This window comes from Panthera pardus, unplaced genomic scaffold, assembly GCF_024362965.1.
Source record: "Panthera pardus isolate Hobbes unplaced genomic scaffold, ASM2436296v1 HiC_scaffold_2, whole genome shotgun sequence".
NCBI classification, from domain to species: Eukaryota; Metazoa; Chordata; class Mammalia; order Carnivora; family Felidae; genus Panthera; species Panthera pardus.
Genome location: NW_026526765.1, coordinates 13,942,128 through 14,086,306, shown reverse-complemented (window position 1 = coordinate 14,086,306; position 144,179 = coordinate 13,942,128). Strand labels below are relative to the sequence as shown.

The 144,179-nt window shown below is 43.7% G+C and overlaps 1 protein-coding gene across 3 annotated transcripts; it reads right to left on the bottom strand.

Moving 5' to 3' along the window:
• Positions 1 to 71,493: 71,493 nt before the first annotated feature.
• On the bottom strand, positions 71,494 to 127,674 carry BASP1 (brain abundant membrane attached signal protein 1). Of its 3 annotated transcripts, none has more exons than XM_019450754.2 (2): positions 127,559 to 127,674; positions 71,494 to 73,084 (listed from the first exon to the last, which is right to left on the bottom strand). In XM_019450754.2, the coding sequence occupies exon 2, from the start codon at positions 73,073 to 73,075 to the stop codon at positions 72,404 to 72,406; it is 672 nt and encodes a 223-aa protein (XP_019306299.1). In that variant the 5' UTR covers positions 73,076 to 73,084; positions 127,559 to 127,674; the 3' UTR covers positions 71,494 to 72,403. The 3 variants fall into 3 exon arrangements, with proteins under 3 accessions (XP_019306299.1, XP_019306300.1, XP_019306301.1); XM_019450755.2 differs by lacking the exon at positions 127,559 to 127,674 and adding an exon at positions 126,772 to 127,032; XM_019450756.2 differs by lacking the exon at positions 127,559 to 127,674 and adding an exon at positions 98,579 to 98,693.
• Between the last annotated feature and the right edge of the window lie 16,505 nt (positions 127,675 to 144,179).

Here is a 144,179-nt window from a genome sequence, read left to right as displayed (position 1 = left end):
AACAAGCTTGCATAATAAGAACTGGCAGATGAGAGGGCCACACTATTCTTTATAAGCAGCAGAAATGAGATTGGGAGAGGAGAGGTAGGAAGGAGAACCACCCAGCACCTTCAAGGGCATGGTCTGAGGCTGATCACTTTCCAAGAAAGAGAATATATGGAAGTTGAAGATCCAGAATCTCGATCCGTTTAAAAACTGCATACCCAGCTTGAATATCACTAGGTAAGATTATTACTTACCAATGGCACAACTAAACATCCTTCACCTCTGTTTCTTGTGTTTCCAATGCTAGGCTCCGTGGAAAGAGGAAACAATTCACAGCCCAAACAAACGCTTTCCCCTATTGGTGGAAATAGAGTAAATTGTTCTGGTGAGGCTGTTTACCAGTTGATATGACATTTTCCCAGGATTCGACCCACAATGTGAGACCTTCAGAGACATGATATTTAAAAGGTCACATCTTTAGTTCACTCATGGGCACGCTCCTGGCCAGTGTTGCTGAAAGCAAACCTGAATGTAAATATTAAGATGCTCATGTCAAAGGTGTCTTCCGTACAGGAAGGACAACTCTTTGGGGCAGGAAAAGCAGGACAATCGAGGCATCATTTGAGGACACTGTCACATGGTTTAGAATTACAGGGGACAAATGAAGACTCATGACTGCTCACTCACAGTACAGGGAGCAGTGGAAGTTACATGCAGAGGCAAGAATTGAAAAGATGGCCCTGAAATATCTTAAACAGTCTCTGTCCTCCCCTGGAATCCAGAACAGGGGTCAAGAACACACAGACAGCCATTGCTTCAATTCAAGAGAACTATATGAAGGGTCACAATCTGGGGCAAGTGGCCTCAGTCAAAATCTGCAGACAACTCATGCTGTCTCATGTTTCACAAAGAGATGCTATGAGCAATTGGAAATTAAAACCCTGTTTTCTTTCCCAAATATCCATTCAAGAACCATTTGGAAACTTTCTTAAAATTCAGATTATTGGCTCAACCTAAGACCAACTGAAACATAACTTGGGGGGGGGGGTTGGCAAATAAAAATGTGGACCTACAAGATGTCTAGCTCAAGAGTTCTAGACATTTTTTTCAATGTCTATTTATTTTTGAGAGAGAGAGAGAGAGAGGAGTGCAAGCAGGGGAGGGGCAGAGAGAGAGGGAGACAGAGAATCTGAAACAGGCCAAGGTTCTGAGCTGTCAGCACAGAGTCTGACGTGGGGTTCAAACTTGGCAATGGCAAGATCATGACCTGAGCCAAAGTCAGACGCTTAACTGACTGAGCCACCCAGGCGCCCCAGGAGTTCTAGACATTTTTATTGTGCTACTGTTATTACTTTTATAGTATATACATACATATATATCACATGTGTGTGTGTGTGTGTGTGTGTGTGTGTGTGTATCATCGTGGTACTAATGTTGTAGCATGAAAAAAAATAGAAAAATGTAAAGGATAAATTTTTTTTTTAAGTATAAATCCTAGTATTTTCTTCCTACACCCAAACAGATCATCTGACTCCTCCACACCCAATCTTGTGTATACATTCCACTTTGGAGACCATCCACTTTTAGGCAAGGACAGAGATCAACATAAAAATGGGACGAAATCTCTAAGAGAAGTCTCTAATGAGGAGCGGGTGGCCAACGGTAGAAGAAATACTTTAAATGGAGGTTATTGTTTATACTTCTTTTTAACAGCTTCCCTGTGTCTATCAATTATTTCAGTCGTATTTACAGCCTTCTCACACGTCTGGATAGCCTTTTAACTCACTGTGAAAAAGTAGTACTTACTAAAAATTGACAAAAAGCATAAAAGAGCTCTATCTTCTTAGAAATTGATGGGAAAGCGGACTCTGGTGGATTACCTAAGAGAAAAGCATTGGGTGGAGATCCTGATCCTTACAGGTCAGGCTAATACTTTTGAGATAGTAAATGATGTTTCTTTGCCTCCAGCGTTGTCTCCTTTCCTTTCCAAAACTCTGGGCACCTTCCCGCATCCGCCTCCATTTACAAACAGCTCTGTTTGCGTGAGTTCATACAGCTCAGAACTTTCGGTTTCCCAAAGCCTGATTCCAAAAATCGAAACAAAGTTTCTTCCGAATGTATGCTAAGGGCAGCGCAACCTGAAAGAAGTAAATCCCTGCAGGAACACGCCTGAAAAAGAAAGGATTTCTGGCCTGAAAAAGAAAGGATTTCTTTCCAAGGACCAGAAAACAATTCTAGGCTCGGGAAATGCAGACCGTAAGGGAAATAATGAGTCAGGGATCCCCAACGAAAGGATACGAGAGACCACACGAGCAGGAAGAAAGGAGGCAAGGGGCTTTGCTTGAGTCCTAGAAGTCTTAGTGGGGCTGAGCGACCCACCTTCTGTAGGTTCTACAGCCCTCACTTGGGGAGCACGGTCTGTGCCCTGGGACAAGGCTGCTGTCCTTCCTGCAAAACCTCACTTCGACAGCAGCCAGTTCACCTGTGATGACACCCAGCAGGAGGGATACTCCAGCCTGCGGCAAAACTTTGCTCACCTTGTGTCTGTGAACCTGAAATCGCCTACTGGTAAGGAAGCTGCCCTGTGGAAGGCGCTCCGTGACCCCTGCAACTGAGACGGGTTCACTGGGCTGCAGGGTTCTGCTCACAGGCGCCCTGCCTGCCTGCCTTCCTTCTCTTACACAGTGGGCAAGAGATTCCCAATCGATTTGAAATTTTAAAATACATCAACCAGTAATTCCAACCCTCCCCTTCTTCCCACTGAATCCTCATCGCCACCCAAAACAATGCTAGGGAGAAAACGAAATCTTGTAGAGCGATGTAAACAATTTTGGAAATCATACAATTCAAATTATGTCATATGTCTGTGCCCGTATTGAATAAGCCCAGACACCAGTATAACTTGGTAATGCAGAGGCAAGAAAACTGGGAGTTGCCCACTGCGATAGTTGATTTTATGGGTCAACTTGCAGACTGTCTTTGGATGAGATTAACATCTACACAGACTTTGGGGAAAGTAGATTGACGCCCATAGCATGGGTGGGCCTCATCCAATCAGTTGAAGGCCTGAATGACTAAAACAGAGTAGTCTCCCCAAACAAAAGTAAATGCTCTAGTAGGATATCTTTGGGCTGCCACTGCACTGTTGGCTCCCCTGGGTCCTGAGCCTACCAATCCACATTGCAGATTTCGGACTTCCCAGCCTCCACAATTACATGAGCCATTTCTTAAATCTTTTTAGATAGATGATAATAGATAGATGATAGATAGATGATGATAGATAGATAGATAGATAAATTATTGGTTCTGTTTCACTAGAGAACCCTAACACCCAGACTCCCTTTTCTGCCATCCAAGTCTCTAAAATCTATCTCCAGTTTGGGTATAATAAAAAAATGTATATTTAATCTTTGTCTCCTTTCCTGGTAGAGCTCCTAAAAACCCATGGATCTCCTGAGGGATAGGGACGTCTTTTTTTATCCATAACAAGCCCCTTTTCAACCATACCTGGGTTTATGCCAACGAGACAACTCTTGGCAGGGGCCCTAGATAGCTCCAAATGGAGACTGATCCCTGAAGGAACCAAGCACGGATTCGAGTGTGAGAACTTTCACTACCTCCAGGGAAAGGAGTGGGGCTTGGGGATTGACTTCAATTACCAACAGTCAATGATTTAATCAATCGTTCCCATGCAGTGAAACTTGGATACATAAAAGCACTCCCCCAATGAGGGTAAAGAAGCTTCTGGGTTGGGGAACGCGTGCCAGGAAGGTGGTGTATCCTGACTCCATGGGAGCAGGGGCTCCTGTACTTCAGATTCTTCTAGACCTCGCACTGTGTACCTCTCCACCTACTGTATCCTTTATAATAACTCTGGTAGTGAGTATAGCACTTCCCTGAGTTCTGTGAGTGCTTCCAGCAAATTATCAAAGCAGAAGACGCATCGTGGACTCCCCCAAAGTTGTCATCAGCCAGGCAAGAGTGCAGGTAGCCTGGAGACCCCACACAGTGCTGCTGTCTGGAGTAGAGCGGTCTTGTGGAACGGAGTCCTTAATCTGTAGGGTCTGTGCGACCTCTGGGCAGACTTGAACCGAACTGTTGGGACACCCAGGGGGTGTCGGAGAACCGGCTGGCGCTAGGAAAAAATGTACCCACGCGCGGTCCGACTCCGCCACCCCTCTCCATGTCCGCTGATGCCTTTCTAGCTCAGTCCGTTCCCATCTCCCTCCGGGATCCCCTCCGCATGGCCTCCTCAGTGGCCTTGTGGCTTCCTCTGTTCCTGCCAGGCAGTTAATAATCCACCAGCAGAATGGGTTTCTAAAAACATAGATCACAATATGTCACTCATCGCCTAAAATTCTTCATGGCTTTCGGCGCCCCCCCCCCCCCCCCCACCGGGTGGCTCAGTCAGTTAAGCATCCGACTCTTGGCTTTGTCTCAGGTCATGATCTCACAGTTCGTGGGTTCAAGCCCCACAGCAGGCTCTGTGCTGACAGTGTGGAGCCTGCTTGGGATTCTCTGTCTCCCTCTCCCTCTCTCTCTCTCTCTCCCTCTCTGCCCCTCCCCCACTCATGCTGTTCTCTGTCTCTCTCAAAATAAATAAATCAACTGAAAAACAAAATCTTCATGGCTCCCTATCACACTTCGAATAAAACCCTGTCACCTCATTCTGGCTTTCAAGGCCCCTTGTGATTGGCCTCCGACTATTTATCAAACCTTATCACATACCACACCCCCTCACTCAAGTCCTTTCCATGTGGCCTTCCTTCGGGTTTTCTGTTTATCAAATCCACCAATCTTTTGCTTGCCTTGGGGATTTATACTTACTTCTTCCTTGTCCTGACATGTTCCAACCCTCTTCTAAACAGGGCAATCTGAGCTCTTATTCAGAATCTAGCTCAGATATGCCTTCCGAGATCACGCGAACAGGGATAGAAATTCACCGTCACAGCAGGCTATTCTAATTTTCTGCATTCCTTATCAGCATCTGACACCTTTCGTATTTGTTTATCTGTTTATTGTCCGACTACACCCATGAGACGGTAAGCTCCACAAGATAGTAAGTTCCAGGAGAAACGGGGCCTTGTCTGTCTCATCCATCACTCCCTCCCCAGTGCCCCAAACAGGATCTGACCCGCTTGGCCAACTGATGAACACTTGAAGACTGAGTAGCTGAAGAAAACCTTCACACAAGGGGTAAAAGACCAGGGGCTTACCGATTTCTGAGCCCGTGTACCAGAGAACAACAACCACTCAGCTAATTACGTGCGGGAGCATCTGACCGCGACAGGGACTCATGTTGGGAATAGAACTATTTCAAGGATTTGCCCCCGTGAAAAGGGCTGTTTATTAGAGCATCAGCAATATAAACAAGTTCTAGAAAACCAAACAGCAGGGCCGGCACCAAACAAGGTCACTGGCAAGTTTCCTTGCTGAGTCCAGTGCGTTGACACTGTTCCCATGAAAACCATTCAGTCGGCAAAGGCAGTCGGGCCTCCTGTCTCCTTGGGCACTAATTGCTCTGCTTGGTTAGACAATTTAGGGAAAAGGCACCACTCTCAACACAGCATCAGGGAGGAGAGAAAAGAGGGTCTGGCTTTTCAAAAGTACAACGTGTTCTAGTGAAAAAAAAAAAAAAAGAACACAGAGAAAGTAATCCCAAGGCAGGACGATGGTCCCAAATGGGAATGCATGAATGCCCCACCTGGGCCAGGAAGGAGCCCCAGGACCGTGGCCTCTGCGTTCTCCAGGAAGCGCGGGCTGGCTGCAGCTCCAGTGGGAAGCCGAGAAGCACCACCTTTCCGGAACCTTGCGTTTGAAATGGTTACGGTTTCTCCCTAAACAGACAGACCCCAGCCACCGTCCAGTAGGTCTGCTTGTGATTGTTTAAAAGCAAAGGTGGGGGTGCCCGGGTGGCACAGTCGGTTGAGCGTCCAACTTCGGCTCAGGTCATGATCTCAGGTCCGTGAGTCCGAGCCCCGCGTCGGGCTCTGTGCTGACAGCTCGGAGCCTGGAGCCTGCTTGGGATTCTGTCTCCCTCTTTCTCTGCCCCTCCCGTGCTTCTGCTCTGTCTCCCCCTCTCAAAAAGAAATAATTTTAAAAACTAAATACATAAAAGCAAAGATAGAACTCGGTGTTCACTGTTATTCAAAAGGTCGATTTCCGTACAAACGTGGTCAGCAGATCGTGCTGACAACTAACTCGGCATATTTTTTTCTCTGCCATAAATTAAACCACCTCACAAGGGACATCTCAAATCTCCAAAGGGAGACCCGTGTACAACGTCTAGTTACAGACTTTCACTGCTTTTTTTTTTTTTAATGTTTTGTTTGTTTGTTTGTTTCGTTTTGTGTTTTAAGTAGGCTCCACTGACCCCCCCGGGGTGGTGCCCAATACAGGACTGGAACTCACAACCCTGAGAGCAAGACTTGAGCTCTCAGCTGACTGAACAGGAGTCAGACACTCAACCGACTGAGCCAGCCAGGCACCCCGCCCCCAACCCTAGTTAAAGACGTTTAAATAACCATAGCTCTGTATGCAGGAATTCCACTACCAGAAATTTACCCTGAAAGGAAACAGTAAGGAATGCAGACAAAGATTTGTTCTTAGGAATGTTCAAAATCTTAAAACATTATAAACAACCGAAACGCCTATCAATAAGGAAGCCGTAAGGAAAATTACTGAATGGGATTCGGATGGAATGTTATATAGTCGTTAAAAATTACATTTATAGGGAACTTTTCAAAGCGCACTTGTGCTCTAAAAAATTCCACCATGCTTCCAAAAGGGTTACAGAAACACTGGTTAATCCCAAAGAATTTCTGGATATCCTCATATCCTTTCTTACTTTTTTTTTTTTTTTTTTTTTTTTTGAAATCAGAGACGTTGACACGCCATGGTGTTAAAACAGGAGAAGCTGGTTGGAGAGGACTATAATCCTTGTGTAAATCTATATCCACACAAAAAACAAACTCTCCTGTCCTGAGAAGAGAGGAAGTATGGTCAAGTCAGGGTTCTGAATGTTTTCTTGCTGATTCTACTCTTTCAAACAATTTCTTGAGCAGCTGCTAGGCAGCTGTTTCAGCCTCCTGAGATAGGTAGAGAGGAAAGAAATGAAAAGCAACGCATCAAGACTCCACAGAGGCTTCTACGCCATCCAGACTGCAGGTAGAGTTACGCTATTTAACATTATGGAGACCGTCGTATTAATTTCTGCAGAGAGAGAGCCACCTTGTTGGGTAGATGTTAGGTAAGCCTACCTGACGGTTGGCCCTCCAAGGCCTCTGGGTTTGTCAGTCAGGCTGACCTAAATTTCCTTGCCTGTGGAAGAGGAATTGGGGGCAGAGGCTCAGTTAGGAGCCACACGATGAGAGATTAAAAGCCTAGAAGATGGCAGACTCTGAGGGAGACAGAAAGATCTGTTCATCAGTTTCCCAAAAAGCCACCAGGCACATCTGCTGCTCAAGCAAAGTGTAGCTTATTAACTTTCCATAGTAACAGTACTTGACAAAACAAGACCTGACAGAGCGTAGCGGTGTCTCAAAATGGAGAAACTGTGAAAACACACGTATGGAGTTTTGAGACCTGGGTCATCTGCAGGCGGGTCTTCCAAGGCAGGGAACCGGGTGGGGTTGGCCAGAACTCAGAACCTAACAGCTGTGGCTTGATGGGGACAGTGAGGTGGAGATTTTGAAGAGGGCCCCGAAGAGCAAGCTCCTCGGTGATCCACAGTCCTGTCTTCTAGGAGCAAGTGTCTTCTGGACCGAGCAGCGTAGATTTCTGTTACTGTGTTTTGCTTTGTTTTGTTTTGTTTTGCTTGTTTTGTTGAATGGTCATCCGTGTCGTTTCACACACAGCCAGGAAGCTATCCCTGACTCCAGGTAACACGAGGACAGGAAAGTAGGCTCGGTCCCAGTATTGTTTAACACAGAGACAGGAAATGATATCGCTCTCCGTCCTTAGCAAGGGGGATCGTGATTACCGGTCGCGTAATGGACGCCCTCTCCTGCCGTCTCCCCGGAGATCTTTGGTGAAACCTACGTTGTTCACGAAGGCTTTGTGGAGGGCTTTCTTTGGTGGCTACAAGGAAATGCGGTGCCCCATTTCCAGGTTGGTGTGGTCATCCAAGATGGCCTGTTGAGCCCTTGCTTTCATGGGGAGGAAGACCACGTTCTTCCCTCACCCTGTGTACAGTGCCCACCAAGATGCCCAGCATCTGTAGTCAATAGTGAGCACCGGAGAGGAAACACGAAGGGGGTGCTAAGCATCTGAGAAATGAGAGGAGCCCAGCCATGCAAAGGAAGTGATGCCGGGCTTCAAAGTACCAAGGGAGGGCCACAAGAACTTAAATCGTCCTTGCTAACAGGCATAGATGAAGAGGAAGAGAAAGACAGCCAGGTAAGAATAAGCAGCCTCTGCCCCTCTGGCCACAGGACCTTTCCAATGCAGTGAAGACACTCTGCTGGAGAAATAAGAATGCTTGAGGAATGACGAGAGGGCTCTGGAAACCAAGCAAAGGGGTATAAACTGAGAGTTTCTGAATAACAGTGGAGAGATAAGAGGATCTTTTTTTAAGACAGCAAGTCTAGCTAAAGGATTTAGCTTGGAAGGGACAGGAAAGAGGAACAAGCCAATGAGAAGGCTGTCCCACGAGGTAAATCGGTCCCAGACAGAGCATTCACAAAGCCCCTGGAAGAAGGAGAATAGCTACACAACACGAACCACGGGCCAACAAGCTGCAGAACTTGAAGCCGACCACACGTGAATGATCAGACGTGAAGAAGAGTCAAGGAGAAGTCCAAAGCGCCGAGCTTCTTGATCGGGAGAAGGGTGTTGCCTTTGAGAATCAGGAGCACGAGATGCGAGAGGGAAACAGGGAAGGACACGGAGAGCGTGGGCAGGCCGGATTCTGCACGCATGCGGAGATCTGAGTCATACCTCTGGAAGGCAGCTAGAAGTAGGAAGGGTGATGCTTTGGTCACATGACAGAAGAGAGACTGGAACAACCGCTACCTCTCAAGCGCACCTCCCAGAACAGGTGGGGTGCTACCTGGTCACGATGGCAGGAAGGGCAGGTAGGCGTCGTCCTCTCCCAGGACAAGACTGGCTGTCCGCAAACATGCACACTTGAAGGGCGTGTGAAAGCATTTCTGTTCTTTTCCCAAGGACACCCTTCAGTCTCCGCATGAGCGAGGGGGGTGCCCAACTCACTCCCACTCTTTTTATCCTGATCTACCCACAAGGCCCAGCGTGTCCCCATACGTGTTACCAGGCTGGGCCTCGGAGGCCCATGTCCTTGGTTCTATTCTGGAGGAAGCTCTTCTCTGAGTTGCTGTTCCCCTCTGTCTCCCACAGGAGTAGACAGAGGTCTTCCAGATTCTTCTGAGCGCGGCAGCCGTAACACAACCCAAAACCATTCTCTGGCCAATTTTGGAGGATTCTCAACATAATTCCATGTTTTCTTGTGATTTCAACATACCCTCTTCTTCACCAGTGGCAAGCAGGAGAGAGGGGAAAGTATGAGAAGACGGGACTGGGATTTTTTTTTCCATTGATGAAAAAATTATCGCCTGCAATGACTTAATTTTGGTGCTAAGGCACTTAGGGGTGTCTTCAACGCCATTCTGTAAGGAAGAAAGCATTTCGGCAAGCCAGAGGGGGAGAAAAAGGAGAATCAGCAGAGTGGAGGAAGAAAACTGGTCAGGGGAAGATAATGTCAGGAAGCAGATTATTGGAGGAGTAACTTGAGCCGGAGCCCTGGAGACCGAAGGCAGGTGAAAAGTCACCAGACTTGACAAAAGAGCAGAGAGGGGCCCGTATGTTACGTTTGACTCAAATCGCCCAAAACCATCCCCTCTGAGCCTGTACTTTCTGGACCAGGCTGGTCCAACCTGTAATAAATAATCATATGTCAGACTTCCCAGATTTCATTGGTTAACTCAAGAAAGCAGAAGAACATTTTATGTGAGTAACAAAATCGTGGGTTTGGTGGCACTCGTGATAATTTGTAAAACCACATGTTTTCACACCCACACAGAAAATTCTCTTTTAAGAAACCCTAGGGGCGCCTGGGCGGCTCAGTCGGTTGAGCGTCCGACTTCGGCTCAGGTCACAATCTCGCGGTCCGTGAGTTCGAGCCCCGCGTCGGGCTCTGTGCTGACTGCTCAGAGCCTGGAGCCTGTTTCGGATTCTGTGTCTCCCTCTCTCTCTCTGACCCTCCCCCGTTCATGCTCTGTCTCTCTCTGTCTCAAAAATAAATAAAACGTTAAGAAAAAAAAAATTAAAAAAAAAAAAAAGAAAAAAGAAACCCTTGCCAGTTCTCTGCCCTCTGTCACAAAGTGACTCCAGGCCAGGTTTCTTAAGACTGTATATTTGTGTCTGCATTTCTGGAATAGTACTGAGACTGCATCTACACAAAGCGTCTTCTCAAACAGATGTACTGATGGTAATTAGTCCACACCCTGAGCATCCCTGCTGTTCTCTAACTTAGTGTCCTTTTTCAGAAAACTAAGCCACATCCCTTGGCTGGTATTTGTTTTTTAAACCAAGCTCAGGTTCCGGCATCCTTTTTTAAGGCACTGAAATTTCATGCAAGGATCCTTACCACATGCTTTGAACTTCATCCATCTGACATGATAAATGTTCTCAACCCTCCTGCTCATGGATGCTTTCATTTGCAGAAGGATCCATACAGTTTACAACGGGTCATGATTTTAGGCATTGCCATGATATTAATCTATTTTTTTTTACTAGACATCCAACGCTAAGGAATATTTAATTAATATTTAATTAATTAATACTTTCCATGTTGAATCCCACAGCCAAACAAATCAGATTTATAAGATGATACTGTCTAGTTTAATAAACCCTACATTCAATCTAACCTGTAAAAGGTTTTACAAGTCGTTAGCCATCCCCAGTAAAATAGCTATTTGCTCCACAGCATCATGGCCTAAATGACTTACTTCCATTGGGCTAAGCAGTCTCATATAGACACTAATTTTTAACAGATCCATTCCAAGTTCAATAATGCAAATGAATGAATCAAACCAAAGCAATATTTGTGTGGTATTATTCAGGGTTCTCCGGAGAAACCGAACCAGTAGGATATGTATATACAAATATATACATACGCATATACACATATATGCATATGTACATACGTATTCAGTATATAGGAAGGTTTTAAGAGATTTATTTCAAGCAATTGGCTTACATGATTGTAAAGGCTGGCGAGTCTGAAAACCATAGGGCAGGTGACAGACTAGAAACTCAGGCAGGATTTCTATGTTACAGTCTCGAGGTGTAACTTCTTCTTCATCTAAGAAACCTCAGTTTTTGCTCTTAAGGTCTTCAACTAATTGGATAAAACCCATCCATATTATCAAGAGTAATTCCCTTAAAGTCAGTTGATTGTAGATATCAACCACATGCACAAAATACTTTCACAGCAGAATTCCATTAAATAACTGGTTACTATAGCCTAGGCAAGTTGACACATAAAACTAACTGTCACAGTGTGGCCATACTTACGGGTTCACAATATCATTGTAGGTCCAGGATCAACAGAGACTGTATCAGATGAGAAAGAATGTTACCAAAACATGGAAGCTGTGACTCTTGCTTTGCAGGAGAAGATCATCTAATGATAGAAACTGACAATCATAAACTATTGCATAAATACACATAAACTATAACCACACAGCCACAGAGAGAGACATCCCTGTGGAGACAAAACCCAAGACCGGTGAATTCATTGATATTAGTCCTCTATACACTTTTATTGCCAAAGCCAATTATTACTTGTTTTAATCAAACCATACCACATTAATGAAAGGCATTATTTACCTTACCAAAAAAGCCTCAAATTATACAGATTTTAATTTTATCCAGGATATGTAGCAGTTTTCTGTTGTCAAAGTACAAGATTATTTTTTAACTTCACGGTACTACATAAAATAATTATAAAGCAAATTCTGATTCATCAGCTTGCTGAATGTTTCCCCAATGGTTTTGCCATATCAAAGTTCTATAATTAAGGAAATTAAAAAAAAAAAAAAAGAATAAGGAAGTTGCTAGAATTACTACAATCACTTTTATTCTAGCTGCCATATTTCTTCTGCATCCTAGCTTCACTTCCTTTTTATTCCCTCACATTTTAAAAAGAGAAACTACCCTTAGAAAAGAGAGCTATCAAAATCAAATCTCTTATTTTGACCTTTGTGATGGTTAATCTTATGTGTCAATGTGGGTAAGCTCCATTGCCCAGTTGTGTGGTCAAACACCAGTCTCAGTGTTGGTGAAGGTATTTACAGATGTGATTAACATTTAAATTAATATACTTTTTTTTTTCATTTATGTTGAGAGAGGGGAGGAGGGGCCGAGAGAGAGGGAGATGGAACCCCAAGCAGGTTCCGCCCTGTCCGTGCAGAACCTGATATGGGGCTCAAACTCACAAACCATGAGATCGTGACCTGACCCGAAGTCAAGAGTCAGACGCTTAACCAACTGAACCATTCAGGCACCCCAATATTTAAATCAATGTACTTTGAGAAATGCAGGTTACTCGCCATAAATTGATGGGCCACATCCAATCAGTTGACCTTAAGAGCAAAGACCGAGGTTTCCTCAGGGGAAAAAAAAAAAAAAAAATTCTCCTAAAACTTTAACATAGAAATCCTGCCTGCCTTCTGGCATGATGCCCTGTGGACTCAAGACTGACACATCAACTTTTACCTGAATTTCCAGCCTATAAGTCTACCCTACTAATTTAGGTATTGCCTGCCCCAGAATCATGTGAGCCAATTCTAATCAATCAACCAACCAATCAATTAACAGATATAAGTGATAGATAGATAGATAGATAGATGATAGATAGCTAGATATGTATTTAGGCATATATGTATGTGTTTATGTATATGTGTGTATATATATTGTTTCTCTGAATACAAAGCTTCTTCTTTAGATTTCTAATAAATATTTAAGACCAGAAATACAACTTATTGTAATGCAGAAGTCTTAGTTTATATACTTTGTTTTTTACCATAAATTGTATAATGTATCTCGGAGGCATTAAGTATCTTCAGTTTTAACCTGAAAGGTTTGTGATGTATGTTTGGTTGTGTGTTTTTTTTTTTTAAACTTCCTTTTGTCCCTTCAGGGACCCACATACCTGCTCATTCATAGGCTGCAGTTGGCAAGACTGGATACACTCTTCCTCCTTCTAGACACCTGCCTTCTCATTGCCCAAGGTGTCGAGGCAATGGATACGGGTGAGTCCAACCAGATGCCAGGGTTCCACATGGAAGCCGCATGCCTCTGCCTGAGCAGCATCAGAACGCGGGTGGTACAACTAGGAAGCCAAAACATTATGGTAACTCGGGGTCGTCTACTGCGACTGCTAAGGATCGTTCTCTTATTAGGCTATCTTAGCGTCCGCTCCTGGGACGCCATTCAGTCAACAGGCATTCGCCTCATTAGCGATCTGAGAATCGCCGTGGAGAGGACGGGGGAAGAGCAGGGCAGACCTTTAATGATGTGCACATTGGTCTCTTATGAGACTTCTTTATTGATAAGGTTTTGCTGAAATGGGTAAGATTTTCCCTGTTGCTAAGGCAACCTGCCTGCAGGAATAGCTGATCTATACACCTCGTTCTGGAAAGTGGTCTTGCAATTTACTAAAGGGAAAAAGAAATGTTGCTAAAGACTCACCTCAGAGAGGAAAAGAAACAGAATATACAAAAAGGAAAAAAAGATAATGGGTGAGGAGGGGGGTGTTGGGTTTGAAGACTGGGGTTAAACATGTTATCTTGCCAGAAAGAAACAAACACTATGAGGAATACAAAAGTATATGTCTTATGCAATCTTTACCCCTTTCTCCTCCCCATGCTGGTCAGATTTCTCACCACCTTCCCTCACTCTCTCCTCCCCGGTTCCCTAGACTCCTTGTTCCTCTGGCACATCATTTAGCTGCTGTCTCAAGTCTGCGTTTGCTGTTCCCTGCCTGGAAAGCTCCCACCCTGGATGTGAGCGTGACTCCCTATCTCATATCCCACAGGCCCCCTTAGCAGAAAATCTGTCCCTGGCCACCAGGTCTCAGATAGCCGCCCACCATCCCCACCATCGTCTGTCTCTTTCACTTTACCCTACTTTATTCTTCTTCACAGCATTTGTTCCCAAATAATATGAAATATGCATTGATTTCTTCATTCGCAGCCTCCTGTGCTGGAATACAAGCTTGAGAGCAGATTATAAATGTCTTTCTCCCTGCTCTGTCATCGGCACCACGAAGACTGTTTTGTTCCCTCTATAGCAAATTCTTCGCTAATAAATCAAGTTGTGCCCCCCATCTTTAAAAACCCAGTTAGGGAGGTAAAACTAAGTCCTATAAAATGCGTGTAAAAGGCTACTGTGGCAGATGATAACAAGGCAAAACCAAACCCAAAGGCAGTGGCAAGGGGAGACGGGGTAAGTTAGAAGAGGAAAAAAAAAAAAAAGAAAGAAAAGCATTATCGGGAACAGCCACCGCTGGAGAACTCTCTCGAAAACAGCGCTGGCATCATGTCACTCCTGAGCCAGAGACTGTCTAGCTCCTAGCAGGAGCTAGAAGCCTGTAAAGTACATTTCACAGGCTCCTTTGCCAGCAGGGCTCCAGTGGGGGTCCTGCCAAAGGAGACTTTCACGGGAGAGTAGAGGGAGGGAAAAGAGAAGGGACCTTTCCTCCTCAGGCAGAAGCAGTAGGTATCAGCTCCTATGGTCCCCGCAATACACCTGCTCTAGGTTGTATTGTTTAGCAACAGATCACCAGAGGCAGCTTGGAGCAGATGGGCCGGGGGCTACAGGGCTGACGACAGTCCCCTGGAGCCCTTATCTCTGAAAACGCCCTCCCTCTTCTGCTCTTGCATCCTTCCCAACAATTAGATGATCTAACTCCCTGTTTTAAACACCTCTATGCCGGAAATACCCTAAGTGGTTTATACTTTCTTGGTTGGGTCCAAGCTGATAACCACCTACTTCTTGTGCTATCCATTCCAGCCTTCTTTAAGTCATCATCTCAATTAAATATGAATGTAATTCATATCATGTTCTTTCATTCATATTCTAAATTGTGAAGTTTCTCTAGCGGAGAAGAAGGCTGCACCATAATCATTCTCAAGAAAGCCTACTCAGAGTGCTCTGGCCACCATTCATCTAAATAAATGTATAGGGGTGCCTGGGAGGCTCAGTCAGTTGAGCGTCCGACTCTTGATTTTGGCTCCGGTCGTGATCTCATGATTGGTGAGTTTGAGCCCTGCATTGGGCTCCCTGTTGACAGCTCAGAGACCGTTTGGGATTTTCTGTCTCCCTCTCTCTGCCCCTCCCCTGCGTATGCTCTCTCTCTGTGTCTCGAAATAAATGTAAAAAAAAATAAATAAATGTCTAAACCTTCAACTTACGTAAGGCTCAGATTGTACCCTATGATTTTGCACTTGATTCCATACATTCTCATATCTTACTCCATAGTTTTTCTTAAATAAAAACTTCCATTCTCCAATTAAACTGTAAGTTCCTAGAGGCAAGCCTTATAGTTTTTCCTTTTATCTCTGGTATTGGCAATGTCGGGTATTTTGTCCGTACCCAGAAAACAAATATGGATTCGTTTTCCTCAAAAGAGATCAAAGAAAGGATATTCTCCACATCCCTTCAGTACAGAAGGACAATGATTTGGTCACAGTCATAAATTATATTGTCCCATGGGTCAAACAGTCATAAACCACCTTAAACTATAGTAATAATTACTATAGTGATTAGTAAAACATAGTCAACGTTTGCTTATGTTTTATCTGTTATTTTCCACCAGACACAGAGTTATGATGTGATCTCAGCGATCAGTCTCTTGCTATGTTTTCTCCCCCCGCCTCCCAGAGGAAATTGCTCTGTATGTAGCAATAGATTCAGTGTGTCTATGGAACGAGGTGAGTTCCGGATCCTTCCGCTTAGCCATCTTAAGCCAGAACCCTTCGGTCCCTTACCATCATTAAAGGAATTATTTTCTGAATGTACAGTCGATTCTAATATATAGTCAATTCAATCCAACTGATTTGGACAAAAAAGGTAAGAAATCTTTTCAGAAAGAAAGAATCAAGAAAGAACAAAAATGTACTGGCGTGAACCAGATACCCTCTGAAAACTTTGAAATAAACGGTCACAGCATCATCTTTTACCCACCAACGAAAGACCAGCTAACTTAAGAAGTAGAAGATAAGGCCTGGGAATTTGGAATCACCAACAATTCTACCCTGTATAAAAAGCAGAGAGAGAGAAAGGAGGCTTATATCAGAAAGCACCTTCCAGCACCTCGTATAGGATTCCAACCGGAACTGATCTGTCGATATCTTTTTATTACTAATAAAATCCCCGATAAGCTACTAATTTGGAACCGGGGGAGTAAGCAGGTAAGGAACTGAGAAGTAAAGTTTTTATTTTTAGATTCCGGAGAATATTAGGATCGTGTTTTTAGATGAGGTGTCCACGCTTCGTTTCTTTGGTTAAGTCACAGCCAGGCTGCTCTTTCAACACTGATGCATGTCTGTAGCTCTGACTTGGCTGTCCTGAGCAAATTAGGTAGTCCTTATTATGATAAATGACATTATTCAGCATTGTTAGCTGCTAACAACAGCAAATTGGCTATTAGAGCAGAAAAGGGATTTAGTCAAGGATAATAGGTAGCTCTCAGAATCTTCAGCGGAGTCAGAGAATAGGTTTATGGCTTGGCTGTGTGACCAGGCACATAACTTAAGTTACACCACCCAATGGCCCAAAAGCTGCTGACATTTTCCCAAGGCCAAGGCCCTGACCCAGCAGCTCCTACCTGTGAGGCCAGCCACCCTCTCCGCCCTAGCTCCCTCAGTGGCCAGCATGAAAACCACCTGCAAAACCCCCGCTTCTTGTGGTTATTCTCTCTAAATCCAAGTCTAGCCCAAGGGCATCTCCTGTGTGTAGTCTGGGTCACATGTTTTTGCTAATTAAGCAAAGGATATGGTCATGCCAGGCCATCCTGGACGCAAAGGGAAAAGTAAAAATCTATAATGCTGATCTCGTCTTTATTTGAAACGGTCCGGTATATAAGAGACTCATAAATGCGGAGAACAAACTGAGGGTTCCTGGAGGGGTTGGGGGGGGGGATGGGCTAACTGAGGAAGGGGCACTAAGGAATCTACTCCCAAAATCATTGTTGCACGATAACGCTAACGAATGCGGATGTGAATTTTAAAAAATAAACACAAAATTAAAAAAAAAAACCAACTAAAGCAGTCTAGTATCGATTTTTGAAATTGTAATTTTTTTTTTTTTTTTAACATTGTACCAAAACGTTATCTTGAGGCTTTCTCGGCCTTAGAGCCATCTTCTTGGAAACCTCTGTGCCGTGAGAGCCCAGCGGAGGGAGAAGCGAATGCACAGTCCAGGGCATAAAAGAAGAGGAGGTCGGGGCGCCTGGGTGGCTCAATCGGTTAAGCGTCCGACTTCGGCTCAGGTCACGATCTCACGGTATGTGAGTTCGAGCCCCGTGTTGGGCTCTGTGCTGACTGCTCAGAGCCTGGAGCCTGTTTCAGATTCTGTGTCTCCCTCTCTCTCTGCCCCTCCCCCGTTCATGCTCTGTCTCTCTCTGTCTCAAAAATAAATAAACGTTAAAAAAAAAAAAAAAAAAAGAAGAGGAGGAGGCAGAGGTCCAAGGGAACCACTAGCTCGTGCACCTGTGGAGCCACAGGAACAGAAATAAGGAAAGCCAGAGGCCAGGGACACTGGTACCAATTGTTGAACTGCCTGCCTACCTCCTAGAACTTGATTCAATGGATCTAGAACATCCATTGCCATCTGATCACAACGACCACCTTTGAGAGACCAAAACAGTCCCTTTCGGTCCTTGGCTCTGGACTTGTGACTTTCGGGACTCATTGGATTTTCATTTGTGGCTGAATGTAACACGTGTACAATAAACCTTCTCCTTTGCCATCTTAGCTGAAAAATAAATAAATAAAATGCTACCTTGATTACTGGTTTTTCTTTTTAGTGGTCCCTTAACTTTTTCCCCTCAGGCGAGTGCCTCACTCTCCTCACCTTGGAAAGTGAGCTTCTGGATAAAAGTCCAGCTTCTGAACTGAAAGGTGACAGCGAACAAAGACGGATGGCCCCCAACGATATCCAGGCTCTAATCCTCAGAACCTGAGAACAGGTCACCTGACGTGGCCAAAGGGACTTTGCAGATGTGACTAAGATCTTGAGATGGGAAAATTACCCTGGACTATTTAGGCAGGCCTTATCTAATCAGAAGAATCTTTATGGGAGGAAAGCTTGAGGGTCAGAGCAAGAAAGAAGGGGACGTAATTAAAAAAAAAAAAAAAGCAAAGGGACAGAGAGAAACATTTGGGCACTCTATGTGGCTGGCTTTCAAGTTGGAGCATGACACCTCAAGCTAAAGAACAAAGGAAGCTTCTAGAAGTTACAAAAGGCAAGGAAATAGACTCTAGAGACTTGAGAAGGAATGCACCCTCTCTGCCACCTTGATTTCATCTCAGAGACTGATCTTGGATTTCAGACCTCCAGAACTATAAGTTTATAGATTTGTGTATTTCAAGCCATCGAATTTGTGGTGATTTTTTTAATAACAACAATAAAAAACTAATACAGGTGGGGAATTCTTCAGGTACTAGAAGAGTATGCAGAGTGGGCAGAACTGAAGATTTTTCTTTTTCATCCTATGCTTTCATCTTTTTATTCAAACTCCAATCCTGATATACTGCTGTGGTTTTCCTAGTCAGGCTACAGATAAACAGGATTTGTCAAGTGAAATGATGAGTTTTCTGCTTGGCTTCTGAGCACCAAGCACCTTAAATCATCTTGTGCATATATGGTCCATTTCCCTGGGTTGATTTTCAGTTGCTGGAGAGGGGAGGTTTTGTCTCAACTGTTTTCCAAATATGCAGGACCAAAACACAGAATCCGAGCCTCAGTTTCCTCCCAAGACAAACAACGGCAACAAAATGGCAGAGTAGGCTTTCTACTGCTTTCTACTGGAAAACGATGGCTTTGTGTCCCTATTAAAAATGGAACAACAAAACCAACTCTAACTGCTCATCTAGTGTTTTGTTTACCATGAGAAACTAAAACATTGTAATACTATAAAAGATAATTGTCCTGTTCCTTAGGAAAAAACGTCGCATTCTTCACCCCAGGATACATAGAGTTCACTGTGCTTTCGGCAACTAACCGAAGGCTACGTTCCTGCGTTTGAAAGAAAAAGACGGTGTCTAATGTAAATACAGATCATATTCCAACAGTTCATTTGTTGGTCCCTCACTTGGAATTCACATTATCGGAGTAACAATATGATGGGTAACATGTAACAATTACTGTAATCTCCTTCTAACAACACAGAGAGAGTTTGATCTTTGTAGGAGTTGGTGCATGGGTTCCATCTCAGTGAAGGAGCGGGTTTGTCCAGAAGATAATCGCAAGAGCACCTAGCATGATGCGGGGTAAAGAAGGAAACAGTTTTCGTGATAAAGCGGGCCGAGGGAGGTGAAGCCAGGGGCAGGGCTGTGTGAGGGAAAGCCTCTCTGAATGTAGAGATAAGAATGGACACAGGAAAGGAAAATATCTTCTGGGGACAAAATTTTAATCAAGATGAATGTAGTTCACTAACGCCTTGGGTGTGGGTGGGTTATTCGGGGGAGCGTGGAAGAGGAGGAGAGCAGGTTTTACGTGGTGCATCGAACCTGGCAAAGGCAAAAGCAGAGACGTGGAGATCCCTGCACCCCAGGTCACATTCTTCTATAGCGATCTTCAGTAGGAAGAAATGAGAGCCTCAGTTCTGGGCTCCAGATCGCACCGGAAGTCGCTTCTCATCCATGAGGCCTCAGCTCGCAGACATAACGTGGTTAACTAATCTCAAGTTATTCCTTTGTTTCTATGGTCTCAGGTAAAGACCCTCATCTGGGAGGCGGGGGGGGGAATACACCTAAACCAGCGTCACTCTATGAGAAAAGACTCTTAAAGACACGTGCGTGCATGTGCATGTACACACACACACACACACACACACACACGCACGCATACACACAGCATCTTCTCAATGTATAATTTTGAACTGTTTGTCCTGGGGCACAACTCCATAGAACACAACCCCAGAGATCAAAAAGCTAATCGTGGCCCCCGATGTCGTACAGAGGTGGCCCTGAAGAGCTATTTATTTTGTCTTGAGGAAATAGCCATATTGTGGGGGAAAGTGGCAAGTAAACAAAAACTTGAAAATGATTACAGCCCCAGCCAGTCCTCAGTCAGGCAAATACGGGGCTGCAAGGCTCCCGGGGGGGCTGGACTGTGTCTTGAGACGTAAGTGTTCTCGTGCCCCCCCCACCCACTACCCCCGTCGCAACCCAATTCATCGACAGATCTCGTTGATTTCACCTTTGAACCTTGCCCCAATTGCAGCGACTTCTCTTCTCCACTACACTGCCAAATCCAAGCCATCATCATCTGACACCTAGACCAGTGACTTCCAAACTTTTGGATCATACCCGCATCAATAAAATAGTTTCGAACACATACACACCCATTATGTACGTTGATTTATTTATAAATAATATTCGTATGGAGGCATTCGTATATTATGCATTATATAATATAGAAATAGAAGGTTTTAAAGAAAAAAATTGCAATATATGCACACACACACACACACACACACACACACGTATATGCACACACACATCTAATATTTTCTTTCTCCAGTCGAAGAGGTTATTATCCTGTAGGCTCCCTGGGCTACGTGAGCTGTGCCTTGAAGCCACTGGCCTAGCTTACTACGATTCCCTCATAATTGATTTCCTGACTTCTACGCTTGTTTCCTACAATCCAGCTCCTACAGAAAAATTAAATTCAATCATGCCACTCCTCTCCTTAAAACTTTCCAATGGCTTTTCCTTGTACTTAAAACCTAAATTTCTTCCCCTGACCTACCTACACAACAGTCCATGATCTAGACCCTTGTTCTAAGGTCTTCTCTGAACTTCTCTACATGATCTTTTGTCACATAGACCTGTTTTCATCCCCCCAACATGCCCAGCCCATGCCCACCTTGGGCCCTTTGAATCAATTCTTCTCTCTGCTGAGAATGCTGTCTTCTAGGTTTTCACAAGCCAGACTTTTTTCTATTCATGCGGACCTCACATATGGCCCCTCTTAAAAATGACTGTCTCTAGCACCCTCAAGAAAGAAGCTGATGGTGGTCACTACTCAGCCCTTTATCCTGAGGCAATTCTCAGCCTGGCACTTGCTTGCTACATGATGTCCATCTGTGGGTGTAAGTTCATACGTGTTTGTGTATCGTCAAATACGAGTAGAGAGCTTAGCCGTTGCATTGACTGTGGTGTTTGACTCATAGTAAGCCCTCAGTAAATATTTGCTGAATAAATTGACAAGGTAATTCATTAATAGAAATTTGGTGAATTCTTGATTTGCAGTCAGTTGAATCATGCAAAGTACAGTTTCATTAAAACTATTTTTACTTATGTTAGAATTCCTTCTTGCAAGCAACCTATGAGAAAGAAAAAAAAAGTAGGTGGCTTTATAGAAATAGCCTGACAAGAGCTCAGATTTCTCTGAGACACCTACGAGCAAAGGAGTGTGAAGCTAACAAGAGAATCACAGATTTCCAAAAATAAACATTCCTTTAAAAATAGGCAACCCGCCATGCTTTGTAACGGGAGCTCTAAAACCCCATTACTGAGCCCTTTCTAGGAAACCTTAGTGATCTGCCTATTATTCAACAGTCTCTAATTGGCCATGTTCTTAAAGGGCCTTAAATAAATAACAGGTCTTATCTGATCTGAATTGCATCCAAACGTTGTCATTTGAAGGAGATAACACTCTAGTGAAAGATATCACATTGGGAAAAGAATGTTGAACTATTCTCTGCTACTCAACAAGAGATTTGAGAGAAAAAAGTTAACTCATATGTGCCTGTTAAAAAGCATTAAATTTTCAGAGAAGTAGCTTCATAGAATGCTAATGTCCACACTGTTAAAATAAATGGTCAAAGCCATAAATATTCCAAGAGCATCCAATGTCTGACTCTGCTATTATTTTTCAGACAGAATTCCCATTCAAAAACACGAATTGTGCATGGTACGAAGTAAAAGAGAAAACGTAACACATAATCAGCTCTAGGCAAAATTGTGTATAGGCAGAATTTGAGATCCATTTCCCGAACTTAATTTACACACAGAAACACACGTGCAAATGCACGTGCCTCATCCAATAATAACAATAAAAAAATTGGGGTAAGTGTTTGATAGCATTTATTAGCATTTTGATACGAATTTACATCAGTGTCCTAACTCTCCCAGAAATATTTGTGTCTGTCTCTTTTTTTACAGTTAGAAGAAATGATTTTGTCTCTCTGACGAAAGCATTTTGATATCGAACACGGGGTTGAGGAAGTTGTTTGGGACTTAGAACCCCATCTCTTTCCTTAAAACCACACCCCCGAGTAGCCATTTACTTGTTCTAAGTGTGGCATTTCGGATAGACAGCTCTACTCAACCAGAAGAGTTTTGCCCTCATCATCCAGTTGGATGGAGCCATTGACAAAAACAGACTCGGGAACTTCCAGCCATCCTCTCGAAACACAAACACACCCACACCCTCACCAACCTTCTTTTGACTAACAGCTCAGATAATGCTGCCGAATCCAGTATCAATTTCTTAATTATTCGCTCTGACTATGCTTCCGTGAAAACAAAGACATTTTCATCCCCCTTGCTTTCTCACATTTTCCTTCAAAAGAAAGATCCTGTCAGAAACTATTATGACTTGTTAGAAATCCAGTGCCTTTTAGCAAGCTAGGTGCTACTCAGAGCACAGCCTAGGAAGAGCTTCTTATGCAAGGAACTGGCATCTTAAAGAAGCAGCCTTGACTGAACAGAGTAGATAAGAAAAGAAACAGAATGTCGAAATAGCATGGAAATGATGCATAGCCTGCCTCACACAATCTACTAGCTGCCCCCGGCTCCCACTGCCTTCCTGTTGCACAGAACTGCGTGCAGCCAAGGTCTACAAATGGGCTATTACAGGCCTACCGAGGAGCTTCTGTCTTTAGCAGGGGAATCTGCTCGTTATTTTTGTTTTTGTAATTTCAGCACCCACCCCAGTGCCTGCTGCAGTGGCAATGGCTGAGGGTTGGACAATGATGAGGGATGGACAAAGGAACGGATGGAAGCTGATTGGTCCAGGAATCTGGCTGAGCCAATCAGAGCCTAATCCTGAAATTTTAGAATTTGAAACTGCATACCATTGTTCCTTTCTACATAGCACAGCTGCAAGATGCAGACCAAGAGCTTCCGGGGACCTGTGTGGTCACCGTGCGGAAGAAGCCAGTCTGAGTGAATGAAGCCAATACGGGGAGTAACTGAAATGAGAAATGGGAAGAAAGAGCCCTGGTGGGTTTGTATCCCACCTGTGTCCACACCCCTGCCTTCCTGTAGCTGTGCAAGCTTTCCAGGGAATCCCCCTTTCTTCCTAAGGGATGGTTGAATTCAACACCTATAGTTTGCCATCAGGATTCTAAAAACCCTAGCGAGTGTCATTTGCTGACAGGACAGGGGCTAAAGACCTTCAAGGCTATTCTTTGAAAGATTTTCTGGAATTCACATTTTCTACTCTCTAGCATCCGACACACTCCAAAACCCACTAACTTCATATCTCTTCAGCACCTCTCTCCCATTCTCTTAAACTCCATTTAAGCCTCTTGTCATCCGCGAAACTTTGACCAACATTCTAGCCCACACTGGTCTTTCCACTCTCTGAAAGTCTCTAGTATTTAGAATTTAAACCACAGAATTTAATTCATGGTTATATATTGTATTATTGACTTTTCCCCCAAAATGCTCTTGCCTTCTCCAAAGACCAGTAAGATACAGTTCTTTGGTCAACAGTTTCCAAATCCAACCACATGTTAAAATCACCTAGGGCACTTTTTGAAAGGCTTCTAAAAAGAAATGCAGATTTTAGTCCTCATGTTGGATTTATTGACTAAGATAAATGGGGAGTGAAGTCCGGGAGAATATCAAGTTAACAAGCTCCCCAGATGATTGTTACATAACTAAGCTTGTACAGCACCACAGAATCATGCTGGGAACATGCTCAAGAAGGAGATATATATATATATATATATAGTTATATATATATATATATATATAACTATATATATATATATAACTATATATATATATATATAACTATATATATATAACTATATGTATAACTATATGTATAACTATATGTATAACTATATATATATATATATATATATATATATATATATAATGAACAGAATCTTCTAATCTGTCGCATTGATCTTGCTTGGAAGTAATGGTAGATGCTACAGAAACAGGAACACAGATAGCATAACTCTAAGCAACTGGAACTCTGACATAGTCATTCCTTACATAGTTAGAATTAAATTCTTTACGCGTGCAGGGTAAAGGGATGGATAAACATGTAATCAAATAAGCACAGTAAAATGTTAATGCACAATCTAGGTGTGGACATACAGATAGTTACTTTCAAATTTATGTTAAAAATTTTTCATAATACAATGTTGACAAATGAAAAAAAAAAAAATGTCTACCTGTCCAGAAACATCTGACCCACCCAGATTTAGTTTCCCTGGATTATATTCCTCTTCGTTCCTTTATTACTCTAATTCTTAATTATGGTCACACATAACAAAAAAAAAAAATCTTGAAAAAAGAAGCATTTGTCATCAAGAATATGTCTCTTGGATGTGAGCTTAGCTGCTTACTTTACGAAGAAAATATTTTAATCCTACAAAGCATCAGCTTTGACACTGGGGCCATATATGCTGCTTTAGATTCTTTTTATGACAATCTACATAAAGTAATTCCACATAAAGGTGCAAAATGTTTAAGTATTTTGAAGAGTTCAATAAAAGAGATGACAAAGTAAAGAATATATGAATTATTCAAGTTGTTCAGTACTATTTTAGTATTAACGTCCCCCAAAAGTGATAAACTGTGACAACAGTAGATACATTTTGATAGATAATTAAATTTAATAGGATATAAGTACTTATAAATTGATCCAAGACTGAATATTTTCCATTGCCAGGTCAATAAGTATCTCCCATGGGCCAAAAAAGGCCAGTGCCAAGAATGAGCAATCTATCGAAACGGATAACTATTACATGATATCAGATAAGTACTGTATAATATCTGATTCGCTTGGAGTGCTGTTTAAAAACCAGTGAGAGAAGATGTGAAGAGGTTCTTTGGAGAGTCTATCATATGCCTGTGGATTTATACTGTCTTGATTATATTTATGGGTAGATCATATTAATGACCATAGTCTGACCATAGTGAGGAACCAAATATGTACTCCCAACTGAAATGTTAGTGATCGTATTTTTCAACCTCACTTACAAGGTGGTTCGAACAAAAATGTACATATGCCTGCAAGTTTCCACCCTAGAATGACTCCAACACTCCTTTTCCTCACTAAATAATCACCAACGGGGTACTTTCCCGCCAACGAACTAAGTTATTTGCTGTTCCACAAACACATCTCGCACTTTCTGGTCCCCATGCATTTAATTTTATTGCCCCTCCCTACCTGATACTCCAACAATCCTCCCTACCTTCACCTCCACGAGCACTTTCTGTACCCATCCAAAGGATTGGTTCCTCCCAGACCTCCTCACTCCAGAGTCACTTCTTCCCCTCCTGGATTTCTCTGATGTACATGCTGTGCCATATTGGGAACGGATGAAAATCTCTCTCTTAAATTTTCTTTTTTTTTTTTCTTTTTTTTTAATATGTATTTACTTTTGGGACACAGAGAGACAGAGTGCAAATAGGGGAGGGGCAGAGAGAGAGGGAGACACAGAATCCGAAGCGGGCTCCAGGCTCCAAGCTCCGAGCTGTCAGCACAGAGTCTGATGCGGGGCTCAGGCTCGAACCCACGAAGCGTGGGATCATGACCTGGGCCGAAGTCGGACGCTTCACCGACTGAGCCACTCAGACGCCCCAATCTCTCTTATATTTTCTAAGTCATCACTTAGGATTCATCTTGCCGGTTGTTTTGAATCCTTTCGGTGAAGACTTCGATGTTTCCTTGTAAGCCCCACGATGTCAGCACTGAAGGGAAGACAGCAAGGCACGCCTGTTGCTTGGTTAGTTATGCATGTATTCATTTATGGAAGAAGGAATAGAAAAGAGAGAGACGTAAAAAAATAAAAAGTGGGGCGCCTGGGTGGCTCAGTCGGTTAAGCGTCCGACTTCAGCTCAGGTCACGATCTCGTGGTCCGCGAGTTCGAGCCCCGCATCGGGCTCTGGGCTGAGGGCTCAGAGCCTGGAGCCTGCTTCTGATTCTGTGTCTCCCTTTCTCTCTGCCCCTCCCCTGTTCATGCTCTGTCTCTCTCTGTCTCAAAAATAAACGTTAAAAAAAATAAAAAATAAATTTAAAAAAATAAAAAGCTAACTTTGATTAAGTGTTTACTATCTCCCGGGTCCTTACTCTTCATGCTACCATTTGCAAATTATATCGTTTAATCCTCTCAGTATCTTAGGTTATCCTATACCTTTAGCTGTCTTCATTTTACAAAAGGAGTCATGTTCTCTAAGGAAAATCTGCTTCTCTGCACCACTGAGCTCTCCCCTATCCCATTCACCCCCAGGGTTGACTTCAGCCTTGCCCAGGGTTTCTGTTGAATTCTAACAGTTCTGTCCTACCTGAAAATCTGGTTCAACTGAAAATAGTCTTATCAGCCTTGTTTCTAAGCCATGGGGCAAACACAAGTAGCTTGTCCTACCTGTTCCCACTGAAAGATCTGTGGCCAGGAACCATAAAAAATATCAATGTTAATAGGAAGGCAAACAAATTCTACTTTTAAGAGAAAAAAATGTCAGAGCATATATCATATTTTGCATTAGGCAAAATACTTTGACTTAACTAAAACCAATTTTCAGGATAACCTCAACTAAAAAAAAAAAAAGCAAGCATTTATTTGATGGACAAATATTTGATGGACAAAGCATTTATTTGTATATGTCAGAAACTCCAATGCAATCGCAAGTTCTGCGAGGAACTTAAACTGTCCTAATCAGCATAATAATAATCATTAACTATTTCCATCTTTTTTTTTAATTTTTTTTTTAACGTTTATTTATTTTTGAGACAGAGAGAGACAGAGCATGAACGGGAGAGGGGCAGAGAGAGAGGGAGACACAGAATCGGAAACAGGCTCCAGGCTCTGAGCCATCAGCCCAGAGCCCGACACGGGGCTCCAACTCACGGACCGCGAGATCGTGACCTGAGCCGAAGTCGGACGCCCAACCGACTGACCCACCCAGGCGCCCCATCTATTTCCATCTTAAAACAAAGCTAGTCTAAGCTCTAGAAAGCCACGCGAGAAAGCAAAAACTCAACTGTAGTCATAAATACACAGCTACGAGAAGAGCCTGTACAAAACTAAGACGAATTAAATGAATTGCTCTCTCCAGCTCTCCTTTAGGGGATATCCTAGGACATTCATAACTTATAAGAAAATTAATTACGAAACCAATGCATCCAGGAGTTGCCCAATATTCACATAAAAATTAACATTAATAATGATACTGTTCCCTTCTACGGCACCTGCCCCTGGCTGTCCCAGTTAATTAAGGCTTACACAGTGGCTTTAGCCTTGGGCAATACTTTGAATCACATACCCTGCCCATGTCCTCCGTGCCCAGAGAGCTGTGCTGACAGTTTTATTTCCCTGATGAACTGAAGTGATGAACCAAAGAATGCAAAGCAAGCAGTCCTCACCCGGTCCTTTCCCCTATGGTTTGTCCTCCGGTGAAGATGTAACTACTATCTCTTGCTGCCGCAAGAGAAATTCAGAACCAGTAAGAGGATGGTGGCTGACAGGAATATTTGTTGAAGTGATGACTCAAAGAGAAGTTTTGAGAAGAATTTCTGAGCCCAAGTTTGTTTACGCTTAAATTATGCATTATGTTGTTCCAATGTCAGAGATGGCTTAACTGATTGCAAAGCTGCATAAGAAAGGAAGGCAGGAGGAAGGGAAGGGAAGGGAAGGGAAGGGAAGGGAAGGGAAGGGAAGGGAAGGGAAGAAGGGCCACAGAGCAGAAATTGCTGATGACCCAGATTCTCAGACTTTGTTCTTTCATGGTTGTAGACAGCACATCCGGGCAGCAGGCCTCTGAAGCCAAGTCTATCTTTAAAATATAAGAGAAAGGCAGAAAAGATCACGTCTGCAACAGAACCTAAAAATAAAAAAGGGAGTTAAGGGGGAGAGACGGATCAACCACATACCTAAGAGGAACCAAGTTAGACATGCTGTGTAGACAGGGCGCCAACGAGGCTAGTATGATTTCCAATTCTATTCGAGAGGATCAAATGGTAACCCAGGTAAACTGATCCATAACGGCCTCAGCTAGGTTATTGCCAAGTACCGTGAACTGACTTAAATCAGTCTGACCGCCCAGCTGTTACCAGGCTCTTTCAGCTAAAGCCAGGTAGTACTCGCGATAATCATTAGTGCTATTTTACCAACATTCAAATATCCCCCTCTGGGGCACAAGGTAGAGTTATGCTTCATGGTACTCACTTGGGGAGTCATGGGACCAACTCTAGATGGTGAGTTACTGGCAGCCTTTTAATAACCAGCATGACGCCTGCCAGGACTCTTACACGAATGTGCCACAAGCGGTCATATGCCATCGGCCTGGGTTCACTTGCTTTGAAAACAACTCACGGCACCACTGCAAAGTTATTTCCTGCATCCAGGTTTTCAGAGATTTGAACTAGCAAATAAAGAAAGGGTCGGTTCAGGGCCCCTGGTGGGCTCAGTCGGGTAAACGTCCAACTTCAGCTCCGGTCATGATCTCACCGGTTGTGAGTTCGAGCGCCGCATCTGACAGCTCAGAGCCCGGAGCCTGCTTCAGGTTCTGTGTGTCCCCGCCACCCCCCCTGCCCCCGGTCTGCCCCTCCTCCACTCGCACTCTGTCTCTCTCTCTCTCAAAAATAAACAGTAAAAAAAAATCTTTAAAGAAAGTGTTGGTTCCCCGTTATGATATTTCAAAAGCTAACCATTCACCCTAAAATGTAAATTCTGACGAAGGTCTTTCAACTGCCTCTAGGGTATAGATTAAGATTAACGTTAACACAGATTCATCACATTTTTTTGTACACTAGAAAACATCACAAGTTACAGATCTCGTGAGATCTAGTGAAAGAACCAGTGAGGATGAGTTTGTCAGGATATCAAACTCCAGAACTATTCCAAAAACAAACAAACAAAAATCCTAGCAGCCCGTACGGCCTAGCTGGGTAGAAAGAGTCGTGGAGGACAAAGGACGATTTTTCAAGCTACTGTGGTTGCTTGGCAATGTCCACGTGTGATTCTAGTTCACCAAGCAAGCTCCTATCATTTGGGCTCCTCACTTACCAATGCGTGGCAGAAGAGAGCGTCCAGAGAACTAAGTGATGCCAGTTATCCTACTAGATAAATATTAAAATTCTAAACTCTAAATTGCCGTCCTAGATTTTAAATCCGTATATCGTGAGGTTAGTACTAGTGTGGTAGGCTCATTAATGCGCCCTTCCTCTCACCAAAGACACCCTGGTCCTAATCCCAGAACCTGTGAATATACACCCTTACATGGCAAAAGACATTTTGCAGATGTGGCTAAAGACCTTGAGATGGAGAGATGATCTTGGATTATCTGGTGGGTGAGGGTAATCACAATGGCCCTGACAAGAGGGAGCCAAGCCAGGGGGACAAGGGTCAGAGTATGAGCTGTGATGATGAAAGCAGAGGTCAGATGGTCAGAGAGGATTAGAGGTTCTGCAAGGCTGGATTTAGAGATGGAGGGAGGGGTCATGAGCCAAGGAATGTAGACGGCCTCTGGAAGTTGAAAAAGACTAGGGAAGAAATGGTCCCCAAGAGGCTCTCGCAAGACCTACTAGCCCTGCAGACAGCTTGGCTTTAGCCCAGGGAGACTGATTTTGGACTTTTGACATCCAGACTGTAAGTTAATAGAGTTGTACATTTTTCAGCAGCTAAGTTGGTGATGATTTGTTACAGCAGCCGTAAGAAACTAATACAGTCACTATGATTTATCTTACAGTCTGATCACCTCTAGATGAACTAAAAAATTAGATTTCTGAAAGATGAAAACTGATTTGTGGGGCCGTGATGTTTATCTTTCCTCTCTCTCTCACCCATCATGATCATCTTCATTGCCTGAAAACAACAGAATATGGGATTCATTCTAGAATCGTATTCATTCCTTTGAGCGCTCAGATCTAATGAAAGCACACATCATTTCCATGGAGAAATTACCGATAACAGAAAAGAAGCCTAGAATTTTAAACACTAACCAACTCAGGTTACAGGTTACAACACATTCCATTCAGTAAACTTCCTCTACGTCACCCCTAGGATAGTATTTCTGTGCCTAATCACTCTGACGTGAGATTCAACCAGCTCAGTGGTCTACTTGCCCAGCCCATTATAAGGGGTGAAGGCACAGATTTGAAAGGGGTAGGAAGGATGGATGGTAAAAGAGTTCTAATATTAGCAGAAAGAAGAGAGAGGGAGGTCACAACCTGACAACATGTCTGAGACGTAAAAACTCCTTTGAAAGAAAAAGGAAAGAAAAAAGGAAAAACCAGAACCCAGGATTTGGGAATTAAAAAAAAAAAAAAAGCAGCTGCCCGGAGCCATTTCATGAAGGATCGACTGTATCTAGACACCTCAGCAGAAGCCCTGGGCACATAAAATGTATTAAGTCACAGTGCATATCTGGAGTTTCTTGCGATTAGCCTGAGTAATCAGTAGAACATTCCATTGTGGTTTTTACAAAATGCTTAATAAGGCAAAGAAGTATGTTCTATAGTTGTAAAGATAATTAAGTGTATGTTTTAATGCTTATCTGGGTAAGACCCCTTACTAATTCGCTTAATAGGAAGCCTCCCATTTCACAACAATGGCAAAGAAAAGAAGTGTTAACATATTAGTAAATTAAGCCCATGCTAATTAGTAATAACGAGGAATCAGAAGCCCTTTTACTCACGCTGCCTTTTTTTTTTTTTTTCTCTCTCTCTCTCTGGGGTTACAGAGATTGAGGAAATCCTAACAGCAAAGACAAGAACCTCCTCGATTTATCATGTCCTTTGTGGTTTTGCCAATACCCCACAGGAGATGATTTGAGAGAGCAACTTCGCAGGCAGTGTTTCACTCGTCCTACAATTTGGAGACTCTCCCTGGCAAGCTCCATAAAAGAGGTCCAATCGGATCCGCCCAAGAAAGAGGCAAGAAGGGTGCAACGAAAGGCGTTTCTCTCATCAGCTCTCATTTCCCGGGGCTCTCAGAAGCCTGGAGCCTCGAAGCAAGTCCTGAAGGCAGCATGCAAATGGCAGGCGTCATCAACAGTCACGTTTTAAAAAGTCACTTTAAAACGTTCAGCCCTACGCATAACTCCCTTTTCCAAAAGAAGGCGGAGCCAATTTCTATGGCCCTCCCGGTTAGCAGATGACCCAAGCTCTCTAAAATGAGAAGATGGGAGTCATATTCTTGGCACAGATGGGTCTCCACCACCCGCAGCCCTGAGTTCCCTTGGGTGAGGATTAAGTCCACGAATTAGATAGGTAACCGTCACTTTGCATATCAGAGAAATGGGTGCGTTAGGCGAGTGCCTTCTACCCGGCCCTCCACTCCCAGGTCTCCAAGAAGGCACTGGGTCACAGAGGGTATAGTCATAAACCAGAGTGAAAAGACCTGTCAGATCACCTGCGGCCGGCGCCAAGCTTGGACCCTCACCATCCAGCTTCTCATCTTCAGGCTTCAGACACTATCTCGAGGTAAACACGAAGCGAGAAAGAATGCTACGTGCCCCCCAAGCTGCAGACTCAGAGAAGAACAGGAGGGAAAATCAGGTATCAACTTTGTGGGCAGGTTTGCGGGGATTTTATGACATCCCTTCTACGCAGGCTTAGCGACTCTTCACCTGCAGGTCGTTCTCCAAGGTGATGCCGTAGGGCCCCTTCTGCGTCGGTTCATTTGGCCCGCTATCCAATCTTGGAGGGTTCTTCTGATCACGGGAGAAGACGCCAGTGGATACGCTCCACATAGCCCTTGACCTCAAGTAGCAGAGAAATTGAAGAGGAAGGAGGAAATTACAATAAAATGTGGAATGTGCCCTGACATGAGTAGTATGGGGTCCCATGGAAGGTTTTGGAGGGTGTGCATCAAAGTGAGCTGAGAAGGGTAGGTGGGAGTTATCAGCTGAAGGTGGACGTGGGGGATGGGAGATCTTACTGGACGAGGAAATGCTGGGAGCAAAGAGCTAGTGATGAGAAGGTGAGCTGGGCGTTGGCACAAGGGAAAGAGGCTCCCATCAGTTCCCCTCACAGGTCATCCTCGAACATTCCAAGCTGACTCAAAAAGGGATGAGGGGTGGGGCGCCGGGGTGGCTCAGTCAGTTAAGCCTCCGACTTTCGCTCAGGTCATGATCTCGCGGTTCGTGAGCTCAAGCCCCCAGCCAGGGACCGTGCTGACAGCTCAGAGCCTGGAGCCTGCTTCGGATTCTGGGTTTCCCTCTCTCTCTGCCCCTCCTCTGCTCATTCTCTGTCTCAAAAATAGATAAAAGATGTTAAAAAATATTTTTTTTTTTAAAAGAGCGACGGGTCTATGAAGGGCTCTAGGTATGCCAGCCTCATCAGCATGGTTTCATGCAGAAAGAAACCTTTGGCTGCAGCACTATGGATGTAGCAAACCAGAGAAAAGAAGACTTCATGGAAGGTTCTGGAATCTCTCAGAGAAGATCCTCATGACACCAGAGAGGGATACACACCCTGGGGAGCATGATGACCTCTCCAGAATTAGGCTCAGTGGTGGAAGGTCTGGTGCCTGACATCCCTGCCGAATCTAGTGATAAATGAATTTCCTTGGCCTGCACCGTGATCATTTTTAATGAACATACAGTCTTTTTTTTTTAATGTTTTATTTATTGTTGAGATAGAAAGAGACAGAGCATGAGCAGGGGAGGGGCAGAGAGAAAGGGAGACACAGAATCTGAAGCAGGCTCCAGGCTCTGAGCTGTCAGCACAGAGCCCGACGCGGGGCTCGAACTCACGGACTGCGAGATCGTGACCCGAGCCGAAGTCGGACGCCCAACCGACTGAGCCATCCAGGTGCCCCGTATACGTGTCTTTTTAAAGGAGAGCTTGCCCTCTCCACCGCTCCCTATTTTCCTAAAGTCGACCCAAGTTACACATTTAGGTTAACCGTAGGCTTGTGAGCCACTGAGAAAAATATGAAACTTTTTTTTACATTTAATATACAACATTATCATCACCCTTTTGGGCATTTGGGACACCAAGATGCAAACGACTGTATCATGTACCAGGCAAGCATTTGGGGTTCCACGAAGCACAAAATAGTATTCCTATTCCCATGGAGGATCCCTTTTTTGGAGAAGGTATAAAAAGGTAATCAGCAAACAATTTGGAGAGACATTTCACCAGTGAAGGTGTACGTAGTAAAGAGGCTCGTTCTTAGTCATTAGGGAAAACCAAATCAAAACCCACTAGAAAGGCTATCGTGAAAAAGGCCACAACAAGAGGCGGATGCGGGAAAACTGGAATCCTCACACATTGCTGGTAGGTTGTAACACGACGCAGCCACTTTGGGAAACAGTTCGGCTGCTTCTGAAAAAATTACGCATGAAGTTACCAGAGGACCCAGCGATTCACCCTCCGGAAATTTTATTCCAGAGACATAAAAGCATACATCCACGTGAATGTCCACAGCAGCATCATTCATAATAACGAACATCATGGAAATAATCCAAAGGACCATCAACTGGTAAATGGATAAACAAAATGAGACATCCACATGGTGGGAGTCCCTTCCACAACGTGAAGGAAGTATTAATACATACCACGACACGCATGAACCTCAGAAGCCTACGAAGTGAACGGCGCCAGTCACAAAAGACCACATATTGTGTGATTCCATTTACATGCAAAGTCCAGAAAAAACAAATCTATGGAGAAAGAAAGCTCTCTGGTGCCTGGGGTTGGAGATAGGACAAGAGAGGGACACCAGAGAGCCACATAAGATCTTTCTGGCATACTAAAAACGTTCCAAACTTGGATTGTGCTGATGGTTACACAACTCTGCAAATTTACTAAAAATCATTTAATTGTACGTAATAAGTGAATTTTATGGAATATGAATTATAGTCCCCATCAAGCTGCTTTTAAAAAGAAAGTCACATATTATGAAATACGGTAAATGTCAACTTGATGGTTTAAAAAATTGGCCTCCAGGGGCGCCTGGGTGGCTCAGTCGGCTAAGTGTCTAACTTCGGCTCAGGTCATGATCTCACGGCTGGTGGGTTTGAGCCCCGCGTCGGGCTGTGTGCTGACAGCTCGGAGCCTGGAGCCTGTTTCACATTCTGTATCTTCCTCTCTCTCTCTGCCCCTCCCCTGCTCACACTCTGTGTCTGTCTCTCTCAAAAATAAATAAACATTAAAAAAAAATTTTTTTAATTGGCCTCCAAACTTAAGGTCATATCTGTACCCCTCTCATCAAAACTATGTGTTCATCTTCAATATATACGCATTTATTTCTTTACAAATAATAAAATGAATATATTAACACATTATGTGGAACATACAATACACCCCAAAAGTAAAACTAAAAGGAGATTTAAAACACATAAACAGGTAATATTTTAATACAAAATTATTGACTTCATCACAAGGTCCTTATGAATAAAGGGATCTAGGGGTTAAAATTACTGAACAAAAGGAATTCTAGAGTAATAGACATCTGAATGTGGAAGGCTGCCAAAATCGACTAGGGATTCTGTCATGGACAAGACCACCCACGCATAATAAACCCTCCGAATATTCATCGATTTGAAAATCATGTCCAGCGTAAGGCTGTGTTTGCGCAGTGAACAATGGAACATCCATCAAAATAAACCCAGCTGTTCTGAGGCCGGCAAACGTTCAGGGACATGGCACTGCAGACGTTGTTGATAATAAATGTCAAAGAGGAGAGTTCAAAAGAAGAGGACAGGGTAAGAAAAGTTGGAGAAAGAATTTCTCTGAAGACGAAGCTTCCTACACGATGCGACCTTTTGCTTCCGGGTAAGAAGGATTTGGTCGCGTCACTCGACTGTGGCCAAAGAGTTACTAAGAAAGACAGTGCCAGGTACATGTGGACCTACAACAGCTATTGCATCTTTAGACGGGTTTGTTACATCCGTTGGTGTTTACCCTTAACCTTGTTCTCTGTGGTTTCACATTGCAAAAATAATGATTTCTGTTGATTTGGATGTTTGCAATCTGACACTTGCAGGGAGCTACAAAAAATAAGTGTATATAACCAAGACAGAGGATTCTTACCAGTTGTAAGAGACAAAGTTGGACAAGGAATGTAGAGCCGGATCCTAAAGGACCTTAAAGCAGACTTTTGGAGTTTGGACTGTTTCTTTGTCGCCACCATAGAGGCCACTGTTTTGGAGCACGGGCGAATCTGAACAGCGTGGCTTTTGCAAGAATTCGCAGACTGCCACACACAGGATGGGGAGAGATGGGAGGTAGGGTTCTAACTGGTTAGGATTCTAACAATCCAAAGCCCAGGGCAGGATGGGATTGAGGGTCTAGACCAAGATGGTGGCAATGAGAAGAGAGAAAACAGTCGAACGAGAAGATTGTCTGATAGTTGATGGTGATATAGGGGTCTCTCAGTCTTGGGGCCAAAAACTCTCCAACACCAGGCCAGAGGGCAAGTTCAACTGAAGTGCACAAAAATAATCTATAAGCTAATCTCCACTGGGCTTCTTTGGGTTAGATGCATGGCCTGAGACGTTTGGAAACAGGTCCAAGACCAGGAGCTGCTCTACCATTTTTAGCCCAAAAAGTATCTGCGTCTCTTGTCCTGTTTCGTTGCTTCTCAGTGGAACTCTCAAAGAGGCAGAGGAAAGGACTGAGGACGTGTGATCGATTTTGTTTTTAAGTAGTAAATAAAAGCATCTCATTTTGGAAAGGGGGACTTCCTCTCCATCCAAATTAGAGGCATTTTGTAAGGAGGACTCAAGCGAGAATTAAAAGACCCACAAAATCCTCACCCAGTGATTTGAACTTGAATGTGTTGTCGTTTATGATGGTGTTCAGCCACTCTGGGAGAAACAAGGTTGTGTTACTTCCAGGAGCCTGATGTCTACACGTTCTTTACATGCAAGGAGGCCATAGCCAAGTGACCAATTAAACACAATAACCCCCTGTTATTGTTTTAGCTTCAAAACAAAAAAGCTATTTTCCCATTAGCTTTTGTGTCCTATTGTCGCTATGGAGTTACTCTGTGAGAAATGTAACAGGAAGTCTGTCCTAATAATCCGTTTTCTTTCTTGCCTACATAAAAACTCAAAAGTTTGAATTTTGTTGGTGAATCAAACTGAAAAATGAAACAAACAAACAAACAAACAAAGATAATGTTTTCTATACTACCTGATAATAAAATTCAGAATTTTAGGGGCACCTGGGTGGCTCAGTTGGTTAAGTGTCCGACTTCAGCTCAGGTCACGATCTCACAGTTCGTGGGTTCAAGCCCTGCGTCAGGCTCTGTGCCGACGGCGCAGGGCCTGGAGCCTGCTTCCGATTCTGTGTCTCCCTCTCTCTCTCTCTGCTGCTTCCCCACTTGCACTCAGTCTCTCTCTCTCTCTCTCTCTCTCTCAAATAAATAAACATTAAAATAAATAAATAAATAAATAAATAAATAAATAAATAAATAAATAAAAATTTAATATAGAATTGTCTTCCAGACCTATTCTGTCACTTTCCAACATCTCTGTATTTCAAGATTGGTTAATGGCGATGGTCAGTCAGGCAAACTGTAGACCTTGGCTTCCTTCATGGAAGTAGTCATAGTTCCAGACATGTGGTTTCCTATACAGTCCCATCCTGAAGATTACAACCACAAAAGTCATCTTCTTCTTCCACTTCCCTTGTGGAATCTACTCTTTGTGGGTCTAAAACAGCAACATTTTTCTGCTCTAAAGATCACAAGCAGAAATGTCATCTTCTGGTTATTAATCAGGTCATGATGTAGTTTCCCTGGTTTGGAATGAGCAAAGCATCCCTTTTCAGACAATCTATAACCTCTACTGCTGCAAGAAAACGGAAGCATTTGGTATACGGTCAGGTGAAGTCAATGTTTATTCAATGTTTTTGATGACAACAAAATAGAAAATCTTGGCAGGCAAGTCTGTCTATCATCATTATTCTAGACTATTTCAAGACAGGAAATTAAACTCAAACCTTGAAACTGTCTTTCCCTACAGGAGAGTCAGCCATCTTCTTTCTTGAATATTCTCCCTTCTAATCTTAGTGAGGAGTTTATGGAATATCTCTTTCTGGCAATATGATAACCAAGGAGAAATCTGGAAACTCTGAAAAGCAAGCCAATCCCAAAGTGGCTGCATTCTTAGGGTTGTGTGTTAAACTCTGAGGATGCAATAAACTTTAGGGTTGTTCAGTCTGGAATCTAATAGGAGACCCTTTACCTAAAGCCAGACCCCAAAGGGAACCAAGAAATACATCGCACACAAAAGGAAACCAAAACCAAAATGAAACAAAACAAAAACTACATACCTATTCATGTTGGATGAATGAAACAGAGATCTCGTTTAAGATTTTGTAATTACAGTCTGGCCCTTACGTGGGTTTTCAGTCTAAATGTACGTTGCCCATGTGATCAGAAACATCTCAAAAGAAAACTAGATTACAGTAATCTCAATTTTATTGCAAGCAGAAGCAAGCTATATGCTCTCTGAAGGATCTCTAATTCAAACCAAATCTCAAATTTCCACTAATAAATCTCCAAGGAAAATGGGAAGTTTTCATTCAAATTTCAGGAAACACAAATGGAGCAGGTACCATAAGAGAATCAGTAAAAATAACAAATCGCTGAAATAGACATACAAACTTTTATATATTTGAGTTATTAGATACAATATAATAACTATACTTAATAGTTTGTAGAGGACATTTTTTTCAAGTGGTCTTCATGCCCAGCACGGAGCCAAACGTGGGGCCTGAACTCACAATTCTGAGATCAAGACGCTGAGCTCAAGGACTGAGACACCCAGGTGCCCCAAGAGGACATTTTTTAAAAGAAGCTTTCAAATGTGATCAAGGAAGACACAAAATTTAAAAAGAACACAACTTTTTAAAGCAAAAAGTGTGGTGATTGAAGTAAAAACTCAATAAACATGAATATTTGACAATATCAAGGAGTTACTGTTAATGACTTTAAGTAGAACAATGATATGCTGGGAAATGTCCTTATTTTGGAGAGAAGCATGCTAATTTCTGAATTGAGACTCATGGTATCTGCAACTTATTTTTAAGAGGTTTTAAAAAGAGGGACAAATGGAAAGACAGATCAGTGGATGGATGGATGGATGGATGGATGGATGGATGGACGGATGGCTGGATGGAGGCAGTGGGATGGCTAAAGAGATGGAGAGAGGGACACAGGCATGGGATGGCTGGATGGAAAAAGCAAATATAAGGAGAAGTTAACAATTTATTGACTCTAGTTGGGTGGATAGATAGGTATCTATCAAAGTATTCTTTCACCTCTTCAGTATCTTGGAGTTTTTCGTAATAAAAGTTGTAAGTAAAAGTAATCTGTCTGAATAGAACAAAGACCCCCTTCTCACTCCCAGAGTCTCTACTTCCGAAATTCCCCATGCTTTTCCTTCTTGTTTTTCCCTGATGCTGTCCTATTCTCTTCCCAGACAACTTTCCTACCTCTTCAGTGGGCACTTAGGGAAAGCTGCTCTTTGTGGAGAAACAGAACTCGATTGTCTAAGATAAAACTTGTCCTCGGGCGCCTGGGTGGCTCAGTGGGTTCAGCGTCCCACTTTAGCTCAGGTCGTGATCTCACGGTTCGTGGGTTCGAGCCCCGCGCCGGGCTCTGTGCTGACGGCTCGGAGCCTGGAGCCGGCTTCTGATTCTGTCTCTCCCTCTCTCTCTGCCCCTCCCCTGCTTGCAGTCGGCATCTCTCTCTCCCTCAAAAATAAGTTAACATTGAAATCACTTAAAAAAAAGTTTACTAATCATCAACCACGATTATTATTGAAATGGAGACTCCCTTTTGTATCTGTAGCCATCTGAAATTTCCACGATGCTCCTCCTTCACTCTTTAGTGTTGAGTCTCCAACTGAGCCACTCTTCCCCTCCTTTTGAGAAGGCATGTGTGTGGGGGGGGCACCTGAGTGGCTCAGTCAGTTAAGCAGCTGACTGGCTCAGGTCATAATCTCAAGGTTTGTGAGTTCGAGCCCCACGTTAGGCCTGCTTCCATCAGCACAGAGCCTGCTTCGGATCCTCTGTCCCCATGTCTCTCTCTCTCTCAAAAAAAAACTTAAAAAAAAAAGAGACACAGAGAGAGAGAGAAGGCACGTGTTCACGTACACACACGCAAACACACACACTTCCCCCCTCTGCACCGAACCAAAACGCAGGCGGACCTACGAGAGTTGAACAGAGACGCGATGAAGCAGACCACCGAGGTACACAAAGACGGGATCCTTGGAAGGACCTGAGCATTCGCTGACCTCCCCCCCGGGAAAAGTAAAGGAAGATCGTGGCATTCTCAGACACTCGCGTCATTAAGTGGGTGTAAAATTGAAACCAAAGTGGAATATTCCTTTTCATGTTGAAAGCAGTTCGCGTAAGTAGTCTGTGTGCCTTGGCTGCTTCTGCTGCACATTATTAAGGGATTTAGAAGATTAATTTTCGGGGCACCTGGGTGGCTCAGTCGGTTAAGCGTCCGACTTGGGCTCGCGTCATGATCTTGCGGTCCGTGAGTTCGAGCCCCGCGTCGGGCTCTGTGCAGACAGCTCGGAGCCTGGAGCCTGTTTCAGATTCTGTGTCTCCCTCTCTCTCTGCCCCTCCCCTGCTCATGCTCTGTCTCTCTCTCTCTGTCTCAGAAATAAATACACGTTAAAAAAATATAAAAATAAAGATTAATTTTTGTTTCAGAGGCCACTATGCTAGCATGAAGCAAATAAGCCCAGTGCCTCAGAGAGAAGCCGATGGCTGCTGGGCAGGGGAAGGGAGCCCAATCATCCCGCTTTGCACGGACCCCGTGATGGCCCACATCCTCTTCGCTGCAGTGTGCGGCGTGCAGTGAGTCTCTTCAACTCACCAACTATGAGGAGAGAACCCTCAGCAGGAAGCGAAAGTCTCAACGTGGCGGACCCGTAATCTCATCTAGAGTGACAACTGCCACGTTCCTAAACCACAAGTATTCATTTCCACAATTTGCGATCATCTGCCCTGTGCGTGCCAGAGCATTCTAGACAAGAGCCCATGGTAGCAGGCTGGTCTCCTGCCCCACAGCCTGTTCCACTAAAACCAGACCCGTAATCAAATGCTAAGAAAATACATGCCCTCAACCCTGAAACAGAACTGTGAATGCAAAGTATCTGGAAGCCGTGTTCTCCCGAAGCGGCTACACACGGGTAAATCTGGTTTGCATATGGAAATGAAGGTAAATCTAGTTTGCACATGGAAATGAAGGTTGCTTTGCTTCCCTGCACAACATTATCTGGAAACAAAGGTTAGCATCCTCTGACTCTGCGTTCCACCTCTGGACAGAAGACTGTCAGTGACAGTGACTGACAGAAGCTCTGCTCAGGCACAGGGAGGGAGAGGGTGGGGGAGACGGAGGTCTGGGGGTTTAGGAACAAAGGGTTTAGAGTAGGCGCAAGCAGACCTTTTGTGTAAAGAGCCAGATAGTAAAAGCACAGGCTCTGGGGACCACTGGTCTCTCTTGCATCTACTCAGCTCTGCCAGTGCGATGTGACAGCAGCCAGAGACAGTCTGTAAAGGAAGGGGCATGGCCGTGTTAGGATAAAACCGTATTTATCGACAGACACGGCGATGTGACCCTTAGAGCATTTTTTTACCTATCACAGAATAGCGATCACGTTTCTTCACCGTTCAAAAATATAAAAACCCTTCTTTGCTCACCAGCCATACAGTGCCGGGCAGAAGGCCGGACTTGGCCCACAGGCTGTGGTTTGTCAACTTCTGATTTAGAGCCCAGATTTTCAAACATGGGCACCATCAAAATCAGCTGGAGAATGAGATGAAACACGGATCCTTGGGCCCCCCCTCCAGAGTTTCTGCTCCCAAAGGACAGGACCGAGGCTGACCATTGGCACTCACAAGTACCGGGGGATGCGGAGGCTGGCAAGATCTAAACAGAGACCTGTGGTCTAGAAACAAGGGGAGCGAGGAGAAGGGAAAAAAGAAATGTCCACGATGGCCAGGCTAGATCAGCAAGAGCCACTTTGAGGTCATACAGGGAAAGCCTATATAAATTTTACATACAAATTAGGAGACAGAAACGGACATAATTGAGTTTCAATCCTCTCTGCCTGGAAAGTTCTACTCTCCTATATCTATAGGAGCAACCCCTTCACTCCCTTCAAATCTACTCAGATACCTTCTCTGCAAACGCTCTTCGCCCAGTCGCCCATTAGCATTGTGTATTAATCCTGGCCCACTCACCACGCCTACCCCCAGACCTCCTCCCTTATTTCTCAGCCAGTCACCGCTAATAAACCATATAACTGACCTTCATATTATTTATTATCTGTCTTGCCCTTACCTTGCTACCCAACCCCACCCCCCCGCCCATGCTTCTATATCCCTAGAATATAAGCTTCTTCAGGGCATGGAAAACAGATGAGTATGTGCCATGGGCTCAATGGTTGTCTCCACAAGACTCATATGGTGAAACCGAATCCCCAGTGTGATGGCATTACGAGGTGGGGCTGTTGGGAGGTGGTTAGGTCATGAGATGAAACACTCATGAATGGCATTAGGACCCCAGAGGGCTCCCCAGCTCCTTCTACCCTGTAAGGACATAGCAAGAAGTCAGTAACAGTGTCTATAAGCTGAAAGCAGTCTGCAAGCCAGGAGAGGACCTCATCGATCAGACCCCAACTACGCCAGCACCCTGATTCCAGATTTCCAGCCTCTGGAACTGGGAAAAATAAATTTTTATTTTTTATAAACCATCCAGTCTATGGCACTTAGTTACAGCTCATCAAACAGACTAAGATAGTCTATCGGCAACCCAAGTTTCAAGAAATATGCCTGGCGCTTTCATGAGCACTTAAATATTCTTGAATGAATGGATGTATAAGTGATACGACTCTCTTTGGGTCTAAGATAAGGAGGACGTGAAGATAGTCAGATACTTCCAAGAACTCTGATACAACTTTTAACTTGTTCGTGGTGCATCATAGAGATCATAAAAAGAACTTGAATATGCGTCACTCTGTAAACATTAATCTTGGAACCGCAAGTTCAGTCTCAAGCATTACAATTAAGGACGATGGGATGCCTGGGTGGCTCAGTCGGCTGAGCGTCCAACTTCAGCTCAGGTCACGATCTCACACTCCGTGAGTGCAAGCCCTGCGGCGGGCTCTGTGCTGACAGCTAGGAGCCTGGAGCTCACTTCAGATTCCGTGTCTCCCCCTCTCTCTGCCCCTCCCCTGCTCATGCTCTGTCTCTCTCTGTCTCAAAAATAAATAAAAACATTAAAAAATTAAAAAAAAAAAAAAAAGGATTAAAGAGACCCTAGGCAGCCCTCTCGTTCAAACACTCCCGCGTGCAGAAGTTAAAGGACCTTATCATTGTCCTTAACTCCAATCCAACCAAAAATCCCAGTTCCAAGGGTCTCACTCATGAGCACCACCGCCTTAGTCTGCTAAGGCTACCGTAACAAAATACCATAGACTGGGGCTCACACAGCAGAAATTTACTTCTCACAGTTCTGGAGGCTGGAGGTCCAACATCAGGCACCAGCACGGCCGGGTTCTGGGGAGAGCTCTCTTCCCGCCTTGCAGACAGCTGCCTTCTTGCCGTGTCCTCACAGGTGTCTCTTCATAGAAAAACACTAATCCTATCATGAGATCCCCACCCTCAGGCCCTCCCCTCGCCCTAATTATATCTCCCGGGAGTACTAACTCACTAGTGAAGTTAACACTAGTGAAGTTTACACTCCATTGATCCTACCACTTTTCAATGCCCTCCTCCTCCCTGTTGTCCTCATTTCCCTACCTACACTGTTCAAACTCTGTAGTCTTACATTTAAAGCATCCCCTTACATATACTAGTCAACCACGAGAAGCTCCCTCCACCACCCTGTGAGGTCAAGGCTATTATTACGAGCCCCATCTTATAGGTAAGAACATCGAGGCACAAGGGAAAGGGCCTGGCCAAGATTCTAGGCCAGACTCCAGAACCCCCACTGCTGCTTGTTTCGTTAAAGTTTACTCACCTGGTGTTTTCCTGCAGGTAGTTTATTAGTATTTACACTAAAGAGGTGGTTTAACCAACGCTGCCTCATGGTAGCGGCCTGCAGAAATAGTTGCCCGTCGTGAACTGTTTGTTACCAGTCCGTAACGAGGTCAGCTCAGAAAGCGAGAGTCAGCGTTTGGAAAGATCACTTGCTAGAGTCATTCAGTGTCTGTTGACTCCAGCCATAAAATCTGGTGCTTGCCCTCTGAGCTTCATTTTTAATCTCATTTTTCTGGTAGGTTATTTTAAGTTTATATTACAGAAGTGAAAGTCCAGGAGGGATTTGGAAATTAAAAACAAACAGACAAAAACAAAATATTCTTTCCCCCCCGCCCCCGACGGGTCATTCTGAAGCACCGGTTTGAGTGACTAAAAGTGCAAGTTTATTTATTCCAGTGTGTTCCAGATTCCGATCTTATTAAAAGAGAAAATTTCTCCTATGCGATTATTGGTTATGAGCCGACTGTTCGAATGAAATGGCACAGATAACCTTAATTAACATAGAACCTCAACCCAAAGCCTTCTTATGTAAAAAGGTATTAAATGTGACTCCCAATTTTTTCCCAACCCTTCACATCCCCCTTCACGTCACCTGACTATGTGAATGATTATCATACGGCAATATTTTCAATGTCACGAAAAATAAAATTTCGGCCTTTTTTGCCCATTCTGCCATACACTACGCTTTTTTCTCATTATTGAAATTTCAGACTACTAATTAGAACAAATCAATAGTACATGGTCTCGTAATTTCACTTAGATCAGGGCTTCTCAGGATTACCTGGAGGGCTCATTGAAACACAAATTTCTTCCTCCACCCTGTGTAAAGAATCTGATTCAGTAGGGCTGGGATGGGGCCTATGAATTTGCATTTCTAACAAGCTCCGACGTGGTGCTGAGCCTGGGTATGCCGACCATATTTTCAGGAAGCACCAAAAACCCCAGATCGCTTTGGGAATTCAGCCAAAATACTACTTTGCTCAATTATTTGTGTATGGGAAATATTTTCAAATCTAATTCACCAACGTAAAGACATTTTTAAACAGATTCAGACTAAAATCCAAGATATCTGAGAAATGCCGGCTCTTAAAAATGACTTACGCAAATGATAAACTTGACATACTTCTCAGCACGTAGCATTTTACACGTTGTAGGTGTTTCACAAATGTTTGCAGAAAAGAAAGGAAACCAGGAGTGACGGAAAGTAAGGGGCCTGACTCGGTTCAGCAAAATGATTGTGAATGGAAGCGCTGGGACTTGGGATCGTGCGTGCTTTAATCTGTTCTAGAATAATAACCATGTTTCAGTAAAACTAAACTGTACTTGGCCGGATACTGTATTCCCTTAATTTGATCCCTCCCTCAATTCAAAAATATTACCAAGGAATCTCAATTGTTTTCTTTTTAATTTTTTTTTAATGTTTATTTATTTTTGAGAGAGAGACAGAGCACCAGCGGGAGAGGAGCAGAGAGAGAGGGAGACACAGATTCTGAAACAGGCTCCAGGCTTTGAGCTGTCAGCACAGAGCCAGACGCGGGGCTTGAACTCACAAACCGCGAGATCATGACCTGAGCCGAAGCCGAAACTCAATCGACTGAGCCGCCCAGGCGCCCCTCGATTGTTTAAAATGTCACAAAACGGGGGGCACCTGGGTGGCTCAGTCAGGTAAGCATCCGACTCAGGTCAGATCTCATAGTCCACGAGTTTGAGCCCCACGTCGGGCTCTGTGCTGACCGCTCAGAGCCTGGAGCCTGCTTCAGATTCTGTGCCTCCCTCTCTCTCTCTGCCCCTCTCCTGCTCTCTCTCTTTCTCTCTCAAAAATAAATAAACACAAAAAAAAGAAAAGAAAAAGAAATGTAATAACAAACTGCTATCCTTTGATCTTTCCATTCCTTGGTGTCCTGTTCATTCTGGTTGGCAGTGAATGTGTTTTATAGACTGATAAAGAGTTTCATTCACTCAGCCATTTTTCTATCAGCTCCCATAAAAATTAATGGAAACTCTTAAAAAGACAAAAACAGCTCAAAGCTCAAGACACCAACTTTTTATTTTATTTTATTTTATTTTATTTTATTTTATTTTATGTTATTTTATGTGAGAGAGAGACAATGAGTGGTGGAGTGGCAGAGAGAGAGGGAGAGAGAGTTGCAAGCAGGCTCTGTGATGCCAGTAAAGAGCCCGATGTGGGGCTTGAACTCACAAAACCGTGAGATCATGACCTGAGCCGAAACCAAGAGTCGGACACTCAACTGACTGAGCCACCCAGGCGCCCCAAGACATTAATTTATTCTAAAGGGACTTTTGGCTGCTGGTTGCCTTATATATGGTGGTGACCCTGGATTCAAACGCCTGGAATATTGGGGGAAAAGTAATCGCACCTTCCAGTACCTCGTATTGTTTGCAGCAGGTAGATCTGTTCCCTCAGTCCAAGGAAAGATTTCATTAAAAACAGCTTGCATTGTATAAACGTAAATGAATAGCACTTCCTTCAGAGTTGATTTGCGTTAGCACGGAAGCATGAAATAAAATATTCATGGTGCCTTTTGTGCAGGCAACACGCATGAGCTTTTAATCAAACACGCTGTAGGACAGGGAACCCATGAGTTCAAACACAGATCATGGGGCCCTACTCCAGAATTTCTGAGCCCAAAGGACTGGGATGAATCTGACCACACGCGTTTCTCACTTGGGGAATTTCAAGTTTAGATAATTTTTACATGTCACAAAATAGTATTCACATTTTTTAACCATCTAAAAATATAAAAACCATTCTTTGCCCACCAGCCATGCAATATTAGGCAACAGACCAAACTTGGCCCACGCAAGGACCATAGTTTGCAGACTTTTGACTTAGAGCATTGATTTTCAGACTTGAATACTATCAAAATCACCTGGGGGAGGAGAAAATACTTCATCTAATAGGAGAATTGGCACAAACCCAGTAGGTAAAAACTACACAAGCAACCAAGTCTTCCACGTTAATTGATTTAAAGTCCTCCTGGGAACTGGTTTCTCTCAGAGGTAACCTGACGCCTTTCCTAAGGAACTACCCCAATTCTGACTGTTTCACACCAGTATGCGCACCGCCTTCAAATGGCAACGTCAACCTCGAGTGCTGCTGGTCGCCAGTTGGCTTCTCATTCTTCACCTCAACTCAACTGCCACAGCTGTTTGCTAGGAATTCTCCTGCCTTTCCATCTACAAGGTTCTTAAAAAACACAATTAGAACAAACACGACTCCTTGAAGGTGGGTTTGTTTTGCTTTGGTGAGGTTTGGGGCGGGTTGTCTTACAGTCTCCTGTTTTCCTGAGCCATCCTGATTTCTGCTCGGTGTCATTCAGGTGACAATATTTACTACTCTAGGATCTTTCAGTGGTGCTTCTGGCAGTTTGGTTTCGGAAGTCACACAGGTGACAAAACACTGGATCCCTACCCCGTCCTTATATGTGCAGTTCAGTCTCTGACTCAGTTTCTAGGGGTAGGCATCGTCTTGTCAACCTCCCAAATAGATGTGGTGAAGTCTTCTGGATCAGTCCAATTCATCAGTTCATTGTTAGGGTATATTCAACCCAGCCAGCTGGTATCCTTATTGCCTTTACGACTCGGTGATATGCAAAATGCTTCTTAGTTAAATATTTTACCTTAGACTATTTCAGATTTATCACTAGTCCAAGGCCTCTGTTACAATCCGTCAGCAACATCTTGCATGTCTGTGCAACTAAATAAACACGTACTTTATGCTAATACAGGGTCAACTTAATGGACTGCCTCCCATCAGCCATCTGTGCTGGATTGCCATCATTCTTCCTGACATCTATGAGTTACAACTCAGCCAAGGGTTCTAGCAATAAATCCAAGAGGTGATTTTTCCATATTTTATTGCCTATAAATTTTATGAAAAAGAAAATTGAGGCCTGGAGAATTTAACTAATTAGCACAATGGAACCATAGTTGCAAGAATTACAACCCAGTTCTGCTTATTTGATTAAAGCAAAGATCCAGATCAAATATTCAGCCAGAGTTCCCCCCCCCCACCCCGAACAGGGAGGAGTGGAAATATATTATAGACTTGGAAAGAGGGGGAAAAATTATACATATATGCATATATCTGTATACACATGTATATAGATATACATATTTATGTATATGTATAATGTAGTATAATATATTTCATATTTAATTATAAATAGTATGAACCAAAATATAAGAAAAGAAAAAATTGAAATGTGGTAAAAAATAATCATGCATATTTCAAGGAATACAGGAAAAGGAAAGAAATTACATTCTATATGAGAATGCGGCAGAAATGTTCCCTAAAAGGAGGAAAAACTAAGAGTAAGAAATTAGCCATATATTGGTCACATTTATACAATGACCTTTAGACTTTTAAAAATTCAACCCCATTTTTTGTTTTCACCGCAAGACGGTATGTGTCCCAGAGTACGTACTCAATAAACGTTTGTTGAATTGAATTTAAATTAGTTTGGCAACATAATTTCTTTTTCATAGTGCTCCGAAGGAAAAATCATTAAATGGATTTTTTTTTTTTTTAATCCTGCCTTTCATAAACGTCTCTATAGTGCTGTCCCAGTTGAGGATTTTTCTGTTTTGCTTCTTGTCCACGCTAACTCCCTTCTCTGCTCTCGTATTAAAATTCCAAGGTAGACCTGTCAAGTCCCTACTATCAAATCTCAAAGAATTCAGCAAACAGGCTAAGTGTCGAAGCTAACTGGTTTCTTTAAGGAGTCAGCTGAACCCCAACTTTGGCTGGCCTTGTTCCGTGTTAACTACCCCAGGCAGAGAGAACAGAATTTTTGTGTGGGTTTCAATTCTCTGTTTGTGTTTGTCTAGAGTTTGCAAATACCTTTCACGTTATTATAAACAAGAGAAGTTTGGGGAGGACTTTAGAACTCCAGTTGGAAATCAATGTAATCAGATCTTTCGCTGCTAGTAGGCTTCAAGATTCATTTAAGATCCTATCAACCTTTAGAATTGTTTCTAATGCAGTCTACAATTTCCATGAAGAGTTTACATCAGTAAAGTCCAACTGCATAAACTCGCCACTTTTCCAAATAAAGGTTGTGGTCTCAAAAGGCTTAGAATATATCTTAGAATTCATACTCGCCTACAATTCATAAAATTATACTGAGCAACAGAATTTCACATTTGCAAAAGATTTCCTTTATCCTTCTTATTCTTTAGACGTGTCACATGATCAGGTTAGGGGAGGGTAGCTAACCAGATAACTTTCCCATCTAGGGTGATTTCCCATTTATTTAAATGCGTAGCACTCTTTGCCTTTGCTACACATATGTGCATTATAATTAAAGCTTAGGATGGGTCGGAAAGGCCATCTGGTCCCACCTTCTAAATTTTCTGATGAGAAAACTGAGGCCTAGAGAGATTGAAATCCTCTCCTGAGGGAAGGAAAATTCGAGCCAGAATTAGAAACAAAATCTAATGACCCCCAGATGCTTCTTCCCTCCACTATAACGTCATATCATTTTTCTGCACCGTCTTTTAACTTCTTGTTTACCTGTGTCTCATCTTGCCAACTGGACTGTCTTTAGTTTAGTTCCTACACTATTCAGTCAGCATCATCTCTGTTCAAGGCATTGTCCTAGATGTGGAAGCAGAAGATAAATTACACCTGCCCTTCCCCTCCCCGCCCCCCCCCCCCCAACTGTTAGTCTCCTATGGTGATTAACAATGAAGAAAATCAGGACTGGATACTGATGTTTGTTCATTCACCAAAAGGGTATTGAACACCGGTCCTTACCAGGCACCGTTTTAGGTACAACGGTGAATTGAAATAATCAATTTCCTGCTCTCGTAGTGATTATATTTATTTGGGAGGAGAGGCAGAAAAATGAACAAATAAATATATCATTGGTGAAAAGTGCTATAAAGACAAACACGGGAAGAGGAACAAAAATAACGGGGGCACCGTTACAGATGGGCCGGAAAGGTCTTGCTCATAAAGTGACCTTTGAACCAAGACCTGAACTAAGTGAGACCAGCTCAGCTGCTGGGCCATTTCCACCGGGCCCATCAGACGTGCTGCAAGTTGGGAATGAAAAAGTGTGAGTATAGGATTCTAGAAAATGAGACCCCTTTGGTTTGGTGCTAGGTTCGGTCTTTTTAAATTACTGTTACTGAGATGAAATTCACATAACACAGAATGAGCTATGAAACGTGTACTCTTGGTATTTAGTACACTTGACGGGTGTGCATTTGGCCGGGGTTTAGTACATTCACGATGTTGTGCCACCACGCCCCCCATCTCTAAAACACTGTCATCTCCCCGGAAGGAAACCCCGTACCTGGTAGCCGTCACTCTCCATTTCTACCAGCCCCCGGTAACCACCGATCTGCTTTGTGTTTCTATAAATGTGACCTATGCTGGGTATTTCATACAAATGAAATCATGCAGCATGTGAAACCTTGTATTTTGGGCTTCTTTCAGTTAACATGCTATCAAAGTTCATCCGCATTGTGACTGTGTTCGTCCCTAGCACGTCATTTGTTTCACGGCTGAATAATATTCCGCTGTTTGTCTAAAGCCCTTTTGGTGGATTCATCCCTAGGTCACCATTGGGCTGTTGCCACCTTTGACAGTTGTGAGTAATGCTTCTGTGAAAATTGGTGTAAACAGGTGTTTGAGGACCTGTTTTCAAATTTCTTTTTAATCTCCCTTCTTCATCCATTCCTGAATCCATTCTTAATCCATTCCTGAGCAAAGTCATGCTCAGAACTTTGAAAAATGTGTACAATGACTCCGCAGTGATAAAAGGCTAAATATATTTTGACCCCTTCAGTGAGGGTCCGGCACAGAAGAAACCCTCTCAATAAATAGCAGTTGTGGGGCGCCTGGGTGGCTCAGTCGGTTGAGCTTCCGACATCGGGTCAGGTCATGATCTCGAGGTCCGTGAGTTCGAGCCCCGCGTCGGGCTCTGTGCTGACAGCTCAGAGCCTGGAGCCCGCTTCCAATTCTGTGTCTCCCTCCCTCTGCCCCTTCCCCACTCAGGCTTGGTCTCTCTCTGTCAAAAATAAATAAAAACCTCAGAAAAAAATAAATAGCAGTAGTTATTATTATTATTCATAAAAACAACACAGTGCTAAATAGCACAGGGTTGAATGTAAACTCCGTAGAGAATTATTCCAATCTGGGCAGGGGTGAGTTGGGGAGGAGATCTAGCCTGCCCCTACAACTCTTCATCCACCTCAGACACTTCCCAGTGATTGGAGAAATCGGCTGGAATTTTTCTCAGCATTCACGTAGTTTATCTGCCATCCTGTGAAATATTCCCAAGTCGCCAGGGGACTTGCTCTGGGTTTTGCCCTGAAGTTACACACACTCTGTGGTGAAAAGCAAATGGAATGAGATGGTTGTGTTTCTCCTTGTGTAACTTGGCTTCCACTGACTCTCTGATTTGTTTACTTAACACACAACTGCTGACATCATTGCCTGAAACAATATCAAGCAGGTCTGATCCCAACTCGTTTGCACCCAAAGTCAACGCTATTTACATGAATTGTGACAACAAAAATTCCATTTTTATCCAGAGCCAAACACCTGCTCAAATAATCACTCGAAGATCATTTGAAGTCTTTGGATTTGCAAGACGTGCTGAGCTGGAATTTAGGAGACCTTGAGATATCCCTAGTCTTTCGAGACTTGTTTTGTGACTTCAAAGGGTACACCACTGGCAAAACTCTGCTGCCCCATCACATTAAGGTTATTTTCTCTGACCCTGTGTATCTCATTAAAAGTTGCAAGACTTACCCTGTATTTGCGTTTACTGAATCTGGTCACTTCGGTCAAAATGGTTATGCGTTGTACAAGTGACCGCTTAACTAAGACCATATTTCAATTTCTGATATCATTTCTGCCTTCTTGTTTTAAATCTCAGCTAAAGGATCCCCTTCATGTGTTACAACATTAATCGGGTGAGTGAAAGGGTTTCCATAACTAGGCTAACTGCCATTTGCAGTTCGCGGCCAATGCTAATTTAACGTCCTCGTGGAAGTGACAGTTTTAAGAAAGACGTGTCTTCCTTCAGCAAACAAAACAGTTCTCTTCACAATAAACGAGATCCTGTTCACATATTTGCACTTAGGGCTCCTTCACCGACAGAATCAAATTCTGGTTTTCGTCGCTGTGTCGTTGTCCCCCTTCTCAATGCATCAGATTACAAAGGGAAGCTTTCTGAAAATTCTCCACAAGTGTTGAAAAAGAAGGACAGCGACAAGAGGCCTCCACTCGCTCGGAGTCTAGGGGCCCCAGTGAGTTAGCATCACAGCTTAGGCCAAACTCCAAACAAAATAAATACCATTATAAGCGAAATTTACCTACAGGAAACACATTTCCCAACCTTGAGAATTTGTTGCCATTGACTCAGTAAACTATACCCTGCAGACCAGCACAAGGTCTCCAAGACACCGGGTCTCTGATGCTACCATTTTCACCTTCCAACTAGAAGGTCTTCAGGAGCCAGGATTTGTACCTCTGGTGCCTGGCGATTGTTGTTGTGTTTCTGAATAAATATGGAAACGAGTAGGGGCTCGCTTCATGCTGGCTGCTGAGCAAATAACGTTCAATAAATTTCCCTTCCTGGAACTTGAAAACTCAAGGAACGAGCAGTGACGGTATTGTCGACACCATCAGAAGTATTTTAATCCTTTGTTTGCAATTATTGAAAAGGTTATTCTGGAAAACAAACAAACAAACAAACAATAATTTTGTACGAAAGCGCCATTTTCATTTAGGCTCCGGAAGCGGTGTCTATGGTCAAAAAGGTTGGCGGTGCCTCAAGAGGGGAACGAGTAAATAAATGATACCCTGTGTTCTCTAAAAACAGTTCGACATGGGGAGCGCCTGGGTGGCTCAGTCGGTTGAGCGTCCGACTTTGGCTCAGGTCATGATCTTGCCGTTTGTGAGTTCAAGCCCCGCATCGGGCTCTGTGCTGATGGCTCAGAGGCTGGAGCTTGCTTCCGATTCTGTGTCTCCCTCTCTCTCTGCCCCTTCCCTGCTCATGCTCTGTCTCTCTCTGTCTCAAAAATAAATAAAAACATTAAGGAAAAAAAAAATTTTTTTAAATAAAAAAAAAAAAAAAAAACAGTTCGACATGCCCTGAGAAGGCATGACTTCCAGAACATACTGTTAAGTATAAAATAAGTGTAATGAGCATCAGCCTGCACAGTATTAAGCCGTGTCCCCCGGGGTGTGGACATCTCAAGCAAGGGAGGAAGGTTTGTATTGTCTCAGATGTCTCCAGGGGTGAGGACATCTCAACCAAGGGAGGAAAGTTTATATTGTCACAGCTACGCCTCACTGGAATCCACGGTGGATTGTCTGCCCCACCCTCCAGCCCAGCGAGGGAACAGGGCTGTGAACATCTTGCTGGAGCCCTCCGGGAGCAGTTATCTGCGAGATTCTGGGCCTCATCCCTGTGATGACAACTTCTACATGGGAGGATCCCCCAAAGAGTATGTTCTTCCAGGGAACAGTTTACTCCAGGTAGATCCCTAGAGTCATAACAAAAGAGGACTCCTCTGCGACAAGACCTAGCTGCAGACAAACAGCTCAGAGTTTTCAGACTCGGGTACAAGGGCGCCCGGGTGGCTCAGTCGGTTAAGCGACAGACTGTTGATTTCGGCTCTGGTCATGATGTCACAGTTCGTGAGCTTGAGGCCCTGCATCGGGCTTTGTACTGACAGCGGAGAGCCTGCTTGGGATTCTCTTTCTCTCCCTCTCTCTCTCTCTGTCAAAGTAAATAAATAAATTTGATTTGTTAAAAAAAAAAAAAAGAAAAAAATAAGTGTGCAACAGACTTCAGAGAAACCCGGGAGCAGTGGCAGAAGTGAGGGCCACAGAAGTGGGGGGGGGGGTCTCAGAAGCCAGATCTTAGTATTAAAGAAGCAGCAGTGCCAGTGGGGACGTCAGCGCAGTGGCTCAAGCCACCAACTGGCTGCTCAGCTAAGATCTCAGCAAATTTGCCACAGGGCAACGGTGGGTTCTTTGAAATACCCGGAGCTGCAAGGCTGGTGTAGATGTGGAGATTGAGCCTGAGAGGAGTCCAAGGAGATGTCACGAGGCTTTGTCTGCAGTGAGCAAGAGCCTCCCTGGGGACGACCAAGGACTGGCCAGGTGCCAGGCAATGGGACTCTTTGCTGCCCACAGTCACGGAGGTGACGGGAGTCTTCAGTCACCCCGGGGGTGGATATCTAAGGAATGAGGTGTTTGGGTTTCCTCCTCTTCCCTCAACTAGATTTGGCACAAAGCAACATGAAGGTGATGAAGGCTTCCAGAATAAAATCAGCCTGAGAACGGCATTGCCCAAGGCTACATTGGGGGAACTCGAAGGATGTATCAGAGAGGATAAAGGGCATTATTAACAACAACCTGACTATGTGACCATCCCAGTGTTTATCGAAGGCAAGAACTTGGCAAGGGGATTCATGTGAGAGACCGAGAGATTCATGTTTACTGACAGAAACTGTTGCTAGAACAAATAAACATATCGAGAAATTTCTCATGACTGATACAATCCATTCTTTCCCATTTCCATGATTTGATGAAAGTGTATGATGGTTGTACTATACATGTGACCATAATTACATTTTATTTCATCTGAATCCTATTCCTACCATCCTAAATGTGCCCCAGGCCACCCCTTAGTAGTTTAGAGAGGTTTAGGACCACTCAAGAATATTCACTAGAGCTTTCTTTTGTTCTGTGATGAATTCAAGCTTTTAAGAATAAATTATATATAAGTTTTCTTTCCCTTAATATGCCATTTATAACTAAAGAGTATATATAATCCATTTGGGAAATATATTGCTATCCAGGCTTATATTATTTTAAATACTAGTATTATATAATCTATTATATTATATTATTATATATTATATATATTTATATGTTATATTATACTGTATATATACAGTATACTGTATACTATAGTATATATAGTATATATATATATAATATAATATATAGTATATATATATATATATATATATATATATATATATATAATATATACTATAGTATAGTATATAGTATAATATAATATAACATCTGTCAGGAAAAGAAACTGACCCATGAATGACCTTGAGCATAATTTAAGCTTTTCTTTATGATCTGGCCATCTTTATGCGCCTCGGACGCTGAGTACCGTAGTGTAGGATGCTTTCACATGTTCTTGAGAAACATTGGCAGAGATGTTTTAGATTCACTTTTAATTCTTCTGGTTTTATCACTTCAATATACTTCTTTTCCTTTTTTCATGGAGGTACAATCGACAGGCAACATTATGTTAGCTTCAGGCGGACAACATAATGACTCAACATTTGTCTATGTTGTGAAGTGATCACCACAAGATGACTAGTTAACATCTGTCACCAGACATAACTACAGAATTTTTTTCTTGTGATGATAACTTGCATATTTTTTTAATTTTTTTTACATTGTTTTTGAGAGAGAGAGAGAGCACGCATGTGAGTGGGGGAGGGGAAGAGAGAGAGAAAGAGAGAGAGAAAGAATCTCAAGCAGGCTCCACACTCACCACAAAGCCCTACACAGGGCTCATCAATCCCATGAACCCTGAGATCATGACCTCAGCCGAAATCAAGAGTCAGACGCTTTACCGACTGGGCCACCCAGGTGCCCCATACCTATATTTAATTGGGGAAAGAAAAGGAGTTCCCAACACCCGTGGTGCCAAGGGGGCACCAAAACAAACCAAAACAAAAAGCGAACTGTCCTGCTGGTAATGTGCATAAGCGTGGCCACCGAGGTGCATCACTTTGTCACTGTGGATGATTTTAGCTCCAAATATCTACTCACACAGGATGTTTCCCCCAGTTTACGAGTGATGCAAGATACACATATTTTTCTCAATAGCTAGAGAATTTATAATAAAAGCAACTTCGGAAGGTCCAATCTTATCTCCATTCTTAGTTCTATCCTGGTGTTACGGAAAAAATGTAAGTTGGTTCTTCCAGAAACGACCATTAATATAGCAATAATTCTCACACTCTGTGATCTCAGGAGAACAGAAAGCGATGGTAACGATGTCACTCTTCTTACACTGCACTGATGTCAACCGCCCCTTTCATACGGTCACTGATGCTACATGATTACTCCCCATTTCTTTAGCGTGTCCACCTACCTCTCTACACCTATACACCTGTAACATACATACACAGACATGCTCACCACTGTCGGTCACGTGTTTGCCCACATGTAAACTGAATCTAAATTCGAAGTCAGAATCTGCAATGTCTCAGCCCAATTTTTCTTTTCTTTTTCTATCCCTAATAGATGAGACGTATCAACTTCACCCTGATCTGAACTCATTATCTATAAACAACAGCCCCTCCCAAACCACATTCATACTTCTCTAGGAATGCTGCCCTTTTAGAGGTCTGATTAACTAGACAAACAGGAACTCCGGCCATATTTCCAACATGAAAAATAGCCGTTTGTTTGAAATTATGTGTTTTTTCCTTCCTAGTGAAAACTGGATATAACTTATGACGACCAAGGCATAATCCCTCAAGGCAATAATTGAGAAACGTTTCTCTTATTCTGAAAAACCTCACTCTGAAATTTCTTCTTTTGAAAAATCTAGCCATCTTGAACACAGATATGCACACAGAAGTAAGCCAGGCATTATTGTGGAAAAATCCGGATTATTAAATCAGAAAGTATTCCCGACTTTGTATTCAGGGAGCCAGCTGCTTGCTGAGGACTCACCACGCGTGTTTCTGCCCAGTAGTCATTGCTTCGCCCTTGCAATAATGCACACAAGAGAAAAAATCACTCTCGAATAAAATGGCAATCAGTCAAGAACAAGTAAGGCTTTGAGACGGATTTGAACTAAAGACACTAGACATAAATCCACAAAAAGCCAACAATATCGAAATATGTGGATGGTGTCAAACACCCGTTTGAGACTGAGATTTCTCTTCAGTAAAAATAATAATAATAATAATAATAATAATAATAATAATAATAAATAGCGGGTATGGAAGCAGCAATTACGAAGGACCTGGCACTATGAACCCCATTAATCCCCACAGGAACCTCCCAGGGCAGATGCTATTACCATCCCCATTTTACAGATGAGGTCAAGGTCAAGGGTAAGTAACTCAACCAGGATTATCAACAGTCAGCGTCAGAACCGCACCTCGAACCCGACAAGTGAGACCCCGGGGTCTGTCATCCGCCCCCTGCACATCTGCTTTCACAAGCAAGAGAAATGAATCTTGTCTTTTCACCCGATGGCATGGCTTTTTGGAAGGACTTGGCAATATTAAACTATGGGATGCATGTAGTACCTTTCTTAAAAACGCTTCCGGTCTTATGTCCGTGGCTTTATATTTTGTGTTCAGGCAAGCTTTCCTCCTCTGGTATATAAGCACGTGAGCTGAGTATCTAGGACAGGCCTTACCATCAGGCAAAAAGGACAGTCTTCCTTTCAGTGGGATGCGAGGAGGTCCACTTTCCAAAAATATCTCTCCCGGCTACTGATCACACTGCCTAAAATTGCATCCCCAGAAAACGTGTGGAAATGGCCACACAGTGACAGTGTAATGTGAGCGTGTCTTCAACGAATTTCCTTCCATCCCAGGGATTCCGTAGCCAAGGGCATCGGGGGGATGATGGGACGCCGTTGCGGCAATGACAGGTCATGGGTGGTGTTTCAATCGCCACCCCCTCCCCCCCTGGGAAGGGGGGAATTTGCATCCCAGAGTGATGCAGGGGGCCAAGCGCATGACGCACAGCACTGAACAGATGACATCCACGGTATTAGTGGCGCATGCGCGCAGCCCCGGGGAAGGAGGGCATCGCCCACGCAGGGCACACAGGAGTTGCTCCCGGGAGCAGAGTGAACACACAGAGGCTGTGGGAGGCTGGTTTTGTAGTAACAAGGGGGGTGAGGTGGCTCTCCCTCCTCCCCCTGTAACAGGATGTGATGGGCTTATTTGAATATATCCGTGGACTGGCGGGGAACAGAAGCCTGCCACGCGGAGACAAGCGGGGCCACGATAATGGCACTGACTGGCCCGTGCGCCTTGTCCACGGGAACGGAGAGGGGAGGGAAACACGTTGTCGGGCCCTTCCAGACGCTCCCAATTTCCCCTAGATGTGGAGGCAACACATAATACTGACCTTGAGTTTAAACCTTACACCCCAGATGGACGAGTATGGGGGGCGATGGAAGAAGGAGGAGAAAAAGTGGAGAGTTTAGGGCCTTGAAATGGCAAGACCAGGTGATTGGAAGGATGGGCTGGAGGCAAACCTTAGGGAAGACATCTCAACGGCTTTCCATTTGGACAGTGAAATAAAGTTTCCGTTTTAAACAAATATTTCCCGGTAGAAATACATGAATCAGTGAGCAAATTTGAAGAAAACACGGAGTCAACAAGTCCACGTGTCCTATGAACGCAGCAAAATTATGACGTTTATATGTGAGTGGCTGAAAGAACACTTTGAATCAGAGAAGGTTTTAATCCATGTGTGTATGCAAACATATAAATTTGTTGCATCCGTGTCTATCCTGATCGATCTCAAATCTCCTGAAGTCCGACAGAATAGCCTTTTTTTTAAAAAAACTGAAGATACCTTAAAATGTCTGTTCTTTATTTTTTGTGGGCTACACTGTTAATTCACAAAGATAGTACCAAGATTAAATCTCTGTTTCACAAAAGAATGCTTTTCCCTGAGAATTAGCATCGTAGATGATCAAACATGTTCACTCTACGGTCACGTCTAGAAATGCAACAGTGTGGGAAAATAATAGGCTTTATTCCTCACGGTAAGGAGAAGTCTGTGGCTCAGGAGTCTGAGGCCCCGTCCAGAGATTAAAGAGCTCTTCCCCCAAAACTTTCTGTAACCCCTTCCTCTCGAGATTTCGGCCCCTCGCTCTTCTATCGGGTGACACCATCATCACACGATTAGAAACATCCAGATAATCCCGCCTTGGCGCCCACATTTCATCTCAGGACTTTGTCAGGTAAAGCCAGATGTGCGGTGGTGAAAAGATTAGTCTGGATCAAGGGGGCCCAGCAACAGGCTTGCCCCTTACTGTGAGGAACGCCCAGACTCTTGCCAAAGATAGAGCCGAGACTGGCAACAAAACCCAGCGTTCAGAGAATTTGGCAAATTTCAACCAGTCTAGACAAGTAGGCAGTGTTAAGATGTATAGGATGGAATAAAAATAACAGGGACGTCTGTATAGGTACGAGGGGCAGGGGAATCTAGATAACCAGCGAAATTCAGAAATTCTACAGACAGCCTCTGCGGAGATTTTAGGAGGCTGGTATAGGCTGCTGGCTGAGATCGTGCCCCTGGCACTGGCCTCAACCACAGGACTCCCAGTCTGCGAGAGGACCGCCAAGATCTAGGTAGAGTCTCAATTTTGGAGGAGCACGGTTTAAGAGGGCATAGGTTCTGGAATATGCTGCTGATCCTCTACCCCAGTGGGTCCATGGGGGATCTCGGCCTCAGGACCAAGGCCACAGAGCAATTATTAACCTCAGTGTTGAGCTAAGGCTTCCTAAGCCCCCAGAGGGGACTGAGGTCAGGAAATAGCCCTCTATCCTGGAGGCAAATACGAATCTTAGCGTGGAAGTGAAGCAACACTGTTGAACATTTCGCAATTTAAGCCTAGAAATCATTCAGATATAGACAACAAAGCACAAAGCCTAGGAATATTTTTTTTTTAATTATCAGACTGGAAGAAATCAGATACATGCCTATGACATATATTTTCAGAGATAGACACTCTCCAACTGCAGAGAATAATGCTAATTATTTGAAGTCCTGTAAGACCTCGCTACTCAATGTGTGGAGCAAAGGCCAGCAGCATGGACGTCTCTTGGAATCTTTTTAGAAAATGCAGTGCCTTTGCCCCGGTCCAGACCTACTGAATCAGAATCTGCAATTTAACAAGAGCTCCAGGCAAATCGTTCGCATATGAGGTTTGGGAAATATTCTGAGATATATACTAGTGTGTTTCTCTTTTCAGCGTCCGATAACGAAAATTTAGGGGCACCTGGATGGCTCGGTCAGTTGAGTGTCTGACTCTTGATTTCAGCTCAGGTCATGATACCAGGGTTGTGGGATCAAGCCCCCAGTTGGGCTCTGCACTGAGCCCGAAGCCTGCTTAAGATTTCTCTCTCTCCCTCTACCCCTCCCTTGCTTTCACACATGCACATGCCCTCTCTCCCTCTAAAATGAACTAAAAACAAATAATAATAATGAACATTTAGAAAATTACATTTCTTAGGCAGAAAATTGTCCATCAGAGTTACTGCAAGTTATCCTTAAATATACTTGTTAATTGGTGAAGTTAAATATGCTAAGAAACCACATCCTATCTCCACCCTCCACCTCTACCATTTCAAAAAGGCAAAAAGTGTTTTATACTCAGCAAACCTATTATCAGAGACCCAAGGAATGGTACATGTTGCAAGAGTGCACGTGTTCCCACATGTTCAGGAAACCCCCAGAAGGTCTGGGCGGAAGTTGAAAGCTTGAGCATCTACGGCAAATGCATATGTGGCCGCGTGTTTTGCTACATAAGTCACAAAGTTTATTTATTATTTATTATTTATTTATTGTGAGAGAGAGAGAGTGAGAGAGAGAGCACGAGCAGGGAAGGGGCAGAGAGGGATGGAGAGAGAGAATCCCAAGCAGACTCTGTGCTGTCAGTGCAGAGCCTGACACAGGGCTCAATCTCATGAACCGTGAGCTCGTGACCTGAGTCGAAATCAAGAGTCAGACGCTTAACCAACTGAACCACCCAGGCACCCCAAAGATCTTTGATTTCTGACCTTGTCTACTGACTGAGAGCTCAGGTGGGTTATCAGCTTCTTCCTCATTTGATCTGCCAGTTCTCAGTTGGGATGCTCTTTTCTGGCCCCTGTCAGTTTTCGGGCATCTGCCCTATCTACAACTGTGGCCTCGGGACCTTGGCCTTCCCACATCCTCAGCGATAATGCAAGACTCTCTTCTAACACTTCCATAAATTCAAACTGTCTCCAGGAACAAGGCACATATAAAAAAGGAGCTCAATTTCAAATTACCGTTAGGCTCCACTCATCAAAACTGTGACTCATAAGCAACATTTTGGCCTCCTCTTGCCTTTGAAAGTGGTGATGGGTTAAAGCCGGCATGAAATCTCTCATGAGCATGCACTTTCTCTTGCTTTAGAGAATCAGGAGATGGGAAAAATTGGAAGAATTTGATTCGAGTACCAGGAGGCCCTTGTATGAGTGAACCTGAGCTACGGAGTATGGATGGTTAGGCAGCCAACAAAGTGGTGACCTCTAAAAAAAAGTAACCAAGATTTCATCTAGCACCTGAAAGTTATAGACCACTGATCTAGATGTTTCCTTGAAGACCGCTATTATAAGACAATATCAATCAAGCTAAGTAACGTGACCAGCCAGAATTTTTCCTTAAAACCAGATGCCAGGTTAAATGAAGAAACTACCAACATGAGTGTTTTGTTCCATGAAATAATCTATGTACTTTACAACCGTATACAGGTTGTTTTCACTGTATTAAAAAATTTGATCATTGAACACACTGGAGTAGAATAGCAGGATTTTTTAGAATGCAACATAAGTGAAGCATCTTTTGGTATGACTTAGGTAAATGAAGAATAGTAAGGATTTTTTTTCTAATTATGTCTAAGTATGTCTCATTATTGGCATATAATGGAGACATAGGTATTTGCTCAGGTATAGAATGCTAGTGCCTGCTAAAACTGATGGCAATTATGAACACATTTTTTTCCATTAAGGAAAAAAAGGTAACATGGTTCATGAAAAGAAGATCTATAAGAGAATCATGTGTGTTTCCACTGGAAGTTTACTAAATCACTATGCACATCATATAAAAAAAAAAAAAGATAATATTTATGTTACTTTACTGTAGGGGCTTTGCCAGAATAAGCTTACTCTCTACTTAATAACTTTAAGGTATTAACTTTAACTTAATAACGTTAATGGACTGATTATAGACTTGGTGTGTAAACTCCTAGTGGCTTGTTTTAACAAATGATAAAGCTATCCAATAATTATTAGTTGTCTTTAGAGAGACCTAGAGAATTAGGTAAGAAAACACCAGCTCCTCTAACCAGCCTGTAGCAGCTCACTCAACAACCTCCTATGGGACCTTCAGAAAAAGGCTGAAACTCAGATTCTGAAACAGATGTCAAATTTCCAGAACTCACGAAGAAACCAACAATCAATTACTTGGTCCAAAGAATATTAAGCAAATAAAGGTCTTTCTTTTTGCTTTTGTTTTCTCCAAATTTAAATTGAAAACCAGTATTTTTGGCGAGATCATAGAGTGATCTTGGACATCGGTTCAATTACTACCCAATCCCATTTGAAGACTATTGGGGATCCACTGGAATCTGTTCAGAGATAGGAAGCTTAGTGATTCAATTCCACTGAACATCTCCATAAAATAATAATGCTTGCCTTGAATCTGTGATTCGCAGATGTTTTTCATTTATAATATTTGAATTAAGACAAGCATTTACATCCTTCCTTTTCCAAATGCGATTTACATTTTAAATTCGTTAATAAGATAATAAATGGCATTGCTACCAAATACAGGGTTGGCCATATTAATTGAGAGAGTCAAACTGGCCAGGCATGACACCGTTTCAGTGGTTCCAGGACGATCTTCCCTAATAATACTATCTTGCCCACCCAAAGTCACCTGACTCTCCCCCTAATAACTATTTCTCCTCTGCCTGACCATTTATCTGAAATGGGACAATTGAGAGTCATTTTTACTTAAAAACTTCGTCTCATTTTAAAAGGCAAATAGGTCTGAGAGAGGACGTTCGAACTCATATTATGTAAATCATTTACATCTCGACAAATATTCTTAAGATGCTTACTAAATGTGAGGCAACATTCAAAGCACTAGAGACAAGGAAAGGGGAAGGAATGTCCCTGCCCTCAAGTTACTCAGTCTAGTGGGGAAGAATCACATGCCCGTGAGTCAATGTAATGTAAGTTGATGTTGGCTATGAAGGAGCTGTCTGCCAGAAACAAAGGGACCTCATGAGTTGTTACACTCCAGTCTTCTTGAGTCAGAAATGCTTCAGAATGACTGACAGCTGGAGAATAAGTAGAAACCTACAGACACTGAGTGATAGGGGGTGGTGAAGGCAAGAAACACACGGAGGCGGGGACTGTGAAGGCACAGAAATCTACGCACATTTAAGGACAGAGCGGTGAAAACAGGTGAATTTAAAGAAGTCCAGTAAACCTGGAGTTTGGGGAACATTTTGAGAAATAGGAAGAGACATAATGGCACATTTTCTTTGATCCCTTACTAGGTTCCAGGTCCTGTGCTTTAGATCCGTTATGTCACTTGATCTCGGTGACAACCCCATGAGTTAGGTGATGTTATTATTCCCATTTTACAGATAAGGAGGATACAGCACTGAGAAGTTAAGTAGCTTGCCCAAGGTCGCTGTGCTCATAAAGTCTCAGAGGTCGCTGAGCTCATAAAGTCTCAGAGACAAGCTTCAAACCTGGGGGTCTGCCAGCATCTTCTAAATGTAGGTTGCAAGAGAGGGAGGGTCGAGAAGCATAAAGTCATTGGAGGTCTTCAGAGAGATTGCAGGTGATCAGAACAGTGTGCCGAGCCCAGGTGCAAAGAAGTTCACCCACCTGTGCTTTATTTGAAGTCTAACCTACAAGGTCGAGTCAAAATGAGGGATAACTTAGAGAAAATGAAGCGCTTCCTCCTTTCTGCTCATTTGGGCAGCATCTACTTCCAAAAAGGCACCACCCAGAGCTATTCAGGAGCAGAGTTAATCGCCTCCCTACCCATGGCTTGGAAGGACTTCGCCCCACGTCTTATGAAACAAAACCTATGGCCATTAGGGCCAGAACTCACTGTCCTCAAAGGGAATGGTAGAGCCTAATCACTATCTCACATCTCCGGTCATCAGTCAACACCCAACTGTCAGCTATCATGGGCCTTCTCTTGCTTCAACACCATCACTCTCAGAATGCATTCTGCTTCCTTGCCCCAGACTTTGCTTGCCTTCCCCCCCACCTCCCAAACTCTGCCGTTACATGCCCTGGAATCACAGCATCATAGCAAGAAAATTCCTTTTTACTCTCACCCCTCGTCTTGGGGCACCCCTTCCATGTCCTTGCCTTAACTGAAGCATCTGAGCACATGATATGGTATATCCACAGAATGAATGTGAAGACCAAAGCAGACTTAATCCATAACAGATGCTTCTGCTTCCAAAGATAAATTGATCATAAAAATCAGGGGAAGGGGAAGGATGAAATTGCCCCAATCTTGACTGTCCCTTGTTCCAGAGGGAAATGCCAATCCTCGTGGTACATCCATTTAATGAGCACTTATGCACTAGGCACGGCACTAAACATGACCTTCAACTCTCACCACAAGCCCCTGAGACAGGAATATTCTCTGGGTCTCAGATGACCATTCTGAGACTCCAAAAAGTTAAATTTGTCCCCAGGTCACAGAGCCACCTGAGTACAGGGTTGGGACTCCAATGACTTCACCTGCCATGTCTTCCTGTTACATTTTGCTGCATCGTTTAGGTAGGACCGCCGGGCCAGAGCTTAAGACCCTAGCCTTTTTAAGGAATAGAAGTATATCACGTATGTTCATGGAGTACATCACGAGCCAGTTTTTTCTAGGTCTTATTGAAAATAGTCACAGCAACTCCATTGTTGTTTTTATTTCCTTTTTTTTTTTTTTTTTTTTCCCCAAGGAGGTAAGTAAGCCTCACGATGTCAAGGGTGTTACTCAAGATGAGAGTATATCCACAAACCCCAGATTTTAACCCAGTGTCTTTGCAATCGTGTGACAATTACAGTATCAAAGCGAAGCCCCAAAGAAAGGCTTTGCAAAACTCTCCCCGTCCTTCCACCTTCCATCAGAACTGCTGAATCAAAGTCATGGCTGGCGGCCTGGGATGTTTGTATTTCAACATCCAAGAAGATATTACGTAGCCAGGTTGTATGGCATTTAGGAGCCACAGCCCTGCCCTCCGGGTCGGAGTTTCTGGTGGAGAGACATTCAAGATGCTCTTTTAATAAGCATTCTACATCAAAAACTATTTCGAATTATCTTGGATCCTGAACATAGCCTCCTATCCTTCCCGGATCCAGATAAATGGAGGCGGGGAGGAGACGAGTAAAAGACAGGTAAGTTCAAGTAAACTATCTGTCTTCCTGAACACATGGATAAGAAGGGTTATGCAGAGTCAGAAGGAAGTGTATTTAAGAACTACACACTTAAAGGAAGGTGGAGGGGGACAAAATGGGTGAAGGGAAGTAAAAGGTACAGGCTTCCCGTCTGGGAATGAATGAAGCACAGAAGAGAACTACACATTTAAGATGTACGTAATTTTTATAGTTCTGGTCCAGTATGAGCATTTACGTCAAGGGAAGGAAATAAGGAGGGAAAGAGGCAGGCAAGGAGCGAGGGAGGGAAGACGGGGACATTATCACTTTAGAATTTAATTAGCTGGGCAAAAAAAAAGGGGTAGAAAACTTGACGGGAAAGACAAAATGCGGAGGAAACAGAATAAGGAAGAGAGGAAACAAAAGAGACAAAGTTATAATGAGGTTCGGACTAGCATCTGAAATGTAACCAGCTCTTTTTCTGATGTACTCTAATTAGCTTGTCTTCGAATTGTGTTATTTGGGGTTTTGTTGCTTTTACGGGTGTGTGTTTTATTTTGAAGACATAGGCTTTGCTCTGAATGTCAAGGCAATTTCAGCTCCTGCAGGAGAAGGCAGCTGAATAGGTAGCAAGCAAAATATAGTCTCCATTATACTCAGCTAAAAAAAAAAAAAAAAAAAAAACGAAAAGAAAAAGAAAGAAAGAAAAAGAACCCTCCAGGGAATTTGCATACTAGTCAGACTTTGGTGGCTACAGTGGGTGGTTCCGGCTGAGAGGCAGCTCTATTCTTAGATGTCTGAGCAGGAGGATGGAACTCGGTCACTGCTGCTATAGGACCTTTAGTTAGTTCTTTTAATGGGGTACACCTGTCAGGTCAAATTTCCCCAAATTGCGTAAAAGACGATTGTAATCAGATATGTCATCCTGTTTTTTTACGGTGAATCTCAAAACAGGGCTGTTTCTGTCGGTAAAGTACTAAAGCTGTGGCCTTTCCCTTTCCTTAATGAGTGTTGTTTTTTTTGTTTTTTTTTTTAAGGAGGAAGAATTTTTTTTTTTTATTTTCCTCCCCATTCTTTTTGCCAATAAAATTTTATTACAAGTGAATATATTTTCCTCAAGGTAAAAAAATAAATAAATAAATAAGATGCCTTTTTCCTTTCAGTAACAACATGATGGGGCTGGCTTTCCGGTTGTGTGACCCTTAAATACAATCTAAGCAACATGAAGGATTAATTTATTCTGTCCTAAGGCAAGTCTTTGGTGCCTATTCCAACATATTTTGTACTTCGATACATTTGTAGCTTAAAAGCCCCAAAGAGGGGCGCCTGGGTGGCCCAGTCGGTTGAGCATCCGACTTCGGCTCAGGTCATGATCTCACAGTTTGGGGGTTCGAGCCCCGCATCGGGCTCTGTGCTGACAGCTTGCTCGGAGCCTGCAGCCTGCTTCAGATTCTGTGTCTCCTTCTCGCTCTCTGCCCCTCCCCCGCTCATGCTCTGTCTGTCTCTCAAAAATAAATAAATGTTAAAAAAATTAAAAAAAAAAAAAAGCCCAAAAGACAGTGAGGCTTCCAATAATAAGCCTTTCCTACCAGGGATGGGAGCTCAGTCTTTAAAAAAAATTTTAAAAATTTATCAGAATATTTATGTAAGTGTTATAAAATAGATTTCTTTAGTTTTAAATTCTTTTAATGTTTATTTATTTATTTTTGAGAGAGACAGAGCACAAGTGGGGGAGGGACAGAGAGAGAGGGGGACAGAATCCAAAGCAGGCTCCAGGCTCTGAGCTGGCAGCACAGAGCCCAACACAGGGTTCGAGCCCACGAACTGTGAGATCATGACTTGAGCCGAAGTCGGATGCTTAACTGACTGAGCCACCCAGGCTCCCCCAAAATAGATTGCTTTTTTATGTTTTCATTTACGTTTCTACACCCACGGCTTCAGGAAAGCCTGCAGCCTAACAGGCTTTGCTTTCATTATCTGGAACTCTGACTCAGAATTAGGAAAAGATGAGAAGTTCCCCAAACAGCACTTTTATTGAGGCCCCTTTACCCACACTCTCTTAAATCCTGGGCCACCTAAGCAAAAACATATGTGAAGAGAGCAAATGAGCACATTCTCTAAATGATTCTAAATGGGTGCCCAACGCTTCATCGTTTTGTCATTTGACCATCGAACACGTTGAATTAGCTCCTGGGGGAGCTAAAACAAAAGGCTTGGATCCATTATATGAGGCCCAATTAATTTATAAATGAGTGATATTACAAGCGAACTTTCTGGACTCAGAGAGCAGCTCAGGAGAAACATAAAACCGCCCTTTACCGGGAGAAAAATGAGGAACACGTGTGATATTTGGACCTTAAAAAATATGAAGGTCAAGTGTCCATGAGATGGAGATAGATGATATTGGTGTTTGATGGATTGTTTCGGTGTGCACAGTCACACTGAGTGTTCTTTTTAAAGATTCTAGTTGTTTTTCAAAAAGATACTCTGGGAATTTACTTAAGTATGTATATGAATAGAAGAATACAGATGGAGAAAGAAAATTGCTCTTCATAAAATGAAGACTGAGAAAGACTCAGAAATGTATGAAAACAATGGTTTCGGAAGGTGGCTCAGTTGGTTGAAGGTCAGACTCGGGCTCAGGTCTTGATCTCCGGGTCTGTGAGTTCGAGCCCCGCGTCGGGCTCTGTGCTGACGGCTCAGAGCCTGGAGCCCGCTTCGGATTCTGTGTCTCCCTCTCTCTCTGCCCCTCCCCAACTCGTGCTCTGTCTCTCTCTGTCTCTCAAAAATAAATAAAGGTTAAAAAAATTTAAAAATACATAAAAAATAAAACAATGGTTTCTGGGACTTTGAGATTTCATACATTAATAAGAAAAATCTCTATCATTAAGAGGGCATGAAACATACAGGCTCAGGATAAGGAATAGTTTTTGTTGTTATCGTTGTTTTTAAACCAAAGGCATGTGTCTTCACGAAAAACTCCCTGCGTGGCCCTTTTCACTTTTCCATTAGCAGAGAGGGTAAAAGATAAAAATAAATCAATAATAATAATAATAACAATAACACCCTGGCTAAATAGCAGCCCCTGAACTAAATGCTTAAAATATTAACTACTTGGCAGGCCAAAAACAGTGTCAGCTATAAATGAAGCAAATCTTGTCTCCTTTTATGAGGATGCATATAAGAGCTCATGTGACTAATATCACAACTGGTTAGCGATAGCATTTTTTGGTATATTCTTAAAATTATCTTCTGAGCATTCAGCTTTCCATATGGAGGAAATTAGTTACAAAGTAACGATCAAAATTACCCCACGGTTACTCTCAAAAAGCAGACTAGAAATCAAAAGAATGAAGATTAACCTCATCAATTTTGAGACATTCGTCACCAAAATAGTAAATTTTACAAACAGCAAATTTTTCCCCATAATATCTGAGTCCCCACTTGACTCAAATCGGCTGTGTGTCACAGCCTTCTGTCTGTAAAGGAGTGTCCCAAAGCCAACTCTGACAGTGGACATTAAGTGGTACGTTGGGTGAAGCCTTCAATGAAGATAGGGTGTTTCATTATGCCTTGATGTTTCATGTGAGGAAGATTAAGGATTTCGGATGCCCTATGAAAACAAACTTTGCGTAGCTGCTGGCACTTCCCAACTTACCCAATTCAGGCAGCTGAATGTCTAGATCTTGCCAGCACCCAAGTTGACCACCAATCCCCTGTTGTACGCTAGACCCTGGGTCTTGACCCCACTGAAAGATAGGGGACTGTCCAAGAATGGGGAGTGGTGTTCCTGTATCATGACCATGTGTGACCTCTGCCTCAATGGGCAGTCCCAGGCTGAAGACGGTCTTCTAGGGCTGAGGCCAGGTAGGGCCACTCCGGGATGCCTGGTGCTCCCCAGCTCTTGGGATTTGGCTCCGTTCCCATCATGCAGAGTCAGTGTCAGCTACCAGATAGGACCTTCAGGGTGGAGGGACATAGCTGGTAACCTCGGACTAGTTCATTTTGGTTCCTGTGTTTCCTCTTTGCAGTATGCACATAGGTCCCCAACAGGTATTAGACCCTGGAACCCTTCGTTCTTCAGAGGAGACGCTGTACTCATGAGAGCTAGCGGGCCAAGTAGGTGGTGAGGCCCGAACAGTGCTGACTTGACTGCAAAGCACAGCCTGGGTATTGCATTCCCTTCATTTTGTATTGTTCACGAGGAGGGAACAATCTAGGTTAATCCAAATTTAACATGGATTGCCCAATTGTTCCCTTCCTGGCTGGGCCAAATACTCCCACACATACGACACTTTCTGCTGAATATCTGATTTCAGACTACATCTTAGGTTTTCTTAAGAATGGTAAAATTTAGGGGCGCCTGGGTGGCTCGGTGGGTTGAGCGGCCGACTTCAGCTCAGGTCATGATCTCGCGGTCCGTGAGTTCGAGCCCCACGTCGGGCTCTGTGCCTGTTTCAGATTCTGTGTCTCCCTCTCTATGACCCTCCCCCGTTCATGCTCTGTCTCTCTCTGTCTCAAAAATAAATAAACGTTAAAAAAAAAAAAAAAAAAAGAATGGTAAAATTTGATGTCATGAGCCATAGTTAGGTTAAAAGTCGGATTTAAATATTTTGGTGAGCACATTCATGATGGTCTTTAATTGCTTGCACACAGTTTGAGTAGAGTCAGAAAAGAGAAAAAAAAATGCATACTTGGTTCAGATTTTAATTCTTCTATACGTTACCCAACACACCTAAGTGTAAGAAAACTGAGAAAAAATGTCTCCTTAGTTTCACTTATCCCTGAACAGTGATCTATTGTAATAAACACTAATTCAGGAGGCTGATTTGATTATTCTAATCACCAAAAAACCTAGCGAATTTTTTAATTAAAAAAGGGGATGAAAAGACAGTGACTATATAACATATTGCTTCCACCGATGACATTTATCTGTAAGAAATGCACAGTATTTAATATTAGTAACCGTATAAATGTCCCCCAAGGTTCACTGAATCTGTGATCTCCCCACCACCCCCTACCAACCTGCCCCCAAGCTATTTTATATATGCCCGGACACCTTGTAACAACCTGGGCATTCCTCTGCTTTTTTTCCTACCTAAAACAGTTGCTTGGTGGTTAAGGTGTTTACGTCTTTCTTGTATGCTGTGCTCTCAAGCATTAAGAATTCAAATTCATTTCACTATAGAAACAAGAACCAAAAGTCCCCAAAGGCGATCATAGGCATGAATTGAACCCAAGAGGTATAATATTTGCCCAGTATTCGGTTTCACCATTTCTTCTTCCAGAATTATCCTCTGACAACATCTTAGGTGTGGTACACACGACAGATCACTCAGAAGTTAACTGGGGCCAATTTCTTTAACCCACAGGCACAGCACCAGGTTCGTCTGTATCTGCTGTATCACTTAAGTCTCTTTGAGAATTAATAATCCCCGTGTACTGGCCCTTCACAAGTTCCATAGAACTTTTTCTATGGTAGGGTGTGAAATCATATTTGTTACTCTGATTAATTACCACCCAATGCCACTCCTTGCCAAAACCTGTTGTTTAACTGATTCAATCATGAGAAAGCTTTTTGTGACTAGGGTTAAGTTCATTTTTAAGGGGTTTACATCTGAGATTTAGCTTCTAGAATCCAGTTGGAAAAGACCCAAATTACTACCAAGAGATTCAAGAGACAATTCCTTATTTTCTTGTGTTACAGATGGATGAGCACACTCTAAAAGTCACTGCTTCTGCCAGTTCTCCAAGCCTTTCCCCATGTACAGAATACATGGAATCAGAACAAGCTTTGGGGGAGAAATCAAGGATGAAGTTGAAGTCACATACGTTGGTGGCTATCTATCCATCCTATAACATTATTACCAGGCATATATACAAATTACTAAATATTTCCGAAGTGACAAGGGTCTTTCCTTAGAGATCATAAAGCCTTCACCCTCTTGTAGGTAACACAGGGAGACCTGGAGGTTAAGAGACTGAAAAGTCATACAAGACATTAGTGGCAAAACCAACAGAGGAATCCGGTCACCATGAACTCCTGTTCCACACTTGGCTTTCACAGAGCTGCTATCTCACTGCCTCCTCACAGCCCTTGGGTCCTCTGTCCAGGCTTTGTCATGAATATGATAAGGAAAGGGCTAAAATAATATGATCATCAGTGTTTTCACAACGTACATAATATATGATATTTTTCCATAGGATCTTCTAATTCTCTTTCCCAGCCTTCAAGATCAAGTCTGCTTACGGCTTCTTGTTTTATTCAAAAATACTTGTTCTGGGGGCACTTGGGTGGCTCTGTCAGTTGACTGTCCATCCCTTGATTTGGGCTCAGGTCACGATCTCATGGTTTGTGGGATGGAGCCCCAAGTCGTGCTCTGCACTGACAGCGTGGAGTCTGCTTGGGATTCTGTCTCTCCCTCCCTCTCCGCCCCTCCCCTGCTCATGCTCTGTCTCTCAAAATAAATAAATTTAATATATATATATAGATAAATAAACTTAATAAACTTTATATATATATATATACACACACACACACACACACACACACACACACACACATTTGTTCTAAGTAAATTAATAACACCCATGTTATAAGGTACATATCCAGAGTCACTTTTTAGTTTAGCCTCTCCAAGATAATTTAGTGACACTGATCCACCAGCTAATTTTTTAAACAGATAATGTTCACCAAAGTGAGAACATACCGCTTTATACTGCTATCCAAATACCTCCAGGAAAATGCCCAAGAGCGCGCTCTATTCTCTACTGAGGTAATAACCAAGGAGGAAGGGGCCATAAAAGAAAACCAATAGTCCTCATTACTTCTTTTTAATTGTTTAACTTTATTACTGTTGCACCATTTATACAATTACATATAATTTCAATGCATCCATTGTACATTTTTTTTGTTTTTTTTTTTATTTTTATTTTTTTTTCCATTTTCCAATGAGCGGTGTGTTGGTGCCTGTGACACAGAATGGAAGAGAAACCAGAACTGCAATGAACGCAGACTTTTTTTTTTTTTTTTTTTTTCATTTCCACTGACCAATAAACAGAACTACAGGTGCACCCAACCACGGACATGCATTAACTCGTCATGAGAAATCTAGGGAGGCTAAGTAGGATGAGAGAATGTTTGTTACTCCCAAAAATACCTGGGGAGGAAGAATGGAGTCTTGGCATCGAGATACGTGTGGACAGGCTAAGAGGGCTGTCTGAAAGTTGGCATTCATCCACAACATTAAAAAAATATCAAAATAAGAAAAGCTGTAAATCAAAAAGAAAAACACAGAAAATACTGCTTTCCGAAAGATCTGATTGCCTTGGCCTAGGCCCTGTGGGCAGAATCAAACGCATCACTCCCAACCCCCTTGCAGAAGACAAGATATTCGGATCTTAGCGGCGGAGTGCCTATGACAGCAGTTCAGGTACAAAAATTGTACTGTACTTTCAGACATTGATCTTTAAAATCCAGGACTGATTGGTAAAGTTGACTGAAGGTATATTAGATATTTCCCCACAAAAATACTATTTGGATTCTCCCCACCCCCTCCCTCCCTCGATGGGACAACATCCTTTTTTTTTTTTTCTTTAATCTTGGGCAATACATATCATTACTTCGGATTTGAAACGAGTTAGTATAGGAGAGAGAGAGAGAGACAGAGAGAGAGAGAGACACAGAGAGAGAGAGACAGGCGGTGGAAGCAGACTCGGTTTCCATAGGCTGTCCTTGTTACTCCTTGACTGCTACGGTTTGCTCGGAGCTGGCGGGCGCCTCGGCCGCCTTGACCTCGTCCGCGGGGGCTGCGGGGGCCTGGGCCTTGGCCGTGGAACTGGGTGCTTCCGTGGCTGCGGGGCTCTCCTTGGACGACGGCGCAGCCTCGGTGCTGCTGGGTTTTGAGTCTGAAGCCGGGGCCCCGTCACTTTTCGTCTCCTGCGCGGCAGGAGCTGCGGGAGCCTCAGTCTTGGTGGGTTCCCCGGCCTCCTTGCCCTTGTCGTCGGCCTTGGCCTCCGCGGGCGCCTCGGGCTCCGCGGCCTTGGGGGCGTCGCCGGCCGCGGCCGCGGCCGCGGGCTCGGGCTCGGCGGCCTTCGGGGGCTCGGGCTTGCCCTCGGCCGCCGCCTCCGTCTGCTCGGGCTCCGCCTTCGGGGCGTCTTCCTTGGCCGCGGCCGTGTCTTTGTCGCCTTCCTTGTCTTCAGGCTTGCCGGCCGCGTCCTGGCCATCCTTGTCCGGCTTCTCCTCCTTGCCCTCCTTCACCTCTGTGGTCTCGGCGGCCGCCTGGGCCTCGTTCTCCTTCGGGGTTCCCTCCTCTTCGGTGCCTGCACCCTCGGCCTTCTTGTCTTTGTCCTTGGCCTTCTCATCATTCACATTGTACCCCTTCTTCTTCTTGCTCAGCTTGCCTCCCATCTTGGAGTTCTGTAACACAGCACAACACGACACAACACAGAAGCGTTACTGGTGGCTCCTGAGGGAATGGCTTTGCGCACCTCCCCACCCCTGACCTGGCGGGCTGAAATCCTAACCCCGCGCCCTGAGACGATGGCACCAGGAGGTGGGGCTTCTGCGAGGCGATTAGGACCCGAAGGTGGGGCCCTCGCGGGTGGGACTGCAGACGGGACCCCCACGTGGTTCCCCAGCCTTTTCCCCACGTGAGGAGCAGCCAGGGGACCAATCACGACCAGTCAGAAGCGGGCTTTCCCTTCACCACACCTGCCTGCACCCCCGCCTGGGACTTCCCAGCCTGCACAACTCTGAGAAAGAACCTTCTATTTACGAGCCACCGGGTCTGACTGTTTAGCAGCCAGCATGGACCAAGATGCTTCTCAGTAGGAAAAGTAAAAGAAGCTTCCGTTTACAAAGGAAACAGCTCCGGACGCTACTGAACTGTGCACTTTATTCCTTCTTAAGTTTATTTATTTATTTTGAGAGAGACAGTGAAAGCGTGAGCAGTGGAGGGGCAGAGAGAGAGGGAGAGGGAAAATCCCTCCCCGTCAGGGCAGAGCCCAGCCCCGTCTGGAGGTTACGCACAAACCATGAGATCGTGACCTGAGCCAGATGAAGAGTCCCACACTTAACCGCCTGAGCCCTCCCCCCCCAAGAGCCCCAGAACTGTACCCTTTATGACAGGTTACTGCAGTCAATTTCATATTTTGCCACAGTTAAAAATGACAAAAAAGTGAATCTGAAAAAGAGCCCAGTTAGAGAGTGTCTGGTTGCAGCAAGTAGAGGAAATAATAAACCGAGATCAAAGAATCCGTGATGAAACGCTAAGCGTGTCCATCGAAAAGAGAAGGGGCGCAGTATTTGTTTCTTGTCTGCTTTCCGACGTCCAACGCAAACACTAGTGAACGCTTGTGTACAAAATGGCAGAGGCAGCCAATTTATCTTATTTTAATTTGTTTCTAACGTGTATTTATCATTGAGAGACAGACACAGAATCGGAAGCAGGCTCCAGGCTCTGAGCTGGCAGCACAGAGCCGGACCTGGGGCTCGAACTCCAGCTCACAAACCGGGAGATCGTGACCTGAGCCGAAGTCCGACCCTTAACCGACTGAACCCCCCGGGCGCCCCCAGAGGCAGCGGTTTTAGATCCATAGTGCAGCCCGGAAGAGGCTCCATAATCTTAAAATACTTGCCAGAGAAATGGCACAGCTGTAATCAAGCACAAATGACAAATTCCTAGAAAAGAATCTCAAACTACCAACTCTTCTCCAACGAAGCTATTCAGCTACATGCTCATATCGGCACACACATCTCCAAAGACAAGCAGCATGTGGCCTTTCTGATTATCGAGCGGGACCGGTTAAAGGAAAACTACCACCCAAGAAATGAAAAGCCTACGTAGTGTCTCTAATTATATTTGCTTTGTCAGTTGTTCCAGACTTGTATTCATTGCTTTTCCAGGTATTTTTGGCTTACATACTTCCATAGCAATATGAAAATGGCCTTCATTATCAATCATCATAATCAATAACCTGATTAGAATTCCAACTAACTCAATGGTCATTAACAGGCTTTTTCACTCCGAGTGAAGTCCCCAACTTCCTAGGGGCTTTTGATTCTGGCCTCAGAAGCTGTGATTGTATTTGAACCCTCAATTTTTCTTCCGTAGTACGAAAGCAAATCCAAATAAATAATAAATTATAAATGTATAAATAAATTCAGTCTAGAACCATTGCCAGAAATAAGCGGGCATGCTATTTTTTTTTCAAGTGCATGTTTATGCCATCATATATCAGTGGGAACCCACTGACCTGTTGCTCTTTAGAGGAAATTTGGTTGCTTTTCCTTGATGAAGCATGGAAAAGATTGAATGTACATGTATTCTTCAGTCCTCACCATTAAGAAAAGTCCAGGAGAGAGAAGGCCTTGCCCTGGGCACCAGCGGAGGCAGAATTAGAACATTCTTGTTGCCCAGTCACCTTTTTTTTTTTTTTTTTTGTCACTGATGTCATCCATTTAGAACAGAAAATTTTATTCCTTACACTTCTTGGAATCGTAATTCATGACCGTGAAATAATCTACATTTATCTTATTTCAAAGCAGGGTGTTGGGTAGGAGAGTGCTATGCTTTGGTCAAAATTCGTCTCTGTCTGCTCATTTCCACTCTATATGTGAATTTCCTGTCTGGAATGCATTTAATGGTTGAAGGAGGGAAAAAGCAATAAGCTGAAAGATGACTAAAATAATGTTCCTAGTCTGAAGGAAGGCCTTTATTATGTTATGAAAGAAAGAATTTATCTTATGTAGCTTTAAAAAAAAAAAAAAGAATGGCTTTTGGTCATGATCCACTTCGGATATCCAATGGGATCTATTTGACTTAATTTTTGGTTATTTCTCCCTCAGAAGTGGGGGCAAACATATAGGGTAAAAATACAATTAAACCCACTCTAATCTCCTAAACAACCACAAAGCAATAAGTGAAAACATAAAGAGATAAGTTGGACTAGTGTCTTAAGTTGTCGTTTACAACTCTTTCATTGAGTTCTCAATTAGCCAGTATGCAGGAATGTCAAAATAATTTCAGCTCTGATATTTCAAGATCTATTCTGGTTCATTAGGTTAGAGCTAAGAAACGGAAAACCTGACAGGCCTGCCTTTTCTATATATTCTCCAATTCTATCATAGAAACCTATACGCCAATTTAGAAGTCACGGAATAGAAGACAGAGTGGAAATGTGGTGTGCATTCTGCACATAACATAGGGGTGCCTCTTTTTGACATACACAGCATGAAATTCTATATAGCTATCCCCAGAGGCTTAAAGCTATGTTGGTCTACAAACCTAAAATCTGTGTTACTAAAATTGGTTTTCTGAAACACAGGGCCACTTTCTATTCTTTAAACCCAGCTGTGATTCATTTCTGGGCAGGAAATGAATGTACATAATCAAGTTGTAAGAAAGTCTCCAACCCTATTTGTTTTTCAAACACAAAGTTAATAAATGCCCCTACATTTTGCTAATTTTCTTACATTAGTTATAGTGGGGTATCAGAGGGAGGCTTATAGAATCCACCAGAACCCTGGAAAAGCAGGGAAGTCTGGTTATTTCCCAAGACCACAGGGGTGAAAACCTTGCATATGCCGAGGGGTAAATTAAAATTACAGTTTAAAATCTAACCGTTTCCTGCGTGTCGAGCACAATCCTAATCCTAAACACATTACGAGATTATTTTATTTAACCTTCTCAATAGTACCACAATGTAGTAAGTATACCATTAGTATCCTCTTACCCATATGGAAATTCTAACTAACGGAGGTCATGGGGCAGGACTAGAAGCAAAAGCCAAATCCAGCATGTAAGGTGAGAAGGCACCATCCAAGAGGTCAGAGGGAAGTTCATGAGCAAGCTTCTCACAGGACAGAGCTCATCTCAGGAATGTTACCCACCCTGGGTCACAAGGTTGGTGCCGACGTGGGGTGACTCAGAACTCAAGATGTTGTCAAGATAATGATGAAATTCTGAACTTCAGATACTCTCTGCCCATAAACTTTTCATCACCCCATTTGTCAGTGGGGCTTTGTATCAGTATCCTTAAAAAAATAAGGAGAGCAGTGGGTATGCGTTTTAATTACTTCTCTCATAGTTTTCATTCTAATTTTGAGAGAAATCAGTTGCTGTAGCAAGTTGTGAGTTGAAACATCTAAGCTATAAAAAAAAAAAAAAAGCAGTTAAAATCACAAATCAGCAGCAAATAATCCCCCTTGGAAATGATTTAAACCTCAATCTGAGCTACGGTGAAGGCTAAGCCTACCTTTGCATTTCTCCACATCTGGAACATTCACTAGCCATTAAAAACTCAGACCAATGCTGATGCACTGAACTGACCTCATAGTGTGGATACAATAACCAGACACTTAAGTTGATCTCTTACCAGAGTTGTCCTTTAAAATTACAAGACAATTCGATGTCACCGGGGCCAAAACTACACGCTAACGGCTTCAACGTGGCATAGAAAATAACTAGCGGCCAACAACAACCGAAGAGACTGCACTGTGTTAAATCTGGAAAATCCTGTACAAGAATTATTTCACGGAGTGCCCGCATGTTGCGTCATGGGTGACTCCTAAGATGTTGCTAATGAATCCCAACTCCTCAGCACACCTGCCCTGAATCCTTGCAAGTCACTTAACCTCATTGTCCTTCCATTTCCTCTACAGAAAAAAAAAAAAACAAAAACAAAAACGTCAACCTTCGGGGAATTTCGTGTGAAGCATCGGTATAACGTTTGACATTTCATGGGCCTGCAAGAAACGTTAAATTCCCTTCCCCGTCATTTAATTTTGCGATTCCTAGCTAGGTCTGTGCTTGTAAACCCCACGAGAACAGTAGAACATGGGCTCCACACACACAGGCACAGTAATCAAAAGACGATTTAACAATATTTTGAAACGTCACCAAGAAGATTTTTGGGACGTGCGTTTCAAGCTTGCTCTTGCCGACCGGGTGGATGCGGAAAAGAAGTTGGTGCACCTGTCTCTTGTCATCATGCTGCTGAGAGTAAATTTGTCTACTCTTTGGATGTGAATGTTCTATGCACTTAAGATTCTCAAGAGGTTACAAGTCTTTTTAAAAACATCAACAGTCTGTGATAGCAAGAAACTATTTTCTAGACAGAAGTAAAAATTATAGACCGGTCACCAAATCTAATGACTCGTAATTTGAGCTGGGTACCAGAGCGACCACGGAAGAAATATTATTTCATCTTCCTACCATCTATTCATCATTTGTTCCAAGGAAACAAGGGAAAATTCCGTTTCGGTCATCGGGATGAAGGCAGACCCCAAATTCTGCAGTTAAAATTCATTTATTGCCTATAATACACGTGGAAGGCCAAAAACCTGATCGACGCCTTAGCGCAGCTAATAAGCTAAACAAATTGCTTAGGAGGGAAGGTCACACTGTCAAATGCCCCCCTTTTTCCCAGCATTCTGTGGAGGACTTTTTTTCTTTTACCAAGTACCAACACTTTCATACTTTTAAGGTCCTAACATGGTGTTTGAAATCTCCCACAGCTGTCCTGTGACTTACTCCCCAATAAAAGCAAACCTCTCTCTAGTTAATTAATCCCACGTGGCTATAAACAAATATTCCAGAGAATTCAAGTTCTGCTTGTTGGTGAAAAGAGGAGAGAAAGGGTCACTCTAGCACGGTTCGCTGATCAAAGCAACTGACACGTTTCTTTGTTGGCAGCTAATGACTTTTCCTAATAAATGACCGTGTATACTCACGAACTTCCATGAAAATTCCAAAGGTGTGTTTCTCTAACGTCTTCAAGCGGATGAAGGCACGTGAAAGAACAACTCCCTAGCTAGGCAGGCAAGGTAAGATGATGGGTTCAGGCCTCAGAAATAGGTACATGAAGTAAAGTAATAAATGGCCTAAAAATTAGATTGTAATTCTTTCTCCAAACATCCTGTTGAATCTTGAAGCTGACAAGCCCTTTTTTTATATAAAACAAAATCCTGCTTACGAGCTCATGTTCAACTATGAAGTTGAAGACTATACATATCTATAAAGAAAAGAAATGTGACCCCATATATCGCCACTATAGCAAACCTTAAAAAAATGATTCTGACTCTTGACAGCTTAAATTTTACATAAAAAAAAAAAAAATTTGTTTGGGGGATTAAGGGCAAGAAATAATTTGAAAGGTTATGTTGTAGTCAACATACTCTAATAGAGATGATCTCCCCTACAAGGTTCTCCCAAGTCTTTGTTCCTTTCACTCCAGAGAGCCTATCAGGGAACGTGGAAGATGCTTCTTAGCCATTCAAATCACCTAAGTCATGTTTATTTTGTACACACAACCCTCAGGGCACACCGGGTCAAAATCACCTCTGTACAGAGCTGAATTATCACTTAATTTCATTAAGTAACAATTCTTACAAACGCTAATATGATCAGCGCGTCCAGAACTTTCCTGATGGGCACTCACATTTTTTTCTTACCTTAAAACAAACCAGTCTACCATCAGCATAGCCTCCTAGCCTCCTGAGTTAAAATCTGGTCTTTCATTTTGAGACAATGAAGGCAGAAGGGCTGAGGACAAAATGTCACTTAGAAAAAGGTTAAGTAAGTTATAAATCTTTTAAGACGCGTCAAAAACAAGCCCCCTCGCACTCAGTATGAAAGTTTGCTAAAAATGGCAAGCACGCAGAGTGCTGGTCCCAGCTGTCAATAATTTGCTTAAGAGTCTGAGCAAATCACCTTCCCCTCTGGGTCTCAAATTTCCTATTCAGTAAAATGAAGATATTTAAAGTTCGTGCTCTTGGTGGGGAAGGTGGAAATGTGTGCATATATTTTATGAAGGCTTGTGACACTAACAAAATGCTATGTGTGTGAAAAATGGGTTATGATCAGTGCTATGGTCGGAATGCTTGTGTCCTCCCCCAAATTCGTAAGGTGAAAGCTCATCTCTGAGGTGACAGTATTAGGAAGCAGGACCTTTGGGAGGTCCTGGGCATGGAGCCTTCATGAATGGAATAGGTGCCCTTATAAGAGACCCCACAGAGCGCTTCAGCCCCTCCCACCGCGTGAGGACAGAGGAAGAAGTCGGCACTAGGCCCCAGAGCCCAATTATGCTACACCCTGACCTTGGAATTTTATTGCCTCCAGGGCCGTGAGAAATAAATTCCTGTTGTTTATAAGTCAGCCAGTCTATGATACTTTCTTATAGCAGCTTGAACAGATGAAAGCCATCAGTAAAGCTCTATATTCCTGCTAATTATTATCATAAAAACTTACACACCACCTTGCACCCTGAAGACTGACATCCAGTTGGTTTCCTGCTATACTTGGATTTCTTTGTAGATATAATTAATGTACGATAAATGTTCAGTACCTTCAACACACGTGAAACTTGTTAAAAGTTAGAAATAAAAACTTACAAACCAACATCCAAGTATTGACCAAAAACCATTTTCTGATGTTTTCAATTACACTTAGGATATGTTTTCAGAATAATGCGTCAGCTCCGTTAAGTAATGAGTGGGGGCAGAACTGAACCCTGAAAACACTTCGGATGAAGACGTAACTGTCAGAAAAATTACGCTTCGTTAGTTTTGCTCATGCGGAACTATTTCATCGCGTTGTGTTTATAGAAGACGCTCAGTTGTTTCCCTTGACCTACTTTTGATGGGTCATCTACCAACCCTTGGTGGTCCTGCTGGCCAAGACGTGCCCTATGCCAAACTCTAAGAAGAAGCACTTCCTAGAAACAATCAAACGCTAACCATCTCCCCTTTTATGCAATGCTAAGAATATTTTAAAACTATCTTTTCAATAGAATTTAAGTCAATCTATGGAAGATCCATCACAGGCCCCTGACGCTAACATGACTTGCAGTTGAGTGTTGGTTGAGGAAAACCATGTGGGAAGACTTCTCAGGTTCAATTTGCTAGAACAATATATCCACCTAAAACTCAAAAGCAAAAGTCAGTGACTTAAATAGAACAATAGTGACATCGAAGGATTACTAAGCCTCAGAAGCCAAATTAAAACAATTTCCTTGTCCCATCCTATATCCTGTGAGAATCATTTAAATATATAAGTCAAGGGCTCCTGGCTGGCTCAGTTGGTAGAGCATGGGACTCTTGATCTCAGGGTCTCGAGTTCAAGTCCCATGATGGGTATAGAGTTTACTTAAATAAATTATATATATATAATATAATATATGTATATATTATATATATATTATATATGTGATAATAATATATTATGTATATTAAATTTATAGAAATATACATATATATTTAAATTCAGTTAGTTATGGAAGACTATTTAAGTAACCAGTTTCCTGCATATAAAAAAAAGCATTTATAAAACAGAAACTTGCACCAGGTGGAAATTATTCTCTTGCCACCACCATGGGGAAAAAAAGTAACTTGAATTTTATGGAAAAGGGTAGAATTCTTGAGACACAATAAATATTAAGATAGTCCAGTACCACAAAAGTGGTCTGAATATTGCTAAAGTTGAAGGTTGTAGCTGAGGACTCATTCTCTTTTCCTTCAGACTTGAGAAGTCTGAAGAGCTTAACACACACTTACAATCACTTACACCACTTACTTTGGGTAGAACCATTTTTGTTTTGTGTTTGAGCACAGAAATATGGGATATTTCTTTCAAGGAAAAAAAATTCAATTTGTTTATAAAGGTCTGTATTTTTTCTGAATTTTCTTATGTGTTCAGAACCTCATTAAACAGTTTTATCTAAGAAATCTCTCATGAATTTTTTTTTTATTTTTTTAATGTTTTTATTATTATTTTTTTTTTTTTGAGACACAGAGAGACAGAGCATGCGCAGGGGAGGGGCAGAGCGAGAGGGAGACAGAATCGGAAGCAGGCTCCAGGCTCTGAGCTGTCAGCACGGATCCCGACACGGGGCTCGAACTCACGGACTGTGAGATCATGACCTGAGCCGAAGTCGGACGCTTAACCGACTGAGCGCCCCAGGCGCCCCAGGTGTTGTTTTGTTTTGTTTTACTTTTTTAGTCAAGCAGGAATTCATTTCTACATTTATTGTCAGGGACAAATGACACAAAACAAAATTAGGACGGACGCATCAACTTTTTACAAAGCTACAGAAAGCAACATTTTACAAGACTTTGTTGGGAGTTTGTAAGTTGAGAAAGAGTTCAGGCCAGTTACAGGTTTTAAATGCCAACTTTGCTTTGGGAGGTCATGGTCAGCACGAGGTCATGGTGACTTGAAAACAGTAAGGGCAAAGATTCACCATGTTCACATAAAAGAGAGAGCAAGGGCAAGAGTGAGGAGAATGAGATCAGAGAGGAAGTTTCTTATTTTGAATCAAGTCTCTCCGCCCTCGCTCTACCACTTCTGAAAATCTACTCCTCCATCGGATCCAATCTTTATCTGCATCTTTTTTACTCATGGAAACCGCAGCCAGCTTTTCTAGCAAGATACCTTCCGGGCACCCAAGAATGAGAGTATCTAGCTGTGTAAGGTTTCTACCTGGACTCCACGGTGAGTGGCATTTTGAATCAGGGAGCCCATGAAAATAGTTTCTCTGTTCTCCAATGCTCAGAAAGGGGCTCAGTTTGGGTGCGTGGAGCCCTTGAGCTGATTTGCTGCTCAGTCCTCCCCATAGACAGAAGACATTCTCCCTCTTCTAGAACTGAGGCTCTCAAATCCTCTGGCTCCTACCACGCGAAAACACAGGCCCTGACCCCCTGCCTTTGGTTTTAGTAAAAAAAAAAAACAACAAAAAACTAGCAATGTTTTAAAACATAGGAAGGCACAGCCCTAGTTACCTGGATAGAATCTAATCGATATTTTCGCCATTATGGAAGTTGTTCCTATAGTCACCGTAGGGTTTCTGGGAGCTCTCATTTACCCTTTCCTTTCTTCAGACCCTGAACTAAAACACTTACTAAAGAGTCTGGTTGGGAGCAGATGAGAGAGGAAAGGAGAAATGTTGGATCACAAGGGGTTCTGAGTAAGAGAAGCAAAGAAGCACTGTCACGACCGACTTTGAGATTTCAGTCCTTTGAGGCCACCGATTGTCGCTCGTCCCCCACTCCCTCCAAATAGCTTTCAAGAACCCGTCTGCATCTTGGTAGCGAGCAAAATTACTGGCCATTAAGTATTAGTATTTATCTTAGCCCACGTATTGAATTTTCGATGTCTCGATTTGCACAGGGCCGCCCCTTACAATTGTCGAATCTTCGTTTCAGTAATCCTCGGTTGGTCAGTATCCATTAGCGTCGCCCCAGTCTTTGGAACAAAACTGCAAGCCCCAGTTACAGCAGTGTCGCTCTTCAGAAAATGCAGCCTTGCATAATGACATAGTTTCCGGGCATTCGCTACCCCCAAACCCCGGGGGATTACATGCACTGTGTTCTCTCTCCAACCACTACATACTCCACAATGTCACCCACTTGCATTTCTTACTAATATGTTCGCGTTTGTGTCACTACGTCAGTGAACACCACCACAAGTCTGTGACAGGGAAAATCACTGGTATACTTAACTGGTATATACAACCAGACCACACCAAACCAAAAAAAAAAAAAAAAGACTAATATAGAATTTCTCCCATATGATCTAAAAGTGACTATATTTACAACTTCACATGCTATTCCTATTTATGTCTTCTTTCTCTGTGCTAATAATATCTAGGCACCTCCTATACAAGACGTACAAAGGTCCCATCCATTGCCAAGATTTTTATTCTGAAAATGCAAATCTGGATTAATTAACCATTTCATCTCCAACCAGGAGAACCGAGTTTTTTTTTTTGTTGTTTTGGTTTTTTTTAATTTTTTTTTTTTAACGTTTATTTATTTTTGAGACAGAGAGAGACAGAGCATGAATGGGGGAGGGTCAGAGAGAGGGAGACACAGAATCTGAAACAGGCTCCGGGCTCTGAGCTGTCAGCACAGGGGCCCGATGCGGGGCTCGAACTCAGGGACCGCGAGATCGTGACCTGAGCCGAAGTCGGCGCTCAACCGACTGAGCCACCCAGGCACTCCGAGAACCGAGTTTTTAAGGATGACATCAACCAGATTACAATGAGGATGACTCCACGCAGGTAGCAAAACGCAACACGAATGAATATGCCACGGCAGGTGTCACAGGCTGGGGCGTTATTCCCGGTTTGATTGCTGCTTCATGATATGATCAAGACCAAGTAGAGTCTCCTTTTGATTCCGTTTCCATTTCAGAATCAGAAGAAAATACATCTGCTTCACACAAATGCTGAGAACGAATCAGTGCTTCCTGCCACGGTTAAATGTGTGGCCAGAGTATATTAACGGTACTCTTGAACAAGTAATTATCACTCTGAATTCAGGGCTGCAAAGCTCCCACAGGTTTATAAGCAACGCAATCCATGATTGATTTTAAGGTAACCTGCAAAGTTAGAACTCATGAATTGTATCTGCAGACAAACTCTTCACCAGACCAACTGGGTTTATAATTACTGTGGCCTAAAAAAATATCCAAGTTACTGGTTAGCTGAAGCAAATATTAGGGTAAGAGAAAAGGGGGCGAAATTACCTTTAAGAAAGAATTTACAAGAGCACCGGGGTGGCTTAGTCGGTTAAGCATCAAGATTCCATGATTTCAGCTCAGGTCATGATCTCCCTGTTCCAGAAGGGGCCTCACACTGGGGCAGAGCCTGCTTGGGATTCTCTCTCCCTCCCTCCCTCCCCACTGCTCATGTGTGTGTGTGCTCTCTCTCTCTCTCAAAATAAATAAACAAACATTAAAGAAAAAGAATTTATAAAGAATGAAGAAACACGACATATTCAAAAACTATATTCGATAAGAACAGATATGCCCCAATATGCAGTGGGGCGCCTGGGTGGCTCAGTTGGTTGAGCATCCGACTTTGGCTCAGGTCATGATCTCCCAGTTCATGGGTTCAAGCCTCGCATGGGGCTCTCTGCTGTCAGCACAGGGCCCGCTTCGGATCTTCTGTCCCCGCCTCTCTCTGCCCCTCCCCTGCTCACACTTTCTCTCTCAAAAATAAATAAAACATTAACAAAAAAAAAAAAACTTAAAAAAGAATCCAACATGCAGAGTGGCCTCGAGAACTTCAAATGTTCAGAAATTATTCTAGAAGAGACAATCTTAATAAGAAAAGAACTGTTTTGAGGTGGGTTCAAGTAGGAGCCATGCACAGAGATAAGTGAACCAAAAAACCTCCTCTCGTCTAGCAGGAGAGAGACGACATACAGAGACAATTAAAATGAGAGTAAGCTAAGTGTTACAAGAGGGTGAAAAACCATACTTTTCCCAGAAGAGATAACCTTTAGTTGGAGTAAGGGTATCAGGAAAGTTTGATAGAGGAGATGGGGTCTGAGATGGTAGAAATATCAAAAGTATTTATACACATAGTACTTAGTCTTACTGTATATTGACTCATTAACGGTCTCATCAATCCTATGGAGAAAGAATTATTATTACTACCCCCACTTTGCCCTGAGGAAACCAAGGCGTGTTGTGGGTCAATAGCTCACCTAAGATCGTACAACTATTCCTCTGGAGGTGTTGGTGTGAACCCAAGCACGCCGGCACTTACATGAGGTCTCGACTGTCATGATAACCTCCCCAGACAGATAGCTACACTATCTATAGATGAAGACAGGAAAGCAGAAAGTCCAGTTAAGATTGTAAGAAAACCCTCTTGACATTGAGGAGACAGGTGAGGATGTATTTACCTGGAGAGAGGGATGATGGAATATAAATCTATAAGGCTGTCTAATAGAATGTTTGTACTCAAATGGCAGAAAGTAGGAAAGCAGCTCTTAGAGGAGTCGCAAAGGGGAAAAAAGTATACGTCTCAGAAGGCGAAGGAAGAGAGGGTTTCAGGAAGCAGTTTGGCGGGTCTGCATGCTGCTGCAAAAAGGCCAAGAGGGAAATTGTGTGACTCGATCTGGGGATAAGTTGCCCACTACTGACTCTGGAGTGACTCGGGTGGAGGAATGAAGATACAGGTCTCTCAGGAAGGGCTCACAGAGCGTAAGAGGAGCCAGGAGAGATATCCACAACGGTCAACAGAAAAGAGCGTTGCTACAGTAAAGGCAAAAGCCAAGACGAGAACTTGGAATGTTGTCAAGACAGAGTTTGTAAGGGTTTGGAAGAAGAGAAAATACATATGGGAAGAGAGGAAGAGACAAAGAAGGAAGAAAGAAATGAAAGGAGAAACAGGAAGGAGAAATCACTGATTATTCAAGGTTCCGGAAGACTCGCTCAGAAAGTAAGTCAAAATTGGGCTTGGTAAAGCTTACTTACTATACAGATGGGGAGGGAGAGAAAGGAGTGAGGGCAAGTCCAAGGCCAGTGGCGTGCCCAGACTCAGCATCCACATCCCTCTCTTTCAAGTGAATACGGTCAACTCCGACTTATTCCGGAACAAAGATTCACTACGATCTCAACAGGATCTCTCTGAAGGGCATGTTAACTCATGAGCATTTGAAATAGTTGTTTACCTTTTAGTATTCTAGGTCTTTATTTTTCTAGTTATTTACCGTATCACTTAGCTTCTTTCATATTACAACACTTAGGATTTCTCAAGCACACAGAGAAAAAAGGACAACCATTTCATCAATTAAAGTGTTAGAGGATGAACACAGTGACCAATAAACCTGGAGAGGTCTTATCGGAAAACAATTTGATGTGCACAAGTTAAAGCAAATAGGTTCATCACATTATATATAAAAGGCTTGGAAATAAGGGAAGGCACATTTGGTCTCTAGACCCTTATTCTCAATGTAAATATAAAAAGGGCATTCAGTCTTAAGAACTACTTTGCTACACTTATTCTTTCCTGATCATGCAATCTGGTCTTGGTCTTTAATAAGCCATCCATCTGTATGATCCTTGCTTAGCCCTTGTATATTCTGTTGTATTGTGCAGGGAGCTTTAACAGTAACACAGCGCTAGTCTTACTGGAGCATTGACCTAAAGCCCTTCTTCAAATTTCTTCAACACGTATCTGAAAACTCAAGAACAAAGGTTTTGTTTCACGGTTGTGAATCCACGATGGGTGCTCCATAAACAAGGCAGACTTACTCCACACTGAGAAATGCAATTTTCAAATTATAAACTTATAAAATGAAAGAACCAGGAGTATAAATTTGGCTACATAAGCTCAGCTTTTCCACAGCGGTAGAAATAAGTATGCTAAATTACAACTGAAATCCCCATTCCATTAAATGAGACATGGCCAAGTTCCAGAGATCATCCACGGTGGCGAATTCTACAGCATTAGGGCCCATCACGTAATTAAGAGGAGGACGCACAAATCACTGCGAGACTTTTGAAGTTACTAAATGCATATTGTGGAAACCAATTTTTCAAAGTATATCTCCAGTTGACTCTACAACTTTTAACCATACAACTGAATTTATGTGCTGCTATAAATATGACAGAGGACATTAAGCATGGCTTTGAATAGGAGGTTGACCGAATGCAGACCTTATGCAGAGGGTTTTTTTTTTTTTCCCCTCCCGTTTAAAACATCCTGCCACACACAGCAGACCATCAGAAAACATGTATTATTCATTCTCGTCAATAGCCTAATATGCTTTCCTTCAGAGTCTGCTGTGCATTTGCATCATTATTTATGTGCACTTAAGAAGTGGTCCTTTCAAGAGTCTTGGCTGCGACATTCTAACATTTGACTCCATACGAATCACCTGTTCTTTTCGCCAATAAGGCTAGTAAGTGAACCACAACCAACCCACGAAATGCAAGCTAAGATCACTCCTGAACCACTCCTCCCGTCCACTACCGACCTGGGAAACTAATATGTCCTATGACTGCCACTAACTGAAAGCTCTCGAGACAGAATTAAACAAAGCCCAGGGAAAAACAAAACAGAACAGAACAAAACAAAACAACAACTTCCAGAAGCTGAGATATTCTGGGGGCTTACTGGTCAACTAGACAGATCATCCTAGGCTTGGGGCCGTAACAGATGCGCTCAATGTAGTCCCCTGGACAAAGTCTGACTAGTAGCCAGGGAGAAGGGAGGAGACCCGGCGGTGCAGGGAAAAACCCCAGTTTTATTTCCAGTATTTTCTATATCTAATCACGAAGGGCTGGTTCACACATTTTATGACCACTTAAAATTGCCACATATTGACATTTTAATGTACCTTGTTGTTCTGGCACCAATAGCAAATATAGTGGTATTTCCAGTCCTGCTGCTATCTCATAGTTTAATCATTTTCAAAGAAAACCGTTATATATATTTTGAGAGAGTGTGTGTGTGCCCGCACGTGAGCGGGGCAGAGAGGGAGACACAGAATCTGAAGCAGGCTTCAGGCTCCCAGCTGTCAGCCCCGAGCCCGACATGGGGCTTGAACTCACGCACCACGAGATCACGACCTGAGCCAAAACGCGATGCTCAACCAACTAAGCCAGGCAGGCGCCCCTACAGGTCCTTGATTTTTTAAGCAAAGCATTTGCCCTTTTTTCCCCCCTTGGTGCTATGCTTAGCGCAAAACAAAGAAGAGTTTCGGAAACATGGGCTGAATGAAGGAAGAACACATTGAATCCACAGGCAAACAGTAAAAGCTGTCTCTTTTCAAGAGGCTACCGCAATGGTGAGCTTAAATAACACAAGGTCACCTTTGATGTCACTCGTAACGCGGCCCCCCACTCTTACAGGTGGAGTAGATCTCCCAATATTTCTCATCCAAGCATTCCCTCTCCACACTTGCCTTCTTCAAGTTTGAGTCTCTTGGCCACTTAATGAGGCATTGAATAATAAGAAAACATTGAAGGTCTGAGTCCCGGAGTGCTGTGGGATTGAAAAACATAACTGAGGGGTATTTGTTCCCAACCGGGAACTCCTAAAGCAAGACTACGCCTTTTATCTCCACGCCCGCTATGGTAAAAATTCAATCCGTATCTCCTCACGGAATGAATGAATAGGAACGATTTCTAACTGAAACAACTGGAATTCAGGACCAACTTGCCCCTCGTGTCGACGTGATTCAAAATCTTTTTATTTGGTGAAATTGAAAAACAACGTGTCGAATAGTAGTGAAATTTGAGAACAGCGGAATCCCGAGAGGACCTTGTTAATGATGCAGACCAAGGGGTCTTTTTCCAGATTAACTCATGGCTCTAGCGTGGGTCCTAAGCATCGTATTTCTTAAGAAGCTAACGTGGTACAACTGAAGCCGGTGGCTCAGAGGACACTCACTGAGGAGTTTGCAGCCACACGGGAGTCGGCGAATGGTTTTGCCTCATCGATAAAAACTGAAACGTGAAAATTCCAAAGACCGGTATGATTATTAGGAGCCATGAAGCAGAAAACAGGCATAGAAGGACACCTAGCTGGGTCTAACCCCGAGGTAAGGGGGGACAGAACAGGGTGGCGTCAGCCCCAATAAAATCTCGTCACCTACGGGGCCATCTTTGAGTTCTCTCTGCTGTCACAATCACAAATACATTAGCATTATCGCGACTTCTCTCCCCCCCCACCTCCCTACCCCCCCTGCTCTCCCCCCCAGCCCCATCATTAGTGCCACTGTTTAGCCACAGAAGGGGCACCACGCGAGCAGTCTGCAGAGAAGAGGAAGGTTCCAGACCAAAGAGCAGTGTTATCAGCTGCAGAGAAGCCCCCCCCCCCCCCCCCCCCCCCACCGCACCTACATCAGGCCTTAGGTGGTCCTTTGTTACTGCAGCAACTTTTCACACTGGGGGGACACACAGCAGGGCTCTGTAAACTCCCTTCTTACAGAACCAAAGCTTCGATTGTTGCTTTGGGTTTATAACTCTCCCTGAGACAATATGCTTTTCCGGGAGCATCCATTTTATAGAATTAGACAACAGATTTTCCTCTTCTACTTCAAATGGAGCTTTGACGGCTGGCCGGTGAGTTTTGAGCCCCCATCCAATATACCCTGTGGGGAGAAAGCACTTGGGCAATGGGGTCAGCAGGCCCAGTTCGGCTGTGTGAACTTGGGCGGGGAAGTTCACCTCAGCAAACTCGGTCTCACCTACAAAAGAAAAAAAAAAGGCGGGGGGGGGGGGGGGGTAGGAACGAGGTTGTTAATAGCATTAACTGCAGTACTTGCACAAGAGAGAAAAGTTCAGCTCATGACACACAGTAGGTATTCAGGAAATTTTCATTCACCTTTCTTTAGCTCGTGAAGGAGAACACCGCAGGCCCCAAATGGAGTCATGTATGCTAGGCCAAGTCACCAAACCAGGGCTCAAGACCTAACCTACCTGCGGCTTCAACCTCCCCTTAGAAATGGAGGCTTACCTGAGCCAGTAAGGAATGTTCTCATCCGTGCGAATGAAGTAATCTGTCACCTGGGCCCCCTCTATGCCCCTGAGGAAGATGAAGTCATCCACAAAACAGGAGCCCCTTCTCTGCCCACTAAAGGAAGAGGACCTTGCCCGAAACAATCCTTTCTTTTCCGTTGCTGGTAACATCCTTGCCCTACCGGCCTTCCTACAAAAACCTTCCATTTTGTACAATTCCTGGGATCTCCCCTCTACTGGCTAGATGGGACGCTGCCTGATTCACGAATGGGTTGATAAAGCCAATTAGATCTCTAAACTTTACTCGATTAGATTTGTGTTTAGCAACCTGAAACCTTTTCTCAGCCCTGTTAGTAGGTAACTGGTGGTGACCTTGAATTTCAAGATTAGGTAAAATAGAGGGCGAATAAGTTACCGTATTCAAAACAGGCAAACAAATGGAAATTGATTCAATTACGATCAAAAATAATCATTTTCCTTCACATTTAAATCCTAAAGCCTGCAATACTCATCATATAATGAGTAGGTTTTAAGAGCAAGTGAATGTTACTAAATGTGCAAAATCTTACAATGATAAGAACAGACGCCTCGTGTTGACAAAAGATGAATGCCAACAGGGAACACCAAATGACTGAGGGAGCCCAATACGTATGGGAGAAAGTGCCAGAAAAAAAAAAATCAAACGGGAGAATGTGTCTTAAAATGTGCCTGAAAGCAACTTTGGGGAAGAGTATTTTCCAACTACATATCCACCTCCCTTGTTTTAGGTAGATCGGGAGGTTGTGGCAAAGGGCCATGCACAATACTCAGTTTTGCCCATCTTACCTGTTTGGAGTTCAGTAAAAGTTTTAAAATGGAAATATCAATAGTCCCTTTTCCTAGGAATATTTTATTGTCCATGTATAAAATAATACATTCAAACACAGAGTACAAGAAAGAGTTACCAGAAATCTTTCCTGGCTGTTAGTATAAAACTCAGGCAAGAAGTCGGCCATTTCTCTATTTTTTTTTTCCTATAGGCTTAGAAAAAGCAAGTTAAGAAAATAGATTACCCAAATCCGTGAGCAGTTTTCTTGGAATCAGGGAGCCACCAGGGAACGAGACATTGGATTCCAAGCCACACGAGTATCATCACAGTTGGGACTCGCCTGCTGACCAAGTGCTAAATATCATCCCAGCACGTGAACTTAAAACCGAGCACCTATTTAATGCGTCAGCAGTGTCCCTCTTGAGGGGTTCAAGCCATGCAAAACTCACCCCACTCTCCTTAGAAAAGGAACTAACATCATTAATTGCACATGATCGCGTGAACTGGAATCAACAACGTTCTGTTCAACTTGGGTTTCAATCTCTTTATGGCTGACGTGGAGAACAAAGGTAAAAGAAATGTAGAACAATTAAACTTCCTTACAACTGGCAACATTGACAAGGACTTGGGACCGGCAGAGTGACCTTCCTGCAGGAACTCAGGTGCCTGGAGGTTAACACTTGGTAAGGGCAAAGGGCAACCTTAGCTTGACATGAGCCTGACCTCCAGGATCCTGTACGGTTTCTTTAACATAATCCCATTTGGAAGCTTCCTTTATCTCTATCCCCTCAAGATATATGTTAGCAACTGGCCCACTGATACACATCTGAAGTGTCTCATGACTAAGGTTTTACTAGGCAAAAGTAAATGACTCCTCAAGGTCCTGGAAAAAATTCCCTAGAGACTTAAACTATCCCTAACCCCTTCCTTCCCAGCTTGAAAGTGTATAATCAGTCACTCCTCACAACTTTTTCCGCCCACGGGTCCTGTCCCCATGCTTTAACATCACCTTCGTGGCACTGAAGACATCTCAAGAATTCTTTCCTGTTTGCTCCCAGACCCCCAACATTTCACATCAATGGTCACTACTAGAGATTTATGTTAAACAAGCCGCTTTTTAATTCCCCAAGGCTTGGTCATTTCGTTTGTGCTCTTAAGTGACTACCACTGTATCCCTTAGGTCTATAACTTTTGGTCTTTGCACAGATGTACAATAATCATGTGTGGATTGGATTAGATTGTATTGAGGACTCAAATCCACTTCCACGTTTCTTTCGGAAACGCCACAAATGTCCAGGCACTGTCCCTGGTTGCCTCGGAACTCCCATCCATAGGTCCGTCAAAGTCTAGACCCCAGGAAGATTACACCTTGTCAATTGGTCAAAGGTAGCAAGCAGATAAATAGTAGCTGGGGGGGGGGGGGGGGGGCTGGATTCTGACAGTGTGGCTTAGGCAATTTTAACAAGTATACTACGATAAAAAGTCAATTATTTGGCAAGAGTTAGAGGAGAAAATACACAGTCAGCGGCCCACATCTTTCCTAATGAGGCTTTCTAGGCTCTCCTAGGGATGTCTTTCAAAGTTCTGGTGCACCATCTGAGATGCAGAACAGGGCGGGTTGTTAAGGCAAGGGTGGGAAGTCAGGCTGCTATCAGACAACTGATGATTCACTCAGTCTGACACAAATTCCTTCTGATGAACAGACCAAGGATCCTGTCTACACTCAACCCAAGTCTCCTACGTGGGTGTCTGGAGTTCCCCGTCTATAAGCCTACTCTGGTCTGGAGGACGGTGCTAAACAGAATGCACCATTGGCGGTGTGCGTCTTAAGCAATCTTTAGTTTTGACAGACGTGTTCGAGGAGAGGGGTACTGTCTTAATGAGAAAGTCAAAGGCACACATATTGTCCGCTTCAAACAGAAGGTGGGGACGATAGAGAAGACGTATTTGACGTGACAAAATCGACCCGATTTCACAAGCTGGCAAAACTCAGCCTCGGTCAAGATTCTGAGAGTTCCGCTACTCCTTCCTGTCACCAACCTTGCAGCCCCACAACTTCTGAACCTGCAACACGGAGAGCAGCGGGTTACAAGTCACATTTCCTGACTGACACTAGGCATGGGCGTGGGGTGAGGGATTAGAAAACACAGAGCAGCCTTGCACCGCCACGGTAACAGTCACCAGGTTCCAGGTGACTGTTAGGTATAAGGAGAATACAGAAGAAACGCTGGGAAGGGAATATTCACCTCTGACTCACGAGTCGGTTTCAATGGAGAAAATCCCAGCAGACTTACGACAGTATTAAGTGGGCAGATTAGTTTACTATGTCAAGAACGCGAGACCCAAAATTGATTCAGTCGAATCCAAGGGAAAGAGAATCTTTGTTAGGATGGCTTCCCCTAGCCCTGGTGACCGGACACTTGTCCCTCACATCTCTGGACCTGCAACGTTTTTCTGTAAAACAAAGGGACTGAGCCAGTTCGTCTCGAAAACGTGAGACGTCTAAGACACTAATTCGGTGAATACCAAGAGAGAAAAAATTTTCGTGTCCGGAATTACCGACGTGTTTGGAGCAACGGGTCCAAATAAATAAACATGTAAGTAGGAGCACTGCAGGTTAGAATAAATTACCGTGTACAACTTAAAAAAAAAAAAAAAAAAAAAAAAATCAAAGCTATGCCGTCAGTCAGTTGGAAGACAGTGAATTAAAATTTCCTAAGACCACCCATAAAAGAGGGGGCACCCATTAAAATAAAGACCAGTCGTCAGAACACCGTTACTTTATTTTATATGTGAAACAAAGACGTCTGGCATAGATGGTGTGTTAAGCTTTATCCACTCCACTTTTATATTGGAACCCCCATCTAATTTAAGCCTCAAATGTCTTAGGAATCAGTACCAGGCACGACATATAGGAGAAAGTCATGATTCTGGATCACATGACTCGCACTCTGCGACAACTCGGATGTGGGATTTGCGATTCTTCACCGAATGAAACTCTGAGAAATAATTGTCGTTCTTCAAAACTGTCACTGAGCTCTTCACTATTCACTGAAGATTCGTGGCAATGAACTCCCATTGAATTGAATGTTTTTATCAAACTACTTCATTTAACTGAGTCACACAGATTTATTCCACTTGTAACGCAGCTCTGAAAGGTAGACTATGCTGAGATCCAAACCATCCTCTATGGCAGGCACAACGGACTCTTTATTTAGAATTAGCGGAACTTGACTGTGATGTGTGATTACAGCGGACTCTCGGGATTCCCCAAACCCAGCCTTTCCGCTCCTCCAGTCACCGGAACTTTAAGAGAACTTTCGCACCAGGAGAAAATATTTTCTTTCCTATAAGTCATGAAGAGAGCCAAAGGTCAAACAGATACAGAATAGCACTCAAAGGCAATGAGCGTGCAGGTGCTCAAGGTGTATCCTGAACCATGCAATGCCTGCGATGAAAAGGAACACACAAAAGGCGAATTACAATTATTTTAGCAAACATTTGCTCTGTCTCTTACAACTCAATGAGAACCAACAGCTAGAAAGAACAGAGAATCTGCTTATGATTCTCCTACAAATTAATTATGCTCACTGGTCATAATCGGCACTTATTTGCACACAAAATACAAAGTCCTCTTGGTGTGTTCTTCTAGAAGAGATTGCCCTTAAAATCATCTAGGTGAAATTACTAAAAACTCTCCACTGCAGGACGAATACAGATTTGAACAGATTGTAAAACTACCAACAAGCCAACTCCACCTTACAAAGCTTTTCCATGATAGCTGTGTACGTCGGCATTATACAAAGAAAAAAACACTAGACGAAGTAACTAAGTTGAAGGATTTTTCTGTTCCTTGAAGACTCCTGAGGTGGTCTTCTTACCGCCCGGGAGTAAAATGCATGCAAATCTGCCAACAGTGTGAGGACCCACGACTCCTCTCATCCACAGATTCCAGTCTATACCAGTGTGGCTATCAGGATACACCCTGATGGTGATCAGAGCAACTCAGAAGTCTGTTTGCTGGTCAAGGTCCTCTGTGACTTAGGGGTTGACGTGGAAGCGACAGATGACGCTGAGACATTTGGAAGGACCTTGGTAACTCAGAATCCCATCAAGCCTACACACAGGAAAATAAAATAGAGAACAAAACGGGGACTCCAATTTCACCCTTTTCATTTGTCCTCTCAGAACGGTCATCACACTTATAAAAGATCGTTCTAGAGATAAGGTCAAGTTTAAGAACAAAATCAGCTACGTATTTTTCGAGGTCTGGAAACAAAGGGGAATAATTCACTACTTTCACAATTTTGTCAGATGATTTTACTTGTGGGCCTAAAAGCAGAAATTCTAGGGGCGCCTGGGTGGCTCAGTCGGTTAAGCGTCCGACTTCGGTCATGATCTCACGGCTCATGAGTTCGAGCCCCCCGTCGGGCTCTGTGCTGACAGCTCAGAGCCTGGAGCCTGTTTCAGATTCTGTATCTCTTTCTCTCTCTCTGACCCTCCCCCGTTCATGCTCTGTCTCTCTCTGTCTCAAAAGTAAATAAACGTTAAAAAAAATTTTTTTTTAAAAAGCAGAAATTCTAAAATTCACCTTTCTTCTAGAGCAGGGGCCAGCAAATGGGGCCACCCGCTTGCTTTTTCAAATAAAGTTTCATTAGAACACAGCCATGCCCATGGAGGAGGGCACTTGTTGGGATGAGCACTGGGTGTTGTATAGAAGTCAATTTGGCAATAAATTATATTAAAGAAAGAAAGATAAAAATAAAGAGACCTTCCATTTCTCACACATGACAAAAAGAAGAGTAGGAAATAAGGTGTTGGAAGCCGATGGTGTCAGATCTAAAGAGGATCCTTTAATGCTCATGCTATCGCCATGCTGGACGGGTTAGGGACTTCTGACTAGTCGCTTAGTCTTGAAGGGCCAAAGTCTTCTAATTTTCAAAATAAAGACGGTATATCCTCGTCTGGCGGCCGCATCCGGCGGTTTTTTGTTTGGTTATTTTTGTTCGTTCATTTTAAAAACGCCAATGAGCTACTTCGCATGGATAACATTAAGACAAACCATAAAGTTATATAGAATAAAGTTATATATATGTATACATAAATGGCTATTTTCAAAACAAAAAACAAAAAAACACAGCCATGCCCATTCATTGTCGCACCCCCTCTGTTCTCAGGCTGCAAAGCAGACTTGAGTAGTCGTGACAGAAATCACACGGCCGGCAGAGCCTAAAATGTTTGCTCTCTGGTCCCTTGAGGAAAAGTTGGCAGATTCCGGTCTAATCTAGTCTTAGATGAACATATTTAGCCAGTGCGAACAAGATAGTCCTTTTTTTTTTTTTTTTTTTAATTTTTAAATTTTGTTTTTAATTTTTCAGAAATTAAAAAAAAATTTTTTTTTAATTCTTTGAGAGCAAAGGGACTTGGGTTGTTAGCAACAGCACAGCTCTTACCAAGTCAAAATCTCCTGACAAGTCAACTTCTCAGGAGTCATGGTACTGAGGCACAAAATCCAGAGCAGAACCAATAAATGCGCTTGGTTTCCAAGCCAGGGATCTAATCCCTTTCTGCCCCATGGCAGGGAGTGAACTGCCGAACCTCGGCAAGCCTGCTTTTCATAAGCATAAAATGGGGATAATAACACCTTGATGTGAGAAAAGATTTATTCAGAGGATCTTTTAATGATGAAATGAGACCACGAGGACCTCAGTGCTTTTCTTGAGCTGGCGGCATAGTCTTGTGTGCCCTTCAGATTATATCACACCTAGCCTTTTCTGAAGTTAAAATGTTCATCTTTGTGATGCGTCCATTATATCAAACAACAGTCCAACGGTAAAAATGAAGCTAAAATAAAAACACACCTATTGCTTCCCTCTAATTTTCCACACACCTGTCTTTCTCACCTTTAAGCCTCAACCTAAGTTTATCTCTTCTTTCCGTGACTTCCTTCAAATGCTCATGGAGGCATCACCTTTGGTCCTCGTCAACTCAGCTGTCTTGCTTTTCCTGAGAGATTCACCCACGTGCACAGTCTCAAGAGCCTTCTGGAATGCTAAGGTTCCTTTGTCTAGTGTCTACAGCTTACCGACTATTATTTCCTGAGCTACAGACTCGAGCACACTGTGGTATACCACTGACCCAACACGGACATCCCTTGAGTACGTCAAACTCAAGATGTCCCCAAGTGAGCTCCTTACCACCTTTCCCACCTACCTGAATCTACTCCTCTTCTGTGTTCCCATCCAAGAGACTAAAACCATCCACCCACCCCCCACTGCCACGGCAGAAATATGGGGGGTTTTGTGGACCAACGCACACGACCACTATCACAACCGCTCTGGTATCCAATTACTTGTGTCCTTCTCCTATGTAAAATAAGTTCAACTCCTCTACTAAGTGCTGGCAAACAAAATATGATCTAAAAAGTGTTGTCCGTGCTTCTGAAGAAAGAGAGTTTGGCATTCCAGCCGCCATTTTGAACCACGAGGGCAGAAATCAACACTGAGAATGGAAGCTGAAAGACAGGACCCTGGTATCTTGAAAACACCACCGAACTACCACATCAGCTCTGGAGCCCATCGTTGGAATTTTATGTAAAAGAAAATTAAACTTCTCTCTCATTTAAGCCATTATAATTTTAAATTTTCTGTTTTATCTATGCAAAAAAAAAAAAAAAAATCTAAATCTAAGAGTAAATTTCTCAAACCCACTCCTTAAGTGCCAAAAATTCAGGTTAAAAATATCTCAACACATTTGGCAATAAATTATTCATAAGACTCCCTCCTCCCCATGACCATCTCTTAAACACATACATTTCTTAACAATTAGTGGTCAGAGTCTGGAATCACCCGAAAATAGCAAGCCTGCTCAATGAATTCACTCTGAAAAATAAATAGTAACAAAAATTAGGTTGATTCTTAATACTTACTGTAAAGTCAGTGCAGCTAAAAACAGACAAGTGAATCAAAAATACATCTCCTATAAAATACAAAGTTTCTATACAGAACAAAGTGACTTTTTATAGTCAAGTGGAACAAAAACCATCACATGGAAATTGGTGTATTTTAGTATGGATGGACCAAAGCACACCAGCAAGGGTCTTAGCAATAAGTAAAAGTAAAAGAGAACCCTTAAAAAACACATGCAAATGAGAAGCCTTAGGGATGGTCCAAAAAGAAAAAAAAAAAAAAAGAGAGAGAGCTCAAGTTGTGGGTTTCAGAAAAATTAAGGAAATAGGAAGGCACAAAGCCGGCAAAGAGGCAGAAATGTTAGCATGGGGGAAAAAAAGAGCCATTTATAGAAAACATGAGAAAGTCTACACTGAAGGTTTAAAAAGGTGAAGCAGCTGTGTGTCAAGTGATTTTTAAGTAGGGGTTAAAAAAAATGCTGGTGGGGGATGGGGAGGTGGGGGACAGCTCGGGGTTCCTGGGTGGCTCAGTCAGTTAAGCGTCCGGACTCTTGATTTGGGCTCAGGTCGTGATCTCACGGTTGTGGGATTGAGCCCACATCTGACTCCCAGCTCATCTGGCTCCCAGCTCGGAGCCTGCTTAGGATTCCCTCTCTGGCCCTCCCCCCCAACTCTCATTCTCAAAAGAAAGAAAGAAACACAAAAGAAAATGCTGGCAACTGCCTTACCACTGACCGAACAGGACTGAAAAGGTCTCATGGATCTAGTGACTGAATTTGGCTCTTCAAATTCCAGGCCGATTAATCACATCTATCTAGACTTTGGCCAGTGCCGCAGCTCAGGGGGGAGCGACCATGCAAAAGACCCCCAACACCGCAACCCAAGGAGATTAAAACTCCGACTTGCAGCCAGGCACACAGTAAGGGAGGAGCTTCTTACCTTTGGATTTGCTTCCGGCTGGAAAACCAGGCTTTGCCAGAGGGACGGCCGTGCCTCACCCAGGTCAGACCCACCCACCAGGAGGTTAGGCAATGCTAGGCCAGCGACAAGGACAGGCCCTGCGGACGTGGGACAAAGGTGTCAGCTCTCAAAGGCCCTGTAAAGTCTGCAAGGTTGAGATCTCAAGGAAAGAAAAATAAAGCCTCCAAAATTCAAAAGAGAGAGTTTAACGAATAAGTACGTAACTACTGCTATAGACTGAATGCTGATGCATCCCACCAAATTCCCATGTTGGAACCGAACCCTCAGGGTGACGGTATGCAGGGGCAGGGCCTTTGTGAGGTACGTGGGTGTTGGGTCATACGGGGGAAGCCTTGATGAAGGGAATCAGTGCTCTTTGCCAAAAGGCCCCAGAGAGTCCCCCCCCCCCCGCCCCCCACCGTGGGAGACAATGGTAAGAACACAGTCCCCTACCAACCAGGAAGAGGGCTCTCACCAGACACCCCATCTGTTGGTACCTTGATCCTGGACTTCCCCAGCGTCAAAGCTGAGTGAAATTAATATTTAGTGTTTAAGCCACTCACTCTAGGGTATTTTGTTAGGGCTGCCTGAACAGGCGAAGACAAATGTTCACAGTAATAGTTACGCCATCAAGCCTCCACAGATCGACACACACAGATTTATAGTTCATGCAAAGCGTATTTAATTTGAGGTGTGAACATGTTTAAAGTTTCATACGATGTGGTATAGGCCCTCCGTAATTAAGAGATGCTGGGACTTGTGCAATGGTGGTGTGTGATTAGAAAAAAAGGTAATCGAGGAGCCCTAACACCGTACATAAAAGCACTCTGAAAGCTACAAAAAAGGCACAATTGCAACGCGGCGTGTATTTTTATCAAGATGGGAGGGTGTTGAGCCGTCCAGTGCCCCCTTGTTTAATGGTAGGCAACCATAAACACGCTCGTTGTAGGAAGCTGTGCCATACTATGGGCTGGAAGTAGCTCACGTCCCACAGTGGAAAACACATTGCCTCCTTCCTTCTGAGTTTGAAAGGACACCTCAGTGACAGAGCTTGGTCAACGTCTCAGGTTGGTTTTATTCATCCTCAAGTGTACGTAACGAGAATGTTCAGCCAGAGAATAAACATCGCACTGTCCGTGCGGTAACGATCACCCAAACACCGCCATATCCCACGGTCACATTCAACTGCCTCCGGAGCAGATATTGTTTAACGATTCCGCTTACGTGACCCTTCCCCCCATGTAGATTCACACCGCGGGAGGCCACTATAGAATTAATGCCACAGATGCACCGGAAGTTCAACGCTTTGTCGCCTTACCACACACAGCAACAGCACATGATAAAAAAAATAATATAATAATAACAAGCTTTTAATTTAAGTATGGTATGGCTGGGGTGCCTGGGTGATTCAGGCGGCTGGGCATCCAACTCTTGATTTTGGCTCAGGTCATGACCTCACAGTCATGAGATCGAGCCCCCAGTTGGGCTCTGCACTGAGTGTGGACCCTGCTTGGGATTTTATCTCTCTCTCTCCCTCTGCCCTCCCCCCATCCCCACTTGCACACACAAGTGGAAGTCTCTCTCTCGAAAGAAATAGGTAAATAAAATATGGCATCACTGTTTTCACTTCAACGGATTCAGTTCACAACAGAGGCTGCTCTCATAGGCACAATTATCGGTCATTGTCTCCAGGTAACAAACACGAGATACGAACGTGGTCTTTTCATCCCACGAGTTTACAAACAGTGGCTAAATTTGTGTGTGTGTCAGAGAGACTGTTGCGTTTATAGCTGAGGTGAGAATTCTAGCCCTAGGACTGCACACAACCATCTAAAAGATATTTACCAGAATATTATTTTCATTTATTTTTAGTGAGTTCAACATCCAAGGTGGCGTTTAAACTCATGACCCCAAGATCAAGGCTCATGTGCTCTACTGACTGAGCCAGCCAGGCGCCCCATATTTACCAGAATATTAACCAGCATGAAACCATCCGTTCACTCCCCCAGGTCTGGAATATCTCAGATCGGTTTGAACAGAAATAATCACAAGCAACTGAGAACAAGACACAGGCAGACCCATGACCCCGGGGTACTAGCCAGCCCATGCCTAAGAAAGCTCCACGGTGGCCCAGATGCAGAGATTCACAATTTCTCTGATCACTAATGCCCTTGCCCCAGGAAACAGTGGGGCACTGTTAAAGAGACCACAAAAATGCTAAATATTTTCCAAATCCTCTGCAGCACATTTATCCCTTGATTCTTTTAACACAAAGTCTACCAATTCTTTTAAGTTAAATCTGGGACATATGACGTGCCAGAGGATTTAGACAGCCATTCTCACATACTCCGTCCCTGCCGCTGTCTTATACGGAAAGAGATACAATTTCTTAAAGTTGACTGAGGAGTTATTCCACCAAAGGCCAGCTTAAGTGCTGGGCCAGGAACTTTAGAGGCCACGTCAAAGTTGATTCCCAACCACAGGTACCTTTTGAAGAAGGAACACTCCAGATAAGAGTTACAACTGACAAACCAAAGCATATGGAACACACATCCAGTGGGCAGTCCGGTATTCAACGGACTTCTTCCGTCGTTGAATTGAAGACACAGTAACATTTAGGTTTTTTAATCCTCTGCACCAAATAAAAACATTATCATCACTCAGCCATACGTACGAAGTCAGGATCCACATCTTTCAGAGTGCCAATGGACTCTATTCAGTCCGAGGGGCTCTGGGTCAAAGCCTCTCAGATTCGTGTTCAGAACTTTAATCCGAGGAAGAACCCAACACTCACTGAAATGACTTTCATAAGGTGATACAAGATGACTGATAGAAGATTAGGTGCTTCTCCTCAACGGTCACAGCCAGAGTTCAGATCTCCAGAGATCCAGAGGGAGCAAGAATGCAATGTTGAAAAAGATCTCTCATGGAAGGGTTTGTAAAGCAAATTGGGGAAATGGCCAGTTGGGGAATGAGGCCCCTCTTTCTCACTGGCCCCCTACTGCCATCACGGGGGCTCAGTTTTCAACCTAGTTTTCAGGGTTGTCGTGGCCCCTGTGATCTAGAATTTCCAGCTTCCCAAAGGTCTTTCATGGGGAGGGCTCTATTCTTGTCAACACAATGGAGAACGTCCTCTGAAGAGTTGAAGCCAATTCTCAAAGCTGGGACAAGTTGTGGCCATCATTTCTGGCTGAAAGACCCTCTCCAAATACCTTTGAGTACAATGGGACTCTACTATGAAGCCCTCTCCAAGAATTCTAGAAAGATTTTAGAAAACCTGTATCCCCTTCCTTAGACTCTTCCTGACATTTATTTCTCTATCCACACATTTCACTGATACAATTCAACCTATCCTAATTCACTACACTTCCCAGTTTTACGTTTTGACTCTACGAAAGCAAATACACAAGCTTGAGCATCATACGCCCATCACTCTGAATCCTGCCGCTTCCAAATAATCCATCCTGATGCTGGCTGAGCTACCCTACACAATTAATTTCTCTCCTTTTTTTTCCTTCCCTCACCCTTTTCTTTATTTTTGTCTTTCCCACCCCAGCAAGTTTTCTCTGTGTTTTTCTAATAGTAAAGACTGAGGAGATTCTCTACCTAGAGAGAGAAAGAAAGAGAAAAAAGTGACGTAATTTTCTGTGCAGTGCCTAGTAATTTCTAAAAGCCTATAAAATTAGTTTTTTTATCATCAATCTCAGAATTCCATACATTAAATCGCTGAGGTGAGAATGTTTACCAAAACAATGGAATTACTCATAGAGGCAAAGTGGTATTTATAGATTTGTATAGATGTATACACAAAACATCATATATCTAACATTTAAATGTAGCACTTATGCAATGTCTCTTAACAATGAGAATAGAATAGGGAGGCCAGACGGTATTAATGGAAAAACTCCAGGGAGAAGAAATAGCATCAACAATGACAAAAGACACTTTATCTTCAAAGTGAGAGCAAAACACAATGTTTTGAAAACTAAAGTTTAACTGTAAAATAACTTTAGCATTTTTTAAATATTAAATGTGAAAAAAACTTAACAAAATGTAGCTGATAGCCACCACAGGGGAAAATGTCTTATTTCAACATTGGCACTTAAGTATGTTTGAAAAAAACTGTAATTAAGGTACCTTCAATGTACTTCGGCGCAAAAATATATCCAATGACGTATTTCCACTAAGCTGTACTTAGGTTAAAATCTCACTTTAGGATCTGACGGTGCATTCGATCGTAGTGTCTGTGCGGGTATCTCGGAGTCCTCCTACCTTGACTTCCCACCTCCCTAAAATAGGGGTTGAAGAGGCAAGTCCCAGGATTCGATGTCAGACCCCCGCGTGGCAAGAGTTACTAACTACAACACAGGTCCCCAGGTATCCGTGGATAATGTACTCCCAAGCCAGAATGTGTTCTCCCAACATGACGACCCTCTTACATTTTATTCACATTGAAAGCTCAGTACAATTTTCACCTATACACACAAAGCAAACAGTCGCGACAGCTCTACCAAATGTGCTCTGAAGTTAAAGCAGATGACTCATAAGCATAAATCCAATTATATATTATCACGAATTAAATTACTAGTTAAACACACACACACACACACACACACACACACACACACTATGATGGACCAACCTTCCACCTAATTATTCTGTCCTGCAGACCCTGGGAATGTGTAATGTACATATTCTCAATCTTTTTTAATGTTGATTTATTTTTGAGAGAGAGAGAGAGAGAGAGAGACAGAGTGTGAGTGGGGGAGGGGCAGAAAGAGAGGGAGACACAGAACCGCAAGCAGGCTCCAGGCTCCGAGCTGTCAGCACAGAGCCTGACACGGGGCTCGAACCCACAAGCTGTGAGATCATGACCTGAGCCGAAGTTGGACGCTTACCTGACTGAGCCACCCAGGCGCCCCAGTAATGTACATATGCTTATCAAGAAGGCATATATTGGCAATATTTAACATGTAGATTCCCACAGAGTAGGAACCGATATTCTACTATTTGAGAACCTAAAATTTCAATTAGAAATCTTGAACCCTGTTTTTACAGTTTATGGTGTCAATATATATTTGCAAAGAACGAACTCTAGCTGATTTCGCATCGTCCCCAGCACATACTGCACTAGAGAATAGGTGCCTGATGAACGTTCTGGCAAGAGCTCTACTGCTTGGTTTTCGGTTGGCAGTAGATGAATATTCCTTGAAGAGATACAAGGTGCAGGACGCTGGAAACAGAGCCAGGCAGAGAACGCCTGGGGGCTGGTAGCACAAAGCTGCCATAAGCCAATAAGGGAGATAGTTAAGAGTTACAGAGTCACACACCAAATAATTACAATTTGTCAAAAATGCTCTAAGGAAATGAAGATCTAGATAAGACAGGGAAGGGAATGATGGAAAAGACCACCCCTTCCTTCTTTTTTCTTTTTTTTAGTTTTTTAAAATATAATTTATTGTCAAATTGGCCTCCATACCACACCAGGGCTCATCCCAACAAGTGCCCTCCTCCCTGCCCACACTCACTTTCCCCTCTCCCTCACCCCCATCTGCCCTTACTTAGTTTGTTCTCAGTCCTTAGGAGTCTCTTAGGGTTTGCCTCCCTCCTTCTCTGTAACTTTTTATTTTTTAAGATTTACAGCCAATTAGTTAGCATCTAGTGCAACAACGATTTCAGGAGCAGATTCCTTAGTGCCCCTCACCCATTTAGCCCATCCCCCCCCCCCAACCCCTCCAGCAACCCTCAGTTTGTTCTCCATATTTAAGAGTCTCTTCTGTTTTGTCCCCCTCCCTGGTTTTATGTTATTTTTTGTTTCCCTTCCCTTATGTTCATCTGTTTTGTCTCTCAAAGTCCTCATAGGAGTGAAGTCATATGATTTTTGTCTTTCTCTGACTGACGAATTTTGCGTAGCATCATACCCTCCCAGTTCCATCCACGTAGTTGCAAATGGCAAGATTCCATTCTTTTTGATTGCCGAGTAATACTCCATTGTGTATATATACCACATCTTCTTTATCCATTCATCCATCCATGGACATTTGGGCTCTTTCCATACTTTGGCTACTGTTGATCGTGCCGCCATAAACATGGGGGTGCGTGTGCCCCTTCGAAACAGCACACCTGTATCCCGTGGATAAATGCCTAGTGGTGCAATTGCTGGGTCGTAGGGTAGTTCTAGTTTTAGTTTTTTGAGGCACCTCCATCCTGTTTTCCAGAGTGGCTGCACCAGCTTGCATTCCCACCACCCCTTCCTTCTTCAGGTGTGTTCCCTGCCTGGCTGATCCTTACAATAACGAGAAGCAGACCTCTTTCATGTCAAATTAGACACAAAAGGAATGGAAGCTAAGAAGGTTGGAGGAACTGGATCCAGCCAATGTGGACATAAATAAGGTGTGAAATGAGGATTTAAGTCCAGGTGCATCTATCATGACACCCTTTCCATAAAATGTTGCAAAATAACCGCTGAGAAAATGAATTGTGGGGCGCCTGGCTGGCTCAGTTGGTTAAGCATCCGACTTTGGCTCAGGTCAGATCTCACAGGTCGTGGGTTCGAGCCCTGCCTCAGAGCCTGGAGCCTGCGTCGGATTCCGTGTCTCCCGCTCTCTCCGCCCCTCGCCCGCTCTGGTTACCAGTAAAACGGATTCTGAACAAGTACCAATTCACAGATTCAGGGGGAACCCAGACTAAAACAGTTTTGTCTCCCTGATTGAAGGTTGTATTTTCAACCATAAAAGGACATTATAAGATGCAAATATGCCACACATATCTGCAATCCGAACAGGGCCTTAATGAGGATCAGCCTTGCGTCGCAAGGCCTTGGAAGGGAGACAAATGAAGCTATAATTTAGATGGATAGCCTGGGCTGTCTGAACATGCCCTTCGGGACACCAACGCCCATCCCAAGAGGCGTGTGGGGTCAACAGCTATCACCAAATATACGGCCTTCTGTTACATGTACCAACACTGACCTATCTATGTGGACCCTGAATTTGGTGGCTTCAAAAATCGTTTATCAAGAGAAAATGAGAGGACTTATCATGCATGCCATACCTTCTTCCGGAAAGAGCTAAAGGCAATGTGTGATATTCAGACAAGTATCGATGGGTTACCCGGGTAAGGGGTTGCATGGTTTTATCCACCAACACATTTGTATATTCTGTTGGATGAAGACAACTTCACTGGCTTCTTTTAAAAAAAAAAAATTTTTTTAAGTTTATTTTTGAAGAGAGAATGGGCACAAGTGGGGTAAGGGCAGAGAGAGAGAGGGAGAGAGAGAGAATCCCAAGCAGGCTCCACAACGTCAGTTACGGCACCCGACGCAGGGCTCAAATGGACAAACCGTGCGATCATGACCTGAGCTAAAACCAAGAGTCAGACACGTAACTGACTGAGCCACCCAGGTTCCCCTTCCTCGGCTTCTTCTATGGCTAAGAGAGCAAGCACCAAACCCAGTCCTCCTTTCCTAGGCATTTATCAGAACTGGACAGTCCTCATTTCAGGGGACACATACTTAAAAGTTTACCAAAGATAACCGAAGTCCAACAGAAAGCTGGTGATGAAGAGTTTACGCTCCAACAGAAATTTCCACATACTCTTCGAGAAGTCACTGTCACAGCAATATTTGAATGCAGTTCATAATGAGTCACGTTTCCATCGCAATATCGTGTATGCCACACTTCAGATATTCATCAGAAATGGCCAACAGTTCCTGGTGCTAGAAAAGAGGATGACAAACTGGAGACAGTGTGAGGCAGGCAGAGAGATGGCAGGGGCGAAGAGGAAAAGGTGAGCCGAGGTCGGATAGGAAATGGCTGTGACTCCCCTCCGGCACATTCCGAGGAGACCACGTGGGGCCCAGGCAGGCATTTTCAACTCCTCGCTTTCAAGGGTGCCATAGAAAACCCCTGACCACAGAGCATCAAATGCTCAACACAGAATCTTAAAAGGTTTCTGCGCACCGTTCTGAAGCCTGACATTCATGTCCATTAACACCTAACCACACGTTTCATCAAATAAACATCAAATTATTCCCAAGATAAACATCGGTAGGTGTTAGTTGAAAGGGAAAGATGGGAGGCTCCAGCGTCTTCAGTTGCTTTGAAGTTTTATTTTGGCTTCCATAAAAACCTGGAGAGCCAGCTAGGTAAATCACGTTGGTTGAAAACAGTGATCACTTTTCCTGTATAAGAAAGTTGGAACATGGAGAAGAACCAAATGAATGTTAAGATTTTATGGAGAAGGAAAAGTCCAGTGCTGTTATTTAAAAAAAAAAAAAAAAAAAAAAAAGATTTCAATAAAGAGAAAAAAGAAAGGCACCTAGACCATAGAATACGTATAATCACAAAAAAATTTTAAGTCAAAAACCAAATAAAGTGTCAACGGAAGCACCCAACTGCAAAGACAAGGACCCCCCACAAATAAGCATTTACGTAACTAAACAGTCTCTTCTCACACACACATCGTGTTGTGCATGGGTTTGGAGACACGCATGCTGACTTTAGAAAGTAACACCAGGGGACACCTCGCAAGAGTTAAGTGACAGAATCCTCACTGAAATACTTCCTTCCCCCAGGTCCACACCTGTGACGTCCGCAAGTTCAACCACAGGCTTCGGCAGTTTTCCTTCTCCATAACGAAAGCTATCCAAGTCACCAATGTTAAGACCTTTAGTTTTAATTCAGAAAACCCTTCCAGATGAGCTCACGGAAGGTTCTTCGTGTCCGTAATCAGACAGCCTTATCAGTCTTTGTTACAACACTTCCGACGCAGAATACTTGGGTGTTTACTGCAGTGTGGGCTGGGAGATTCCATGAACAAACTTTCAAGGTACACAGAAAAATTTCAGCTTTTTGAAGATTTCAGGGGAACTACATGTAACACAGCAGTTTTTCTGATTCACAGAATTGTGATTTATTTATATCAAGACGGGGTGTTACGGATTTTTCTTAAAATATGATCTAATTAAAAGTATGCATTATTCACCACATTTGAACTACTACTCAACTTTTACATATCGGAGTCTGTGAAGACTTAATATAAATCTTTAATTCCTATTATTTTTTTTTTTTAATAATGACATGAAAATTAAACCTGTAAGACAGAATCTATTTCAGAGTATATTCAGGAGTCATAAGAAGTCATTTTTGCTTTTCTTCCCCAAGGCAGAATAATCCCAAGGATTAATACATTGATTCACATGGAGGAAATACTCTGGACCACCTACTGTCTGAAGCTCTAGGAAAACCACAAGTAAGCAGACAGGGCTCCCACGTCCTGTGAAGTTGAGAAATAATCACTTGTCAATCAGCCATTAGAGATTACAAGGTAGTAAAAATCAGACTGGAAACTAAAGGCTCGAGGAATGAGAAAATAATTGGTTACCAACCTTGCCCTACGTTTGTTAAGATATAAAAAAAAAAAAAAAAAAAATCACGTTCAAGAGTCTCAGCTACTTCTGTAAACTATTGGCAACTTAGGAGTCAAGAGAAAGCAACACATTAGGGCAAAAGGGCCTAGATATGGAGGGAAATATCATTCTTATAACAAAACATGAACAGAAAAATGATCTGATATGAACAGCACTGCAAACTTACCCAATCCACGAAGAAACTCTGGAAATTAACATTTTCCAAAGTAGATGTTATCAAAACAAAAGGTTTTCTTTGTGTAGAGATACCCCTTTTCATCATATGCCACATGTAATTTCAGAGTCATTTTCGATGCGGTCCCCCCCCCCCCCCCAACTTGTCTTCCTAGAGATCACATCTCTCTCTGGAACGAAGGACAAACAGCACTTATACTCTGGATTCAAGAAGTTAGCATCGCCAAAATACAGATTTGCTGGGTCCTACGAACCAGCGTGAGTTTTTCTTAGAATCTTGAACGTGGGAGCAACAGTAGTCCTTCCCTCATTCTCTCAAGAGGACTATCCTGTCCCTGCTGCAAGGCTGGCAGGAGAGGGCACCTGCTGGGGACATTTCCCCAAGAGGTCCTTCAGTGACCGTATGCTAGAGATATAAAGTATATTCTTCCTGTGTTTTAAGAACTATTTTTGGAAGGCTTTTCCTTCCATTTTTAATCCTTAAAGTACTTGGTTTTTGATGGGAATGTAAGATATCTGAACGTCTTCTCTATCTGGTAATTAAGACCTTTAAATGAAACAAAATCAATCCCGAAATTCATATTCTCAAAAGTGATAGTCACATAACTCGTTAAATGGTAACCAATTGAGCCCGGAATATCTCACGTGGTGTGGTCAGGTGAAGGAGGTGGGTCAAGTGACATACAGTAGGACAGAGAAAGGACAGAAGTAATGACCGAGGGGTGCCTGGGTGGCTCAGTCAAGTTAAGCGTCCGACTTTTGATTTTGGCTCAAGTCATGATCCCAGGGTTCATGGGTTCAAGGCCCACATTGGGCTGTGCTGACAGCACATTCACATTCTCATTCTCATTCTCTCTCTCTCTCTCTCTCTCATAAATAAATAAATAAATAAATAAATAAATAAATAAATAAATATTAAAAAAAAAAGTAATGATTCATCCGTGTAGTTAATTTAATGGCTATCTTCTGGCCAGTGTCTCTACCCCCCACATCTACAGACCAACACTTGTCTCATTCTAATTACTGGTGCACCTCTTTGCCTTCATCAACTGTGAGCTCCTTAAAGGAAGGAAACCGGTCTTTGCATCTCCCAGCTCATCCAATTAACAAACATTAATCCTGCAAGAGTTTAATGTGGTTTTGCCTTTTCCCACGTTGCATTTGACAGAGCAGAAAAATCCCACACGGGCTGCTCATCTGGACTGCCGTTAAAAAGCTTGGTCTTGGGGCGCCTGGGTGGCTCAGTCGGTTGAGTGTCCGGCCTCCACTCAGGTCACGGTCTCACGGTTTGGGAGTTCGAGCCCCACGTTGGGCTCTGTGCCCGGAGCCTGCTTCGGATTCTGTGTGTGTCTCTCTCTCCTTCTGCCCCTCCCCCACTCCTGCTCGCTCGCTCTCTCTCTCTCTCTCTCTCTCTCCTTCAAAAATAAACAGCCATTAAAAAAAAAATTAAATAAAGGATAAATTCATCGCAAAAGCATTAGCTATATCTTTTAGCTGCATTGTTTTCTTCTTTTTTTTTACTTCTGGCTGCAAATATGTGAGGGTACATCATGTGCATCTGCCCCAGTAACATATTTATAAAACAGAAATAGGACAATCTTCACAACTGAAGAGGGGGAGGCGAGGCCTACACCCACAACAGCAGAAGACTGAGGGCCACATGCATGTTCCCTGGAGTTCAAAGACTTGATGGAATCCAAACATCTACAGCAATACTGCTGACTTCCTTCACGCGAGTCACATCAGAGGGTTTAAGAAAAAATACAGGATGAAAAATATCATCAAGTAAACTGCTTGGAAATACACATCAAAAGGCGTATCGATCATCCAGTCTGTGTCGTGAATTCCTGCCCCACCATCCCTACGCTGTCATTCCAGCTAATTACATATTCCAAGGACAGAACCTGCAACCTGGCCTGGGCTTCCGAAGAGAACGTGAAGTTAGGGAGACTTAACAGTGTGCATCAGATAAAAAAGTACCCGCAAAGAGTTGGCCCTGCTCTTTCTGGTCTGCTAACCGATTTAAATCAAACTGGCTCGACCCTATGAGCTAGAGCTGTCCTCTCCCTTTCCCTGATGGCTGGCTCCTTTAGATGGATAAGGAGTGCCGTTCTGTACGCAGGGGTGAGGGGCATTGCGGGGAGGAGCTCACAGCTGCAGACAATGCTGCTGGCTGATCCATAACCTGAATTTATTTAAAATGAGACCATTCTCGGGGCGCCTGGGTGGCTCAGTGGGTTAAGCATCCGACTCTGGATTTCAGCTCAGGTCATGATCTCAGGGTCATGGGATCCAGCCCTGCGATGGGCTCCACACTGAGCTTGGAACTTGCTTCTGATTCTTTCTCTCTCTCTCTCTCTCTCCCTCCCTCCCCCTCTCTCTGCCCCTCCCCTGCATGCATACGAGCTCGCGCGCTCTCTCTCTCTCTCTCAAAAACAGAAGTTTAAAATGAGATAATTTCAAGATGAAATATTGATCTCATAGTATAAGTAGCAAGTGTTTAGGGTGTAAATCATGTAGGTGATACGTCTCCTCTCCCAGCTCAGCTCACAAATGTAGGCAACAAAGACAGTCATCAACTCAACGGTAACTACACTTTTAATATGTTAGAAAAAAACCTACTACAATAAAAATTTTGCAAGTAAAATATCAATATCTAGGAACATTTTTAGAATGAGCAAATTGTATTGTCAGATAGTTGCCTGAAACCCTGCATCATTGTTCCCTAAATACAGTTTGCTTTGGAAATCCATTTTGCGTCGTTATAAAAAACTACAAACGTTGTCTTTTAATTTAGTGAGAGTCCCATGAAGAAGAGTCAGTTTTAGGAAACTAGACACAGATCCGTGAGAGATCTCAGACTCGACAGGAGGGTTTTTAACTCTCTAACCATCTCAGTTCAAAGTAAAGCATGACGCTCAGGGAGGAGACAGTGACAGTTGAACGCTGGCCATCGAGGAGTGTATGAAATGAGGAGAGAGGGGGAGTAAATCACAAATGCTGTCTTAATTGTGTACCCCCAACCCCTAAAGGAAACACCATGATGTTGGCTAAAGGTTCTTTGCCAGCTGGTTCCTGGACATGAAGGTAAAATAAATTAACATTCTGGCATATGCCTTATGGCCCTGAAACATGCCCGTCTGTGCATCCGGCCCTTTACTGGACCACAGGTTGTGAGCTAGAAACTGACATCCAATGATGAATGAAGCAAGGTCCTGGCTTGGCAGAATGCACGCGTTAGAATGAGTAGTTACAGCACAGAACCAGGGCTAAACTCATTTTTATTTGTTATCATCAACTAATGTGTAAAGATTTAAAACTGCACGCTCCTCTGGGGGCCTAACACATGACACTTCCCAAAGGCGGTTATGAAAATGGATTAGTCAAGCTGTTCAATAATGATGGATCCACTGCAAACCCTCGATATTCAGTGACTTGGAGGAAGGGATGAGAAATGTACCTGTAATGAGCCCCAGCTTCCACTCACTGTGGTTTATTTCTGAAAAGATTCCATAACAGAATACTATTTGTTTCCCACAAATAACACAGTTTCATTCTTCCTCGGAGGCTCTACCTAGGGAGGAAGCTTAGATGCACAAGCCATTAGGACTAATTATTCGTAATGTCTCAGGGCTTTAGAACAATTACTACTAAAGTTACTGCCTGGAAACAGAATAATTACACTAATTGGAGTTCATCAGATATTCATCTTCATAGTAAGCACAACAGATGAGGGGAAATTTACAGTGTCCATAAATGGAAGTCATTTCAACTACCAAAGGTGATTTTCAGAAGACACGGGCCCTCCATATAATGTACGGTAGGCAACCTCGTCCACTGCACAAATGCGGAGGGCTAGGTTATGTATCAGAACTGTCACAGAGCACTGGTATGGGTCAACAAAACCAGTACACTCCCGCCTTCTGGTCTTTTCATCGAGAGGGGTGGAAGCATGAAATAATGCCCTCAATTTTGATAAATGCAAAAATACAAAAATGCTAAGGGCTGCAAGAGGTGTGGGGACAGACAGGAAAGGCATCTCTGTGAAAGTGGTAACTGAAGACTACTTGGGCGGTGGGAGAAAGTATATTCCAGGCAGAAGGAACAGCAGGCCAGGGCCTGCACACAGCACTAAGAGAACGGAAAGGCGGGCCATGTGGCTGGAGAACAGAGGGTAGATGAGAGAGGACGAAGGAGTTTAAACGGGAAACTAGGGCAGGAACTTGCAGATCAGTAGGATTTTCATATTTTATTGTCGGTGGACCAGAAAATCATGATATAAAGTCTTAGGCAGAGGGATGTCATGCTCAGATATACAAGAGTATTAGGGCGGTAATCAAGGAGAGGGATAGAAGCTTCTATGAGGTTCATGGCTTAGAGTAGAGGGCGATGAACATAGTGAGATAACGACAAGGTACACCGGTCACCAGAAAGAGCCCAGTTTTCCAGAATGAGTGGAAAAAGGTGATGCTGACCAAGAAAGTGAGCCACTAAATGCGAACCGTGGACATTAGCTTGAAAATAAATGTTGCATAGGGACGCCTGCGTGGCTCAGTTGGTTAAGTGGCCAACTTCGGCTCAGGTCATGATCTCGCAGTCCGTGAGTTCGAGCCCTGCATCGGGCTCTGTGCTGACAGCTCAGAATCTGGAGCCTGCTTCTGTTTCTGTGTCTCCCTCTCTCTCTGCCCCTCCCCCATTCGCACTCTGTCTCTCTCTCTGCCTTTCAAAAATGAATACATGTTAAAAAAAAATTTAAAAAAAAGAAAATAGATGTTGCATATTAAAATTAAAAATTCTATTACTTACAGCAATTTTATGCAGAAAGTAATTTACCACTTATAATCCTTTATAAAAATATTAAATAGTACCAACTCTCAATTATTTTAGGACCTGTGGTTTATCTGGTGTAGTAACACTGAACTGTTATACTCAATTTAGTGGTGGATCAACGAGGTAATATTTTATTGCTGCCGTTAACACAACATGACATGACCTGAAAGTTGAAACAGAAAAGGCGGTAGCTGAACTACTTGATGGGACACCCTCAAAAGTTGCAAAATTGGTTTTTTAGAAAGAGTCTCTCAAAAGCGTTAAGCATAGGCATATACCCACAGGCACATGTGTTGAAAATGCCCCTCAAGAAAATCCCTTAAGTATCACTACTTGTTTTATTGCTTGGAGAGACCCCGAAATGTATTAGGCTTGATGTCTGCAGTCATCAAAGACGTCATATGATTCCTGACACTTGCTACTTTCCATTCCCCAGGGTCCCACTATAAGGCAAACTTTCCAGCAAAACTCTAATGGCCCCGCCCACACTTGCCTTTGTTAAAACTCCCATCTCCTAAGGTCTCCATCCATCAAAACCTGCCCCTTGGTGACACTGTGTGTGGTGAATTCCTACCAATAAGCCTTGATGCTAGTGGGGGATTTTCAACTAGCCTAGGCATCCCGTCTACTCTTTCGTCTAGAACAAGGTCTCTGCCATTGCCACTGTTGGTAGATTTTATAAAGTGGGGGGGGGGGGGGGGGGGGGGGAGATCATGGGAGGGGCAGAGGGAGAGAGAGTCCCAACCAGGCTCCGTGCTCAGCCTGGAGCCTGATGAGGAGCTTGATCCCACAATGCTGGGCTCAGGACCTGAGCCAAAATCGAGAGTTGGATGCTCAACTGACAGAGCCACCCAGGCGCCCTCAGGATTGGCAGATTTTAAAGAGGTCCTTCGGAAAATAACTCTGTCTTCACCTACTCGACACTAGCTAGTTCTTCACACCGTACTCACTAAGTAAATCTTTCTCTCACTCCCTTTGTTCACGGTCTTGTAATATTTGGGTATGTGGCTACCCAAATGGGAAAGCCTTCGGGCAGAGGGAAAGAAACAGAATATAATGCTAGAATGAAAACCGGGCTTCACCACGTATTGATGCTTACTGGTGGACGGCAACTGCCTAGAGACTGTGTTGAGAGGGATTCCAAGGCCTCTCGTACCCGTGTCCGTCATGAGTACAACAGAGGGAAGAGTACCTGCACGCACTCTTGGCCATCCCCCGTACAAGGGAGCCACAGAAACCTGACTCTGAATCTCATACCAGGCTTGATCGTTTCCAGTGATGTGAATCCTGGGGAAATTAACTTCTCTGCATCTCATATCAAATGGAGGCACTTATGTTTGCCCCACGTGGATTGGTGGGGACCAAGCCAGGGGCTCAAGTACCATTGATTCTCTCCACTCTCTTCTTGGGGGCAGGGACAAGTGAAAAACCTTTTCGCCCAGGACTTTCCAAAGTTCCTCACTATAAACCGCCTTTCGTAACATCAAGCATGAGTTGTTAGGGGTCGAGTTGTGTTCCCACAAAATGCACACGTTGAAGCCCTGACCTCCAGTACCTGAAAACGTGACTATGTTCGGAGACGGGGCCCTTAAAGGGGTCATTATATGAAAATGAGGCCATTAGGGTGGGCCTTGTGCTTACAGATCAGGAAGAGACGTCAGGGATGGCTGTGTGCACAGATACGAGACCACATGAGGACACAGCAAGAAGGTGGCTGGCTATCTGCAAGCCAAGGAGAGACTTCAGAAGTAACCAAACATGCCTTCGAGCCTCCATAGTTGGTCTTATCCTTCGAGCCTCCATAGTTACGAGAAAATCAATTTCTGGTGTTAAAGCCATGCAGTCCGCGGTATTGTGTAATGGCAGCCCAAGCAGACCAAGACGGGAACAAGGCATTGGTGTCTTCCACCGCTTCTATTACTACACATTTGTTTCCCCACCTGTCCTGTCCCTTCTCTTCCTCCTCTCAGGCACTATTGCCCTCCCCCCAACACTAGGAGGAAGCAGCGCGGCTCAAGGACAAGAGGTCACTGACCGTTGACCTACAAGACAGTTTCGCGTACTTTTTGTACAAGGGGAATCCAGACACTCCCAGAAACAGAAAGGAGCGGTGTTCCCCTCTCTCCAACCGGAAACATGGCTGCCAAACGACCGTACAGAAACTCCAAGTACAGCCACGGCCTCCTTTTCGGAAGCACTTTACAAACTGCAAGATTTAACAAGTTAACGCCACTGCCCACAAGTGCCACCCCCACGCCCTCAAGATTGGACTGTTTAATTAGGTAGGGAGATAGTTCAATATGTTCTCAGCATCAGATTTAGATGCAAATGCCAATTAAACCTCGCACTAACCACTGTGCCTTCCGGTGTTCTAAAACATTTGTGTCAGCAGTTGGGTCATTTCTCTGCCAGGTAAACTATGCAAACAGTGGCTAACATGCCAGGGCCTGCTGGGTTTGCCACGCTCCGTGCAGCTGATGCGAACACTGTCTAAATGCCCTAAGGGTTTGGGTTGGGTTTTACAGATCTATCTCCCCCAGGTTACACCCTCTTCCAATAGGAATCATGCCCTGCTCAAAACTGGCTTGAGCTTTTTTGACTCCCCTTAGAAACAGCAGCAACATTTTTTTGCAATATTACATCATTCTGGACTCCTTTGCCCTTTATCTGAGATTCTTGGCTACCTCACTAGGCCGAAAGCCCAGCCAATGGGGATCAATACAGGCAAGGGGACTGCAAATAGTAGCTCCTGGACTGAAGAAGGCAAGTTAAAGGGGAGGCACGAGTCCATTTGTCCTGATTTGCCAACCGCTCCCTTGAACGATTACCTGTTCTCCTTAACCCTGTTGTAGTATTTGTTGCTGGAAGCAAGGATACAGTCAGAGACTGTGTTACTATTCGCTGCACTAAAGTTCAAAGTGCACCAAAGTGATAGCTTGTAAGCAGGAAGGGCTCATCAACAGGGTTGTTTCGGTGACTGGGGGGGGGGGGAGGGGGGGTGGCAATGTGAAGCCTACTGACATTTAGATACACTTTTTTTTTAAAAAATCACCTTTTGTTACATCCCCTGCACCCGGAATTAGTAGAAAGTTGAATGTAAGATCTTAGCAATATTCAAGAGAACTCTTTTCCCACTGAGTTTATTCCACTTAAAACAACCACTCTTACCTTAGTGAAATCATGGGTTATAATTCCACTGTATAGTTACTTCTCTCTTCGTGGTGGCCAGTTGGGGTCTCCTAAGACGACCACCCACCCAGGAGACTTTAGGACAGATGAAATCAAACCTAAGCTCTCTGCCTGATAGAAACAAAACTAGTTAGAATCAAAAGGGTGAAAGGGAATGGAGCGAGCCAAGTTTTTGACTCTTGCACCCATGAGACCTTCAGTGAGACTTTCCGTTCATTAGTCAGCCATTGGATTGGATGAGGGAGAAGAGGAACATTTAGATGTGAGTCACATGAAGAAACACACACCTGGGAAACCATTCCTAATCACGTATTAACAACCTGGTGGCGAATATTGCTACAAACACCTGTTACTATTTGTCCGAAAACCAAACACTGGAAATTCTAGAACGAGGCTTCCAAAGTCCAGTTGGGTGAGCCCCGGGAATTCAAGTCTTGAGGTCTCAACAAAAGATCACCAGGGTTACTGAGGAAACCCTGGGTGCTACAGTAAACCTCCAGTCAACAGGGTGTTATTCACTGAGGTTAGGAGATCACGAGAAGCCCCAGGAGCTATTGTCACCACCAACTGCTGAGATTCTTTCTTTTTTTCCTTAGGAAAATGGGTCATTCAGAGATTCCAGACCACCTTACTTAACCATATTATGTCTTCAGTAAATTCCCAAGTGGTCCCGTCACCTTATCCTACCTTCCTGATGAAATAAATGCAGGATAAAGGAGGAAAGAAAGCGATCTCCCCCCTTCCCACCTACAGATCACGGATTTCTCTAGATTGTTCTTTCCCATAATCATCTCAAATATGCCTGAGACAAATACAGACGCTGTTAATCTGTACTGACACAGCTGAGAACATAGGTAAAGGTCAAAGACAGCAAACATTCCTCCAGCCCCTACTGTTTTCAGGACAAGCTCAGAGAAGCTTATGACAGTACAAAGACACAAGACCTTTCTTCTAAACATCCTTAAGAAATAGTGATGTTCTTACAGTTGCTACCTGGTTGCTGTTGCTTTCCTTTTTGATACATTATTTCCCCCAATTAGATTTGTTACTGCTTAACTTGGCTGTTGAATTAGTCTCTGTGGTAATGGTGGTTTAAAGACCTGTCAACAGGTAATCAAAATCACTTTGCCAAGCAACCCAGGAAACTTGTAATTTAGAAAGCTCAACCAGGAAAGGCTGTTCTCTACCATCTATCTCTTCATAACCTTCAAGAAGAAATTTTAATTTGGATTTATTTGAGGACCAGGTTTCTGACCTACAGAACTGTAAGAATTAAAAGCCGTCTAAAAACTGTGAAGTCACTTATTTACTGCAGGCTTCCCTGGAGAAATATAAACTCATCAGGCTCATTCTCCACTTACCGAAATGTCCAAACAGATCATTTTAAATATGAAATGAAAACCGTATCTCACCAAAACTAAGCTTACTGGTTTCTCCACGTGCAAACGCACATACACCATTTACACTGCTCAAATAAGTTTTCAAGTCTGGCCAAAGTGTTTTCACAACCTCAGTACTTAATTACATTCCACTTTCAATGACTGCTGCAGAAACTTGCCGCACTTTGAAATCCTCTAAATCGGCCCAAACACTGTTAATGGTGATTCTAAAGAAAAAAGATGAAACCTCCTGCTTTATGCAGCTCTCAAACCAATAAGCCAGATAACACTAGTAATCAGCATGAAGGCTGCTGTCCATCCGATCTCCACAGCACTGCTCCCTGGAGCTTCCAAGAGACTCCTGAGTGAGTCTTCCTAGCGCACAATGCTTGACTGTTCCACTCGCTCTGCAGCCCCCAAATTAGTGCAGAGCCAACTGGCTTTCTCCTCAAAGGAAACAAAATACCCCCAACCCTGCACCACTGCTCATTTCAGGAGGAAAACGCAGATATGACACCAACATTTCATTTTATGAGTAAAGTTATTTTAATGCATGCCATAAATGCTTTGGCATGTGAAGGAAGTCACGTCCCATAATGCAAGAAGAGAGAGAAGTTGAGGGGGAAAGATGGCACGTGGAGAAAGCAGGGGGTACCTGAAGACAAGGGGCTCACGTGGTCTGTCGAAGGCGGAAGAGGTTCCTTCTGCAGAGGAGGGGAGAGAGGGCAGCAGCGAGAGACATACAGGATGCAGAGCACATTTTCACAAAATGGTACCAGGTTAAAAGCATGGCAGGAATTTAAGTTGCAGACATTGAGTAAGAGTTTGACTCAATTCCACATAAGGGAGAGGCGGCAGGAGTGAGGCTTTATTGGGAAATAACCTGGTTTTCCACTCGGCCACTAACCAGCTCATGAGACCTTGAGTAAGCCACTGACTTTTCTAAGATCCTCTCGAGTTCCAAAATAAGTGTGTTTGGTCATGAGCTTTCAAACCTTCTGTTGGAATGACACAAGTTATTTACAGAAGACTGAGGTTGTGGTCAGGATGGTATTTAAAAGCAGCCACCAATTTTCTGTAAATGAATCCTGCCTGGAGGCAGAATGAAAATGGGTTGGCAACGTTAGGACTTGAGTTTGTCTCTAATCGGGCAACCGACAACACAGCAGGAAGGGGGTCGAGTGGCATCGCTGATTAGCACCACGAAGGTAGGATTACAGGTAAGGCATCTGAGTGATTACTTTCACTTGTGAAGGGCAATGAGGAAAGTGAAGGGGCCAACCAAAGCCACATTCATTTAGAGCCCTCATTAGGGGCAGCTGCCATCCCCCTCCCCCTCCTCCCCCTTCCCCACCCCCTCGAAAAGGATGGCTTGAGGATATCAGTCCATATTCACTAGGATAAGAAGCACTTCTAATCTACAGATCGCTTAAGGCATTACTGATTAAAACATTTATTCCATATTGTATCTCTATGATAAACAACTTTTCATTGAAGAACTTAGTACAACTCTCTCTATATGAACACTGAAGATATTAATATGTTAGAAGGCTACCCATGTTATCCCATGTCCATTGGACATAAGATAAAATGGCCAAGGCTTATGGGAAATACAGTGTAGTGCTGGACAGCAGAACAGGGTCATCAGACGTGGATTTGGAATATAGGACTTCCTATTAGCTCTATAATCTTTTTTCTTTTTTAATGTTTATTTATTTTTGAGAGAGAGCATGAGTGGGAGAGAGGGGAGAGAGGGGGACAGAGGATCCGAAGCGGGCCCTGCACTGACAGCAGAGAGCCCCATTCAGGGCTCGAACTCATGAACTGTGACATAGGACCGGCACCGAAAATCGGCTGTTCAACCGACTGAGCCACCCAGGTGTCCCTAGCTCTGCAATCTTATGTGTATTATTCAACCCTCCATTTTTCGTTTATTCATAGGCAAAATGCATCCTACAATTTGTCTGAGGGGATAAAATTCAGTTAGAGTATAGGATGTACAAGAAATATTCACAAATGTCCAATCTCATCCTGTAGCGTCTCTAAATTAAACCAAAACAAATCAAAACAAGCCTTCACAGGGGCAAGTTTTCAAAAGCTACAACACCCATATCCAAAACCTCTTGGTAAAGTAAAATATAATTTCCCTCCTAAATCCGTAAGATTCAAAAAGCTGTTAAAAAAAAAAAAAAAGCTATTTAGAAAAGGATTTAACCAAAATGGAAATGACTTTACCTTCACCCAACAGCAAAACTCAGTCTCCAGAAGGTAAAACACAAATCACCTTGGGCAGATCTCTGAATTAAATGCCTAAAAGGTTCAAACTGAACCTAGGACCGACCCATCAAACCCAAATATCTGAAACTCCAAAGAACTTCCTTTTTTGTTTTTAAGAAGCCAGGCTGACTAAGGTGTCTACGGGGATAATTACATAATTTGGTCAACAGGTAACAATACCTTTACAGTCCCGCATAATTGAAGCTTCGGTTTTACTCCTGGCAACGGGGTGGTGGGGATGTGGTTAAGTGTATACCTTAGAATTTTAAATATCGAGATTGGTTTATACTAATCTTAGTACCAATGATTAAGACGCTCCTTTCAACTGCAAACGAAGGCGTCTTGATTCAGGACACAACAAAACCGCGTGCCTTCAGGAATCTGAATGAATTATGTCTATTCCCCAGGTGATAGTTTTGCCCTGATCTGAACATATCAAAAGAGTAAGCCTTTCTCTGAAGGTCTCTGAAATCCCAAGGACTTTCTTTCCCCTCCCCCCCCCCCATTTTAATACCAGTTGTGGAGGCTGGGGTTGTGTTGATTTACCCACTCTGGGCTTTTGAAACCAGTTAAGTGTCCTGGCAACATGTTCAAGGTATCATAGCTATACCTGGAGGATGTTTCTTTTTTTTTTTTTTTTTTTTTTTTTTTTAACGTTTATTTATTTTTGAGACAGAGAGAGACACAGCATGAACGGGGGAGGGGCAGAGAGAGAGGGAAACACAGAATCGGAAGGAGGCTCCAGGCTCTGAGCCATCAGCCCAGAGCCCGACGCGGGGCTCAAACTCATGGACCACGAGATCGTGACCTGAGCTGAAGTCAGACGCTTAACCGACTGAGCCACCCAGGCGCCCCAACCTGGAGGATGTTTCTAAACCACGTATTTCTGTGTTCTACCAACTCCTGTCCAAGGCGCCACCTTCAGCTTGTTTTGCGATGATGGCCTCTTTGAAACAAGCGTGTAAGTCACTAACACAGGGCATGAAGTAAAGAAACCTGGTTCTTTCACCACTTTATGGTGAATGTGCTTTACAAAGACTTGCAGAAGTGCCTCGGTGGCTGAGTTGGTTAAGTGCCCTACTCTTGATTTCAGCTCAGGTCATGACCTCACAGTTCCTGAGTTCGAGCCACGCTGGGGCTGTGCAATGACAGTGTGGAGCCTGCTTGCGATTCTCTCTCTCTCTCTCTCTCTCTCTCTCTCTCTCTCTCTCTCACTGCCTTCCTCCCCCACTCGTGCTATCTAAATAAATAAATAAAACGGATTTTAAAAAAAGACATGCAGAATGTGAGGCCGTGTTGTAAGTGTCTGACAATTTCACTTAATCCTTACAAAAACTCTAGATTGTAATCCCCACTTTAGAGATTGAGGCACAGAAGCGAAGCAATTTGCCAAAGGCCACACAGCTCGTAAAACGGTTGAGGCAAGATTCTTCAGCCAGGGAATCTGGCCCCGAAGTCCAAATCTACCACACCTAGCCCTCCAAATCATGCTTTTCTAAATACCATAGTCCCTACACAAGGTATAAACAATGGCTGAAATCTATTTATTTCAAAGAGAAGTTTAAAAAAAACACCAGTGAAACCCAGTCCTTTCTAAAATGAAGGGGAAAAGTCAATCCAGAAACAAGTTCACAAAATGTTTAAGTGATAAGAAGGAAATATTGTGTAAATGCTCTGCCTGCCCCACTAAACACCATTTTTCTCTATTATCTTGAGAGGTTTCCTTATGCCCTGGGCCCCTGTTTGTGCTTGCAGATGGTTTCTATTTCTAAATCTCTAAAGCTTTCAGGAATTTATTCCTAGACTTTGAAACCTGCCCACTTGCAAACCTCCCCTCACCAACGGCCTTGGCAAGTCAAAAAACTCTCTACTGCCTTTGGAAAGCCTGATTTTTAAAGCTATTTAAGTTCTCAGGTTGCAGAAGAAGGAAAAGGCACTATGAGTCTCTGTGTCCATGCCACCCCATTCCCGACTTCCAGAGGGAAAGACAGAATGCGGTTTAATCAATGTCAAGGCTTGTGTCTTCTCATATTTACACTTTAACTGTATCCTGGTAAGAATTTGATTCTATGTGGTCACCTCTTACTCTTGATAAGGTTCGCTGGACAATTTTCTCATAGGACACTTACCTAGATGTCTGTCTTTAATAGTGGTGTAGGGAATGGTATTTAGGAAAAACCTTCCTTTGGCTGGCTGGGAGCTTCTGTGGTTTTAGAACTACCCCTGTATTTTCTCAAAAGAATTTAAATGCCACCTCTTGAGTTATATAAGCAGCCATGGGAAATTCAATGAGCGTGGCTACCCTGGCTTAATTCAATCCACTTTGGGGCAAATTCCCAGGGTCTCATTAAATCTCAAATATGTACATGTATGAAGACAGTAGTTGGGAATTATGATATCTGAGCAACTTTGAAATTGAAATATCCAATTTCTAACTGAATACACTGAACCCCTCAGGTCTTGATTAATCAGCATGGAACAAAAATACAGCTCAATATACAGAAATTAATTAGGGATGTCAATCACATGGACTGTGTTGAAACTGCAGACTGAGAGGTCAAGAAGCCACAAAGAGCCAGCCACCGTGCCTGTGCGCTTTTTAGACTTACGTGTGGCCCTTATTATGGCAAGAAAAATAAGAATTATTATCCCAATTTCACAATTGAAGAAAGTGAAATTCAGAGAGGCTTGAATAATTTGCCCACAGTGGTTTAACCAGTGTCTAGAGATTTTTCAAACCCAGTTACTTTCCGCTGTGTCTTAGGAAGCCTCCCCAAAATGCACTATTTTCTCTTAATAAATAAATAAATAAATAAATAAATAAATAAATAACAATTCTGACTATTCACAACCTCAAAGCTATCTCCTGATTATGTATCTACCATAATTAAGCCAAAGAGTAAAGTTCATGCTGTATGGGGTTATCTACAGAACTGGGATAAATGGAAAGGATCCAGTTGAGTCGAGAAAACTTGATGAGATGAGAGATTCTGCACCCAATTTCCCAAGAACTTCAACTTGTCTATATACTCAGTTTTCCCTTAGCAGTTACCTGGCTTCCAGTTCACCAGCTAAAACGATCATGAAGAAGATGTTAACCTTTTGATAAAGAAAGTGTAAAATGAGCAGGTCAACTACATGGAAGAAAGAGGAAGGCCCAAGCGAATCAGAGCATTTCTTTCAACAGAATCAGACACCAAAAGCAATTACTTCTGACACACAAGAGTTGACAGGCCTTTGGGGGATATTTTTCAAAACCAAATTGTACAAGAGATCAGAAAAAGAAGACAGAACAAGTTTACAAATCCTTTATTTAGTAAGCATTGTTTATTACAACTTTTAATGTTCACTAATGCTCCTTGTGAGTTCTTAAGCCTGTAAATGAACATCTTAACTTAAGATGTTCAATGCAATCCATTAGTTTTACCCTGCTAGGCACTGGGAATGGGCTTCTTCGGACACTAGCTAGGCTCCCCCTTTTACCTACGTATTTAGAAAGACCAAAAATGGATCATTTTCCAAACGTCAGTATGAAGCACTGTACAATAACTAAACTAGTTTAGTTTCATATCATTAATAAGATTTTATTTTATAGCACGTGTACATATATATACATATGTGTATATGTGTATGTGTGTGTATATGCGTATACACATGTGCATATACCGGACACCTCAACTGCTTTAAAAATTAGGTTTGGATTTTGCAAGTTTTTGCAAAACGACAGTGAATAACACAGGCATCCATTTTACAGTGACCAAATCTCCCCCAAACGTAGTAAGTTTTTCATACTCTCCTTATCGTGACCGTGGAATAAAAATGGTTTTTAAATTGTTCTTAATGTGAATTTGTTTTCAAAAACACAAAAGCCAAAGAGAACACATCACATCTTAGACTATAACATGGTTTGTTCTGGTAAATCCAGTAAGATTAGAAAGATGCCTCCAAGGACAGAGTGGAAGCCCTCAGGGCTCTGGCAGTGGACATTCAAATTAGGGTGACCCAGCAGGAGAGAAGGTTCTCCCCAGCATGCATAATGAGAGGATGAGCAAAGTTAAAGACAAAAATGCCACTGTCTGATATGGTTATTGTTGGCGCATTTTGTCCAAAGGCCCATTAGCTCCTTTTCTCCACCTGCTAAGGACTGCCAAAAAAACTAGCCGGATAAAAGAATAAGGTAACTGATTATTTTTTCAAATTCAGCTTAAAAATGATCTCGCTGAAAAACCCATGACTCACTGAATTGGGGGCATACTGGAATACACTTGCTATCAAATCCCATCTATATTCTAACTCACCTCTCCCTCAAAAACATAACCTTAAGGAAAAAAGAAAAGGAAAAAAAAAAAAAAGATAGCCCTCTAAACCATAATAAGCTGCTCAATACTAAAGACTAGAGACAGAGTACCAGGCCTATCAAGCACACACCCTCATCTATTAAACGTGGTCAATATCAATATCCTTTTATTAAAAGGAACAAAAGAGAAGACTTCCATTTTCCTGCCACATGCTGTCCTATCAGGGTGTACTAAGACTACTTAAACATAAATTCTTTTAAGTATAACGGGCTATTGCAAAAATACAGTATTTAGTTATTTTATATCCATAAGTCACCTTTTGGATGGTAGAATAAAGAAGCCCAAAAAGAAATCTAAATGACCATAATCTGGTTATTACATCATCGTTAAGAAAATCAGCACCTAAGGTATATGTATCATGGCTTCTGCTGGAAATTGACCAAAAAAAAAAAAAAAAAAAAAAAAAAAAGGAAGCGTTATGAATTCAATCGACCATCTTCACCCCTGCAGCCCCAGTAGCCTTCTTCCTTCTTCCTGCCCTATCAGTGATCTGCATCTCTGTGGGGTTGGCCTTTTGGGGTCCCTAGTAAAACAATGAGGCAGGAATCAAGAGAAAACACAGGGTTAGGATTCTGACAAGGTAACCATTTTCTCTGCCTTGGGTTTTGTAGGCCATCTTGTTCCTATAAACGCCAGAATGTCTTAATTTCTCCCAAGAAGTGACACTAGGGGCAGATAGCCACTGTTAGTTTTGAGGCCAATGTCCCTTAATGAAAGGACCAGCAGCAAAAATCTGTCAAATGGTTAATTGATGCAAATCGAGGGCCACCATCACTGCGGTGCAATATGTTGCAGAAAAGAGAACAATGGACAGTACTAGAAAGGAAAAGAGCAGTATTCGGTCATTAAAACATTTAATCCACAGTTTGCTCTCATCACCAAGGATAATCTTTACTTTTCGTCAACTGAGATCGCTAAGAAAGCAAAAGATGAAAGATAACCTGGAAAAGAAGAAACATACACACAGACGGGATAAAAGAAAAACTGTCATTTGGGTCCAAGGATTTCACGCAACATTTAGGGCAAACGCCTTTGTTCCTCGGCTTCGGAAGGGAGTGGGTGGGTGGGTGATGGAGAGATCAGATGGGGCTGCCGGGGCCCTCCACACCCTGCTCTCCGGCGCATGCGCGAGGCCAAGACAAAGGAATAGGTAATTACAGTCCCGATTCATTCATTTTGCCCGCAGTACCAAGGATCTGCTAGCCCTGGCTGGAATCCCGGGGAGGCCGATCCACACCCCTACAGCAAAACGACCACCTCGATGCTACTGTTGGATTTTAACCCGCGAGGTAGTGGCCTCGAGGGAGATCGAGGTGTGTCAACCCCGTTCAAAGGCACTAAAATTGCACCCCTGAGCGCTGTGCTGATTTCAGCAGGGTGAAAATTACACAGGCACAGGCTGTCCAAGGAGTTCGTTTCAAGGCGGAAATGTCTCTGGGGAAGCAGATAAGGAGCTCAGCCGAGCATTCGATGAATATTCATGAAAGAATGCGGTTTGTAGCCGCGCGCTGTGTGTGCGGTCGCATCCAGGGACTCCGCAATTTTTTTTTTATTTGTCGGGGGAGGGGGAGGGGGGGCGTGGGGACGGAGACAGGAACCGGGCGTCGGGTTTCAGCGTTAGCGCTTTCGGCAAGACCTGCTGAACCCCAAACCTCGGCTCACAGCGGAGCCGGGCCGTGGGGGGACCGCGCGCTGTCAGGTCCGCGCTCACACTCTCCCGGCCCGGGCCGCGAGGGTGGAGGCGAGGCGCCCCGGGCATCTCTGCACCGAAGCCTCGCAAAAATATAAAATGCTCCGAGATGGCCCACAGGTTAGCGGGAAGGCAGTTCGGCCACGTCCGAGGCGGGGGGGGGCTTTGATCCGCTCAGAGGTGCTTCGGCGGGCACGTTGTCGTGTGAACCTCGCATTCCCTGGCCACCGCAGGCCAGGATTCAGGAGTCCCCCGGGGTCAAGGAAACCCATTTGCTGAACCAAAGAGCCACCTCCTTCCTTGGGAGCACACCAGATCCCCGTGTTCTTTCTCCCCCTACTCCCGCCCCACCCCACCCCCACCCTCCATCTTTCGCTGCTGCGCCCCTCTCTCCCAGCGCTCCCTCCCGGGCTGCGACTGGTTCCGATGACAGATACGCTCCCTTCCGCCCCACAAAACCGTCTCCTCGGGACTCGGTGCGTTTAGAGGGTTTCCCATTAGGCAATTTCCTCCTTCACGAGCAGCTGGCTCCCGCTCGCTACCCACCCCGCATCTCCCGTCTACCAGACTCGCCACCCCCGCACCTTCCCACCCCGCGAGAGGCTGAAGCCACCCACTTCGGGGGGCCCCCCCATCACCCCACAGCCCCGAAGTGCGACGGGAACCTCGCGGAGGGTCCCCCGCGTTGGGCGCCGTCTAACGAGGCCCGCGGCTCCCCACGCCCCCGGCCGCGGCGCCGAGAGAACAAAGGGCCTCGAGGTGGGGCGGGGGCGAACGGAGGCCCCCGGGCTGCCGGCGCCCCGGGTCCGCGGGGGCGGCGGGGCCGCCGGGGCGCGCCTCCTTACCGGCTCTGGGTGCCTGTGCCGGCCCTGGGTGAGCGCGGTGCCGCCGAGGGGCCCGGGTCGCAGGCGTCGTCCGGCCGGTGCCTGGCCGCTGGCGGAGGCTCTCTCCCCGGCTCGACGGCGGAGCCCGGAGCGAGGAGCGAGTTGGAGCGCTGCCGCCGCCGCCGTCGCCGCTGCCGCTACTGCCGCCGCCGCCGCCGCTGCAGCCTCTGCATTTCTCGCGCTCGCGCTCCCCCTCCCCTTCCTGCCCAGCGCCCTCCCCCGGCGCGTCCGCCCGCCCAGCCTCCCTCCTCCCGCGTACCCCGCCCGCCTCCCTCCCCTCCCTTCCCCTCCATCCCGGGCCCCGCCCGCCTCCCCTCACCTCCCCTCCACCCCGTCCCCTCCCCGCGTCCCGGTGGTCCCCTTTCCCCTTCTCCTCCCCTCCATCCCGCTGTCCCTCCCGCCAGTCTCCATCTGCCCTGCACGCGGGCTTCCCACTCCCTCCCCACCTCCCTCACCCTACCCTACCCTCCTCTCCTTTGCCGCGCCCCCCCCCCCAACTACCACACCCCGCGCCGCCTCCCCTCCCCCGCCGCGCCGGGGCTGTCTGCGGGCACCTCTCTCTCTCTTCTCCTCTTTTCTCTCTCTCTGTCTCTCTCAGTCCTTTGGAATGGGTGGATAGGAAGTGCTCGGGCTCTCGCTCAGACTTCAGGGGCTGCGTGGCGGTGGTGAATGACGCCCCCTGCCACCTGCTACCCTTCTCAGCACCCCAATCCCGCTCGCGCGCGACGTCCGCCTGGGATTCCGATACCTGGACAGGCAGTGAGGTTGGGGGTGACCTGCCGAACCCCCTCAGCCCATCGAGACAGAGGTCCTCGGGGTTGAGGGAGGCTGCCAACGGCAGGCAAGTCCGGGCTGCGCCCCCCCGAGGACCGGGCGCGCTGGGCGAGGCGGCTCCTTCGCACGCTGGGCTGAGCCCGGAGCTCCGCGGCTGGGGACTAGCGACGCCGCCGAGGTCCGCCTTGGGGGGGGTTGGGCAGCGTCGTCCCTGCGACCGTGCTCTCGGGACTTGGGAGAGGAAGGAGAAAGGACAAGAGCCCGAGGGAAGGAACCGTCGGTGTTTCATGTCTGTTCTTTAAAAGAGGCAACCAGTTCTCGGGAAGACTGGGTTAGCCGAGGCAACCGGTGCAGTGCTGCCTAGAAGCGCACAGGTCAAAGCCACGGCCAAGCCGTGTCGGGGTGCCCTGAGGCACCGCCACTTTCACACCGGGACATAAAATAACCACCAGCGTGGGGAGGTATGCCCACCTTGCTTATCCGTTGGCCAGCAGCAAATGCAAAACATAACGGGACAACGCTTACAACCGCAGCTCTTTCATTAGACAAAAGCCAATTTTACCTTCCCGCAACCATCCGAACCTTCGGAACTTTTATTTGCGGCATTTTGGCGCCCTCTGGCTGTGCTCGGATTGCTTTCACGTTTGCCCGCCTCCCGGTAGAGCGAAGGATGGAGCTGGGAGTTGTCCTTGAAGGTGGATCTGCCCTCCTGACCCGCGCCTGGATTTGGGGGTTGGGTTGTCCTCCAAAATCGAGGCGACAAAATGCAACCATATCTTCAAAGGGAGGACGCCAAAGGCAAGTGCATCTGCATTCAACTGGGGAAAGGTAAGTCCGGGTAACAAGGAAAAAACTTGTTAGAACTTAACTATATTTAAATTAAGCAGGGTGTCAATATCAACCCAATTCTATAGGTCGCTGGAGGCTATGCAGATAACCGCTAGACAACCGTACTGCACAGGTAGTTACGGTTCATACGCGGCCACAACAGATAAAACGCGTGCAAGCTGGAAATGTTCGCATTTTAACCAAAGGGCGGTAAGAAAAAGTGGCAGTTTTGTTTCTAAGTGGTTTTTTTTCCTTGCTTTCCTTTTTTTTTCTTTTTCTTTTTTTCTTTTTTTCTTTTTTTTCTTGCCATTGAAGTGAAATAGCAAAGAAGTAACTATAGTTCAAGAACGGGGTGGAGCGGATTACAACTAGGGTTGCCTCCAAAGCATTTTATATATTTGAACATTTATGTTCAATAATTGAGTATGTTCAACCTATGCCCCTTATTCCAGAACATCATCTGTGAGGCCGTATGCAGGGTTTCTCAACCTCCTGTTTGAGATGGGTAATTTTTTGTTTTGGATGGGGGACAGGGCTGTCCTGTGCTCTATTGGATGTTTAGCATTATTGCTGGCCTCTACCCACTAGTTACCAGTAGTGAGTGCACACACACACACACACACACACACACACACACCCTCTACCACCACCACCACCATACCATCAGTTGTGACAACCAAAAATGTCTCCAGATGTCTCCAAACGTCCCCTGGGAGGCAAAAGTCACTCCAGGTTGAAAACTGTGTGGCCATCGAATTTCAAGTCCTCTTAAGCAAGCTTCTAAGTTTTCACTTTATCGAATCCGATGAGCACTTGCATTTTACACTCAAGGCATTTGCTGAATGTATTTGTTAAGACATCTGAATAGTTATTTCATTAACATTCAGTTTTAACTCTGTGATCTTTCAGACATGTAAATAAGTCATCTGAAAATTAGTCAATATATGCTCCTATTGTGTTTGCATGAGAGGCCTCTGAATGTTACCTTCTTTCTGTTTTCTCTTTTTCCAATTTTTCCCAAAATAGACAACGCAGAAAATAACATTTGTTACCGTCAGTGCTTCTAGCTAAATTTTCTTGATGGGAAAAAACAAGCCTTTCAAAGGTGCGATTGGAGAAAAGATCACAGGTTGCCATAGAAATGGGAGGCAAAGGGGCACCTGGGTGGCTCAGTGGGTTAAGCATCTGACTCTTGAATTAAGCTCAGGTCATGATCTCACTGTACATGGGATGGAGCCCCGAGTCGGGCTCTGTGCTGACGAGTAGAGCCTGCTTGGGATTCTCTCTCCCTCTCCCTCTGTCCCTCCTCCCCTTGTGCATGCTGTCTCTCAAAATAAATAAATGAACATTAAAAGAAAAAAAAAAAGAAACAGGAGGCAAAAACGTACGCCAATGAGACTTTGGGTCTCCTCAATTTTGTCTTCCATTAAATCCAATTTGTTGATGTTTTTAGTTTGATTTTTAGTTGTTCATCTCCCATCTTAACATTTTTAGGGTGCGTGCACTTGAAAACGTTTTCAAAACACACGCTTCAGGAAGCTCTGGAGTTTAGAAAACTCTTGTGGATGTCACTCGCTGCTTCGATTATAAATGAATGGGTTTGGAGGCATATGTTAAAAGCACATTTTATGACAAATTTAATTACCTGCCAGCATTACACTCGTGAAAACCAGCTTTACTCTCCAAATGGAGTGAATATCTTTTTAATAAACAAAGCTGAACTTCCTGGGGTTGTAAAATGAATCCTAGTGTCGTTTTCAATTGCCTGCATAATTTGCTTCAGTGAAGGATCGCCTGCATCATGAAATTACTCATCCAAAAGATAAATTATTCAGCGACAACTGATTTTTCCTAAAAGACTTACCAAAGAATTGCTTGCAGTGTAATGGACACATTGCCACCGAAATTACTAGTCCGTTTCCAAGAGCCTCAATGCGAGCTCAGCTTTTTCAACTGTATCTAGTGTGTCAATTGAGGCATCTCCGATTGATTAGTATACAGATCTCATCTCACCTCCAAACCTCACCCACAGCTCCTCGCCCTGGACCCCCAAATCTCCACCTCCCCAGGCCTGACATCGTCCTCGCTTCCCCTTCCTTTTCTCTGGAATAGTAAAAAGGATTAAGGTCCCAAATACGATGTGAACCCAGATGAGTGAAGCAAAAGCATGCTGACAGCCAGGCCTGTCACACCAGCCGCCTTTGCTTGACATCTTTTTGGCTAGCTCCTGTCCAAGGCCACGTGTTAACCCAGAGCCTTGGAGGAGAACCACGCGGAGAATTTGATAAATTCAGCTCTACTCATTAAGCTATTGAACAGATAACTGAATTGTGGCAGGTGTTCACAAGGCCTGATCTACAAATTCCAGGCCAAAGGCCAGACAGAGCCAGATCCCATATGACATATGAAAGTGTTACAGCTTCCCCCCACCCTGAAGTATATTTGTGATTTAAAAAAAAAAAAATACTTATTTATTTTTGAGAGAGAGAGAAAGAGAGAGAGCACAAGCCGGGGAGGGCAGAGAGAGAGGGAGACAAAGAATCCGAAGCAGGCTCCAGGCTCCGAGCTGTCAGCACCGAGCCCAAAGGCGGAGCTCGAACTCACGAACTGTGAGATCGTGACCCGAGCTGGAGTCGGACGCTTAACCGACCGAGCCACCCAGGCGCCCCAGTGTCGTTATGATTTTCGATCAAAGGAAAATATTGAAATCGGTACATTTATTTCGTCTTTCTCCCTGCCTCACTTCCCCCACCCTGCGATTATCACCACCTCAGCATTCACAGATCCAAGTGAAAAGACTTCCTTTGTTCCAATCGGTGGCTCTCAGGCAGGTGCTCTTTGACTTCCCAGAGCACAGCCTGCAACACCTAGAAGCATTTGGGGAAAGAAGATAGAAGTGGGGTGGGGGGGGGAGTGCTACTGGCATCTAATGGGTAAAAATGAGCATTGCTGCTAAGCATCCTTCAGCACACGCAGAACAGCCCTGCAGTCAGCAATTATCCAGTCTAAAATGCCCATAATAATGAGGTTGAGAAACCTTGGTGTAAAAGCGCATGAAGTCGGGAAAGATTTGTTTTGAGAGCACGTGCTGCCAGGGGCAGTGCCTCTTGCCGTGTGTGTGGTTCAGGGTGTCTCGCAGGCAGTGGGTCTGGAGCTGTAAAATTCTGCTCTTAGCAGGGGCCCTGAGCCCTTCACCGACCCCCTTCCTTGACTATGACATGAGTCTGAGCGGTGACTTCAAGAGCGGAGCCAAAGATTGACATCAGGGATTTTTGAATTCCACCCTCTGTTACTACCTGCCGAGTAACTGGAAGAGAAACAGCTTAGCCTCCCTTCCCAATTTCAGTTTCCTCTTTGTGTCCTGTAAAACGATAGCCGGGAAACCTGAGCAACCCTGGATGTGCTAACAAAGCATGGGACTCCGAGTGGAAGGAGTAAGCCGGCCTCGGCAAGACGCTAGGAACATGTTTGCCCAGGAGAAAAAGCAGGGCAAAACAACAACAACAAAAAACAATCTCATACTCTGCCCGAACAGTTCCCCTTTTCAACTCCCTTCTCCCTTTCTTTCACTGTAATTTCCGCACCTCCCCGTCCCCCGCCACATTGGCCCCCAAATACTTTTCTACTCACCAGCATTTTCTATTAAGGAAATACATCAAACCAGTGATAAAGGGTGTGTGCCTCACTCACCAGCGAGGGCTTTTTCTAGCCGGTGCCTACCCGTTCCTATAGCCTTGAGGCCTGGGATTAAACACAGGGACCTCGAGTCTTAGAAAAACAGTCCTTAATTCTTTGGCTGCCCTTCCACCCAAATCGCCTGTTAAACCCTTCAAAGAACAAGTTGCTTTTAAATGACATAAAGAATGTCGTAGAACAATTATTCGCATGGCTCCACTTTTGAATAAATGAGACTGAAGAGGTTCTGGTGTTAAATAACACGAGCTTGAAGTCTCGCCCATTCCTTGTTGCTACCTGCCTTTACTCTCAGATCAGCCCCTACCGGTAATTAAAATATTTTTGCTTTAACTTCGAAGCCAGGAATGGTGCCCAAAATAAATTGCTAAGTGCAACAGTAAATTGCCAAACAGAATGCAGAGGACGAACATTTTTTTGTTATAAATTAATTAAGGGATGCTGCCTCCCCTGCCTCTCCAAGCACAAATGCTGCCCAAATTCCAATATCTAGCCAACTCTGCTCTTTGGATACACACCCTAAGACCCCCAAATAGACGCCATGACCCTCCCGTGTCTCAAGCCCAGGAATCTCCTACTCAGATAAGGTCAGCTCCATGTCAGAAAGAATGATTTCAGAGCCAAACTATTTGGCACAAAGCATCATGGTCCCCATCTGAAAGCATCCAAAAGGACTTGGAACAAAAAAGGAAATTTCAGGGGCGCCTGGGTGGCGCAGTCGGTTAAGCGTCCGACTTCAGCCAGGTCACGATCTCGCGGTCCGTGAGTTCGAGCCCCGCGTCAGGCTCTGGGCTGATGGCTCGGAGCCTGGAGCCTGTTTCCGATTCTGTGTCTCCCTCTCTCTCTGCCCCTCCCCCGTTCATGCTCTGTCTCTCTCTGGCCCAAAAATAAATAAAAAACGTTGAAAAAAAAAATTAAAAAAAAAAATTAAAAAATTAAAAAAAAAGGAAATTTCATTGTAATCGAAATATTCATTTGATCAAAACCGAACACAAGGAAGGGTGTGAAAGATGCCAAGAACTACTTCTCAGGTGCCAAAGCAAGTTGCTGACTAGCACCTGTGGGGTTGTGCATTATGGTAGAAATAAATACATGGGGAAATGTCCACGGGGTTTTAGCCCAGACTGTTACCAGTGGCTGTCCTCGGGAATTGGTGTCATTCCAGAGGTGGGGTGGGGGGCTGCTTGGCTCTCTGACACCATATTATCAAGTTCTATGTTGAATGAATATTTTTGCAATGACCGCTCATTATTTTGGGACTCAGAATATATAATTTTGACCAGTGCTCGAGAGACCTGTTCTGGGCTAAGAAATCACCACTTGGAGACTGCCTTCCCATCAGCTTTCCTGCTGTATGCTTTCTAACCCCATACTGCTGCTGCTTGAATCTTCCTGTTTCTTACCTTTACATTGGTGGCCTAACTGACATGAAGCATGTGCCCTGGCACATTCTTAATAGCCCTGGCACTCCGCTTTCAGCTGCTGGACCAGGTGTCTGGGCGACCTCACCCCAGCCCACCTCTAGGGCAAAAAACCCCTCTCCCCAGCTTTTGAGGTGATTGTAGAAAGATGTTCGCCTACAGTTCACCTCCACTGTGCCATCCACATATTAACTTACTTTGGGAGTTGATGGACCGATGATCACACGCAAAGCTCTGTTTTCTATATAATGTGTTTTCCTAAATGTCTTTCTTGGTATATCTGAGTGATTTTCTACTCAACAGCATTGCTGCGGATTCAAAAATCACCTTAGGCATCATATCTTCTACTGGAGACCAGTTCTCTTCCTTTCTGTTTTTTATTCCCAATAATGCTGCGGTGACAGCTTTCAACACATGGTTCTCATATTTTGAAGTATTTTCCCAATTTACATTTCTAGAAATGGGATCCATCAATCACTGCTATGCTGATGTTTATGGTTTTGCCCTCCACATCCACGAGATTAAACAAAATCAGTGCAAACAAAATAAACTAAGAGAACTCGTTTCCCCAGAGATCTGACCCCAACACATTCTACAACTTCTCCGAGGTGCCAATGTCTTTAAGTTGCATATATTTAATTACGGACCGGATCAGACTTTTTTTTTTTTTTTTTTTCCAGTGCTGATTCACTGTATGGGTTTCACTTGATGTCATAGTCTGTCTCCTATGAAAAAGGGTTAATATCAATTCTACTGACAAAAGTCTTCTGTTCATCCCTTTGTCACTTTTTAATGGGAAAGTGGGTTCCATTCGTCGACGTTCTCTTCGAACCTGTTGAACTCTGCGGGACTAGCGCGGGCAGCACATCTTAGTGGCTCTGCAGACAAGCTTGATTTTTAGATACTAATGGTTTCAAGTCCCAACTGCCTCTGCTTTCTGGGTTTTAGCACAGATCTTCATCTCTTTTAGCCTTAGTCTTTTCATCTGGGAAATGGAAATATTTCCAGTTGCACCGGGTTGTGCTGAAGTTTATACAAGAGACTTTATTTTTTAATGTTTATTTATTTATTATTATTTTTAATATGAAATTTCTTGTCAAATTGGTTTCCAGACAACACCCAGTGCTCATCCCAACAGGTGCCCTCCTCAATGCCCATCACCCACTTTCCCCTCCCTCTCATCCCCCCCCCCCCCCCCCCCATCAATCCTCGGTTTATTCTCAGTGTTTAAGAGTCTTTTATGGTTTGCCTCCCTTCCTCTCTAACTTTTTGTTTTCCCCTTCCCCTCCACTGTGGACTTCCGTTAAGTTTCTCGGGATCCACATAAGAGTGACAACATATGGTATCTGTCTTTCTCTGGCTGACTTACTTCACTTAGCATAACACTCTCCAGTTCCATCCCCATGGCGACAAAAGGCCAGATTGCATTCTTTCTCATCGCCAAGTAGTATTCCGTTGCATATACAAACCACAACTTCTTTATACAAGAGACTTTAAATCCCTCCGGCAGTTCATAAAACACACTCAGAAAAATGTGTTCTAAAGGGGCTGATTTTATAGCGCCACCAAGAGGGCCATCAAGGAAGGGATAAAAAACAGGAGTCAACAGGATGGGAGGGCACACGTCCCTGGAATGGGAAAACCTGTGGCACACGGTCTGTTGCTTTGTTTGCACGAGAAACTTAGCTCGAAGCTTCCTGGCAGCCAAGAAAAGAAGGTCAAGACGCCATGAACTATTAACTCTCCTCTAATAAAGGAAAGGTTTCCAGGGTGTGCGGAGCGACAGATGTTCCCAGCAAACGTTTCAGAGGAATGGATCGACGTATCCCGCGAAGGAAAGGCTCGTGGACTGTGTAAAGGACAATTTTGCAATAACGACGTTTACTGGAAACACAGACATTTTCTCATGAGGTCATTTATGACGTCAACCAGCAAACGCCACGAGCCATCGAATCCTAATTCTGGAAAGGAAGCTCGTGAGTTTTACAATTCATATCATACTTCTGGATCTGGAAAGCTATTATAATTATACAGCAATTTTGCGAGAAGGGAAAAATAAGGTGGTGCAGGCAGACCATTTGGGCTGGAGCCTAGAGTGAGATTTTTCCGCGCGGGCGGCGCCAGGAGGGAAGCAGCGGGACGCCTTTCCGTGGTCCGCGTAGACTGTCCCCCGGGAGAGAAGGCCTACTGAAAACACACGGCCACCCCTCCCCCAGACTCTGCGGCAACCTCTCCCCGGGAGTCTGAAGCAGAGGTTTTGAACACGGAGACCCTAGAGTCCCAGGGGATTGGAGGACAGCCATCACGCAATTCTTCACCCCTCTCGCTAGCTGCTTCTGCATTTTGGTGTGAACTTTAAACACACACTGCGGCGCCAAAATTGACTTCTCCCGAATTGCATTGCCAGAAAAGTAATAAATATTTATATTCCGGGGCGCCTGGGTGGCTCAGTCAGCTAAGCGTCATACTCTTGGTTTGGGCTCAGGTCATGATCTCGCGGTCTGTTGGTTCGAGCCCCGCATCGGGCTCTGTGCTGACCACTCAGAGGCTGGAGCCTGTTTCGGATTGTGTGTCTCCCTCTCTCTCTGCCCCTCCCCTGCTCATGCTCTGCCTCTCTCTGTCTCAAAAATAAATAAACGGTAAAAAAATAAAAATAAAAATAAATAAATACAACCAAGAAATATTTATATTCTAAGGTTTCATCTTCCGTTTTTAGACTTAGCTTGCATTTTGACCCAGGCAAAGGGGTCTCCCATGTCCGCCAAAGGGGGCGCCTTGGGATTCTGGCAGAGGACCTGCCACATCTTGTTGGCAGCTGCTTAGAATGTGCTCAGGGGCCTGCAAAGTGTCAACCAGAAGCCCCCGAGGCCAAAAGTGCTGAGGGTGAGAGGCGCAACCAAGAGATTTTTGAGAGCAGCTGTTCCCCATCAACCAGCTGGATGGACTCTAAGCTTTAAAAAACGGCCCCGGGGAAATAGTGGGAGACGCAGGTTGGAAGGGGGTGGGCCCGATGTCCCGCTGTGCAGGCCCCCCTTCCGGGATGGGACCAGCGGCAGAACCCAGCGGAGGGCGGAGAAACAGCCAACACAACCGTCCTCGGATTGGCCTAAACACATATAACTAGCGATGTAAAAAATTTTAAATATGCCCCACAGCATCAAGCTGCGTTTCATACTGTATTTCTTCAAGTTGTTATTAACTAATCATCTCAAAGTTATGGAGACTTTTCTAAGAGAAATTAAAGAGGAAGCTTAAACAAAGAGTTCCTGCCTTCAGAAACACACACTACAATGGAGAAACTTACGAGGTAAGGCAGGAATCTGCAAACTTTACTTCTGAAAGGGCCAAATAGTGACCATTTCAGGTGTTGCAAGCGGGCAGGCTTCCGTTGCCACCGCAGACCCCTGCCCTGGTCTCGGACAGCAGCCATAATTTGAAAACAAACGGACATGGCTGTGTTCCAATAAAGCTTTATTTGTAAAACCACGTGGCAGGTCAGCTTTGACGAAGGGGGGGAGGGGGCTGCAGTTCACCCACCCCTGCTAAATTCAAACCCCTAGGCTGTAGTAAAGTAAGTTTGAAGCTTCCTTTCGAAAATTTAAAAATTTCACATGCATTCTTTTATTTGCCTTGAAATATTATTCGGGAGCAACGAATAAATAAATGCAAGCAACAAAAAGGCGAGCTGAATGTTTTTCTTCACACGCTGTATGCAGAGTTATGTGAATATTCTATATTCTCAAATCATTTATCTTTTTTTTTCACTATGATAAACTATATTCTTGAAATCCATTCGGATGTTTTTTTCATCGTCTCAAAACATTTATGACCGACACATAAGGGGATGAAAATTTGCATTTAATCCTGATTTCCATTAAAAGGGGCTTACAGTCTCTTCGGAGGTTTATTGTATTTAATCTCATTAACTTCACATTGATTGTCCCAGAAATTGAAATGTAGCTTGACATATTTGCCAGTCTGGTCTGGAATTACCTCCTTGTGGGGAAGCAAAATGGGGGAAAGAAAGCGAATGCAGTCAGCCATCCAGCAGAGAAGGGAAATAATACATTTAAATGAAAATAAAATATTAAACATAAAAAATACTGACTTAGTGCAGGACATTTTTCTGAAAGGAACGTTTTAAAATATTATACAATAAAAAATAACTTTTCCTTCATGATATGAGATATCAGATGAACTCCAGTTAAATAAAATAGATGTAGGGGTGCCTGGGTGGCTCAGTCGGTTAGGCGTCCAACTTCGGCTCAGGTCATGATCTCGTGGTTCATGAGTTCAAGCCCCACGTGGGGCTCTGTGCTGACAGCTCAGAGCCTAGAGCCTGTTTCGGATTCTATGTTTTCCTCTCTCTCTGCCCCTCCCCTGCTCATGCTCTGTCTCTCTCTCTCTCTCTCTTTCCCAAAAATAAATAGACATTTAAAAACAAGTAAAAAATAAAATAATAAAATAAAATAAAAGACAGATCCACTTTCATTTATCTGAGAATCACTCCTAGAGACTACAGTTTGCCATTTTGAGCCTGAGTTTAATTCTTACTTTATAATTAAATGTTGAGAACTGTTCAAAGTCTAGTTTACATGTACCATGCAGCAACGTGTTGAGGTTCTGTCTTTTTAAATCATCCTTCACATTTAGAGCTGGAGGGAACCAAGTTGCCCAAGGATGTACAGTCAATGCCACGTCCTGCCTCCAGGATGGACATCACTAATAAGTCAATATCAACCAATCACAGAATTGTTTCCAGGGCCAAAACATTATTCGTAGTACTATACCCAGATACCACTGCCAATTAGATCTCACCCCAAGGCTGACATGTAACTTTCACTTCCAAGATAGTCCAATCCTGATTTTACAAATTTGGAGACCATAAGGTTAACAAATCTTCCCACGTTCTAAACAGGATTCTCTTCAATGTAACCCCCTTTCTGCTTCTGTTTTACGAATCCCCTATCACCCAGGGACCAGGGCGGGGTGGGCGTTGCCATGATGACAATATGAATTCATACGCAAATTAATCATATTTATCAAGCACCTACTAAACTATCCTTAGTGCTGGGAATTCAGCCATAAACAAGGTAGACAAGGTTCTCCTGGGCACCAGAGATAGAAACCAAACTTTTGAGAGCGTTACTGTGATGGGAAGCAGAGAAACGCAGCCTTAGCAGGAGAGAATTGGGGCTAAGAAAAGCCTTCTATTGGAAGCCATTGAACTTGGGTATCTATACAGAAGGAGACATACAAGGGGAAGGCAGACTTTGAGAATGTAGGAGAAAGATGGGGTAATGATAGATGCCAAGTCCCTGAGTCCTTCAGAAGCAAGGAAGAGCTGACCTTTATAGCAGCAGGGATGCGGGGCTCACAGATTAACATATAGGAAAGATGAGCTTTACACGTAGGTAGGATATTCTGTTAACACGTAATAAAGGTTGACCACAGGGGCGCCTGGGTGGCTCAGTCAATTAAGCATCTGACTCTTGATCTCAGCTCAGGTCATGATCTCATCCTTTGTGAGTTCGATCTCTCTCAAAATTAAAAAAAGAAAAGAAAAGAAAAAGAAAAAAAAAACCACCACCGCCAACAGCAACAAAAAAATACATTTAAAAAAAAGGCATCTAAAAATGAATAAATAAATAAAGGTTGACCACGTTTCCAAAGTTTAACTTATATACAATCCTTTGTATATAAGGATTATATATACAATCCGTCTGCTCTAACACATAAAGTCCGGGAGGGCGGGGATTCTTTTCCATCTCGTTCGCGGTTGTAAGCTCAGTACCCAGAACAGGGTTTGGTACACGTTAGGGGCTCAAAAATACTTACTAAGGGAAAAGTACTGCAGAGAGCTAGCGCAGCCGAGCCTGGTTTTCCAAATGACCACAAGGTGGCAGGCTCGTTCAAGAAAACAGTGTCACCTAGCTGGCTAACTTTTAGAGCAAAATCAACGCTAACACCAGAGAAGTGGTGACTTTTTGAAGAACTTTCTAATAAACTGGAAAACAAATTATAGTGCTGGGATGTGTATGTACTAACTTCTCTTGTGACAGACAAGACTCGATGCAACCATAAGAAGGGAAATAAAATGTAAAGATTGGTTAAGTACCCAAGAGTCTAAGACATGCTTCTGGTGGTGTGAAATTATTTCCCCTTCAAACAATAACACTTACTGCCTCTCCGCTATTTCTTGCCTTTGGCAAGTCTGAGTCACACAATGAAAGTAAAACACTAGAGGATCCCCAAGGTGAACCAGAAGACTCTTTGAGACCACCTAAGCTGTCTGAAATCTGAATTTTAGAACCTGAATATTTGTGCAAATAACATTAGATCGGCCCTTATGGAAAGAAATCTCTTGGTGTTACTCTTTGTGGTAATATCTTAACATGTTATTTTTCTTTCCCAACTACCCCCTGGAATGATATCATTCAAGTAAAATTTAATTCTTTTTCTGTTTATTTATTTTTTTTTTAGAAACAACATCTTTTTTTTTTTTAAATTTTTTTCAATGTTTATTTATTTTTGAGAGGTAGAGAGAGACAGAGAATGAGCAGGGGAGGAGCAGAGAGAGAGGGAGACACAGAACCCGAACCAGGCTCCAGGCTCCGAGATGTCACCACAGAGCCCGATGTAGGACTCGAACTCACGAATGGTGAGATCATGACCTGAGCTGAAGTCGGACGCTTAACCGACTGAGCCACCCAGGTGCCCCCTTTCTCTGTTTAAAAAGTGGGATACGGGGTTCGATTCTGACATGTCTGCACAATTAAATCCTTGACATTGTGGGGGGTTTTCCGGTTTTGCTGATTTTGTTTTGTCTGTAGTAGATGGTATTATTCAAAATATTTGCTGGCCTCCCTGGTAAAGGATTGTATTTCCTCACCCACTGATATCAGACAAGCCACATGATTTGAGACACCCCTCCATGAAATACAGTAAAATCTCCCTGATTCATGAAGGCCAGGCGTAATCACGTTTCTTGCTTTGGCCCCTGAATTGAGGAGAGAAGTAACAAGCATTGCTTCTAACCGGAAGTTTTAAGAACCAGCTCACGGTTCACCATCTCACCTGCCCCTTCACCTGAGACCCCCCACTTTTCACCCAACTGCTGCTGCACCGTTTGGACCCCTGTTGTGCAGCCTCATCATGGACCTGCTGTGTGGGTGAGGAATAAATGTGTGTTGTCATAGGTCGTTGAGATCTGGGGGCTGTTTTTCCCTGTGGCACAACTCATGCAGCCTGAGTTGACTGACACGGTATCTTATATGGAGGTTGTAAGGATAAGTGAACTAATACTTCTGTAATACTTAGTCCCATGGATGGCATGTGTTAAGCAATGGAAAATATTAAGTTATTAATATAATTGATCTTCATTCATTCATTCATTCATTTTACCTGCCAGGTTCACGATAAAACACATTCGGGCTTCATCTAATCTGCATTATAAGATGTTGGCATCATTGAGAAGTTTAAGATGAGATTCAGAGTCCAGCAGAGAGGCTAAGATCTCTCCTACATGGAAAGCAATGGAACGTATGGCTGATTAAGTGCCATGCATGGGATGGCATCCAAACTCAAGAATATTTATTGAACAATTAGTGTTAATTTCCCTGACACCCTGCTCTGTCTTTTAGCCTCTATTACACCGCAGGTACACATTTCCTCGACTGCTAAATACAACCAATGAAAGAAATTACTTAACCTAAACTATTCTAATTTTTGAATTGCATTCCATTAAATAACTTTGGGCTCTCCACTTATGACAGTGAGCTCCTGGCGTCAAGGGAAGAAAAGTGCTGGGGTGCCTGGGTGGCTCAATCCGACTTCAACTTAGGTCACAATCTCACAAGTTCGTGAGTTTGAGCTCTCCACAGGGCTCTCGCTGCTGTCACCGTAGAGCCCACTTCTGATCCTCTGTCCCCCGTCTCCCCCTTCTCCACTTGCGATCTCTCTTTCTCAAAAGTAAAACAAAAACAAAAACAAAACAAAAAAAATCATTAAAAAAAAAAAGGAAACGGCACACTTCCCCACGTGTCTTGGGTCAGAGTAACAAAGCAAAGCCTCTTTAGTGCCGAATTAAGGTTAATTTTATATCCCCTTTATATCCCCTGAAAGAATACATTCTCATATCCCAAACAATGCGAACTTCCGTTCATAATGGTGACAACTTAGCGGTCTTAATACAGTTTGGAATGGTTGCCAGGTAATAGCCAACTTCCTGAGTGATGTAGCTTCTGACCTGTAGTTCCTGCCGAGTCTCTCAACCCAGATCAAGCATCACAGACCCCACTCCATCAGACAATTCACAGCAATTCTTCTATTATTGGTCTCTTTAATTGAAAAGAAAATGGTTTAAAAATTGTTTTTATTGTTTATTTGCTTTTGAGAGAGAGAGAGGGAGACACAGAATCCGAAGCAGGCTCCAGGCTCCGAGCTGTCAGCACAGAGCCCAGCGTGGGGCTCAAACTCATGAACCATGAGATCATGACCTGAGCCTACGTCAGACACTTAACCAACTGAGCACCCAGGTGCCCCAAAAACGAAAATGGTTTTAAACTGTAATTCTTTCATGGGAAGTTTAAAAGCCAGTTTTCCCTATAGAACCTTCAAAACTCCAACACTTGGAGGTGGGATCCACTCAAAACTGAGGACAGGGTGGGAGATTGGTTTAACATTCTTATGTAGATGAATGTACTCCCAGATTCCCTCCCAATCATGCAATAGAGGCAGCTACATCTATGCTTCCTGGTCCCTCCTCCCCCTTAACTAGAAATGTGCCCTAAAGAAACTGATTTCAAGAGGTGCCAGTGTAGTTGCTACTGATAAGTCCAGAGAGAGGGTGAGGGGCAGGCCTGAAAATAGAGGAATTATTACTGAAAGCTGGCCTTCAATAGAGATGATAGATGGCCTTCGGATGGTAGATTACCCAGCCCCTTTCCAAGACCCTAATGACCAAAGGTCACAGCCAGGAAAATCCTGTCCCCCAAATAAGAGATTGGAAACTTCTATGGGGAGCAGTGTCCCTCATGAAAAGTCAGTGGGCCCCTGGCCAAACTTTTGGTTTGACACCTATTATAAAGCCCACTTTTCCACAGTTCTGTCCATATACACACAGCTTGCAAATCACTATTTGGTCTTAGTGATAACAGGATAACCAAGGATAATCAGGTATTTAAGAAAACTTGCAACATGATTTGGAGACTGGTAGGAAGGACTCCAGAGAACATAGAGATGATGGAGGAATAGATATGTGCGTGTGCTGCGTGTACACTCAGAGCTATCAGGGAAGAAAGCTGAGTCATAAAATAAGAACAGAAAGGTAGATATGAAATAAGCATCAGAAAGCAAGAGAGATTTCTTGGGAATTCAAAATACGATAACCAAGATATAATTTCAACAGTTTAAAATATAACGGGAAAAATTCTAGAAAGTAAAATAAAAATGTCAAGAAATAGAAAATAGGGAAGAAAAGGAAAGACAGAGGTTCAAAATAAGAAGTCCAACATTTCTGAAATTCCAGAAACAAATCGGAAAGGAAGAAATTATCAGTGACATTATACAACACTTTCCCCAGAACTGAGGATCACAAGCCTCCAGATTAAAAGGGTACACTGAATTCCTAGCAGAGTGAATGATAAGATCACAACAAACACACCATCTTGAAATACAGGAACCCCGGAGATAAAGAGAAGATGCTAGGACCTTCCAGAGGGGAAACCAACAAATGGAATCAGGAATCAGAATGAAAATCCTAGAAGTAAAAGGATAAAACTTTCAAAGTTCTAAAGGAAAATTAATGTCAATCTATGATTTCATACCCAGCCAATCTATCCACCAAAGTAAGGGTACAATAAAAATTTTCACACTTTTTTATGATGCAAATTTTTATTACTTTGTTTATTTTTAATAGATAATCTGTATAATATGATACATTTAAAATATATAAAAAATGGTACAGTGAGAAGTCATTCTGCTTCCAACCTGTACATTTCAGTGCTCTAGCCCCTGCAACCCCTAGAGGTAACCACTATTCTTCTCTGTGTGTGTTTTTTAAAGATTTTATTTTTAAGAAATCTCTACGCCCAACGTGGGACTCGAACCTACAACCCCCAGATCAAGAGTTGCATTGCATGCTATACCAACTGAGTCAGCCAGGGGTCCCCTTCTTCTGTGTGTGTTTTTTTTTCTTTAATTTTATTTTTTAATTTGTATCCAAATTAGTTAGCATATAGTGCAACAATGATTTCAGGAGTAGAGTCCTTAATGCCCCCGACCCATTTAGCCCATCCCCCTTCCCACAACCCCTCCAGTAACCCTCTGTTTCTTCTCCATATTTAAGAGTCTCTTATGTTTTGTCCCCTTCCCTGTTTTCATATTATTTTTGCTTCCCTTCCCTTGTGTTCATCTGTTCTGTGTCTTAAAGTCCTCATATGAGTGAAGTCATATGATATTTGTCTTTGACTAATTTCACTTAGCATAATACCCTCCAGTTCCATCCACGTAGTTGCAAATGGCAAGATTTCATTCTTTTTGACTGCTGAGTAATACTCCATTTTGTGTGTGTGTGTGTGTGTGTGTGTGTGTGTGTGTGTGTATCACATCTTCTTTATCCATTCATCCATCGATGGACATTTGGGCTCTTTC

Excerpts from the sequence above, each read along its gene's own strand:
- BASP1 (XM_019450754.2), bottom strand. The coding sequence starts at position 73,075 with ATGGGAGGCAAGCTGAGCAAGAAGAAGAAGGGGTACAATGTGAATGAT.